This window comes from Aythya marila (assembly GCF_965140915.1).
Source record: "Aythya marila genome assembly, chromosome: 3".
Classification (NCBI taxonomy): Eukaryota; Metazoa; Chordata; class Aves; order Anseriformes; family Anatidae; genus Aythya; species Aythya marila.
In genome coordinates, this window is record NC_139044.1 from 83,212,518 (window position 1) to 83,354,992 (window position 142,475).

At 37.3% G+C, this 142,475-nt stretch overlaps 1 protein-coding gene across 5 annotated transcripts; it reads right to left on the reverse strand.

Annotated features, from left to right (window-relative positions):
• Positions 1-25,252: 25,252 nt before the first annotated feature.
• On the reverse strand, positions 25,253-118,336 carry AHI1 (Abelson helper integration site 1). 5 transcript variants are annotated; one of them, XM_082757988.1, is made up of 27 exons: positions 118,291-118,307; positions 116,894-116,985; positions 115,563-115,668; positions 114,663-114,734; positions 113,714-113,835; positions 107,028-107,638; positions 106,343-106,497; positions 105,127-105,340; positions 104,125-104,317; positions 102,691-102,786; positions 100,963-101,148; positions 100,251-100,406; positions 98,281-98,413; positions 97,205-97,328; positions 94,814-95,043; positions 93,218-93,321; positions 92,520-92,638; positions 89,407-89,537; positions 88,312-88,452; positions 85,778-85,980; positions 70,453-70,570; positions 50,633-50,691; positions 45,361-45,426; positions 42,938-43,100; positions 41,424-41,524; positions 30,405-30,484; positions 25,254-26,476 (listed from the first exon to the last, which is right to left on the reverse strand). In XM_082757988.1, exons 4-27 carry the CDS (start codon positions 114,670-114,672, stop codon positions 26,248-26,250), a joined length of 3,744 nt encoding a protein of 1,247 aa, XP_082614114.1. In that variant the 5' UTR covers positions 114,673-114,734; positions 115,563-115,668; positions 116,894-116,985; positions 118,291-118,307; the 3' UTR covers positions 25,254-26,247. The 5 variants fall into 5 exon arrangements, with proteins under 5 accessions (XP_082614116.1, XP_082614117.1, XP_082614115.1 ...); XM_082757990.1 differs by lacking the exon at positions 116,894-116,985 and having other exon boundaries at positions 25,253-26,476; positions 105,127-105,337; positions 118,291-118,336; XM_082757991.1 differs by lacking the exon at positions 116,894-116,985 and having other exon boundaries at positions 25,253-26,476; positions 100,251-100,370; positions 118,291-118,336.
• Between the last annotated feature and the right edge of the window lie 24,139 nt (positions 118,337-142,475).

Below are 142,475 nucleotides of genomic sequence, written 5' to 3' on the forward strand. Positions count from 1 at the left end.
GGAGCTCCAATACTGTGGAACAAACTTTTTCACACCTGTCTTTCTTAAGAAACCAGAGGTGAGAATGTACTTCAAAACCCCAGTGCATTATGCTCCACAGCAAGTTACTGGGCAGACCTGAGGACATTCAGCTCCAGAAAAGCTAGAAAATACAAACAATTGGCTTCCTAAAATAATAAAAAGAAAGAAGCATGCAACTTGCAAGGAAGAATTTTCTTTTTATTTAGGAGCCTGAAAATGCATCCTTTGCTGAAGTTTCTGCAAGAGCAGACTACAGCTCTGTGAAGGAATCAATTGAGGTCAGTATCAAAAGCTCTCTGAAGGCTGTTGGCGAGGGCTAGGGCACATCAAAGCCCCATGGCTGTTTAGGGGAGAGTTGTCCCAGTAGGGACATGTAGGAGTATTCTTTGTGGCTCTGCTGCTGTCGTGCTCATTCAGAGCATCCCAGGGAACATCACACTAATTTTAGAAAGAGGAACCTGAGCTTTCCAGGACTGGGAGGTTGGCAGGAGGAGTGGAGGGGGGTAGATGGAGAGAAGAAGAACCAGTTTCCAAGCCTATGTAGTGGAGGGACCCAGGCAGAGGCAGCCCCTAGGTAGTTTAGGAGCAGTTACTGCAGGCAGGCCCCCAGAGCAGGGTATGGATTACAGAGGAGAGGAAGTCTGCGGGAGCGCTTGCGTTTGTGAAGGCTGTGGGCTCAAGCCATAGAAACGCTTGTGCAAGATGCACAAGGGGACTGCAGGGCTTCATGGGGTGCAACTTGGGAAGAGGGAAAGGTCTGTCTTTGAGGCATGCCACAGCTTAAGCAACGTGTTGCAGCTTAAAGGAAAAAAAAAAAAAAAAAAAAGGAAAAAGAAACACCAAGCTTACAACAGGTCTTAGAGGCAAAGCTCTTGCTTTGTGAGGCTCCAGCTGTAACTGCACCAGGCATGGCAGAGTTTAAACAGGTCATTATCCAGCTCCCTGTGCAGAGCAGTGCTGGGAAGCATGGAGGTTCACTCTGCAGGTGCCCACATGAGGATTTTCATTTTCCTATGCCTACAGCTGATTTAAAACACATTTTTAATATGCAAAGTCATCGCAATAATTTTCTTGTTTATGGGCACGCTTACCTCTAATATGGAGGAAAATGTTTCTTTTTCTCCTCTCTCATTTCACTGAAAATGTAAACCACTTGCTAGATTAAGGGTGATTTGCATATGATTCTGCATTCATGTAGCACTCAGCATGTGCGAAGGAAAAGGCTTTGTTTGAATGCTGTAGCCCAGGAACCTGATTACTTTTCCTCCACCAATACTCAGTAAATTTCCTTTGCAACAAAAGTGCCACCTCCTACATGTATTTCTCACACGAGTATCCCCACCATGTGACTGTGTTCTGTTTACAGTCAAAACACACGTCTTTCTTTCAGAGGTCCAAGAGGTATCCTACATGTCTGTTAAATTCTGTCTTGAGTATTGACAGGCAGGCAAGATTTATCCTGAGATCCTGTAAACGGTCTTGGTGATAGTTATTTGGCCTTGCAGTGGCCCTTTGTGCAGGTGTATAGCCATCCCAGACTCATTTAAAGCTAGAGTAACCTACCAAAATGAAGGGAAAACAGGTTCAGTCAAGTTCTCATTTAATGGAGGGTAGATATTTAGCTCAAATTCCTATTAACCTTTCTCTTCACTGTAATTATAACTTAATAATGTTGTAAGTGGGAATTCTTTTGATTTCTGAAAAGAATGTAAATTATCATTTCAGCATGTGCCATTAATTAAAAATGAAGAGGCAAAGGAGCCAGGGCAAAAATGAAGGAAAATACCAGACTGTGAGGTGTTTCCCAGCTAGACTATATAATTCTTTAGCTTTCCTCAGCACATTGTTCCTCAGTAGAATATACTCTATGCAGAGTCCCAGGGGTTCAAGTCCTACAGGTCCTACCAAAGTGAAAGCTATCAGCCTAAACTGGAAAAGTGCCAGAGCTTGGAATGTTTGGGGAAAAAAATAAAAACAACAAACACATACACATACACACACACACACACACAAAAAAAAAAAAAAAAAATCACTACAGCTTGAATGAATGAGACAGACATTGTCCTTAGGAGCCAAAACAACAAGTCTGCTGAGGGTAAAGCACAGAGTGCAGCACTAAATATTCTGTAGCAGAGTGTGATCTTCCAAAAAAGCCAGAAAAAGTTTTTTTCTCGGTATTTGCAATCTTGATCCTCATCCACACCACCTAAGTCAATGGCCACCAACACTCCCTCAAGCCTACACAGCCAGTCATGTAGACAGAGGGTGTTTTGTAGAGTTAAAAGGTTATATATGTTGATGATGTATGCTATCATAATAGTCTTCACTTCCTCTTATTCCTGCCACATTCAATTGCATTTCAGCCTTAGACCTGATTTGGGACAGGGATGATGACAAAGGACAGAAAGAAAATCTGTTCATAGAAATTTGTTTAAAAAACCCTACCCCCCAGAGTGGAAAAGAGAATGTTAAAATACTCAGTTTGGGAAAGAAGGAATGATTCTGAGGCACTTTTCTGCATCTTTCTCGTTTCCTTTTTTCTGGCTTGGGTGGAGTCAGTCAATAGCCCAGATGCTACTCAGGCTCAGCTGGGTGGCATTTTGCCTGAGCAGCCAAGGAAAGACATTGGGTACATCTTCCAGTTACTGGGATAATGTCGTTCAAACAGAAGCTGCTGTTCCTGACCAAATGTGCTTTTTCCCTTTGTTTGATTCTTTTCTTTGAACTTGACTTGGATATTTCAGACATTTTCACTGAAGACCCCTGGTACCATTGTAAACTCGTCTATGCTTTCTTTGCTCTTAGTGACTCATGCCAGTAAGACAATGAAGACAAATCATAAAGGTCTAACTTCTGCCTTCAGACATGCTTGCAAGCTGACACTGGATATACAGCTCATTGTTAAAGACTGCAAAATGCAGCCACTCCATCATTATTTTTCCATAAATTATTTGTGATAATTTTACTTTTCACAATCCTTCTTGACACCTAACATTTCTAGAAGGCATCTTTCCAATTCACTTGGGTATCACAACAACTGTTGATGTTATTTTATTTTTTAATGAGTGTCTGCTTCTCAGGCTGCGTGGATTCCCGTTTATGGGCTCATTTGACTTACACCTGAGGAAATTTCACTCCATGGGGAGAGAGCTTTCCCTACCTGATCAAGTTACTGCTCATCACTACAGATGCAACAGGCACTCTTCACACACATCTGTCAGAGAAGTGTTCACCAACAGTGAAGAAGAAAGTTTCAGGAAGCTCTCCCCAAGCAGGTTTCTACCCTAACCATTGAGACCACCTCTGTATCTCCCAGTTCCTGCCAGCCCAGCTGCAAGCCCGCCGTGGCTGTCCCGATAAAGTCAGCGATGTGAGAGTCTTGAAAGGGTGCATGCAGGTGTGCTTTCCTGCAAGCCCTATCTCTGGTCGCTGCCTCTAATGTTTCATTAACTCTCTCATCAGTGTGCATCAATACAGGAGTTATCTGAACTTGGAGGGAGGCTGTCGCTATTTAAGCAATGGGTTTTCAGCATCTGGGTTCCTATTAGCTCTAGGCGGAGACCTCAGAGGCACAGGCTCAGCCTTCCTGTGCAGATAAAGGTGCGCACTGCGCTGCTTGCATCTGCTACCTGTGGGGAGATGGAAACCTTCACAGGATTTTCAGCTTGTACCTGACCAACCAGTGCTCACTGCACATCACAATAAAATAGAGAAATGGCCATGGTTTGCTTCAGTCAGAGGCCTAAAAATAGCAAAAAATAGCTGGTTTCCATGACCTCAGTGAGCTCAATCCCACACTTTGTGTGGGTGGAGAATATGGATTACTCCCTCCTCACAGCTGACAGGCCCCAGCCACCCTTCACTCAGGACAGGCCCCATATGCTTAGGCCTGTAGTTCTGGTAGCCCCAGGGTAAGGCATTGCCCTCACTGAACAGCAAGCTCAGGTTATAACTCCAGTACTGCCTTCTGGTCAAGCCCCATCTGTGCACCTTGGCCTTTCACCGGGGTAACTACCCCAGGCCTGGAGGACAGGCTGCCTGCCTCTCTTGGTAGGATCTCCTCGTCACCTTCTCAGCAGAGCCAGGACAGGGACAATGCCTCCCACAGCCCAGTGAAGGTCCTGGGGAGACCTCCTGAGTTAACACTGATTAAGGCACTCCCTTAACTTTTTCTGATCAAAGAGGTTAGAGTAATCCTTTCTTCGCCAACCTCTGATTTGTGGCCACATCCTCTAACAGAAAACACATAACAAACGCCATTCATATGGCGATAAGCTACAAAGCCAACGTGACTGTCAGCCCGCCATCACGGCTCTAAAAAACACCTCTTTTTAGCTCAGATTTTCATTGCACCTGTGGCACAGCTACTTCAGATCTCACAAAAAGCCCCCCAGTTACAAGGGAGGAGTGAGCCTGACACACACCTGCCCCACAATTTTGCCACAGGCATCATAAAGCAGCAAACTCACTTACATGATGATTAAAATAAGCTTCCAGATTTTTTTTTCCTATTGTTAAGTTGTCACTTCTAAGGCTTGCTACACGGTCTGACATACAAAAAAATAGCTGTTACCATCCTCTCTGGCACTGGATCAATGGAACCACCAGGTTTTTATATGACAGCTTGAATGGATAGAGTGTGAAATTTAAATGATACCTCGGTTTGCCTTCCTAACTGTCAGAGGGGTACAAGTTCTTCTTCCTTCCTCTTTAACACCAGTAACTGACTTTTTTTTTTTTTTTTTTTTTTTTTTTTTTTTTTTTCCCCTGAAGGATTTTCAATAGCAGAAATTGGTCTATTCTTTAAATGACAGGAAGTTTTCCAGAAGGCCTTAAGAGCCCATGGGCTCTTAAAGCTGACACTGAAGGTGTTATAACTTCAGCCTTGCTATGCCAAAGCAGATTTTTACACCATAATCCAAACTTCCAACTAGATCTGAGGTATGGGAAAGCAGGAAAGCCTGGTGGGTACCCACATAGGTTTGGTTTTACTAGTTTTCTATTAGCTGTGCATGTAAGTTAGCAAAGGGCAGGTTACCCTAGTTCTGGAGCAATGCTCCAGAAAGATATTACAGTGATGGAGACGTTATGAGAAGCTGCATGTCACAAAACAATGCAACACAACATTTTGGCCTTGCATTTTCTAAGTCCCTGAATCTCCTGAAGAAGTTTTCATTCAGATGAAAACTGCTGTAAGTCAGCAAAGGAGAAGCATTGACTTCCCCCAGGATGTGATCTTTTTCTGTTGTGTTTACTCATGGTAAGTGCATGCAAATACAATCATCTCTCTATATATATGCAGTTATCTGACTAAAAACTGTAAAGAAATTTTACTGAGGAGGCCCAAATCATTACTAGCAGGTTGAATGTATAGGTCTTATATCACGTGCTTTGGTAATGGAGACTCTTGGCCACCAGAACAGAAATCGCAGAGGATAGAATTCAGACAAACATCAGACTCATAAAAAGAGAAAACGATCCAAACAAGAGGTTGCTGTGAGAACATCTTCTGCGATGAGAACTGAAACTGCAAGTCACTGGTTTTCATTGAAAGCAATGCAACCAAGAGTCTGAAATCAGTCATGTCCCCCAACTGATGAGTCGTCTGAAATCTGTCACCTTCCAGAATACATGGATCTTGAGATCTCTCATCTTGCTCATTTATGATCACAGATTTCTGTAAAAGAGTATTTCTTGTTTAAAAACGAATAAAAATAAAGATTCCAGGGGGAAAAAATAATGGTGGAAGTTGTCCAAGACATTTTATTTCACCCAGTGAATAATAGATTAATTTTTAAATTTATGTTACAAGTGATTTCACACAAGTCCGTTTACAGAGGTTTGTCCAGATACACTGCAGCTTAGAGTGGACTGGACTTAATTTCACAATCATGTTTTAACCTAATTCATGCATGCCTGATGCAAGCATTTCAACTAGAGTCAATGGGAGTAATCATGTGAATAACACATGAAGGATTCGGCCTGAAAATCCCTACTACCATCATTTGTGGGTCAAGGTTGGTCTGCTTGAGGAAAAGCACAATGCAGTGACAACAGTGAATGGCCTTTACATGGTCCATTTCCGAGAGATACAATGATACCACCAAACCACCAGGACTGTAGGCACATAATGAAAAGTGACAATGCAGTCATTTGTGAAGGATATAAGACAGCCACAGTAGTTAGGGCAATATTTGCATAATCACATTAACTTTAAGGACCTACTTTAAAATTGACCTAACAATGGTTGTCATTGTTTAAGGCCACAGCTGTCCATGCTGATCTGACAATATGCTTGGCCAACTTGTGTCGCAGCCATCTTCTTCAGGAGGATTGAGAAAGTTTGACTGAAAAAATCATGGGCTCCAGGACATCCTGTGAACGCTTGGCCTCCCATCATGGTTCTGGGAACTGAAGGGTTTCAAAAGTGTACTTTTTTCAAGCTGTTTTGTTTTCATTGGGACTGAAGTAATATATTGACACGGCTTTCCTTATTTTTCAGTATCGATCATAAAGGTTGTGTAAAAAAACACACGCAGACCAGTTGGTAACTAAGAGTATATAACTTCAGTAAGAGTAAGTTGGTAGCTAAGAGTATTACAAAACATGGATGGTCTAAGCCTTGGTTATTTGAGGCATGTGCGAGTTACAGCTAAGATTTGAAAAGGTCAGAATGTTTTACTCACGGCATGACGTTTCAGCCACATGGTCTTTGTACACATAGAAAAGAGTGGACTATTTCTGTCTTCATATGTGCCTTGCACAGTCATTTTCCCCTGCAAAATTGCTGGTATTTAACCATAAATGTACCTGGGAAGGGTTCAGTAGAAAAATATTTACTTAAATTATCAATGCGGCCATATGCAAAGTTCTGATGAAAAAGCAGATTCTTACTACCTAAGATTTCTTTTCTTTGTTCTCATTAGAAATGCAGCCTTGGTCCACCTTGAAAAACATGTTTATTTTAAGTATTTTCAGGATTCTCAATTAAGCAAGGTGGTACTGGATTAGCTGCAGGGAACTTCAAGTTTCAGTTAGAGTGTGTCTTCTTTGAATAACGCTAACCACAGGTAAGAGAATGACTAGAACACATACTCTAGAATGGAAAACAAATAAAGAGAAATGTCGAAGAAAAAAAAAAGTTGTAGCAGAAACGGTTCAGCCCTTTCTGAGAATGAGGTTGAGGAAAACTAGTTTTTCCTTGCCCAGTTATGCCTAGTTAGCATAGCCCAGCATAAGCTCATGAACTTTAACTGACTTTTTGTTTTGCATTGCATATATCTGTGATTAAAAATCCATTTAGACTCCACACTCTCACTTGGTCTTAAACCATGATGCCAAGTTGAAATTATTTTTATATCACTTAAAAGGGAGAAGCTCTCCTGCCTCCACGCTGTGGATCTAGGACTTGAAATTTTACAAGAGCATATTGTTTGTGATCCCATTCCCATGCAGATCCACACAAATTTGAGCAAGTCATGACCTCTGAAGATTTAGTTTGGCACACGAGTGGCAGAGACTCACTACAGCTTGACAGCTTACCTCCTTGTGGAGCCCCTGGGCAACGTGCACCAGTCATTGGAGGCTGCAGCTGGCCATCTGTGACCGTGCTCCTCACCCTCTGGGGCTGCTGCAGCATCACACAGCAGCTCAGCTCAGCTCAGCTCCCTCCATCTCCCAAGTGGTCTCCTGCTGCCCCTCGCTGAGGGTAACAGGGAAGGATGTTACCTGACACAAGTGCAGAGGGATATAGAGCAAAGCAGGTACAAAGACAAGTTGGAAGCAATGGGAACTACTAGCTAGGATCCATATGTAAATGTGTGTATGAGTGTGTGCGCACACATAAATGTGACTGTGTAATGAAGATTAGTATTATCCTGCACATAGAGAAAAGTGGGGAGTGAGAGGAGGGTGAATTAATTGCACAGAGAACCTCAATTCTGACTCCCCTAACTTTGAAGTACCACACTCCCAAGCCTTAATGGTCTTTTAATTTATACTTTAAATGATAATTTTTGTTTTGATTATTCAAAAGATGGGCAACATTTTACACTAACACTTTACATTCAAGCAAAGAAAAGTAATTGAAAAGATGCAAATGCCTATAATGAAAAGATATGCAGAATGCACTTCTGTGTTAAGCACAGGTAAACTGAATAAGCATATTAATATAGGCAAAGCTTCATTAACCACAGTGTTATTTAAATTTCAGGCACTTAGTACATCATGAGGATCAGCATTCTTTCCTCATACTCATATCTGAACATATTAAGTATACTGGAATACTTCAATATCATTATGTGAGAACTGCAGATACAGCAAAGATAGGGATGAAATCTATGAAACTTCTTCGGAAACACCTATACCATTTCAGCACTTTTATCCTGTTTCAATACTTCAGAAAAAAAAATACTTTGGGTCTGAAAGGAAATACAGATTTATATCATTTAGACTCACAAACATTCATTTTCCCACACCAAGGAAAGCCTCAGAGGTGAATACTGCTGAAAAAGAACATGCAATGGTTGTGCAGTACTCTCTTCTGACAGTCAAAATCAGCCTTTGGCAGGTTAAATGATGTAACACCTTCACTTGATCTTATTTTAGGTATCCCCTATAGCAGTCCCTTTATCTTAAGTTAATATCAGGATTCATTATGTAATTTTTACTTTTGGAGATCAGCAGTGTGCTACTTATACAGTCCCATGGATTTGGTTATTACCAAATGCAGTTCTATTGCAATGAGTTAACCACATATTTAATTATGCAAAAAGTCTTGCATATGTTCATGCAAATCAAATAATAGAGATTGAGGACTGAACAGATATTTTTCAGTATGACAAGAATGACATGAATAGCCCTGGGATTTCTGTCTAGTGGCACTCTTAGTATTTCACAGGAAAGACTAAAATGTGTAGAGCACATTGGTATGAAGAACTTGGGAATCCATCAACATGTTGAGTAAGTGGAGTACCTAACACCTTCCCATCATTAGACATGCCTGGGACCACATGTCTATCAAGAATATTTATGCTTGATACACAAGGAAACACAACATAACACAAGGATACACAACAAAACACAAGGAAACATGCCATTCCAGCACACCGTCACATACAAACCCATACATACAACACGGTTAAAACCTGCCTTAAAACAAAACTTTACCAAGCGAAAGGCTAACAACAAAACAGCATAGCTTTTAACTCAGACCTTCTCCACTAACTTGGTTCATTCAAAGTTTGTACATCCAAAGAGGAAGTTCTCTTCAGAAAATCACACATGCCTTTTGGGCTTGGTCCATTTGAGGTAAAAACCTTTTCATTTGTATAAGTGATCTGCATTCATGTAGTTCAGTTACTACTATTTGCTGACAGATTAGAGTATTTCAGGTTTCAGCTCCACCACTTTTACACAGACTATGCCACTTCCACAAAATCTGTGTGTGCATTTGGAGAGCAATTTGAAATGATGTCAAATAAGAGCTCACAACAACAGAAAATCGCCTATTTACAGATAGCACCTATGGAAAAAAGTACAGACAATAAATGTCACAGTAAATTCAACCTGTCTGTAAGATGAGAAATAACTTATGCATCTGGACATAATATGAGGCATAGCAATAGCATTGTAACTGCTTTATGTAATTCCCCAAATAAAAGAGATATAATGAGTCATTTATCTAAATGGCATCAATATTCTGCCAAACATAAGATAACACTGAAGAGTGTGGATAGAAAGTTCGGAAACCCATTCAGATATGATGCAACATAGGATCATGTAAGTGCTCATCAGCTATCATGAAATGTGACTCATTTACAACACAGTAAGACAAAGTTTATAGGGAGAGCAATATTTTTTATTAGACTACTTGATACAGCTTCTTAGACCAATAGTTGAACCAATGCAAATATACCACAGACTTTGTTTTTCTCTGTAGCAGATAGCAGAATCTCATCTATGTCCTTAAACAACCACAGCAACAAAAGCATTCATAAATTACATGAGACACATGGGACAAAGTGGTGTCCCATGACTACATGTGAAACTAGCATTGCAAATTGAGTATTGACCAGACACCCTCCTACACAAAGTTATATGTGTCCTTAACACCACAGGTGAGAAAGTCCAGATATCATAGAACACATAGGAGCACGCTGCCTAATAAACCTGATAAGATCCTTGGTTCAACTATTATTACATCTTTCCTTGCACTGCAGATGGTGGTAACTTCCCTTGCACTGCAGATGGTGGTACCTGCTGTGGTACAGACAGGTGAGATGGTGAGATCCATCTACAAACCAGCTCAGTATGCAGGGTACTACAGGTCTTGACATGTGAGATTTTCCTCATCTTTCTTAATACCAAATGTTATTCTGTAGCCACCTACCCGTGCTATGTACGTAAAAATACACTGCTTAAAGGAAGATGAGCATGAGAAGGTCATTGTCAGCTCAAAATGAAATTAAAAAAATAAAAATAACAACAAACCAACTAGGGCCCTCACATGTTTAATTGCAATATGCATGTGGGTTATTTTCAGCTGCTGTAACTTGCTGATCTCCATTTAGCAACTTCTGTATTTCTTTCCTCTTTTTAAGGCACTTTGAAGGCGTGGGGCTATATAGCAGTGATGTAAAACAGCTATCTTAGAAAACAACCTACATTAAACATCTGTTTGTATCATTGAATAAAAAGGGCAAAAAATCAGATGGCTTTTGTTTCTAATAGTATTTCCAAAGCCCACACAAACAGTACATTGCCCTCTTACTTTTCCATTGGATATCTTTTTTCCCCCGCTAAAGGTCCTTTCACAGAAACTGTTATCCTAGCAAGCATTACGCTTTCCTCACATAAACACCTTCACTCGTACTATGGCTGTTAAATTATTGTTTATTTCTATCATGAGCAATTAAAATATCAAGGAGAGCCTTATTGTAGGACACAGTGTAACACATCCCCAGAAAATTCCCATTGTGCAAAGCAGAATTTGCTGTTACCAGATTTATTTAAGAGTATTATATTGTCAGGAGAATAGATCCAACACCTACGAAAGGTCTGTGTGTTGTCTGCTGCTCTACTACTGGCAATGAAGGTAGATGAGACTATTTATTTTCATCCTACACCAGCACATTATGACACAAACCTTTAGAGTCTCTGTGAGAACTTCTTTTGTGAGCACACATCAAGCCATACAGTTAGTTCCCCCATGCAATCCTTTGCTTTGTATTGGATTATTGGAATACAACAGCACTTCTGTCAAGGAAATGCACTGATACAGCATGGCATGTATTATAAAGTGGCTGTTTGTCCCTTCTGCGTAATGTCGCTCAGTTTGGGATTTCTTTGGGGACTGTGTCTTTTAAAATAAAGAAGGGAAGGGAAGGGAAGGGAAGGGAAGGGAAGGGAAGGGAAGGGAAGGGAAGGGAAGGGAAGGGAAGGGAAGGGAAGGGAAGGGAAGGGAAGGGAAGGGAAGGGAAGGGAAGGGAAGGGAAGGGAAGGGAAGGGAAGGGAAGGGAAGGGAAGGGAAGGGAAGGGAAGGGAAGGGAAGGGAAGGGAAGGGAAGGGAAGGGAAGGGAAGAATGAAATGAAAAATGAAAATAAATAAAAAAAAAAAAGAAAAGAGAACAATGAAATAAAAAGTAAAAAGAAAAAGGAAAAAGAGAAGAGGGAGGGAAAATTCTCAAGCTATTTCTTCTGAGTTGAGAACTCCATGCTGTGGCTAGGCACACAGAGCCTGCTGCCTGCTGTGTGCTTTGCCATGCTATGTGGCAATGCAATAACTTTGATCCCTGGGGAGGTGAAGCGGAAGTTGGTCTTCACCATTAAATTTTTTTATAGATAGCAAAGTCCATCCTTCCACCTGCATCCAAAGCACTGAGGCAGCTGGCAGAACAAAGCACTAGAGAAAAATAGTTGACCAGAATCTATCTGAAATTGCCAGCATACAGGTGCAGTCTTGTTTTTCATCTCAGTCACAGCAGTCCCTAGTGACTGTCAATATTTTACTGAGACTAATTAACCCTTTTTTACCTAGGGGGAACCAACTTAAAAACCAACACCAAAACAAAACAAAACAAAACAAAAAACCACTACCCAAGCTTAAAATTATATGAGTAAAGAAAGCATATCTAGTCCTAAACAGTGCCACAAACTAAAAGGTTGCTACAAGAGTGAAAAAGAAACAGCCAATGTATGAGGAAAACTTTGCATCTTGGGAACACTGAGGCTGTTCCAAGCACTAGCATGTTGCTTCTCACACCTGAATGAGGTGGTAAAGATAAACAGAGAAATCACCCACAGCTGAAGCACAGCCAATGCTTGAGTGTAAAGGAGGAGTTGTAAGAAAGGAATAGTAAAACTAAACAATAAACTTGGATAAGTACTGTAGACAGGAAGTTGGGAAATGTAAACAACTGAGAATAAAGATAAGAATTTGAGGATAGATAAGAATTCCCAAAGCTTTAGCTTGGCTGAGACGTCAATATTAAACATTCCTTTGGATCTTCAAGAAGTGGCCAAGGAGCTTTTCAATCTTTAACCTTCTTGCTCAGAGAAGCCAGGAGAAATACAAATGACCTGTGAAAAAGACAAGACCGTTCCTTGTGATGCAGTTTCTTGTGCTCCTTCTAGGCCCGGTTGTTCAGGTCCTAAACTATGGGCTTGTATTACTCCCCCAGGGAGATTATTCCACAATCCCAATGTTAGGATTTTTCCATTTACATATAGCCTAAGTGACGCTTCTCATTTTCATCTCATTCCTGCTGCTTATAACTCCCCCCTGAAAACAAAATGTCTGTCATTACTTTCTACAAGTTTCAAATATGTACTTCATTTTCATTCACTGAAATCATAATTTCACTCATTTCACTCCCGGTGTTGTCTGAGCTCTGGTTTGAGTCCCTCCAGCCATCCACTGCAGCCACAAGGAGGAGAGGTTCTCGCCTCCTGCCACTATCACCTGCCACCGCAGTGCAGTCATCTTGGCATGGACTGGTCTATTTTTCCTCTTCTAATCACACAGTGAGCATGTCTGACTTCACTACCAGAGAACTTTTGTCCCTTGTGGGAAGTATATTTGGTCCAGATAACTTTTTCCCCCAACACGAGTTTTTCCACTTCAGCGTTATTTATAACCCAATCACACTTTTGATTTGTCACAAATAGCAATAAACTGACAGCTTCCCATCCACCACCAAATGAGCTAGACCACGACAGAAAGGCTGAACAGGTTAGCAGCCTCTGGGCTTGCTTTCACCTTCTTCCTTTGGTATGATCACATTAGGAGGAGAGGGAGGCAAATGCAGGAAAAATAAGGGAGATGTTTGCTGCCTTGCTCTGTTTTTCTGCCAAGTTTTCATGATTTCTGTGCCTCAGTTTCCAGTGTGGTGAATACAGAAGAGTGCTCTGCAGCTGCCAAAGTCTCTGTAGCCATAAATAAGGCAAATTTGGTAAACAGAGTAAAGCATAGAGCTGGGACTAAAAGGACAAAGCCTGGAAGGCAGGGCCATGATGCAATTGCTTGGCCACCTTTGGCTGGGCAGCACTCAGAAGTCTGCTGCTGCACCCCTTGTGTCTTCCATACCCCTCACTTTGAGGGTGCCATGCACAGACTCTATGAAAGGAAAATCATTTTCCTTGCCAAAAACACTTCAACAGCAAGTGTTGGGCATTGTATTGGTGACAAAAATAGAAAATACAGTTGGAAGGCATCTCGAGAGGTCACTATGTTCATCTTCATGCTGATAGGCAGCATGAAGCCTAAGAGACATTTCTACAATAGATTTGTTTAACTTCCTCTTACATGTCTTCAGTGGTGGAGATGCCACAAGTTTCTTTAGGCTTCTTTGTTCTTAACAAAGTGTTTTATTCTGAAAGTCTTACCTGCATCTTCCTTGCTGCAGTTCAGGCCCATTCCTTTTTTTTAAATTGGAAAAAAACATAGAGAATAGTTTCTTATTTTCTTCCTTGCAGCAATGTTAGCAGTTAGAATTAACCAATGATCATCCTCTAACGCAATGGAGTGCAATTTGGAAATATTAGTCTTTGGGAGCCTCCAGCTGGACTACCATGCAGCTGCGTAACACAGTATAACAGGACTTGTTCCCTGCCTGCAACGGGCTCGGGACCTGACTGGATTCACTGTTAGGCTGAAATTCCTCAGCAAGTGGAATTCTGAGCTCGCAGAACGACTTCCTCCCATTCATAAATCATATCATTTTGCATATATTTGAATGGTCAAACCTCTATTTAGTCCCTGGAATGATTTGTTCTTTCATTAATGGAGACTAGATGAAAGCCGCAGATAACGGCTCATGGTGATTGAACATGAAGCACAACTACTTTATTGTACAGGATCTGCAGCCTGAGCACCATGGCAATAATCTAATGATGCCAAAACTTGGATGCCCTTCAAATGCTTTGGAACAATAGGTGCTGTCAGCATGACCTACACGAGGTACCAGCAACCGAGCAGCCGGAGCCTGAGGTTACCCGTTTCTTCTTTCCTTGTGGACGGTGGGTGAGCACAGCACCTCCGGGGGCACCCCGAAAACTAGCATCACCCAGACCCAGTGCATTTGGGCTCCTCGTTCTTACCCAGACCCCCTAAAACCTGTCTGCCATTGGCACCATGGCTAAAACTCATGCAGAGGTGAATCATGTCCTTGCAGAGCAGTTGTGCCAAGCAACTCCCACTGGCTTCAGTGGGACTTGCCCGGCAATGAAGCGTGTAAATATTTACGCTTTCCGAACCTCCACATTTTAAAGTCAACCCAGGATCAGCCAGGGTAAGGGCTGCGGGGTGGAAGTTAATACCTAAAGCTGTTCCACTTTAAAGTAGATGGTGGAGGAACCTTTTCAGGTCTACGTGCACCACTCACTACAGACAATAAAATACATCGATTGAATGCATTCAGCTGTGCATCAGTCCCTGTAGAAGAAATGTCCAGCTTCCATTGCTTGCCACCAAACCCCAAGTTATTTTAATGGCTGGTGGGATTACTCAACATAAATGCTATAAAATCCATATGTACTCTGTTTAACATAAAATTAAATATGTTCATCTGGATTGAATACATTTTGCTTGCAGGTAAAAAGTGATTTCTCAGCCTAATACTTGGAGTAAATTTGGCACTTTCAGGGCATTTGTGGGAATTGGAAAGGGTGGGGAAAATAACCCAACCTAAACATGGCGTAGTTAATTTCCTGACTATTATTTCCCTCTTTTCCGCTAAATGGTTGCATTCACTGACTACATTATTTCCTGAATAGAAATAGTGTTAATTCTGAGCTGTGGAGAAAGAGTCCTCCATTGAGAAAAAATGTGAGATCATTACAAACCACTCACTGACTGAAATCACAAAAGAAGAAAAATGGAATTGAAAAAAGGCCCAGTTCTATAACAATGAATCATTTCCAATTGGACTGTGGTATTTATTTTAGTTTAAACATATTGCTCAGTGAATTACTGAACTGGAGGTGCATAGGTCAGAACCCACCAGGAATCCCCTCCTTTCCTATCACAGTAGTAGGCTGTTTATTTTCCAAAAGCCTAAGTGGTTGCAGCCCGTATCAGTCCAGCTTCAACCTGAAGATACTCACACTCCTTAATGAGGATGTGCTTACCATTGGGATGAACACTGGAATTGCAGCATGACCCTCTGATCTTTTGACGCTGCATTATTATTTCACATATCATAAAACAGGCACTGTCTCCTCACTTACTTGTTAACATACTTGTGTTTTGTTACCAAATCAGCACACCATCCTGTATGCTAGGTGTGCATTCCTGTTTATGGGGGACAGCAACTTGTGTCCTTTCCTTGCCAGCTTATCCAGCATTTATCTTCTCTGTCTGTTTTGATGGTAATTATCTCTTATGAATGCAAGAAACCCGAGGGTAAAAGAACCTCTCTTTCCTTGCCATGGAACATACTTCAAGGCTTTGAGTTTTTCTGGCCAGACTCCCACCCCAGATTTTTGGAGCTCCAGTAGGGTTTGCTCTGCAGTATCTGATAGCTGCCAGGGGAGAGTGTGTTGTCGTAAGTTACGGTCGCCAAGTGCAGCTGAACAATCCTCCTTTACAAAGACAGGCCTTTTCCAGAGCTTTTTCATCTCATGTCTGCTATTGCCAGCCCCCAAAATAAGATCAATACAATTGCCTATCCAAGCCGTAAGACTGAAAATCATGAGTTTACAAAACTATGTAAAAAAATCCTCAAAACTTAGTCCCATCATAAGTATGGACTCTTTGCCAACAACTTACTGAGTCATACAGGTGCGTGACAGCTGAACCTTTGAGATTCTGCTAGACAAGGGCCTGAGGACTGTACATTGTCAAGGCATCCTTATACAGATTAGCTCTCAGGCTGTCTTCAGGAGAAATGTTAGTATCTTCAGCTAAAGGCAGGGAAATTGAGGTTGAGGTTCAATTTACCCAAGGCCATGTCATAAATCACCAGAACAGCACGATTAAAACTGAATAGCCATGGGCTCATGGGTTCTGTAGAGAGATTCAGGGTCAGGATTTTTGCTCCAGTTAGAGATTTATGACAGAGGAGGTAATGAATAAAACACTTTCACCGTCATTTTTTCTCAAAGAGCAGTTAAGCACCAGCTCTGATCTAGCGGGTCTTACAGATGATATTTTAGAGGACGAAAAAGGCAACTAATAATAGTACATGTAACACAGAGAAGAAAGGAAATATATGACCATCTAATTTAAATGTTCCCAGAAGTACTTCTTGCTCTGTCAGACCGCTGTCAGATAAAACTAAGATAGTCCACAACAGAGAAAGAAATAATAATAGCCATGCTATGTAAAAAAAAATAAAAAATAAATCACATAGCCATATATAATACCAAACAGAGGTGGCTGCCTAACTTGTTGCTTTCTATAAAAAGCTACACACATTTAAGCATCGCTGTCATGCTCCCACTGCTGGGCCCGATTTGTCTACAGGTTTCAATACGTGTTGCCCCAAACTAGAGCAAAGTATTCCTGCTGATGCTTCACCAGCATAACTTGGAAAGAAAAAAGCAGCTGATCTTACACATCTTATTCTTGCTAATATCAACACCCAGATGGCTTTCTTTAAAAAAAAGGCATAGGGTATTGTTGATTGACTTACTTTGTTTGAGATTACTGCCCCTAACATTTTCTGTAATAAAATCAAAATACATTTCATATATTTACCTTTGGTTCCTTCTTCCTGTACTCTGCACAGACCTTACTGACTGTTATTTTAGTGATTTGCATCATTTGTTCCATTTTCCAAAATCATTTTTAATTATGATCACGCCCTACAGACAGCTTGCAAACTCCTGGTGTCACACATAAGTTTTATAAATACTACTGCATCATCCAACTCATTAATGGAAATAGTGAATAGAAGTGACAGAGAACTGACCTCAGGGACCTCCCATGCAATATCTCCCTGGTATGATAACTAAACTTGGGTAAGTCTTTTTTGAATACAGCTTTTCTTTTTTAATTAGTTATGCATCAACTCCTCATGATAGTTTCCTCTAGACCATATTTCTCTTCTTTGTTTACTAAAAATATAATATGAGACAGTATCAAAAATCTTACCGAAATCAAAATTTTTCAGTCTTATTCACTTAGTTATATTACTGAAAAAGCAAATTCATTGCCAGTGTTTTTCATACAGAGATTTTTTTCTAAAAATGATCTTTAAATAAGTGCAAAAGTTCTTTCTGAAAATCTTTCAAGACCTTTAAAATTTCCTGTGTCACTGTAATTACTATTTTTTTTAAATTATTGTAAAATTGCTGCTGATATTTTTATTAAGAGCTGATAAAACATAACTTAGGATAATACAATAGGTCACTGAATATTTAGACAGCAGTTAAGGATTAATCTGATTTAAGTTAAAAATATTATGAAATAAAGTAATGAAAACAGATGCAAATTAAATCCAACAAAATGGAAACAAATAATCATTTCAACGTCTTCTGTGAAATCATTTGCTTGGTTTTCAGGTAGCACTAAGATCGCAACAGCTTTAAACTCAGTTTAGCCTAGTACTTTTCACCCTACAGCAGACACTTCAGCAGGTTAGGATGGAGGCAGTAAAAACCAGTTCCATTCACACCTTTCCAGTCAGAGAAAGTTACGACGATAGAGGCAAACAACCAGCCAACCAACCTAAACAAGAAACCCTAGCTTCAAAAAGGCCGGTAGAAAATAAGGCAGCTCTATCAATATTTGCCCACATTTGCCCAGGAGTGAAAAAGTTCTTTGAGCTACACGAGGCACGAGCGCTTGAAGAAGTGAGTCACCCTGCGGATGGATGGCGGGGTGTCCGTCAGAGGGCTGTGCCGTGCTCCGTGCCCGGGCGGCTGGCACGCTGCCACCCCTCCCGTTTCTCCATTTCAGCTGGAATGTTACAGAGGTGGCGGCAGGCCAGCAGGGAGCAGAGAGCAGCTGCGAGGGAGAGTGGGAGCAGCACCGTGAAGCCCACGTCCTGCCCAGAGCCCTTCATCTTGCGTCAAGTCACAGTGGAAGCTCCAAGTCCCAATGGAAGTGAGGTTAGCCACCGCTCAGTGGATGTTTCGGGTACAAATATATTCTTCAAATTCGGAATCTGTGCCAGCCCATTGTCAGGCCCTAAGAAAGGTCCTAAACTTGCCTGAGTTTAGGTTTAGGAACAGATGGCAATGCTCCAGAAAAAGATACCAAGAGTTCAAACAAATTAGAAACAGGTTTCTTGGATGATGCAAATATAAGTTTCCAATATGCCTTATCAAACATTCAGAAAAGGAACAACAACAAAAAAATCAAACATTCACAGATGTTATGGTGCTACTTTCAGCATGGGAACCTGGCAGAGTTCAGATGACTCAGTGAAGCAACCTCAGCCTACAAAAAGACTGAATCTTGGCAGTGTCTGACCTGTGTGTCAACCCCAGTGCACTACACCACTCACTCTTTCCTCTCCAAGCAAAACTCGTTCCTAGAATTAGCAACCTGAGCTAGACATTAGGTTTATCATGTGTGGTGACAGGCCCAGTCTAAACGCACTTAATGGTTAGGCTGGAAGGGATTTTAGTTTTACATAATTTTCCTCCAAAGCTCACAGTTTTTCATAGCCTAGAAGGAATTTTAATTGTTAGTGGTATGACCATCAGCATTACTGGTCCTGTATTGCATCCTGTTTTACTGGTGTGAAAAAATACCAGTGAATGAACGCTAAGTATTGTTGTCCACCCCCCACTCCCCCCTCAGAAAGCTCCCCCAATAAACCAAACCGAATCAAGCTGTTGCTTGACAGTCAGAGCCAATCTGGTGGGTGTTGGGAGGTGGATCTCAGCAACAGGTAGAGCAGGAGGCAGGAAACCTTAGACTATGTCTACATGGGTCTCTGCCCTTCAACATAGCATTTGAACAACAATTAGAACCCCAGCATTATCAGAATTCTTTTTCCCCCATGAATTCAGGCTATTCACTGACCTAATTTTGGGCACCAAGTCTGTGTCTCTTGGCACACAAACCTAATGTCAAAAAACTGCCTCAAGTGATTCTCAGCAAACACCAGGTGCTCAAGTTTCCAAATGTGACCTGAAAACTTATGCTATTTTGTTGCCAAAGAGTACAAAGAGCTAAACTCCAGCAATGCTGAACAACTGAGGCAGGTTGGGGTCCCAGGCAGGAGTTTCCTCCAGCAAATAGGCCATGCCCTTTCCTGCACAGCAGGGCAGTGGAGGGCGACGTGCAGCTCCACACCTTCTGCCAGCCTTTACAAGTCAGTGCTGCATCATCAAAGAAAGCCACCCCGAAATATTTGTTGTGCCAGAGTACTCTGCCTCCATTAACTGAAAGACATTTTTAGTCTGTAACCTGGGCTCGATCAGTGCCGGCCATGTTGCTGGTTCAACAGGAGGGGTGGTGGGAACCCTGCCAGTGCCCTTGGCCACAATGCAGAAGGAGCGCATTGACTGCCCCTTCTGCCCTTTTCCTGATGTCACTTTCTCATTATGACATTATACCAAACCACAATAGGGATTAACCACCCCCCTATAAGCTTATTATAGGCTTATGCAGGCTGTTAAGAGCTTGGCTTTACATGGCATTTCTTTTAATGAGCCCGGGGATGATGTCACTCCTACAGCCATGACTGCATATCCCCATTAAGCACTAAAATTAATGCAGAACATAAAATTGAGTTGCTTTATACAGTGTCCACACAAAGGTGTCAAAAACACTGATGAAATGCAGAGAAAAAAAAAAAAAAAAGCTGATGATGCAATGGCAATATAAAAACTTAGAAGTGGAACTAAAGGAACATTTCCAGTCCATGAAAAATAACCACTGCCAAGTGAGTAACACGTGGCGATGACAACCAATTGCATTTACTACGCACCTCTCACCTGCAGCAGCGGATAAACCGACAAAGGCTTAATTTGTGCACATTAAAACAAGAAGTGCAAGCAAGGAAGCAAAACTACCTATTCTACTTACCAAAATTTAGGAAGGGAAAAAGAGGAATTTTCTTCTAATTATACAGATGTGCAGTGCATGGAGGTCTTATTCGAATCACCATAAGAATGAAAATTTGATTTGTGAGAAATTTGTACTCATTCTCTTCTGAACTAACAGCATTTCACTGCAACCTTCTTACTATTATTAAACTAAACAGAATGTCTTTAGCATGGGCAAAGAAACAACGATAAAGAGCGATTGAAAAATAGTTGAACCAGCACTGAGTGTTTCAGCTCCAACACTGAATTTCATCACCAGAAAACATGGCTAGGGCCTGCACTGACTCACAAAGTATGTGAAAAAGAGGTTCCTTAGCTGAACATGCCCACAGAACATCATTAACTGCCTTTCTGACTCCCAGAAGAGTAGGATCTAAGCCAATATATTCTGCAATGATTTCCTTTCCAGCTAGTACCTCTGCCTGCACTGACTCTGCCATGGCCACTCCATGGTGTTAGTGAATGTGGCTCTGGGAAATATTTCTAAATTCAGAAAAATCATGGTAATATTTTGTGCTCTGATGCTTTTTTATTACTATTATTATATATTTTTAATTTTCCTTTCCAGCTATACCTGCATTTTATGTGACTACAGGGTTTTCAAACAGCTACATCATAACAGTCTGTCGCAAGTGTATTGGGTGTTTCAGTTTGCCAGACCTGTCATAATAAATTAATTACAGGATGTTGCAGAAATGGCTCAGTTCCAGCAGCATCTTGCACAGTTTAATATAGCCCTATTTCCCCATTTCGATGTATTTGTGGTTAGATAAATCCTCAGAAAATTTACAGCTGCTACACACTAGTTTATTATACTCCCTGCCTGTGCAGGCGATATAAGTGCAACAAGAATTTGATGTCTTCTCAGTGCATAGATTTTACTGATACTGCTTTACCGGTGTGGAAACATTTTTCCGCTAAAAGTGGCATCTGCAGTTTCTTCTGAGTATTAGACAGACCTTGTAAATTGTTTGCCACAACCAAACACAGTGCAAATTCATTGGCCTGACAAAGTCCTCACACACACACACGCACACCAAAGCCATCAAACAGGCAGCTGGAGTTTTAGATGGAAACTCCATAGTAGAGATATTTTCATTTATGAGTACAAGCTATTTTTGCAGTCATCCAAGTTAGTGTATGTTCATTGACAAACTACAGCCATGATGGGGCTACTGAAAGCCTTGCCAGCTTTGCTGAAACTTTGAGAAGAGGGGTTTATTTACCCTGAGCAGCTTGCAGGACTGGAACTCCCAACATACGTGTCACCGCTGGAGAACAGACCATCCTGAAGGGGAAGGCAGCAACCAAACCAGCACAGAACAGAGAGCATGAAGGATAAAACACTGTGAGTAAGGCACATCTATACATATGAAAAGGATTATATATTTAACGTTCAAACCAGCAGCTACATGGTTGGTGTGAACATCTCATCGCTGGTCTAGCTATTCTAAAGCAGATGGAGAGTCTGGAGGGGAATGGATCAAGGCAGAGGTGCGCACTGCAACAGGCAATAACTAGAAAGGTGCCCTCTGAAGAGCTGTGCCAGAAGCAGAATTAGGGAACCAAAGCCTCAGCTACCCCAGCATGAGTTGGGGTATGAGCCAGATACATGGCGCTTTCTTGACTGTAGCTCAGAGATAAGACAGTGCCAAGTTACAAATTGTTGGGAAACCAAAGGAGAATATTCTTCATGCGTTCTAAGAGTCCACTTAAAAAGCTCCTGTAAATAGCACAACACTTAAATGTATTAAAAGGTGAAGTGGTTAAATATCTTAATTTCTAAAGCCCAAAAAACATGACTGAAGCCACCAAAGCTCTGCTATAACACGCCTTCCCGCTATCTTCTGTTCCTTCTTCTAAAGTTCCAATTTCTAATTGCCACACTCTTGCAAGTCTCCCCCACAGAGTAGTTTTCTTCTTAAGTTGGTTATTTCCCTCTCTCAGACCTCCACTTGTTTCTATTCCTTACATGCAGCAGTTTTGCTCCTAATGCACATATTTATACTTCAAGCAGTAAAAGTCCTTGAACTGATGCAATATGTTTTTACAAGTGCAGGTGTACATCCATAAATTAGTTTGTCCAAAACACTCTGGGCAGCCATTGGACAGAACGCTAAGGAAAAACACCTCAGTACAAGCCTGTACATGAACCTTTCCAGCCTGCCTTTACTATTCAGAAAATACTCCTATCTCCTCCCACATCCACAAAATAGGCTGTACTGCACACATACTAATGTCATATGTGCTAGAAAAGGATCATTAAAACCCCCCACCACTCTTTGTGTTTACCAAACAAGTGTTTTTGCTTTAGTCTGCTCCCGCCTTAAATGAAGTATTTCCTATTCACCTTAGTAATTAGAGCAGAAGGATGTAGTGAATGAAGTGCCTCATTATCAAGTTTGTATCCACAGTCTCTGCAGAATGGCTACCATGCCGGCTATTTTTCATAGCTGTCTGCTTTCGCTTGTAATGGGCCATTGTTAACCCTAAATGATCCTGACATTCAATTCTCCGTCAGACAATTGGGTCCAGCCGGCAGATTTAGTTCACTAGTCAACAGAGACTTTCAGTTGTCATGTTCCTCTGTGTTCTCATTAGCCCTTGTTTGACTGCGATCCATCCCCTACTGCCTTCTGAATTAAGTGATGCTACAAATACAATTATTGTGTTTTATGATGTCTGTTCCTCAAATTACTTTAAGGAAAAAAATAAATGCAACCTGATGGCTATGGGGAAACACAGGAAAAATGTGCCATCCTTTCTTTCCCATTTTCCTAATTTATACATTCACTCTTCACAGTACCTCTGACAAATTACAAAAATGTAATAGGAGCTGTACGTAGTAACCACACACACATAAAATCTAAAAACGCCAGAACAATGAAAGACCTACTGTGCTGTTATCACCAGGCAGTTATAAATATCTAATATTTACCCTTTTTTAAACCAGTTTTTATCTGTGTTGTTCTAGCAATGAACTAGTATCACCCTGTAAAAATTCCTCAAACAGATGTTTATAATTCTGGTATTTCAAGTCACGGTTTAGGGAGCAATTTTGCAGGGCACTCATGTTTTAGGGTACTTAATGTAGTTATTAAGCTTAAAAAAAAAAAAAAGAAAATTTTCAGGAGGTAACGTGAATCCTTTAATTCTTTTCTTCTTCTAATTACTTGTACAGTTTTCAGCAAATGTACACAATGTTCATTTTGAAGTGATTTGAAAAATATGTAGGTTGCATTGACATAGAAACAAGAAGCATTATATGAAGTTAAATTTCAAAACTTTTTCTAAACTATTATTCTAGTCTGAACTATGTTTTATTCTTTAAAAGAAAAAAAGAATGTTTTTAAAAAGAAAAACTTTAAAATGCCAACACCAACATCTGAAGAATGGTGAATCTCTCAAGAAAAACTGTTTTTACAATGAATATATTAGCCATATTTCTGAACAAAAGGTAAAAACTGTAATTTCTAGTGTGCCCTGTTAATAATTTGTTGAGAAGCAATAATAGTCTGAAGGTTCTAACTTAAATGCTGAAAGAACACTTCAACTTTTTTTAATTGCAGGTCCTTATTTTTGTTCATTTTCTGGTAAATGAATGCAGAAAGCTCTAATACCACAGTGATTTGGTATAAAGCAATACAAAAATCCAGCCAACCATGTGGTAGGGAGGAAAAAAATTATAAAAACAAAACAAAAGATATTGCAATTACAAGAAAACATTATGAAAAGTTTATTTTCAACTCCCTGCATTTTCATGTTTGGCTCTTATCTGATTTCTTCTGCTTAATTGTTATTTGGAACTGTGCCTTGGAAGACACTACTGCTGCCTCTCCTCTCAATTTGGAAAGTGTGGCAGAGCAGCTCTATTCAGCTTCAGAGCAGTGAACATAATTGGAGCCCTAGTTCGCAAGCATGAAAGGAGGTGCTGTGCCTTTGATTAGAACTACCATCTCTCTGTGGTGTTTATCTGAAGTGTTATTTCTGTCTTCAGCATCCACAATGCCAAATTAACATTTTACAATGCCTTCCGATGAGCTCCCAGATCTTGGCTAATGCTCAGCTCTCCCTGACGTGGAGCCTGATGTCACGCTCTGCCCTTCTTTTAAGTGCGACCCCGGACATTTTAAAGAAACCTAAGATGTTGAGATTTTTCTCTTTCCTAAAATGTTTAAATCCCGCATGTCACGCAGAATTGTGAATTTGAATATATTACAAAAGCAGAGGCATAAGAAACAAGGAGCCTTGCTGGAAGCAGGCAGTCCCTGGACTGAGATAATTTTACAGAACCTATGACTGGGAAAGAGATGTTCACAATGTTCCAGTACACGCATGCGTCCCATTTAGGAGAGAACTCCATACACATGCACTAGGCAAAGCAGAGCTGGGACTGCTAGCAAAGAACCATTACCAGTGGGGCCCAAAAGAACATTTGCTGCTCCTTTTTACTCAAAAGAAACAGGTTTACGGATTTGCCTGGTTTAACATGTGCAGGGAAGATATTAGAATATATAGCAACTAGTGCTCTGCATCTGGGTGCATTTCACACATCAGTGCCCAACATTGTTATTTTCACTTCTTTTTTTAATGGAATCAAGTGTCCTGTCTACTAAATAAGGGCTTTCTAATTTTATGTTATTTATTGCTTCAGAGGGGGAGGAGAAAGAATTTCCTAGCAGAGTAAAAATAAACTGGACATCACCAGCCAGAAAAAATACCAGCACTAACTGATAGAAAGTGTTTCATTTAATATAAAACATAAATTATTTAGAATTGTAGATAATTAGTGAAGTTATTAGTAAAAGTTCACAATATAATACTCAAGCAAAAAAAAAAAAAAAAAGATTAATGACATGTACAGCTGAATAAAGACTACAAGAAAAAGTATAACAAAATACACAGTTTGATAATGAAATATTTAATTCAGAAGAAAGAACACATATTTGGCAAGACTGCTGCCAAAGCAGCCAGGAACTCTGACAAAACTGCAATGCACCTTTATTATATGCATAAAAATCTCATTTGAAAATATAAGTGCCTGGAATTTGCAACACTTATTTGGATTGGAAAGCATGAACAGTCCCGCTGAAGTCTGACTAGTTGCATAGGTAGTTACTCAACAATTTGCTTAAGTGCTGCACAATGTTGTCCAAGTGAATATTTCACGTCAGAAAAAAAAAATAAATTAACAGCTCATGTTTTCAGGTACATTGTAGTGTCAGCATTCCTTTGGAACTTCACCATTCTGAACACTGTTCTATTTTATATACAAATAAATAAAATGCTAATTCAAGAACTTTTGTTGTGGTTGGGGTTGTTTTGTTCTAGATCACACTTTTGGACTCAATTCTCTGCTCACTATAGACTGATCCACAGTCCACAGAAATGCCTGCTTAGCCTAACTTGGGATATAACCAGATGGTTAACATTGTATTTGTTAGTGGGATTCTCATGAAATATGAAAGTGCATTTCAGATTTTACCAGTCCACGGAGGAACTGGACATTCAAGATCTGTTAATTTCAAGAAACCCTGATCAAAATTATTTTGAACAGGCTTACACCACTGTTAAGTCACAACTGCCACCATTTTGTGTATTTTAGTTCTTTTTTATTGTTTTTTTTTTCTTGTCAATCTTAGAAACAAGATTGAAGTTGCATCATTCAAATACATTTCTGTGTGTATATTGAATGCCACATTGGTATTTGAAATTAAATTATGACTACACGTCATAGCATTCAGGCTCAAAGGCAATATTTGTCTTTCCACTTGTGCTCAAGTTCGAGCCTCTCGCTGCCCTTTTCTTCTTCTTCAATTCCACCCCATGGGCTGTAGGTTCATTTTCAACACCATTAGCTGTAACTGATGATACAGGAGAATCGAGACCCATTAAGTTGGGCTGATTTTCTGTCTCGTTCTTCTGTATCCTTTTCTTCTTTTTCTTTACACCTCTAGGGGAAAGTAGATATAAAAAGAGTAAAAGAAACACAAAGTTAGCTCAAATTTAGAGCTTTTTCCACACACAGCTGATGCGTTAGAGCAATTGTCTGTCTGTCCCCCTTGAGCACAATGCTCAAACAGCTACAAAAACTACCATTCCACTGAAGAACAAAGACAGAAAAAACATGAGGACAAAATATGAGACCACTCTATTAGTCTGCTTTTCAACATGTCATAGCATGGCTTTAAAAAGAATAAAAAGAACTGCTCATGATCTTAAAAATCAGCAAGTCTTGTTCAACAATCAACACATCATTAAACACACAAATTACCATTCTCCTCCAAGGATAAAATCCATTGCACTTTTCTAAGCTCAAACACCAAAATAATTGCAATTTAAGAGAAATTCATGTTTTATTTATTTAACCATTGTATGGGAGACGACAGGCAGGAAAAGAGCAAAAGATTATTTTTCCCATTTGAACTTACCTAACCTATGATATGTTCATAGAATTAGTGATTATGTCTATCCATGCTTCTCAGACGTCATATAATGACAAAAGAATTAAAGCAAGCTCCTGTGCTTATACTAGTTAGTGCCTCAAACAAGGAAAACAGGCTGGTCTTGCAGATGTTGCCAGGGACTACGCAGATGTTACACCACTTTTTCCATGCATCCCCATTCTTGACAGAAGCTGTAACTTTATATATACAATACTAATTTAAACGTAATCTATCAAGGGCAGGTACTGTCTTTGTTTAAAATTAGTATTACATGTAGCATAAACTGATCTTTGTTTGTGACCAGAACTATTAATCTTGGATGCTGCTGAAATATGTAAACAAGCAGAGGAATCAAGAATGCAATGAGATGGTGTAGTCTCCCAAAAAACATTGCTGTAAGACCATTACTAATGGTGATATTGTGCTAATGTAATAATTTTTACAGATTAAGATGTTTACATATTGACCTTCCTGATGGAATTAATACTACCTGCCCGTAAGTTTTATTTATTTCTTTTAAGCTAAACTGTTTATTCATGAAAATGTGAATTGCTGCAGCTCTAATACCAGAACATCCTGAGGGAAAAGGTTCAGGAAGTTAAGACCCTCTGCATTAGGATTCCTAGGACAAGCTGAAAAGCATTGTCACCTGAGGAAACCTGAGATCAGAATCATAATTAGCCAATAAGCACAATTTTCTACCAAACTGAGTGTTCAGATGGGTTTGATGTGTAATCATTGTAAATTTATGGAGAGAGCACTACCTTGTGCAGCTCAAAAAAACTGAAATGGGAATACATCTAGGGAGATAAAAGTCTGTGCTGAGAGATGGTATCTAATCTTTAATATTCAAGGAGTGAGGCTATCATGCAGATTTTCGGAATACATCTAATCTGCTCAGATTTTGAGAAGAGGGTTTCATCTTTTTATTATTTGAACATCACATCAGATGCAGAAATGTAACTAACCTTTGAGATACTTCGATAAAAATTTTAGTTGTCTATTATACAGACATTTCTGTTTTTTCTAGAGTCTGCAGAAGACAGGTTAACTGCTTGGCTAAGATAAAAATCCGCTGCTATCCTGGATAAAATTTGTTTTCATGTTGCAAAATGGTATTTTAAATCTGGAAATTCTGAATGATAGATATTCCAGCGGAACTTGCCCTTCAGTTTCTTTTGCAGCAGGTACTGTGGTCATAATGAATAGTGTTCTCTATTAGGCAAAACATCAAACACCCACTTGGAAGCTCAAAGAAAGATATAGTGTGAATTGTGGAGGTCACTTTTCCATAGAGAAACTGCATACTTTGTAATCACAACTGAACTGATTGCTATGAAGTTTAGCTACTGATCAGTTCCTTTTATGTATTAGCATGTGACATGGATGTTAAGTATATTTTCACAGAAAACAGGAAGAAAATTGAAACTTTTAGATCAAATATTTAATTACAGATTGGATTGGATCTCAAGTCACATTGAAATCACTTTTAGATGCTACAATAGAAAACTTTTTCAGTTAGAATCTTAACTCCTGCCTGCGTGTCACCTTCTAGGTATTTCAACAAACCAGCTGCAGTGAACAAGAAAACTACAGTCCTGTCACAGCCTCTGTGGGTCATCGTTTCAGGTACAGAGAAGTGACAGTTTTAATGAAAAATATGCAGCCATGTTTCTGAGATGTTTGACTAACGTGTACTACATGGATAACCTCTAAACAGAAACATGGAGCTGTCTTTCAAAGTAGTGACAAAGAGAAGAATATCCTTTTCCAGCTATTAAAACAGGGCAAGAACTTATAGACTCTTTTGAAAAACAAAAAACAAAACCACATGGTGTTTGCAGTCACTGCTATAATAAAAGACAACTGAATCGCATTTCACTGTGTTCTAGTCCATGGAAAAGCTTGCAAAGTATGTATTTTCAAGGCAGCTAATATATAACAAAGCCTAGAATGCCTGGTCAAAGGGAAGCAAAATACAATACAGCACTGTAGTACTGAAACATCTGTTTTTCTCCTTTTCATATTAGCTCTCTCCTTATAAGGTACAGCATCAAACACTATCTCATAGCATCTTTCACTCTCCCCCACCATCAGTCAGGTATAAATGGCTCAGTGCCTTGAGAGTTTGTGAAAGAGGCTCTGAAACACTGCTCTTTGTCCAGATGAGAGAGCAATGACATGAAGCACGACTTCAGATTGCCATCTCCGTAACATTCCTACTCCAAAGGTTCAGGAGGAGGGAGTACATTCCAGCAACAAAGGCATGCGGGCAGCTTCCCTCAACTTTTTGAAATGCAACTGAAGAAGTTTGGGGTCTATTTCTTTAACATGACACTTCAGTCTGACCTCTTCTCAGGGTAGACTTAGCTTCCATTAAAATGAGTATTTCACATTTGACATGACTTGAAATTATTGAATTTCGTTAAATAATTTGTGATTCCACATTTTAAATTGGTGGTCCCGCATTGGTCAGTGGTTGCCTGGGAAAAGGCAGTCAAACAAGTTTTTTGCTGAAGTACTACTAACACTGTTCAGTCATCAAATTTTTGATAATGGCTTCTGACAGATTGTATCAGCTGTCACAGTTGTACTTTTAAGTTGGTACTTTTAAGGCATTTCCTTCCTTAAGTCCTATCAGAATAGTCATGCTCAAAATTCAACCCTGAATTATACCAACTTATTACCAACTTATAGTTTTACAGTCCCTTTCTCATCAAACATGAGTGTTGAACTTTCCATTCACAATTTATATTCAAGTCTAGATACAGGTGGAGAGGTAAAAAAAAAAAAAATCATTTAGGATTTACAGATGTTAAAATTACATATGTAACTGCATCTGCAATGTTGAGGGAGGGTTAGAGGACCAGTCTGGAAAATAATCAGTGAAATAACTTTGCTTAGATGACAGATACCTAAAGTGGTAGATAAAATACCTCAAGAAGCATTTTCAGATGTATTTTTCCAGGTACAAATGATTGCAGTAGCTAAATATATTGTAGCAGCTCCTGTTCAAAATGTTGAGATCTTATCTGCTTACAGCACACAACAAATGCACACAATTTTTAAGAAATGCAAGTGTCACAATCAAAGATGGTAGCTTGCACCTTCTCAGTATGTGACCTTTTCCAATTTGTACTACTTTTTAGAAGGTGTAAAAATATTTTTTAATTTGTATCAATAAAGTCTAATACATAATGAAGGAAAGCCACAGGACAATCCCGTGTCCCTTCATTTTTATTCTGATGTACATTATGGTATATATTTGTTTGTACATGCGTATAGAAGTTGTTATTTCCTTCTCATTTTCAAGTGTGAAGCACTCTTTTTGAGTAAGTATCCTAACGTTACCTTCTTGATTTGCTTGCTAAGACAGTTTCCTAACAGTAGTTACAGATGTAACATTGCAAATCATTTCAAAAATTTCTTGCTTACTGTGTCGCAGGTGAGTCTCTATCTGTGTCATGCCCTGAGATACATTTCAGGTCCCCCGTCTTACTGATGACTGGTGACATCTGTAAAAGAAAAAAAAAGCAGGAAGGTAAAAAGAAGAAAGACAATGGGGCCAACACATGTACATTGAAAACCCACCAGCTTCCTGAATAAGGAGAGAATATACCTTGTTTGAAAACTAATGTCTATCAGCCATAAAATGTTAACTCCTGTGTGGTTACAAACAAGGAAACAGTAGCCTGTTTTTTTTTTTTTTTTTTTTTTTTTTTTTTTAAGTAAAAAAAAAACTACTTGCAAATAGAAGACAGTTCAGGTATGTGTAGAAACAAGAAGTTATGAATCTGCTAAGCTTAAAATACAAACAGTCTGTGAAGAGAGTAAGTTATTTCTGCTACTGGAGAATGCTAAAAAGCCATCTCATTGCATAGTTTTAACAAGAGATGTCTAGCCTTTTTTTTTTTAAAAAAAAAAAAAGTTTTTTTAAAAAAATATTTAAAAAAAAAAAAAAACAAGCAAACAAACAAACAAAAAAAAAACTCCAGGTTACTTTACTACTCAGGGCTCAAAAGAAAAAGAAAAAAAGAAAGATGGAACTAACCCTCTGTAAACACTCTTCTAATTCCATCAGGAAGACATCATGTCCTTGCTAGATTTTTTTAAGTTAGTATGAGACCTGAGTTTACTGTCTTCATTGACACCTTATTTTCTCTACTTCCTTCCACCCAGACCATTCACAAATGTCTTTATCTAAACCATACAACTTAATTTTCATGGAGGACAGAAGCCAACACAACTGACAGGCCTGACAGCTCACTCAAAATTTGCTTTTTTGGAACAGGGCATACAAACACATCCAGCCACAGGCCTCTAGAGCACCACAACCAAGGAGAACTGTGGAAAGCAGCACAGCACACAATGCTATCAGTGAAAAACTGTTGTGGACTTCAGGTTGACAGGTTTGCTACATTCTGGAAGTGTCTGGTATGGTATGCATGAAAGAAAAACACGAGTTGTATCCAGGCACCTGTTGTGACAGTAGCAACCGGTCCCTACAAAGAACCTGGAGAAAAAGGGTCATGTAGTAGAACCCTAGGCCAGAGAAAGGAGGGACAGATTAGATTCGGTACTTTCCAAAAAGTAATATTTTTCAGGGACTGAAGAGAAGAATGAGCTTGAAACTAACTTGGCCCATGCTCATGATTTTTTAGTTCAGCTTCAGATTCATAGCCTGCCTAAAGCAAAACCTACCACATTGTTTCTGAATTTCTCAGATGGTCCTGGTGTTAAAAAGATCGGCCCATTCAATTCTGCCAAGCATAGATGTACTCATCTGCTTGTAAATAAGATGTTTAATGTTCTGGTATCAGCTTGAATTGCTTAAGGAAAGAGTTGGTTATTGATGTTACTGCTCTGGAAAGGCTAGGTAAAATAGGAGCAGTATTAGGAAGGGAGTGCCATTCAGCAACACTAGAGTGCCTGACAACAATACGGCATCTAAATAAGTAGCCACAAAGTCAACAAGATTTTTTGGAAGTAACAGAAAGGATAAAAGATAAAAAAAAGATAGTTCTTGACACTTTGGTCTGCCAACTGTTTATTTCATTTTGTATGACCTCATATGCAAGGTATCACTCTAGTGATAGCCACTCTACGTAGAATGGAAACAGAAAACAATGGGTTGCTTCACAACCTTTTTTCTTTTTTTTTTTTTTTTTTTTTTTTTTTAATAAATTAAGCATTTGTTTCAGTATGTTGAAACAGAGTGAAAATACCCTGTTTTCAAACACTAAATTTATCCATCACAGATTTCAAAGCCCTAATAAAAAACACTTAAAATTCCACAGTCAAGTGCTATTGTCCAATTTTAATTCTGGATAAAGTGAGGCACAGATTAAAATTGTCTTGACACATAAATAAAGACTATACTAGAACCAGAGCTCATATTTCCCAAACCTCAGTTTTAGGTCTTGAAGAGTTTAATTACTTTCTTAAACTCAAAATGGAATTAATTAAAATAAAATAAAACCTAGTCAACGCAAGTAGTTTAATGAAATTTGAACTTTTTTGTCTTGGTCCTGATCCCTACTATTATTTTGTTAGTTTAATATTATTTTACTGGTGAGTTAGAAGAAACAGGATCAAGCTCCTATTGACTTACTGAAATCATATAAAGCACACTGCCCACAACAACCATGTGCAAACATTAGTCATTAGAAGTAGTCTGCTGAAATAAGTTTGCTAGATTAATTTAGACAAAAATCAAGCTTATTAAAATGTAGGAGTGTAGCATTGGCTGAAGTAGGAAAAAAATCTTCTGTTTCACAGACAAAATGCTTGTTAATACAGAAATAAGCTTCAGACTAAGTCAATGGTAAAATTAAATACAAAAGGAAGAAATATAATGCCATTCATATGAAAATACAAGTGACTGATGTAAAGGGAATGACTCTCAAATAGCTAATACTTCCTACATCATTCATAACCTTGTAGCTCCTTGCCATACACAATAAGGCATTCCCTTTATTTGCAGTCAGAACTGATTTTTTTCCCTGAAAATCCTATGTGAACAATGCTGAACTTTTTTTTTTTAAACGTTCCATTTTTAAGTGTATTGTACTAATACTATAATTAAGTGTGGATCTTTCCAAAGCCCATTCTGCTAGAATTCCCTTAAATGACACTACAGAAGACTGACATCTCTTACATTTTTAAATACTTTCAAATACCAAAACACAGAAAATTATACTTGTTTTACAATCAGGAGGTTAAAATACCCACTAAATTAAGCTTCTTAACTGAAAGTTCCTATGATCTGTTTTAAAAACTACTTGTTACATAGGCTTGTCAAGCACAGCATTTCAGCATAGGTACCAAAGAAAGAAAGCACACAATTAGACTACCTTGCAAAACCTGTGTTCAGCTGGCATGGTAATTAATGAGAATTCCTAGGGTATGTAGGGACAGACTCCCAATTCTCCAGAGTACTATTTGAATATGATAGCTTTCTTACCTCATTCCTACAAACTTTCAAGCACGTAATGAGGCAGGAACTGCACAGATACAAGATCTTTTTGAAGCAGATCTCACTGCCACTACCTTCTGTTCTTCCCTATCCCACTTATCTTTGCGTCCTTCTTAGCCTAGTCCTCGACCTACATTTCCCATCCCAGCGATGTAAGCAAGCAGTAACAGTACTGAAGGAATAAGTGGGGTGGGGGCAGATGCAAGAAGGCAGCACATTAACTAGATGGTGCAGCAAGAGGATGAAAGCAGGAGGAGGAGCACAGTGAATAAGGCAGTGGAGGGTAGGGGGGCAGGCAGGAGGTATGCAGGTAATGAGGCCGTGGTAACACTTGTGTATGGAGAGTGCACCAGGGGCACGCTGATATAAGGAGCAGGCAACAGAAGTCTTAGAGTATGGAGGGCTGAGGAGACTGCTCATCTCCTTTCCCTATTTCTAAACCTCTCTGACCTCTTATTTTGCATGGGCAGACCTCATGGGATGCTCCAAACACCTCTCCACTGTTGTTAGCGTGTCTGTACTAAGATTCAGCAAACTGCATTGTAACAGATATGGTGTTAGTAAGTTCATCCACAGTGCAGAGCTTAAACATTCAAACCAAATTACTAGGGCTGTGTTTGTTCTAAATAAAAAATACAGTAAATGTGTCAGATAGTTAATATTCATATCTTGAACTTTTCTGTTCACAAGAACAAATACTGAACACAGTACAACATATGAGGTCCTTGTGCAGTGCCACCAGTGGTGTTCTGTTTTGTTGCCTTATTCTAATTCTCCACCCTTTGAAAAATACAGCACACCAGAAAGGCAGGAGACCATCAGAAGTCTCATCCTAACTAGATTTTTGCAGTATTTTCCTCTAGGCTGCGTAGAGTTGTTTCTATAACTGAGGTCTGGAGAGGTAATCTGACATGTTACGAGGCAGATGGACAGGATGGAGCAGTACAGGCAATCTGAATTTATTTTCTTCCTCTATTTAGGTGATGCAAGCCATAAAAGTAAAAGCTCTTGCTCTATAGCCTACTCTGTACAAGTAAACTTTCCCATAGAAGCTGTTTCTACAGAACGTCATCTAATTAAAGATTCATTGGATCACAGACAGCAAGAACAAACATGTCCATGTCATTTAAATTAGTCTTTAGGACATTAAACTCTTTTTGTATTAAGTCTATATTTTGTTTTCTATTGCAGTCCATGGATGAAATGATTTATACTAACATACTTTACCACCCGAGACCTATATTGAAGCCTCCTGTCAAAATTTTTCTAATGAGTCAAGTTTGGGAGAACTGATTGTGACACCACACCACACTCCTTATTCATTTATCCTGTTCTGTACCTCTCCAAAGATTTCCCCATTAAATCAATAATTGACAGGAAGTTTTGCTAGTGGAATTGCATAGATTTATTTTGCCCTGGCCTTCTTATTTAAAATGCAAAAATAGAGAACTTCATATATAAAGTTCTCTAATATTAAGTGCCTGCCTATCTAAGTCCATATTGTCACCCCTATGTCTAAAATTATTACCACAGTTACAAGTACCTAGCAGAACTGCAGCTCTGTGTACATCAGACACATTGAAATGAATTTTTCTTTCCCTTGAAAAGCAGCTAGACCACTGAAGTGTTCAGGACTATGCTAACATTCACTAGCTTCCACATCTAGGAATGATAGAGCCACAGGCACAGAGGACTTTGCCTTGTCCAGTCTTTGATACTGTGAAATCCTGTGCCTGCTCACAGCTAGGAGAGACCTACAGGAAATCTAGCGGATGAAAATCATAATTTTAAGTGTCACAACTGAATACTGACAAATACCATACCTCTGAAATCAAATCACTGGAAGACTGTTGGAGAGACAGCAAAATAAAAAGGAGGAAGAGTGGAGACAAGGTGCTTCAGACTGAAGCACTATGGTTCAGAACAGGTGTTTTCAGCCTTGAAGTCTTGGCCTCTGGGAACTCAACTGTGGTTACAGCTTTGCATTAAAATTTGCATAAAAATAGTTCAATCCTCTTCAGAAAGAGGCTATGAGGACCCGAGGAGAAAACAATGGGGAAGAGAGAAGTTAGCTTGCTTTTGAGACCTATCTTAACAATATAAATGTCGCTCAATAGTATTTTTGGTTCTGCTTCGTCAGTTCAGTGTCTCAGCCTGATTCTTCCTGTCTTTAAATAGACCACAGTCACTTACAGCAAATTACTATGGATGTCATATCATCTTTGACTTTTTCCCAATAGATACTAGTTTGCTTATTAAACAAATAGCTTTTCTTTCAATAGCTCAAGTAACACTGTAGACACAGGCACAAACATTTGTGAGACAGAACTCATAGGAACCACAGAGGTGGTTTTGGACCTGAAAAGGAAAGTGCTACCAGCTGAAGTAGCAAAACACATGCTTAATACTATTCAATCTGAATAGCACAAACTCCATTTTAAAGGGAAAATAGAGTACCTAAAAATAAACTACAGAAATAAAAAGATGAAATATGTTAAGGTCAGATTTTGCTTGAGGAAAATAGTCTATTCCTAGTCGCAAATTTCTGTAAGAAAGATTTCTTCCAGAACAATCAAAACAGTTACCAGGATCTGCAAAGTTGTATCTATTTTATAATGTCTATTCAATGGCTGCTGAGATAGACCACACAGCAACTTTGCAGACTGATTCTAAAAATACATGGTATCTTTCAGCCCAGAAGGTGTCAATGCCTTTAGAAGAAGAGATCTGTAATCACATTATGCAAGAATGAAGTCCAGAATTATCAGCTTCACCATTCTAATTCAATTGAATATCACATTTTAGTGGGTCTGCAACCTCTCTGTATCTTCAAAACACACATCTGATGTGTGAAAGTCTTCAGCTCTATTGATTAAAAAAAAAATCTACCTTGCTAATTTTTATAAATGTTTCTCAGATTCTCAGCTCTTTCTAGTCCCTCCTTTTCCTAACAGTTGATCAGTCACTAATTGTTTCCCACTAACCTGAAGAAAGGCACAATTAAACAAAACAGAATCAGAACTATAAAATTAACATTTTTGATGAAACTAGCAAAGTTTCTAGCTAGCATTTTTGGAGATATTGTTGAGTAAGTTTGCTACGCTTTTTAATTTTTAGTTATAATTAATAAATTGCGAGTCCACAAAAACAACCACATTGAAAGAGCTCAAGCCCAGAGAAAAAGCCTCAATAGCTTGGCAGGTTATTTTACAGATGCTAGGCTGTCTTATAACCTACTCTGGAGAAAGAAAGTGAGAACATGAATTATTTATGTGAACACAGGGATAATCTCAAAATTTGTTTAAATATACATAGAGTCAAATTTTGATGATCTCTAGTTAAATTATCCAAACCATGTAATAACAATGTAGTTCTAGGAAGTAAACAATTTTTTTCATGCTTATAATCATTATTTTATACCTTGACTTATTTTTTCAACGATAAATATACTAGGAAGAATATTTTCTTATGATTTTAATAGATATTTTAAATTACTGCTTTGTTTTGTCCATCACTCCTTCTCACTATTCCCACATAACCCAACTGAAATACTTAACATTCAGAATCTTTTTAGAGGCATTTGAAATAAAAAGTGGTAGGCCACCCCAAATTATAAAGCCTAATCACAAAGCTTTTAGACAGCAGTACATTTCTGGAAAAAAAAAAAAAAAAAAAAAAAGACGTACTACATTGAATTTGAAATGTCTCAGACTTGTGAAAATTTTACAAAACCCGAAATTCTGATTTCTAGCACAAAACTATCTGAATTCCTGTCTTTTCTGTATTCAGCTTAAGGCACCTGAAAACAGCAGATTTACTGGACCAGCCAGTTGATAGGTCTGCCCCCATTACTTGGAATTCTTCAACAGCATAGTGAGAGCTTCACTCCATGAAATTTCTATTGGCAGTTTAAATGTATGTTGTAATTAAACATGATTATGACCTAATTTTGTGGCTCGTGAGTTAAGTAACTCATAAGGCAGGAAAACGAGGTTTGCATAAAATTATTATGTTATGAATGCAAAGCTGATGGTAGAAATCATTTTGAAAGCTCTTTGAACTACAACAAAATGGCCTGTATTTGCAAAGATTAATATTGGACCCTAAGTATTACACACTCTTCAAATGTTAATGATTCCACTTAATTCACTCATCGTAATTTCTGATGCTTAGCTAGATAGTTAGGTACTTATAATACCTGCAGTTGGAAAACTGTTTTTAATAAGATTATACGGTATTGTCAGTGATACAAACTACCATATTATTCACCTGCATTTCAGGTGCCCTTTTCAGACTAGTATGGTAGCAAAATCTCATGAGTAGTTGCTATGATGATTTCCACAGTAATCACATTTTTGCAGTCTTAATTAAATATTTAAATATTCCCTAAAAATACACAAAGAACAAGAGATGTATCAAACCTGGATATAACTATTTGGGGAAGTACACTTGTGGGAGAAAAAAAGGTAAAAAAGGAGCATAACAACAAAAAGTATTGGTTATATTTTATAGTCTGTTTTAACAACTTAAGCAACAACTTATTTTTTTAATTCATTTTCTGGATTTAAAAAAAAAATGTGCTTCCTTTTCTGTCAAGATAAAAATAATAGGGTATTACAGAAAAATGATTTTTCATATTTCTTATGTAAAAGAAATTGGCATTTTCTTTCAGCTCTACTAATGAAAAAACCTGAAAGGAATAGGAAGAAAAGTTGCTGTGTCACTGCTGCAACACAGGAACTGCCATAACTGATCAGACCCCCAGTGGTCCTCTGAGCAGTTTTGTCTCAGAAGTATCTGGTATTGCCTAAAGTCAAAGCACTATAGAACTTTCCTTCACTATGACAAACAGCTCAGTGACATTTTTTTTTTTATGCAGTACTCAGCAGTTTTTGTAAAACCATTGCACTTGAAGGGATCTCATACTTTCCAGAGAGATTTAATTCATTTGCTGTAACTTCAACTTGGTATCTTTTTGGTGAATTATACAGTGTATATGTGAGTATGTGTAACCTAAAAAAAAAAAAAAAAAACAACAAACAAAAACAAAACAGCAGCCAGATTTGTGTTTCCTTCTTAGATGTTTTTGGAATCTCAGCCACTACATCATCCTTAAACTTTTTATTACAAAAATTAATCCCTGTATGTCTAAATTTTAACAATGTCTTGTAGTAGCTAATTTACCAGATTAACTAAGCATGGCATAAACAAGAATTTCCATCTCTAAATACTAGATGTGTTCCATTTCAGCTTAGTGTTCCCTGTTCTTGTTTAACAACAGGAGAGGGCGAAAAAAGATTGCATCCAATTTACCTCTCTACACCATGTATTATGGTGTACTTTCTTCTTCATTGCTCATTCTTTGATAGTATTTAACTTGTAACCATTATACCAATCTCTTATACCACTTTTTTCCAGCACTTGAAAACATTTTATGACTTTTCTTGACCCCTGGTGATTTTGTGGTGTTGATCAATGCTACACAAGATGAAAAGCAACATATCTGCCTTCTTTCAGACTATTATTGTATACTTTATGCATTTTTATGCATTATGCCATTTGAATATCTGCATGGATTGTATGTGCTTTGCTACAAAATTCAAACTAACGATTAAAGACATGGCAAATTTAATTTGAAGTGCCAGCAGAATCATAATAAAGAAAATGTTGATGAAATATTACTAAAACTGTTACTGGAAGAGCTACTAGTAATATAAAAACAATTGTTAGAATAAAATGTCAACTACAGACACTTTGACAAAACCTAGGACTAATCAAAAATTACTTCTTATAAAGTTGAATAATAAGTATTGGTTGTAACTGACAAATGTAAGTTAGTTCACAAAAATTGTTTTGATCTAGTTAAACTAGATTTCTACTAAACTAAAACAAAAATTAAAAGGTAGGACAAAAATGATCAAGTCTTAATGACAGTAACTACCTCAGCTCTTCTCCTGTTTATAATCTGTGTATGTGTGAAACAGGATGAGTGTAGCAACATATTCCATTTGTGATACCTTTCTTGCCTCCAGCAACATAGATAACAGATAAAAGAAATCCTCCTGCTTTCTAGTAATGAAGTTATTTTTTCTGAATTTGTTCCACTCTGACTTTAGAAGAAAGCATGTATCTGAAAGTAATGTACCCTTTTCTTTCTGGGACAATTATATTTGGCTTTTAGTTTCTCAGCCACGTAGCGGTAACAGATACTTCAGATTAATTATTACTAATCTATGTGGTGATTAATTTCATTTTTAAAGTATAGTTAGAAACATAACACTCATAGCATTCAATTTACAGCAGCTGGCTTCAACAGTACTGCCAAGTGAGTAATCCGTACTAAATAATTTAATAAATGTTACCTCCCTATTCACATATATAAAAACAAAAGTTACACAATGTAGGTTAATAGAAGTGGATTTGAGTGTTTTACCTTTCAACATTACAATATATTACATAGCAAAGATACACCATCTGATAAAAGAAAAAAAGTAACCAAGCCACTCTGCGTACTTTGAGTCCTGTAAATCAGACAAAGTATTAAATTCAATTTTAGAGAAATACATCGAAAAGTCAAATCACTTAAAAAGAATCTGAACAAAAATCCCGTTTAACTTAGTTATATTAGTAATATTTCACTAAATGAGTAGATGTTGAAAGCATACTTAAGAGGGCTACAAGCATTCTGGAATAAAACAATTCTTAAATTCTAACAGTTACTAAACTCATTTCTATTACTACTTTGCTGTTTTACAGTGTAAGACAATCATCATTATTTCACAGAAGGGGAACATGAGCTACACAGAAAGTTAGTAAGTTTCTGATTCTCTGTCTAGAGAAGTGAAAATTGTTTGGCCTGCTTTGAACAGGGCAGTATCTCAAAAGATCTAGAAAAAAATACCACCTCAATATTTTTTCCGTCACGTACCTTTTCTGTAACGTTACTAAAAACTGACTGCTATTCCTTTGCTGTTTTGTGCATTCCAACTTCTAACTAAAATCACAAACATAGGAATGTTTCTGCATGGAATACAATATGTGATGAATAAACAACAACAATGCTGTAACCCAAAAGCTGTATGCTATGGGAATGGAGAGACTTTATATCTGATCAAGACAAGAGCTTTAACAGTTGGTAAAAACTCTTATTTACTTACTTAAAATGTACTTAGGGATAAAAATAACTAACCAAGGAGACAACCCCTAAAAGCAGTAGTATCTTACATATTACAGCAGGAAATAATTATGCCTAGAATTAAGAAAAAGGGATGGAGTCAGAAAAACCAATATACTGTTCTGTGTAAGGTTTCTTGGTATTTCTTTCCTTTATTCCTCTAAACTATAAAGTCTCCTCCTGAGCAACCTACAGGATGAGAGCAGTCATTCATATCAGAGGATCATCATCAGCTTTTAAATAGAAAGATCCATTGACAAATAAGTAGGTTTGCATGCAGGATATTGCACGGTCTGGTAATGAGGCTTTATGATCATACTGGGTATCTTAATTAGGGAAGTACTACACGGACTGGAAAATGCTTCAGAAAACATCATAGCTTTTGTTCTTTTAGCAACCTGATAGATATGGAAATCTGATAGCAGAAAATTTGAAGATTCTGTGGGCAGTACATATTCCAAGAATGACAATCAAGTGCCAGACAATATGTCAGCTTTTGACAAATCCATGTTGTTCCTTAAAAACTTACTTCTCTCAAGTAACTGTTAGACACTTCTATCAACCTTGGATTCAATGGCAGATTAGGCACTCATTATAATGGTTCAGGAATAGGTAGAATAATTAATTGACACAAGATATGAACATTAGCCATCTGCTGAAAAAAATAATCTGCTGTACTGGAATGAAGTCTATGCATCAGATTTTTATTTTTTTTTCCAAAAAGAAAGGAAAATTAATATAGTCCACCTGGCATACAATGGATGTACTCTACCACTACTTACAGAACTTTCTTCTCAGTTATTACCTCTTGTAGTGTTGGAGAAGCTTCCTGTGCTTCTGTGGGTCCTTCAGACAGAAGAGGAACAGAATCCGATACTAATCCTGAAGGTTGTTCTTCATATTCTTCTGAAAACAGGATTCATAATTCACCATTGTGAGAGCCATGGAAGAATTATAGAAGCATCTATTTTATGTGAACGACTATGACATTATGATCTAACCAAAAATAGGATGTGATACTCATGTATCACATTTGTGATACTAATCAAAAATGTTTGAAACTAAACTTGATTGATCAAAAGTTGCCCATTAACTTTATGCTTAGATTTAAATTGGTAGGTAATAAAATAAAAATAATCAAACATTTACATGACTAGGAACAACAGCTATAGCAACAGCAATGAAATTCGTATTTCTTTTGATCCATTATTAATATGGTCAACAACTGAAACAAATTATACACTTCCCTCTGCTCCCAAGTTGGCCAACTACCTCAAAATATATTTGTTAAAACTTTCTCAAGAGCAACAGGACATTATTGAAGACTCTCCATAGAGACTGCTCTCTGGCTTATTTTGCAAGGAAGAGAACAAGGAGAAAACGCAGAGGATGCGTGAGGGGAGGACAAAGGGGAAGGACAGCAGTTCAACTAATTTTAAGTCGCATCATCTAGTTAACACAGTAGTATGGCCAAGCTTTTCTAAGGAATGGGCAGAAACATTAGAGTTCACTTGGAAGACAGTGGGAGGAACTAGAAAACTGGGGGAAAACATCTTGAGAAATGTTTGGTTAAAAGATTTCTAAACACCAGTATAACTGATAGCTAGATAGTTTAGGAAAGCAAATGTATTTCCTGTAGCATGCGACCACACAATATATACATAAATTGAATACTAACAACTGGCAGAATACTGAGCATCTTTACATCAGTTGACTCAGTCAGATGCTTCCTATATTTTCAGTTACATTTAGTTTTTGCTGTATTAGTTGAGTCAAAACCATTTTAATGATGAGGGCCTGGTAGCAAATTCAATGCTCAGACATGAGATTTAACCATCACCGCTCTTTTATAGCTTCATACTGAAATCCACCTACTTGGGAACAGAGCAATCTGCATTAGAGTTGAGGGGGGATTTTTTTTTTTTTAATGGTAACCAGTTAGAGCTAAGTAATATCGCCTATAAAAGCCTCAGATGCCAGCAAAATGCTAAGATGTGACCTAAAACATTGTCAAGGCAGGGCATGAACCAGACGGCTATATGTAAGAAAGACTGAGGAATCAATCCAGTTAACTGATAATCAAGTCAGTACTATATAAGCTGGAATGTTTAAGTGTCAATACCTTTTAAAGTCAGGTTTTCATCTTGCTAAGTGGTTAGCTAACTTGATACAATTTCTGCATTACAATAAGTCATCATTATGCCATCTGTGTACTACATAAATTCATATCTTCAGAATAATAAGCAGTACAGCATAGTAAAATCTTGGACCATCAGTTAAACCCACATTGGTATACCAGGAAGACAGCAGTAAACTTACTTTCACCAGCCACATAATTAGCTGGAAAATAGCCTTGCTGTCCATTTGCTAAGCTGCCAAACCACCAGTTATCATTATCTTTGTACAACACTTGGATAATGTCACTGCGATGGATGGTTAGCTCATCTGATCGATGCGCTGTGTAGTCATAAAGAGCCACTACCTAAAAGAGAGATAAGAGCACCACAGCTTTATCACAACCATGCCACAGAGAAAAAAGCGCAACATTCACTTCCTCTTGCAGAAAAGCAGCTGAAACCAAAGCTGCACTTTGGTAAAAGCTGAGGCTGTCTCAAGTTTTGCTAATGGGATCAGGGGTGGTGGGAAAGCAGCAGGAGAGGCAAGATAAAGGACTGTGGGATTGTAGAAATGGTTAAGAACATTCAATTCACTAAGATTAGCTTCAAAACAGCAGCTGTTAGTTTTATAAGCAATTTACTTGTGAAGCAAAAGGAAAAAAAACACTTCATACATTCACTTTCTCAGAATTGTTACACCACCTTCAGATCCCACTTTGTGCACATGAAGCATATGTGTTCAAACAAATACTTCACCAGTGCTACAGTTTTACCAGAAGGAAAATTGTAGTGGAAAAATGTCATTGCAAAGTTTTGCTTTGATCAGTTCCCATTTTTTTTGCTTGTTTAGAAATAAGGATTTGCATATATGATCTTAAAAATATCTGCAAAAAATAGGTATATGTTCCATTCCATATAGGAAAGCCATTTGCCACTGAAAAACACAATACATTTTAGGATAAAAGTGGTAACAGTGGTCAATACCATGCACACTACATATAATACATTACCTGAAGCCTGTTTTCTACTCTGAATGTGCAGATATCGAATATAATTTCTTATTTATTTCCCCTGTTCTATGAACAAAAATCTGTTCTGACAAATTCGAAGTCAGAGAAAAATGAGAAGAAGTGAACTGAAAGAATAAGGGAATTGCTCACTTCCCTCATTATAATTGGAAACAAAAATTATGACTTATTTTACACACAGAACACTATTTCCCTACATATAATTCTTACCTCAGATCCCCCTATGAAATCACAAATAAACAGGTCAGAAACAGGGATTATTAGGGAGTGATAGAAAGCGTAGGGGATTAGACAGAAAAGTCGTTATGAAAATAGGGATTTGGAGTAAACTTTCTTTTATTACCTATGAATGTGTTTAAATCCCAAAACTGCTGATCTGTACAGTGCTTTTCATATTTGTATTTCTATTTTCAGTATGGTCACCTACAAGTTCTAGGTGTAAAAACTTAACCAACGTCATTTGTATGACATTGTATGAAAATACTTGCATATCACTGATGAATCACTTATGAATGGGAAAAGATGAAAATGTTTCTACCATTGAAAGTTGAATTTGTGAGCTGGTCAGCATCAAAGCATTAATACCAGCTTAGCTGTCAGTGGACAGGAAATACATCTAAATGTGTGTACAGTAATCATGAGCTTACATAAAGGAGCTAAACAATGACCATCCTTTGTCATAATTCTCCTCCCTGCATTAACGAAGCTAATACAACTACAGGTGATGTTGACAGTATAGAAATATGAACTACAGAATAGAACAGAGCCAAATTAAAACATGCTACACAGCACCATACGGAAGCAGTGCAGCACTGGAAGCTTAAATGATCATGTCCAGTAAGGGGTGCTATAACAGTGGCCACTTCAGCTCAATGGCGAAGGATTCCTTAGCGATAATACTATGAAAGGTCACGTAAGGTAAAAGGAATTTAGCACTAATTACTTAGCAGAATGAAACCCAACGAAAAGCAGAGTAATAAATACTTTTTGCTGTGCCTTTTTGCAAGGCAGTTTTCATGTAAATGTTTTGTTGTTTGGAAAAAATTACAAAAATTCAGTAACATGGAAACACTGCCAACAAACAGTTCAAACCAACCAAGCAAGCACCGCAATCTGTCTCCCAGAAATAAAAAATTAAAATACCAATGTGTCCTGTACCACAACTGGTTTAACAAGCCTGACAATTTAAAAGAAATGTGGAAATTGCTGTTATATTCTCTGGAGACAAATGATCAGAAAATGAGCATGAGGGAGAAATGCATCTCAGGACCAAAGAAGAATGTAAAAGCCTCACAATTATGCCCAAAGCAATGGAGTTTCTTCTGATGTGATATTCAGATATGTGTTCAATGCTGTCTGGGTCCAAATCAAAAAGAAAAAGTTAAAATCTATATCCATCAACATTTTATGAAATAACTTTTCAGGAGTGATATAAGAACAACAGTAACATGGGTAATGGTGGTTATGAACATGATGATAAGGATAACCTAGGGTGGAAAAAAAAAAAATTGGGATCATACTAGAAAAGAAGTTTTCAAAAGCACAAATGCTGTGCAACAGGTAATGGAGATAATGCAAAAAATTACATAATACTTACTGTCTCTTGCCTGAGCGGGCAACTGCTTCCTCCTCTTTCCCCCAGTGCAGCTAGGCAGTCGTCATTCTAGAAGAAGAAATGATTTGATAACTTTAACATGAAGTATTTTAATAAACTACAATTTTAAGTATTTTCCATATTTGTTACATCTGCTGCTGCAGCAAAAAAAAAAATACAATAAAAATACTTCTTTACAAAAGAAAAAGCAGAAGTGATGTTGAGCAACCATGAGTAATATTGACTCTATAGATGTTTAGAATATATTCACTAAGTTTTTCAAGTGTGTACACCCTGCTAAAGACAACATGTGGGAGGACAGGATTGATGATTACACAGTCTAAGCTTGTCTGCACTGAAAATAATACTGTAGATGTTTAAGAAATTGTTGCAGTTAACTTTACCTCTGAACTGGTATGCAAAAGATGTCACTTTCACGTAATAGAGAATTTCAGATTGGTCTTAATAACCAATACTTTCACATTCAGTTCTAATTGCTCCATCTTTGACACTTACTCTTCAGACTTCCAATGAAGTCAAAGGAATACCATATATAAAATGTAATAATTAGGATGTGCAAGTAGCTACAAAATTTGATTTCTGTCAAAAAACAGAGCCTTTCATTTGCAAGATAGAAAACAGAAATACAGTGAAAATTAGCAGAAGAGAAATCAGAACAATGGAAGAGATTGAACTTCTTTGCTGGTTGCTTAAATTAACTTTTTCCAATGGCTTATTTTCACAATGTAGAAACCAGTTTCCCCTAGATTTTGCATGCATCAAAGGATACCAACTACATTGTGGAATAGAAATATTACATAGCAATTAAAATATTTTAGAAGAATCAAATGTGAATATTGTGGAGTAAACAACATTTCCAGCTATAACAGATTGTGCCATGTTATAAACATTGATATTTGAGAATTTCTAACATGGTTCTTTTTCATATTTTAGAGACCATTAAACTGTCTTTTGCATTAAGTTTTCTCTTTTTTAAAAAAAGTACTTAAAACATATTGCTCCCTTTATTATCTATTTATGTTAGGATGATTCAAGAAACATCATTATTGCAATCTTCAGCAGAATAAATGGCATTCTGTAGGACAGAGATTCTTGCCCTTGCACATTGTTTTCTTAACTTAGCTATGCTTATCCCACACAGTAAAGAAATCCTTTACACTCCTGCAAACCAAGGTTTCATCTTGTCTCCAGATTGTTTAGGCAGCATCACAGTAGTTACATACACACACAATGCATACTGATGAATGCAGTACAAAAGTGAACAGTTGCACTCGGTTCTTATAATTTACTGGAACATCTAAGCCTACCACCTAGGGTTCTGAATAATTGTGGGTATATACAGAGGACAAAAACAAAACAAAACAAAAAAGACCCAACAAAACAAAACAACAACAAAAAACCAAACCCGCCTGATTTGATAAGCAAATTTTGAACAAAGAATAGTGGAAGTGCAGTTCAGAGTAAGAGGCTTGATCAATGGTCTACCGGTAGCTAGCAGTGCCTTCCACGTTTCAGCCAATTCTCATTTTTCACTCTCAAGGTTAAGAGAACTGTGCAGGCAATGTGCTTAGCCTGTGGGATGGGAGTGCCTCCTGTTGCTCAAAAATGATTCATCAGAATTATTAGTAGTATTATTTAGGTATCTAGCTCAGGTACTCACATTGCCCCATTTATTGTGTCTCAATCTGACTTTTTTTTTTTTTTTTTTAATAAAGTATTTATGTGCTCTCAAACACTCGATGTAAGAAGATCTTGAAAGGAGCAAGTTGTTTGGAAATAACAAGCTAAAATCCATGAGTCATCCTGAGACTATGCCGAATGTTCTCAGATACTGCATTAAACTTTTAAGGCAACAACAATCCAGAGAATTTCTTCTTAAAGAGGTACACGAAACACAACATAGGCTGCCCGTACATCCCCCTTCCAGTCCCTGTGGCAGCTGAAACACGAATTGGGGAATTGCCTGCGGCTGCTTACCACAAGCGTGCTAACCCTGTATAGTACCGGAGCCGGCTCTGCCACGCCATGTAATTTATCAAACATCCTAACTACCAGTTGCTCTGGTACCAACCCAGCAAAAACAAGTGGCTTTTCAGCCCAAAAACACTAGATTTTTTTTATGTCATATCAAAAGATTAAGCCATATTTTCAGGATTACAAAAAAAAGCAACAGGTGTACTGAAGTGTATAAATACATTGTTCTTAATGTAATGTTAATGTCTTTTTTTAATGCAAGATGGAAGCCAGTTAATCCTTTTCTTACATCCAAACAGACATGGGGTCTATAGTTATGCTCCAAGGAGCTGGTCTTACTGTGAGGCAAACCATCTGTGAGAAAATGGAATAAAATGCTTGTTGAAAAAGCCCACCATGTCACATTGATTTGGCTCAGACAAAACTGTGAGGAGCTTTTAGCATAAGGAACATCCTCAGATGAAGACAAATGGATCCAGCAGTTGATTCAGAGTTCCACACCATGGAGCATTTTATCGGTTATCCACAACAGGCCCACTTAAAGCTTCGGTTTTACTAACAAAAATGAACAAAAAATGTTTTAATAACTAATATGAGAGAGCACTGCAGGTAAGAGTGACCTGGTAAGTAAGTTGCTGTATCAAGTGTCACTGATTCCTAGTAATAGCACTAATTAAAATATTTATGGCTTCTTCTTAACTGGGCAGTTCCAGTGATTGTGGTAACAGAGGTTTTGCTTTTATATTCAGGCAGATTCAGGTGGCCAACAAGATTTGGGCATCAGAGAACATTCATGACCTTAACAGAAGCAGCACTGAGTAAGAAATGATATGTTTTACCGCCTTTTCTGAAGAATGACAACAGTTCATTTCCAGCACTAAACAAATATACTCCAAGTACCACAAATATCTGCCCTTTTGCTGGCAGAGGGAGAGACTCAGTGACACAAAGGACAAACGTCTCTCTCCTTGATGCTGCACAGTGCCACAGCTTCTCTCCAGTTCCCTTTACCTCTTTCTGCCAGAGTGGAAGGGAAGAGAAACTGGGAGCATGACTTCTGCAGTCACTCCAGCCAGGACACAGGGAATGCATGTTACAGCTTCCCTTGTCTGCCCAACAGATCTGTGCCTCGGTGCTTAACAGCTGAGGTTCTGAGACTAAGGTTTGTTGTTGTTGTTGTTTTGGTTTTTTTTGGTGGTGGTGGCTTTGCTTTTGCTTGTTTTTAAGGACAGAAAATTAGAAATGAACACACAACACTGGAGAAAAAACAACGTGACTTGCTTAAAATGTGATAATACTGAAAGCATTTTTAAAATTTATGGAATCTGAGCTTCTACAGTTTCTCTGTTGTTTTCATTTTTCCTTATTAAGCCAAGTGTTAGAAATTTACTTAATCCTCTCCTTCCCTGAGTATGTAATCTCTTTACTCCAGGAGCTGAAGTTTTAAATGAAACACAAAATAAGCTGAGAGTTAACATAAAGTAATGTAATATTGTTAGCACTGTCATATTTTTGTTCTTGCTCTCTGGTCTAATTAATTGTCAACACATGCTGAGCTCAGGACACTTAACTGCACAAATTTAGTCTACAGGAAACAGAAGTACAAGGACAGTATTAACAGCTAAATTAAAATGATTCTAAAAGCATTAGCTGCTAGGAATAATGTACTCTTCTTTCGTCTTAATTAATCTGTCTGCTATCATGAAACTAGTGTAAAGGTACTTCCTTAGGCTTCAGATGACTACAATCCTTATTTGATTACAGCCTTTCAATATTTAATGAGCATGGGAATCTATAATCTGCCTAGAGGAAATAAAACAAAAAACAAAAAAACAATAACCTGTGCCAGGCTGCACTTTATTGAAACCTACAATGTACAAACAGAAAACAGAAATGCAAACACAGCTGCTGCAGTAAAGCCCACAGGGATTAAAAAAAAAAAAGAAAGAAAAAAAGGAAGAAAAAAGAAAAAAAGGGAAAAAAAAGATCAATTCAGATGTATGTGGAATACTCCAGCTCCTAAAATTACTCAAAACCTTTTCAACTGTTTTGTCATTTGTTACTATTTTCCGTTCTTGATATGAACAAATCAATTTACCTGCTCTAGCAGCATATACATATTTCTGCATATTTATATACCAGAAAATGCAACTAAAATATTCAAAACCTTAATCTAACCCTCAGGAAAAAATATTTAGTATTTACCAAAACAGCTGATCGTATAAATGCTTATAAAGCTTTCTGTGACAGAGAACACTGACATACTTGTTGAATAATTTATCATTTTTCCTAAAAATTAGACAGTGATGGTTTATAAGTGAAAAATGTGTAAACGAGAACCAATTAGACAAAAAATAAATTTCCATTGCTTTTCCATAGCAATGGAAAACTGAACTTTCAAAATTTTTGGTGAATCCTATGCACCTTACAAGCCTACTGTTAAGAGATTCTGTTAGCAGATAAATGATGCAAGTCCAAAAAAAAATCCCAAACCTAAAACTGTAAAACAGTTATAAATACTCCATGTTAATTTATGTCATTTTCTAACATTTCTCTGAGATGTTTCAATTACTATACAATTAACACAGAATGTTAAATGCTGATATTCTGTACATGGGGGCAGGGAGGACTAACATCTGCTGTACAACAGGCCCAGCCTTCTAGAGCTCCCTACACTTTCAATGTCCACTCGCTCTTCCATCATCTGATGAGTCCCTCCATGCTTAATCCAGGTTTATCAAGTGTGTAGTTGGAATTAATGGCATTTACAGATCCTGCTGGATTTTTATTACAGTGATCAGGAAACAAGAAATATAATAAAGGAAAAAATAACATTACTGTATGCTTCCAATCAATACTTACATATAGGCAATTAAATTAACAGAGGATAACTGTGATGTCACTTGTTACAAAAAGATGAAATATAAGTAAACAGTAAAAACAGGATTAAATTTCAAGATACTGTCCCATTTTTCTCCCCCTATCAATGCCTACATTCTTAATAAGAATCAATAATACTGGACTGATTCTGGCTTATTTATTTCTAGACAACAAAATGTAAAACTTGAAAAAAATAAAGCTTTAATTTGCAGATATCTGATCTCTCTACCAGCTAGCAGTGGCAGAACCTTATTTGCCCTTGCAGACAATTTGCTTGAAGATACTTCTTTTGTGAATAAAGACAGGATAAAAAAACCCTCTCTACAATAAGAACTTGTGAATAATGACATTTTATAGTTAAACATCAATTTTAAAAAAATGCAAAGATAGAATTCCTTACCGTCTGTATTCTACCCAATAGTGTTCCGCTAAGAGGATTTCCTACTGGGCTGAAACACCCTGTGAAAAGAAAAGGCTGTGAATTTTTTGCTTGTTATCCTTTTCCACCGAATAAACCATTTTATTTTAAAATCATTATGTTAGCAGGATATGTTTGACAAAATTCTAATGAAAAGCAGCAGCATCTTTCAGTCGCAACTATGCATCCTTCAGTCAGGAACAGTTGGAGGGTTTATTTAACTAACAGACCTGACACAAGGTTAACTAATCCAATATTTCCATTCAAATGATTTGGAGAAATAGCTCAAGCTATGTCCACATGCCACCTCGTGCTCAGAGCTGACACTATTATCTAGCCTGTATTGCTTTTCTCTTCATTGAATTTCCAAGTAATGCATACAAAGTTTTCCAACAGAAACGATCACAAAAACTCTCAAAGGAATTACTTCCTTATTTTATCTGAAAGAATAACTATGCCTATTCAGTAGTTCCCTTTGATCATCCGAGTTCCTATCACAACACATCTTGCTGTTTATTTTATTCATTCTCAACATAGCGCATTTGAACAAGTACTTGTAAATTCTTTTCTTTCCAAACTATTATGTTAACTACTAAGCCAAGGAAAATCCTTTCATCACTTATGGATTTATCTTCTTGTTACTGGTCTCCTCAGCTGTATACTTAAGAAAGCATCTTAAAAAGATACAAAAATCTGAAAATTGTTGAACACGACAATGAAAAATGCTACTGCTTCGCTGGAGAATGGTTTATTTTTTCTTAAGTATAGTGATGCCAGACAACACAGAGTTAAGCTCACTGGATTTTCTCTGTGAGACACTAGATTTGAAACAAGCTTTGTTTTCGAACACGAGTGAGTTCTGAAAACTCATTTTCATTTACCACTCCAAAAGCCTACTCTTAAGGAGCCCAGTATATGAATAAAGAGGATTTCTGAGATTCAGATTCCCATGTACTGGCACAACTCCATAGGGAAGCTTGCACAATTCCACCTACAGTATACTTTCTAAAGTGTAGTGGTTTAGACTTTCACAGGAGATTTACTCATAAATGTTTAATCATTAAGATACTTAGATATTTCTAAATATAATAAAAGATGCAAGATCAAGCAATCGTAATTAAGCCATGCTCCTGCAGATCATTCGTATGTCAATGTGTTTTTTTTTCTTTTGAGAAATCCTAGATAAGTACAATAATTAATTTTTAAATCTAGTATATGAACTAAAAAAATGTGATTTTAATCATTTCAAAAATGTTTGTATAAATTCTGAAATTCTTCATTTTGAAAGACTTACTTTGATTTTTATTTCATTAATTAATTTCCACTCTGTGGAAGAGGAAAAGAGATGAGAATAGAAACTGCATTCTGAATTCAACTGACACTCCAAGATGGTAGATCTGAAGCTTACATTTCTTCAAGTATGTTATTTGCCAAAATACATATGGATATACTATTGCATACAGGTGTCATATCAACAATTTGATTAAAAGCAATTCAAACTCAAGACCAATAAAATATCTGCATGACAAAAAAAAATATTTTTCCCTTTAGATAACTATAGTGTCTTTGCCAGTTCACATAAATCCATTCTAAGGTAAAAGTTGTAAAACACATATCATGAAATCAATTGCTTATTTGAAAAAATATCTTCCTAATAAAAAAAAGCATTTTTAATTAAAATCAGTAACACTAATTATTTTCCTGTTCTCCTGTGGAAAAAAGATTTATTACCACTAAGTACTTCAGGACTGTATTTATGTACATGTATGTGAGTACTCCTGTGGGTCTCTATGTGCAGCTGCTTGTCAAGTGAAGACTTAATTGAGGGAATATCAGTCTAACCATAAAACCTGAATAAAGGCAGTGCAGACCTCTTCTGCTGCAAGCACAGAAAAGAGACAGATTTGTAACTCAAAGACGTAAGGAGTACTGTACTGAATTCTACCATCTAGCACTGGTTGTGACTTAGCATTTCCTGTTAGCAGAGCCTTCTTTCAAAGCAAGCAGGGAATTCCTATTACTTTGCTTGGGATGTAAATGCTGACCAGAGCACAGCACACTCGGTTTCAAGTGTTCTGTGCTCCACACAGCCAATGCTATTTGTTCATATTGATCGTGATCTGGTTACATCCGACTGTTCTCTAGTGTTATCTATAGTTGTTTTCAGCTATCAAGCATTGCCTTATTAGCCTTCACATTGATGACACTGACATTTAAAAACCACAGTTGAAACCTCCCTCATTCACAAAACAAGGTCCATTCAGCAAGCAAGGGAATCCATCCCTTCTTTCTCAAAGGATGCAGTAGATTTTTAAAGCAATGCTACACAGTTATTGGCTTGACTTGGTTCCACGCTTGATGAAGCATGTAAGTGACACCAAGCAGGTGTGACTAACAGCCTCAGCAGTGCTTGCTTCCATTCTCTCTGACCTAGGCTGGGCAAACATTTCAACTACTGCATTGAGGTATTGAAACTGAGGTCAGGATTGCAGAAGGACATTTCATCCAAAAATGATGTTTACAGAACACCATGACTTGTGGGGGCTTTTACTTAGCCTGATAAAGGTAATTAAATCTCCTGTAAGGTCAAACCTGAAAAAAAAACATTCCCTTAGGTCATTTTGGACTGCCTTATCTTAATGATGCTTCAGAATCACTACTGGGGAAGCGCTTCTATTGACTCAGAGGATTTATTTGAACTTTCCAACAATCATCTCTGTTAACAGCTTCTGATGTCACCTTCAACGTCCTGTACATCTCGAGAAGCTAATCTGTGAAAGTAATACTGTGAAAGTATGAACATTTGAATTACTGTATTTCCTATTACTCTTCACTGATTCTTCAGAGGTCTCATTCATAAGGAATTTTATATGAGAAGAATAAATCACTTCTAGGAAAACCTACTGCTAATGTCCAAATGTGATGTTAAATGTCTCAAAACAATAGGTGGTATTGCTTTTTCTCATATGACCAGAATTTCCCCGTTGACACAATTTAACAGCAGGACAGCTCTTATTATTTAGTGAGTCCAAGCATGCACTGAGTTTATGAAAATGACAATCAAACTGATAACTTCTGAGAAACAATATAGCTGGCTTCCTTGATGTGGAGTCTCAAATTGTATTAGTTTCCTGTACAACTTGAAAAGTGGACTGCAAGTGCATCCTTTGTCCCCTGGCCATTTCTGGCAATATACACGTATACTCTCCCAGTATAAGGATAACTAAAGAGAAAAGATAACCAGGTATGTGTCCTCCTACCCAAAAAAGCATGTCCGCATTACAAGATTCCCAGTTTTATTGTGTGCTTTCACTGGAAGAAAAATATTACCCCCTGCTCTAGATAAGCACGTTGCGTGAAGTGATCAAATTCCAAATAGTTGGGCTGAAATACACAGGAAGCAGACGAGTTCAGTTCCACACAGATTAGATTTATACAGAAATTTAAATGAGGAAGTAGCTTCTATTTCACAACAATGATAACAACAGTGCCCCCAAAATAGCACTAGCAATTAATTGAGAACACTTCCTATTAAACAGCAGCATCTTTGGTTATTGCATTTGTTCTAAAGTAATAGCAAGAGAGCCAGGACAGGGACAAAATGTCCTTCTAGGTAGTGACATGATTACACTATTATCATTTTGGGGCACCTATGACAGCCTAATATGAAATGTTTATGTGAAAACATCCTCTTAACAGAGGCTGAGACAGAATTCACTTTTTTTTTTTTTTTTTTTTTTAACTTTTCAAAAGAACAGTTTTTCTCCCTTCATGAAATTCTTGATAAACTAATTCTGTAAATCAATAAGTGTATTTCTGCATCATAAATCTCCAGTAATTCTAATTTCATGGAATCTACAGTTAGTGAAATCATCCAAAGGTTTAGCATGGAAAGTCCTCAGAAAATCAATGAACAATACCACTGAACAAATAACTAGAAAACAGAAAGAAGGTAATATTCCAGCTCATTTCTGTGATGAACTCCTCTAAAGCATGCAGAGAAAAAAAGAAATCTTTATTCCAGTTTCACATTATTAATACTGTTTTTAAAAAGAAGAAAAAAATAATCCCTGAAAGACATGAAAAAAACTATGCTTCTAAGAAATCGTATTTCTTATTGCAGACATACATCTTGTAATTTATATTGTGGCCTCTAGCAACATAGCTTGGTTATAAAATATACCCAAATATACAACAAACACCTCAAAAAAAAAAAAAAAAGGCATCTGAAATATAGGATGAATAAGTGTGTATCAGCTCATCCCCTTTTCCAATCATCTTTTGTGGCTTTACAACTATTTTTAGCAAACAATTATGTTTTCAGCAGAGTCACCTAATCAAAAGTATGGATTTTGCGACAAGATCTTGAAGTATGCAGTGTAATCTTTAATTCAGGTTTCAAGACAAAGGTTTTTATTTGTTTTTAAAATAAAAGTTTCCAGAGCAGTATAACTCAGTTCTTTCTGGGACTTTATTTTCCAAGCTAGGTATTGTATACGAGAAAGAAGACCATTTTGTAATTATATAAATACATATTAAACTTCCCTCAAAGGCTTTATCCTCACAACAATTATGCTTTAACAGATCAAACAGAATTCATTAAATAAAAGAATTGTTTATATATTGGATAAGAAACTGTTTTCCTTTACTTAAGCACAAGATCACAAATACTTTCAAAACCTACCACAAACATTTTCAGATGCACTTCACATAAAGCTAAAGGAAAGGATGCACTCATTGAACACACATGTACCTTTTCATTTTACCAGCAAAACAGATGTTATTACTAACATCCAACACTGTAGGGGAGCACTCACATAAAAACTGTTACATATTACTTTGTCTAGCTCCTATGGTTCTCAATGTGTTCTAGACTGAATGGAAAATAGCTAGCACCAAAATGTTTTGAAATTCGTTTAAATAGAGTTTAATCTGTATCGTAGCTTTTAAAACTAAAACTTTGAAACACATTCAGCTGAAGCTGTAAAGCGTTAAAACATCCTTCAAAAGCTGTTCCTTTTCTTACTCTGAATTGACTATTTTTATCAGTCTTTCTAAGATATTGTTTTATTCTTAACTAGTCTAAGGCCAAAGGAAGTGGTTAATTCTCTTCAGAGCCTGTATCTTCCATACCACTTAAAACGTATATTCTCAAAGCAGACTGTTCTGACATACTATATATTTAAGTTTACACGCAAAGTGCTGTGATGGCATCACTACTGAATGCAGCCTTCTGCAAACACCCACATGGCTCTTGCAAAGCATTCTGCAGACTCACAGAATTCTACCCAATGACAGGTAAACCCACGCTGTTACTAGCCTCATCTTTTCCCTCCTCATCTTTTCCCCACTTGTCTTCTTTCAGAACAATCGACCCATCACCTCAGTTCCGGGATCATTTTCTAAATGGGGTTCCAATTTGTTACCTACATGTATATCTAAAGCACAAAGGACAAATAAAGCACACTTTAAAGCACAAAGGACAAATAAAATCCTTGTTTATTGTCTTATTTTCTACAATATATATATAACTTCATTGATTTTACCTGTTAGATATGAGAACTATTTTCATTTTATATACTTAAAAAATGAGAGAGAGGAAGAGAGAAACTCCAGCTTTACAGCTGCCAGATGTCACTGCTCCAGTTGGACTCATCTAGGTGGCAGTGACAAAAAAAAATCAAGAGCTGTGCTGACGGGCAGGGAAAGGCATAACATTTTTTTGTTTCCTTTCCCCATTCCCATTAGTACTATGAGAACTCACAAACCAACAGAAGACACAAAATTTAGAAACATGTCAATAGATCAGACTGTGAATGACGCTCAAAATACTACACTATACAGAAAAATCTGCACAAGAAGATATAAGCTTTCCATCAGAAAGTATGCGGTATTTATCTTTTTACCAACTGTTTACTAAATGCTGGTCTTAAAAACAGTTACCTAGAAAAATAACTTGAGAGTTACAGAATTCAGTACAATGCAGTTCCAGATACTGCTGCTGCTTCTTCCACACCACCAAGTGATTTTCTGGCAGGTGTGCCAACTCCAGGTATTAGGAGAAAGTTGGCTTCTCACACCAAGAGTTGGTCATGTTCTTCCTCAACTGAGCAAGACAAATGGTCTAATGTGCTTAAACACGGTAACTTTCCTATCCAGGACTGATACCATATCCAAGGACTGGTCTATGGCTACTGCATCTGGTTGTCTCTGATTTCCCAGCCCAAATGACCAAGTACACCCTTGCAGCAGAGCTAAGTGAATGCTACCAGTGGAATGGAGCAAGGCTTGAATTCACACCTGTAGATCCACAAAGAGATATCTTCACTGCAACACCAGCTAATTCCAATCCTCATATAACAGATCTCAGAATCAGACAGCACCAACATGAAAAACACTGCGCTTCTGGCAGTGCCACATCCCACAATATAATTACACCTACCATCAGCCAAAGGAATGCACAGAGATACTCATGCAAGGTTAGCCATCATTTTAACTCCTGGTTCAAGATGTACATGGATACAAACATGAATGTGTTCTGTATCTTAAAATAGTCCTCCAGAAGGAACTACAGGAGACAGTCTGTCACTGGCTTTGAGGAGAAGAGTGTTTCCATATACATACATTCATCCTGTACTTTGGCATAATGAACAGGCAGAATTTGGCCCCTATTTACAAAAGATATAATGAAGTAAAAGCTATTGCATCACAAAAACAATAAAAAAATCTAACTTTTTAATTAGAGATTAAAATCAAATACATTTAGCAGCCTACACACCCACCTAATTATTTCTGAGTAATCTTATCAAATCATCATCTCACATTTTTCTTGCAAATGTTAAGTTTCTACAGTACCATATATAAACAATGCAAGTAGTAGCACGTGTCCCGAGCATTCTTTTGAAGTAAAGAACATATATTGAATCCATGCTAATCAGGAACGTGCTAATTTATAACAACCTTACATCATAATGGCATTAGATACAATTGAAAAATGAACAGGGGTTATAGTACCCAGTTGTTTCTTTCTACAGTGTAGAGAACGGAAAGTGACTGTACAGCAAACATCAATAAGCCTCTATAGATAACATCAGCATTCTGAAATCAGATTGGCAATATTATTTACAAGTTCTAGATAGCAGATAAAAAAGATGCAAGGAAAATGCAGACTGTGACACATACTTTGTATTAATAAGAGTTATTTTTCTTCTAGTGCTGCAGATAGCCTGAGAAAGTAATTACAATTTTTGCTAAGCTCATCAGAACTACTTAAAAGGAAAAAAACAAACAAAACTAAATTCAGTTTGAAAAAGAAACTTGTTTTGTATTATATTAAATAAAGCTTGCAATGTTACCCTGTGGAAAAGCACATCTAAGGAACAGAGCAACTGCAGCACCTACACTTGTGGATGCACATCATTGAAAAAAAACCTTTGCTTTTGTATTTGTAGTATTTTTGCTTCTGTTGGGCTGTATTAATTTACTCTCCTGGAATGAGAGAAAATAGCAGGATATACACCTATCTTTTTCCTAAAACATGTTATGATAGTCACAATCCAGCCACATCTGACTGGAGATAAAATTATTCTTTAATGAAAATTAAGCAAGCAAGAAAAATAAAAGTTATTTACTTTGCTTGGTGTCTCTCACAACTGAAATTCAGCAATGACCGGCTGATTATATCATTCTTTTTTTTCTAATATCAGTTAAAATAACTTCTGACTATGGTTTGTACTGCATCTCCAGTAATTCCAAATCCATATAAAAACAGTAACTACTAAGTTTTCATATTCATCAGTAAGAGAAATGACATTATTGAGGTCTGGATATTCAAGGACAGGAAATTCTTCTCCATACCTTACTATGAAAGCATCCCATTTTTATATCTTATGCACTGTGAAAGATACCTGGGTTTCTTTAAAACTGACTTAGCACTGCTAACTAATACACAAACATTTGTTCCTTTGGAAGGACCAAACCACCATAGAAAACACAGAAAACTGTCTACTAGTATTCTAAAAGTTTGGAACTTTGAAAGCATGTAGCTTAAGCTTTTTCATATAAAAGAACAGCTGTTAGATCATCCTAGATGATTTTTGCACATTTGCACATGCCAAGTTATCAGCTCAAGCACTGGTGATACAGACAACTCCAGACACACCTTGTTCTCTTTGCAGAATACTTGGAACTTACCCTGAAAAGGATTTGTTTTGGTATGAAGAAAAGCTGATTTACAGAAAGATCCTTAATTCAAACCACAGTTTCAACCACTGAAGTTCCTTTATGTATATGAGTAAATAAAAATGATAGAACTGTCCCTTATGATCCTCAGCACAAGAAAAAGAACTTTCTGATAAAGTACTGCTGTCAAGGTACACATGATGTGGTATATTATAGGCATGCATTATAGGTATGCAATGCACTTCAAATTCTCCAAGAGCTCCACAAATGCATCTTCTCCTGTTCTGTTTTTTTAAACAAAAGCAGTAAAATCTGAATCAACAACAGTTAGGCTGTAAAATCTTTTAAGACTGAGTGGATAAACACAGAAGTAGTGGATAAAAACAGAAGTGAGAAGCTACCACAAATTGATCTATCTGTAGCTTAAAACAGGCTCTGAATTGATTTCTAGAATGAAAAATTCCAAGAACTTGGTGTGAATTGGAATCCTTATGAGATAAAAGCTAAGTTGTTTTTAGCTTGAACCTGGTTTGCAATAGGATTTCTTCCAATAGCAACCTGCATCATCAAAAAGTCAGCATTGGTGGTTCAGTGGTAGAATTCTCGCCTGCCACGCGGGAGGCCCGGGTTCGATTCCCGGCCAATGCAATGTTCTTTTGCCCAGGGAGGTGGTGGAGTCACCATCCCTGGAGGTGTTCAAGGAAAAGTTGGACCTGGTGCTTAGAGACATGGTTTAGTGGGTGACATTGGTAGTAGGGGGATGGTTGGACCAGATGATCTTGAAGGTCTTTTCCAACCTTAATGATTCCATCATTCTATGGATAGATTCTCCTGAATAAATAGAGGTGACAGGCCTCACTGCTCAAGACATCCTTAAAAAAAAAAAACTTCAAAGGCAAGACCATAGTATTTTTATTATTATTATGGTGAACTCTTCTTAAATGTGCTTATCCAAAATGAGAATTCAAAGATGCAAAGAGCAGGGAAACACAGCCTATTTACTCTCTTCACCTGCAAAATAACGGAAAACATTACACCTGTCAAAGTGAACCTAAGCAGTTACAGTCCTTGCCAGAATAAAAGAAAATAGGGGAATTGCTTCTTATGCTCTACTGGTGGATAGGGACAAACAGAAGCTTGGTAAAAGAATTCTCAACACATCTGCTGGTAGGCAATTTATCACAGCAAAAGATATTCAATATACATTAAGTAATCTACAATTTCATGTTTTATTCTTTGGCATATTAGCTGCAGCAGTCTGTTTCCTGTGGCTAGTAAGGCTTTACATGGATTCTGGAAAGACCTGTATCAATATATGTACAACTGCAACAGACCTCAACAACTCTAGAAAAAATAAAAAGCAATGCTAGTAGAGTCAGTTCAAGTAGAGACAGTGTCCCTCTTTTCAAAACAGGAGATATGGACAGGATAGGGAATGGGGATGCCATATGCTACAACCAGCCTCCAGATGAGATATGCTATGTTTTAAATACAGCTTGTTACACAACCTGAATATGAGTCTTCTGCAGAAGGACTGCCTTGCATGTCAGAGCTGGGCCTGAGGTCTACTCAGGAAACACTAAATTGTTTGTTTGAGGAAAAAGGTAAGAAAGGAACCTGTGCAATACGTTCCTTCACTTGAGTGTGCCTTAAGACCGCAAAAAAACTTCCAAATGAAGGAGTGATATGCAGAGTTTTAAGAGTTTCTACCACCTCATTTGAGTCAACAAGCAGATGAGTCACTGTTCCTTAAAACTTCCAGTGAGCAAGAGAGCAAGCTTACAGCGAGGAGGCAGGCTCTACTGAAACTCTGGGTCAAAGCGGCATGTTGAGACCAGCTCTCTAAGTATTACCAGTCACAAAGCTGTGTGACAACACCAATGGGCAATGCGTAAGTTATGCACCCATAGACACTTTAAATTATCCGTACATTTTCTTAATGCTTTCCCAGCCAACATCCCCTATCATCAGTTTCTATAGGACCAACATAATCAGTACTAACCTACCATGAGCTACATTGGTACCACAGTCGATGAATAAATTGCAAACTGCAGTATAGTCCACAGATTCCCAAAGTTAATTCAAAAGTAATTACTTAAAAAAAAAAAAAATAATAAAAATAAAAAACAATTGTGAGGGAAGATGGCTCTCACTGAACCACTGAACTTGGTGCTTCAACAATAAGAATAAAAGAAGTTACACCCAAAGCCATAAAACTTCATTTCTTTCACGCAAATAAAAATACAACTACAAAACTAGCAAAGCAGATTTAGAAAAGTTGAAGAGGTATGTATGCAAAGGATCAAAAATGTATCTTAAAAATAAGGCGATTTTTAAGTGTACTTGTTTTTTGCTCGCTTGCCAAAACACAGATGAAACCAAAGGATCTTGGCGCCCTTGGGGAGGAAAGGGAGATGCCTCCCTCCTGTACACCATGGCTGCCACAGGATCCTTTGCATAGTCCTTGCAGCTGCTCTGGAAATGACTGGAACAGAAGGACTAGAGCAATACATGTAAGGACGAATTTACTCACCTTATTCCTGCATGCTTATTGCTACACAGAAAGCATCCTTGCTGACCTGAACTTTCTTCTGGACAGAGAGTTGATGTTTTGCTGCACTGCCCTTTGACATAAGAAGTGTTTCCACCTCTAAAAACAGCTAGAATTTCATTTAAGCATGCACTTTGTCAATATTTGCTGTCTTGCATTTCCATAGCTCAAAAAAGCTACAGACAAGCTCAGACTGAAAACAGTTAACACGAGCTCTCTACTTAGGAATTAATTAGATTTGGTTGGTTTAAGATCCACATAATTGAGAAAGTAAGGGCACACTCAGGCCAAATCACTTTTGGCAGAGTCTCTCCACAGTACTACGTCACACCCTGATTTTGCAATCTATACCCACTGCTGCCAAACAGAGAGTAATGCTTCATTTAATCCACACCCTTGTATAATTTGGCTGAAAGTACTTCCTTTACCCTGAAGGCACAGCAGTAATTACCCTAACATACACCAATTTCAAGTAAATATAAATGGTGTTCTTCTGATAAAGTTTTTGGAATCTTCAAAGATTACTGTTATTGTGCTCTGTATTTAGCGTAATTTTTAGAGAAATATTTTAATTAACTTGCCTAGAAGAAACATGAAAAAGAACATATAATAAAAGAACATGTGTATCTTTGATCTCAGTATAAACAATTCTTGCAAGTTTAACTAGAAAATACAAACTCTTCTGACATTTATAACATCTTATCAATCAGATAGAGGAAACTGGATAACCAACCTTTTAAAATTGAAGAACTAGATTGTCATTAATGTTAATGGTTTTGTCTCTATGTCTTTGCTATTCTGTTGGAACATTTTTGTGGTTAGATGTATCTATTTATACATCTTTTGTTTTCAAATTAAAAAATCATTTTTACTATTCATTTTGTAAATGTAAACACTCAGCTCTTCTACCTTAAAATAAGGTCCTGTATTTGTGCCTTGGGCCAAAACTCTGACATTGGCAACTGATACTGGCAGCAAAGCATGGGGGGACTGCAGAGCTCTGTGGAAGTTCCTTCCCCACCTGAATTTCCTGAGCAGCCTGTGAGCTATGGTGAAGACACAGCTGTGTCCTGGTACTCTTGATTTTTGTTTACTACCAAAGTCAGTTAAAAAGTAAGGCAAAGTATCCTCAAATTGCTCTAGTGACTGAGAAGAAGCAATAAAATCGAGGAAGTATGTGCAAAGGTTGGCTGCAGGTGACAATTGAGTCTTCATAACCTATTTGCACTTAAGAAACTGAGACACAACATTCAAGTATCTAGCCTTCAAAATGTAAATTGTATAGCAAAATAGCTTATAAAAGAAAGAGAGAGGCATAAGAAGAGTCTTGTGATAGATATGTCTATTATTTAAAGAAGGAAATTAACTTTGACAAAATATTTTAGGTTAAATCTTTCAGTTTTTACTCCTCTGTGAGAAAATAATTTAAAAAATAAGAAAAAAAAATATTTTCTTACGCTATTCTCTTTACTATTGTCCCTAAGGGAAAGGCTAGAGTTAAGAATACCTTAAAATGAGTGACCATTTTCTCCAGGGGAGTTCCCATTCAATTTAACACAGACATACATAGTAAACATTTTAGACCTAATGTTTTGCTTTTGAAAAAAAAAAAATATTTTTACCTGGCTTCACTGTAGGTAAGTCAGCTGACACTGAAGATACAATTTGTGTGTTTAGCTTGCATTTTGTCTCTATTCAGTTCTCTTGTACTCTTTTGAGAACAAAGAAGTTGGCAACTAGCAACTAGATCCCATCATCACAGAATCATTAGAGAATGGTTCCGGTTGGAAAGGACCTTAAAGACCATCCAGTTCTAACCCCGCTGCCACGGGCAGGGACACCTCCCACTAGATCAGGTTGCTCAAAGCCCCATCCAATCTGGCCTTGAACACCTCCAGGGGCACCTACAACTTCTCTTGGCAACCTGTACCAATGCCTCACCACCCTCTAAGTAAAGGATGCTGTCCTTATATCTAATCTAAACCTATTCCCCCCCCCGCCTTTTTTTTTTTTTAACCTTAAAGCCATTACCCCCTGTCCTCTAACTTCTTGCCTTAGCAAGAAGTCCCTCTCCAGCCTTCCTGTAGGCCCCCTTTATGTACTTGAAGGCTGCTATAAGGTCTCCCCCAGAGTCTTTTCTTCTCCAGGCTAAACAACCCCTATTCTCTCAGCCTGTCTTCACAGGAGAGGTTCTCCATCCCTCTGATCATAACCATGGCCCTGCTCTGGACTCGCTCCAATAGATCCATGTCTTACATTGGGGGCCCAAGAGCTGAACGCAGTAGTCCAGGTAAGGTGTCACGAGAGCAGAACAGAGGGAGAGAATCACCTCCTTATACCTGTTGGTCGGATTTCTTTTGATGCAGCCCAGGATACTGTTGGCTTTCTGGGCTGCAAGATGCACTTGCAGCCCAGAAATGCTCACATTGAGCTATTCAACGACCAACAGACCCAGGTCCTTCTCATCAGGGTTGCTCTCAATCCATTCTCCATTTAGCCTGTATTTGTGCTTGGAATTGCCCTGACTCAGGTGCAGGACCCTGCATTTGGTCTTTTGAACTTCACTGGGTTTGCACAGGCCCACCTCTCAAGCCTGTCAAGGTCCCGCTGGATGGCATCCCTTCCCTGCAGTGTGTCAACCATAGATTGGTGTTGTCAGCAGACTTGAAGGTGAACTCAATCCCACTGTTCATGCCACTAGCAAAGATGTTAAGCAGCACCAGTCCCAATACTGACCCCTGAGGAACATCACTCATCACTAGTCTCCATTTGGACATTGAACTGTTGACTGAAACTCTGAGTACAACCACTCAGCCAATTCCTTATCCACTGACTGGTCCATCCGTCAAATCCATGTCTCTCCAATTTAGAGACAAGGGGCAGTCATGTGGGACAGTGTCAAATGGTTTACACAGGTCTAGGTTGATGATATCAGTTGTTCTTCCATTATCCACCAACAGTGTAGCCCTGTCATAGAAGGGCACCAAATTTGTCAGGCATGATTTGCCCTCAGTGGAGCCATGTTGGCTGTCACCAATCACCTCCTCATTTTCTATGTGCCTTAGCACAATTTCCAGGAGGATCTGCTCCATGATCCTTCCAAGCACAGAGGTGAGACAGACTGGCCTGTAGTCCTTCCTTTTTTCCCATTTTAAAAATAGGGGTTGTTTCCCTTTTTCTAGTCAGTGGAAATTTCAAACTGCAAAGACTTCTCAAATAGGATAAACAGTGGCTTAGCAACTTCATCCACCAGTTCCCGCAGGACCCACAGATGCATCACATCAGGTTCCATGGACTTATGCACTAGCACACTAGCATACTTATGAGGGTGAAACTTCCAACAAAATTTCCACAGCATCTCTGCAAAAATGTGAATTTTGTTACTTGATGTACCCTTGTTACCTGCTTCTAAAAACAAAAACAAAAAAAAAAAAACAACACAGAAAACAACAACATGAAGAGTATTTTAAAAGCATTTGGATAATGCAGAAATATTTTTTGATAAATGGTATAAAAACTTACTTTACAGACTGGTTGAGACAGAAAAGGTACGTTTTGAATAGTCTATCAAATATAATTGAGGACTTAAATGCAAAGTCAATTTTGCTAACATCTTCAGAGAGCAAGAAAGACTTCTTTGAAGCTTTTGCTATATGCCGGTGGAAAACACCTTTGACTTTCAGTTGTGTTAATAGAGAGAAAATTTCTAATTGTTCTCAACCCTGCCAAAGCATTATGTTTTTTGGTTTTGAGACTTTAAGATACAAGAACCATCATGTTTCTAGAACATAACATAATTGATTTTTAAAAGCAAGTTTAATTAACTAGTTTTATTGAAGTCAAAATTTTACTCTAAAGATCTATGTAATATTTGTAGTTGAATTTCAATCTCCCACATAGTTAACAATTAGGGTCACTTCTAATTACAATTACTTATAGCCTAAAGTTTATCTTAGAAAACATACCCTGAACACAGTGGGAGTTACTGAAAAGTCACTGCTGAACAAAGCCTAAAAACACATTTAATTTCTTTCATGGTATGCCACAGTTCTGCAAAACCATGTCTATGCGTGCAGGAAGGTGATTTCTCTGTGCAAAGATGTTTAAAATCTTAAGGAGGGAAGGAAATAAACAAAAAAAGGGAGATTTTAATATCACTCAGTAAATGAATAATTGAAAGCTGGAGCTTTTGCTACTTCCTTATTTATTTAAGAAAATAACAACTAGATAATGGCTTATCCTGTAAAAAGGTACAAGGATGAGTACATAAGGAAAAGGCAGGAATTGCACTAGCACACTGTAGTGCTGCAGAGTACCGTTATAAGATAAGTATAATAAAATTAGCACTGAAGCATGAGTGTAAGCGGAACTATACAGCACAAGGAATGTAGAACCTCAATTGTAGATACCAAAGATTTTTAGTCTTAGATTTTTATTTTTTTTTTGTGGAGTAGGTAACAGCTTTGTCAAGAGCGTAAAGGTAAGAATGTGGAGGCCTTGAAGAAGGTTATTTTGGGGGTACCTGCTAGAGACTTCCTGATCAAGAAAAGCAACTGAACAACGTTTTCTTTAAATAGCGGGAAGGGTCACAATCATAGACCCTGCTTCTCACAGAAAATTTTGACCATTTTTGTATCTGCTTAAAAGACAAAAACATAGGCTACAAGCAATTCAGACTTCTCGAAAAACACCTGAAAGACTATGTGGTCATTGGTCACAGCCAACACGGGCCAAATGTATCCTGGGGTGCATCAGGCATGGTATTGCTAGCCAGTCAAGGGAAGAGATTGTCCCTCTTTTCTCCAGTGCTGCCTCACCTCAAGTGCTGTGTGCATTTCTGGGTGCCTCAGTATAATAACATAAAACTACTAGAAGTTGCCCAAAGGAGGGTTATGAAGGTGGTGAAGGGTCTAGAGGGCGAGATATATGAATAGTTGCCGAAGTCACTTCTTTTGTTCAGCCCCGAGCAGAGCAGGCTGAGGGGAGGCCTCATGGCGGCCCACAGCTCCCTCACGAGGGGAGCGGAGGGGCAGGCGCTGAGCTCTGCTCTCTGGGGACAGTGACAGGACCCGAGGGAACGGCATGGAGCTGGGACAGGGAGGGGTCAGGCTCCCCAGGGAAGTAGTCACAGCACCGATCAGAATTTAAGCCGTGTTTGGACAACGCTCTCAGACACGTGGGCCTGAGTTTTTGGGAGGTCCTGTGTGGAATCAGAGCTGGATTTGATGATCCCTGTGGGTGCCTTCCAACTCAGGATAGTCTATGATTCTATGAATGTGCTGGGGACAACTTTTTGATACAGATGCTAGACAGGCTAAGGTGGGCTGCATCTCTGGCCCTGCTAATAATTAATAAAGCAGAACTGACTGGAGACAAAGGCAGTCCTGCCTCAGTGACCATGAGATAACTGATCTTGGGGGAAATGAGGAAGGCAAGAAGCAGAACAAAACAAGAACTATGGGCTCCATGAAAGCCTACATACAGTGAAAGTGTGCACTTGAAGTAAAGCTAAAATATACTACATGTTTGAGAGGGTGCAGAACCCATCTGTTAAATTAGCATGCATGTTTAAAGACACAGTCCTGGATGTTACTTTCGTTTGAAATCCTATGAAATCATTTACAGCTATTTCTACAAATATATCTGGATACAGTAAGATTTAAAACTCAGGAAAGATATGCAGTATTACTGCTATCACTAATAAATCACAAAAGTAGATTCTCAGTCCTTCCACTATTTCTACCTATTGGAAGACATGGACAATTAAATTGTCACTTAAAAGAAGAAAGTGCTGCATGCATCCAGGCTACTACACTGTCCATATCACAAGACATCAACTACAATGTTAAGTTTGTACAGCAAGAACATACACCAGTTACATAGTTAAAAAGATTGCTATTAGGATTACATGCTACCTTCACTGTAATTAAAATTCTGCATTTTGCTTTGAGAATCACAGAATCACAGAATTTCTAGGTTGGAAGAGACCTCAAGATCATCGAGTCCAACCTCTGACCTAACGCTAACAGTCCCCACTAAACCATTTCCCTAAGCTCTACATCTAAACGTCTTTTGAAGACTTCCAGGGATGGTGACTCCACCACTTCCCTGGGCAGCCTGTTCCAATGTCTAACAACCCTTTCAGTAAAGAAGTTCTTCCTAACATCTAACCTAAAACTCCCCTGGCACAACTTAAGCCCATTCCCCCTCGTCCTGTCACCAGGCACGTGGGAGAACAGACCAACCCCCACCTCTCTACAGCCTCCTTTAAGGTATCTGTAAAGAGCAATAAGGTCGCCCCTGAGCCTCCTTTTCTCCAGGCTGAACAAGCCCAGCTCCCTCAGCCGCTCCTCGTAGGACTTGTTCTCCAGGCCCCTCACCAGCTTTGTCGCCTTTCTCTGGACCCGCTCAAGCACCTCAATGTCCTTCTTGTAGCGAGGGGCCCAAAACTGAACACAGTACTCGAGGTGCAGCCTCACCAGAGCTGAGTACAGGGGGACGATCACCTCCCTAGCCCTGCTGGTCACGCTGTTCCTGATACAAGCCAGGATGTCGTTGGCCTTCTTGGCCACCTGAGCACACTGCTGGCTCATATTCAGCCGACTATCAACCATCACTCCCAGGTCCTTCTCTGCCTGGCAGCTCTCCAACCACTCATCTCCCAGCCTGTAGCTCTGCTTGGGGTTATTGCGCCCCAGGTGCAGGACCCGGCACTTGGCCTTGTTGAACTTCATGCAGTTGACCTCAGCCCATCGGTGCAGCCTATCCAGATCCTCCTGCAGAGCCTTCCTACCCTCCAGCAGATCGACACACGCGCCTAACTTGGTGTCATCTGCAAACTTACTGAGGGTGCACTCAATGCCCTCGTCCAGATCATCGATGAAGATATTAAAGAGGACCGGCTCCAGCACCGAGCCCTGGGGAACGCCACTAGTGACTGGCCTCCAACTGGACTTGACTCCATTTACCACGACTCTTTGGGCCCGGCTATCCAGCCAGTTTCTAACCCAATGAAGCGTGCGCCAGTATCTAATGCCAGAAGCATTAGATACACAGCAAAAAGTTGATCAGGGAGCATGAGAAGAAAGACAGAATAACTGCCTACATAGCACTCCGGAATGTGTAACCATCCACCGGTCAAAAATGAAAGATCCTTGTATTAGACACAGTTAATGATGTTGTATTATTTTATGACACAACAGACATATATGGTGTATAAATGAAACCAACATACGAAAAAGTTTTGTGTTTCCAGCAGACTCCATACATGAGTAGATCTGTTTTAGTACAGACTATATAGATTATTATATATATTACATATGTTATATATTTGTATATATAGAGAGAAGTATATATATTACAGTTTTTATATTATTCAAAAGTAAAACTAAACTGATAGTTAACAGCTACAAACACAAGCACCTATCTTCACACTTAAGAAATGGGGAAAGATGAACTAAACGAGTAAAGCTTTCTTGTATATTTCAATAAAAACAGTTCTATCACAGCAGCAGAACTTGAAGGATACTTAAAATGACAAAAATCATTTAGGATTTGTTAAGATTTTCTTACAGGAAATTTATTTCAGTTGTGCTCCACTAGACTTTTCATGGTCTTTTTCCCCTAGGAGTCTTCATTTTCTCACTGCTTTCACTGACTGGTGAAAGACCATTAAAATTTACCTCTTTTCACTATACTTCTCTTCCATAATTAATACCCTATAACTGAGGATTGTGTTAAAGTATTGATCAGTTTTGGAAACAACTATTCTGGAAGCGTGCATAAACATCTAGAGCACATATCTACGTTTGATCATGCTATTTAAGAAGTTGCCATCAACACATTTATCTGTGCTTCTGCAAGCTTCAAGACACTGGCTTGAGCAATATTACACACTAAGTTGTCAAATGGGTATAATGTTAATGTCCTTCAAGTGGCTAGTCCACTTATTTTAACCACTTATTCTATCTATCCTATTCAAAATATGTAGAAAATAGAATATGTATTCTCTTTCTATAACATTTTCATATGCTGGAAACAATAATATCTATTTCACAGCAGATGCTTATGATGCTTGTTACAGATTTTTTCTTAAAAAATGAAAAATGGTAGAAAAATGGAAACACACAAGTTCATTGGTAGCTGACCATTTGTGCTGTGGCTGAGAATGATTGTGAAACTAGTGGTCCATGCTAAGGACTCATTCTTAAAAAAAAATACAAAAAGTAATCATAACATGATTTATCAATAAAAATCATGTTCCATTATGAGATAATTCTATATAATTAGAGACTATCCCTTTCTGTACTATCAACATTTTAAATCTCTATTACCTGTTTCTAGTTCACTATGTATTCCCTTCTTCCCCTAGAATTCTTTTTACTTTTCTGAAGGATACAAAACAAAAAATAAACACTTGGAAACTAAGGTTACAATTTCCTGTCTTCATAGGTTCCCAAAAAAAGAAAAAAGCATATGGAATTATCTATTTTGTTGTTAAACAAAATGATTAGCAATGATTATAATTAGCAATGCAACAAGATATTATCAAAGTAATTACATAGCACAAAAATGTGGAGGTTGATTGCTTACCCTTTTTCTCAAAATCTTTGAACACAATGTTTTAGGAAAAATTAAATATAAGTTAAATACTACTGTAAACAGACTACTGAGCACTACTGCTCCTAGGTAAAATGCTTAAATGCTTTTCTTATTATTGTTTTCCTCTATTAATACACACACTTTTTTAAAAATATGATTTCAGTGCTTTGCAGTGTCTGTGTTCAAGATACTTCAAAACAAAATGTTAAATTAAGAAAAACTGGCAATCACACACTGTTCTGGGAACTTACAGCACTAATAAGTGTACATATAAAAGAAAATGAACATTATGAAGGAACAAGTATAAGTATGGGACAGTATCACACTGCACTTTATAATAAACAATATCACATAACCTGGCCACGCCCTGAAAGAGCTACAAAGCAAAGTTTATCCAGACAGAAGAAAAATCCTAGCAGAAGTTATTACTCATTCACTAGAGAGAGTGATCAAATAAAGAAAAACATACCGCTTTTAGCTGTGAAAGCATACAGAGGATTCAGTGGAGTGCTCAGTGTGCTTGTCAGTCTTAGCTTGGAGTGTGGTGACAGTGATGATGGCGCAGGAAGCAAGAGATTTGAGCTTGCCTGTAATAGGAAAGACAAATCAGAAAATGAAGTGTAATTTCCTGGGTTACTTGCTGATGCAACAGCTAAGACAGAAATAATTACTTATTTCAAATAACTATTAAATTTTAGGAAAAAATTAAGACAAGTGGATGGAAAATATCAATTTAGATGGACAGTTTTTTGTTGTTTTTCTTCTTAACATTTGTAGAGAGAGTTGTGGAAGAATTAGTGACTGAGCTACAAACTGAACTGCATGTTTTTATATGGGCACAAACTCTCAAGCAGTGAGAAGTGTAAAGAACTGCTTGAATTAGCATCTTGTTGCATCTTAGTATATAAAAATAAGATGTCATTTATATATGGTTGTGAACTGCGATATATAAAATAACTTCCCATTTTTGAGTAGTCAAACCATGCTAAATCTAAGAAGAGATTACTCAATATTAGTCTGAGAGAAATAAAAAATAAAAATCTTAAACCAGTCCTAACTTCAAACCTATTTCTGCAAGCCAATACAGTACACTTAGTGCAAAACACCAGGCACTTCCTTTATGTAAGCTATACAAAAAAATACCTGCAGTCATAATTTCCATAATAACAAAGATAATGTAGTTAAAATTTGATTTGCTGTGGAGTTTCTTGGCATACATGCTTCTAGTACAAAGCGTAAATGTTTCCCAAACTTTACTCTTGATATCTTATCCCAAAGAGCCTATATAAAAAATATGAAATTCTGAGTTTTTCACATAATCAAATTGAACATTTTATTATTTGTTAACTGCTTTCATTGTCTGCTTTTGGTAAAATGGCCAAAAGGGAGGGAAAATAGACCTTAAATAAAAGACTGGTAAATTTCTTCAAAGTAGATATGAATGCTATTTTTTTTGAGAGAGCTATTTACATAAAACACTTTTTAACCCATTCAAATCAAGCCTCTTACACAATGCAGAACAATGTGCATAGTCACTTATTCTAACTAAAAGCCTCCTCTCACTTCCTTGCACTTCAGCAAAGTTCAATCAGACCCTTAAACTTCACTCAGGGGCCAAAACATAACAATGACATTTTTCAAGTGTTCAATTTACTGGCTTATTTTATTTAAAGAAACAAAGGCAGCTAAAACAAAGAGAGGTTTATTCCCAGAACTCATAATTTATATAAATACTATTTCTGTCGTATAGTAAATATTAAATATTTATTAAATCTTTTATTAAATATTTATTTATTTAACAGGTTTTATTAAAGCAGAGTATTTGGGCATTGGCTGATGTCCTGGGATGAAGGCAATACAGAACTAAAAATGCGCATTGAGTAACCTGACTGGGGTATGGAGGACATCTGCTATCATCTCTTTATTACTCCACTAGACCTTCATCTTACTGTAAACTCATCTACTGAAAGAAGAATATGTTAAAAAACTGCCTTTTTACTAGTGGAGTACTCTCTTAGCAACTAATTGTGATTGTTATGACCATATTCCAAAACTGAACAGAAAGAAAAGCAAGACAAAATCAGATCAGCCAGGGAACATGATATAAAAAGCTGTAAAGCATCTAGATTTTAGTGCTTTGAATTTTTGAATTTGACTGAATGTTAATAAATACCCACTTGTGAAATGCAAGCATGTTGGCAAGGCTTGGTTTTGTGAACAACACAATCAATCTGCTTTTGGTACATTTACATATGGAAGCAGCTAAGTTTCATTAATATAAAGTTTTCTGTGATACACACAAATACAGAAAGTCATTAACTTATGTGTTTATTCAAACACGGAAAGGTAATCTTGTTACGCAAACATGTTGAGCCCAGTTTCCTGGTGCTTCATCTCCTTTTATTGACTGTTCACTCTAACGGGAGCCCTTCTGCAGGAAGACTGCAATTAGATCCCTCCTCTGCATGTATTTTGTGCTGGGTGCACACTACTGGCTTCTTCCTCACAACCAATGAAACAAATGCATGTTCTGCAGTCAGGTATGCTCATGAAACGTTTTGGAATCATCTTTCAAATTTGACAGCAAACAACTGGATTCCAACCCTACTAGGGAATAAAGACAGGTTTGAATGTATCACTCTTTGGAAATCTAACTAAACACAGTAGAGCAAACTATTCAAAACTACCTCTTACAGACACTTCTCTGGCTCATTTTTGGGGGAAAGGGGGAGAGCAAAACAGCAGAAGAAACTTTTTTTTTTAAATCACGATGCTTGAATGAAATGATGAGAGAAATATTTACAGAGTTTGTAAATATTCCTGTACAGTATTTAATTCACTTATTTTCCTGCTGTTACCCAAATACTTTCATTAAACATGCCACATAGCATGCTTTGAAATCAAATGCACTAGACACATACATTAGAAGTGAACGTGCTCCTGAAGATTTAAGAAAATCAGACATTTAAAAATGCAAAGTCAGTTCTATCTTACAACTCTTCCTCTCCAAGTCCTTAAAAGCAAGATAAAAACAAAATAAAAACAAAGAAAAAACAACAAACCCACAACCCCCATGCTTTTATAAAAGAGAGATTTAAAAGACAGTGATAAATTTAAGAAGTCTGCCAAGCCTGCCATTCATTCCTTCCCTTAAGAGCAGGGAAGCTCAGTGCAGGTGGGCTATACAAGTCTGCCCATCTGAAGTAAATGTAGCATCAGTTTTATGACCTTTGTGCCACTAGTTCCCAAGTACTACTTAAATCTCTTAAAAGGCCCAAGGGGAGGACAGCAAAAACAACACACCACCACCACTATAGGAGAGGAAGGAACTATTCAGATATGAGGACTAATGATTCAACAGAATTGTTTCCAGGTAAAGTTTAGTGTTCTATTAAGAGTAATTAATTTTCCTACAACAGACATCAGGCTACCTACAGAATAGAGTGAAGCAATCTTTTTTTTTTTTTTTTTTTTTTTTTTTGAAATGCATGCTGTGGGAAGGCATTGCTAAATACCTTTACAACAACGAGCAAAGTTGGCTAAGATAACCAACCATCAATCTAGTTATTTTTCACAACAGGCTTCGCTTGCTTCATGCAAAAACCACAGCTTTATCAAAGACACAGTTTACTATCCTGAATTGAGTAAAACTAAGTTATAACATTCATGTAGTTTTTGTAGCAATAAAAATATACCTACATATTTTTTGCCAAGTTTAAACAAACATGATTTGCATTTTCTTTTTTGTTAGGGCAGCTCTATGCAAATTATGCAAATATACATTTTCAGTGGAACTAGTTTTCACATTAAAAGTGAACTGCATGAGACAAAAAACAGAAGACTGCAAGACTTGACAGGCTGACAACTGCCATTTCTTTTTCTTTTTTTTTTTCCTGAGAATGGAATTTTATGACCTTTGCAACCAATATAATCAGCATTTCCATATGTACTTGCAAGTCAAATCAAGCTGTCCAGCTCTATACTGCCTCTTACTCTTTTAGTTTTAGTCTTCCCTTTTGAAACTTCAGGCCTCTAGGACACTGTTTTTAAAGACAATTTAAAAAATGTTAAATTCCTTAAGATTGTGGTTTAAATAAGAGTTAACATCTGAATCTGATACAAAACCAAAACAAATTCTATTCTTCTAGCACAGAGAAAAATACATAAGTGATAATGTTTAAATAGTATAATACAACTTTTAAATTTGCAATGTTAGTGTGAATCAAGTTTATATCTAGGTAAAAATGTATTTATTTCTATCACAATAGTTTTAGAAGGTGTCCAGCAAAGGCTGGAATTTTGGTGTGGCAGGCATACTGCAATCATCCAGACAAATATATTCTGCTCATAAGTAACTTCTAGTCTAAATGTCAAATACCAAAAACGTAAGTTATCATCCTCTTACACATAGATAAAATTGAAACACACTGGCTTTGTCAGAAGTAAGTTTGTTCCCCTGATGTTCCCTGCAGTCTTCCTACTCTGATTATTCCGATCAGGAACTCATCTAGATTATAACATAGTTCCCCTGTGATTTCTGTGCATTATGGTTTTTCCACATGGAAGCCCAGAAATGATTAGGGCATGCATGTGGAAACTGAAGCTAGAAGGTGCTCAATCATACAGTTTAGAGATAGCCATTGTACAGTGTAGATACAGTCATTGCCTACAGCTGACATACCTCAGCATACAGTAATTATATATATTTAATTTCAGTTTCTCATTTCTGCCAGAGTTCCTGCATTTCAATTACAGGCTTACCACAAAAATATATATTTTTAATTTTAAGATTTTTTTTTTTTTATTGTTAAGAATTACACATTTAAAGTACTAGGCTATTGTTTAAGCCAGAAAGGAAACGAAATTCTTTGTACAAAGCACAAAACAGTTAAATGTAGGTTACACTACATAGACTTTCTCAATTGTGAAGCACTGAGATTATGACCTTTCCTGGACTGGACAAAACTGGCATTTCGGCATGAGAACATGCCTGGATATACAAGCTAACAGAATTGGCTAATGTCATCAGCGATAGCAGTGTAAGCTAGGTTCGTTAACTTAATAAAAGCTATATGTAAACTGTGGACTCTTCCAAGGTTGGTTTTGAATCTTGATATCAAAGATGGTATGACCAGGAAAAAAAAACAAAACAAAACAAAACAAAACATGACTTCTCTTTACCAGTTACAGGAAAAAAAAAAAAAGTATAATTTTCTTGGAAATGGAGATGGATTTAACTTGTGTCCCATTCAAAACACACCTCAAGATTGAGTTACAATTTTACTTCTCTTCCTTTTAAGAAAAATAGACAGCAGGAACTCTTGACTCACAGCTGCTCAAATAAATACAGAAACCTATTCCTCTGCATCTGGTGATAAAAACACATTAGGACATAACTGTAAATACAGCATGCAGTTTCAGGTAATCGTGTAAATACTCAGACATCTGTAAGCCCCCTCCCCCTTTATTCACCTCAACTCAAGCATCTGAATATACTATAGGCTTTCCCAAGCATGTATAAAATCCATTTTAGGTAGAATTTTCTGATTTGTTTTTCCATGATGTTCAAAAGGTGTATTTTCTGTGAAAACATCATTATCATTCCTATTATTCTAAATAACAAAAAAGTAACTTCCTATAAGCCAGCTTGAATTTCACTTCTAAAGCTATGTATTTTAAACAAAAAATGTAATCTAATTTCTTAAATTGACAAGCCCTCATTTGCTTGTTCCAGAGATTGTAATGTAACTATAATGAGAGAAAGCAAAAAAAAAAAAAAGCAACCTGACAGATTTCCTCATATTAAAGCAGCACTTTTGAATGCAAATTTATAGTTATTTTAAACTATTTTGTTTGAATGAGAAGCAAATTGCTTACTCCAACTAAGCGAATATAAAAGGAATTTGTGAAACTTCATTAAAAATCCTTTGAGGCTTATTCATCTATAACTTTTTTTTTTTTTTTTTTTTTTTTTACTGTTGATTTACAGTATCTCAGTATCTGGGCCACAAGTAGTGTTCTTTCTCACCTAACAAGTTTCAAGAAATTATCTCCACCCAAAAAATACACTAATAAAAAAATGGACAACAATTAAGTGAATTAAATCACTTAATTATATATCACTTAATACATAAAGTACCATCTTTATGGTACTTTCTTGCATAAAATATCCTTGTTAACAAGAATTGCTTTCTGCACACCTTGGTGACAATAAGCCAGCTGGCATGAGCAGATATAATCTTTTCTCTTTTACCAGTATGAGCGAGCCCAGCTTTCTTTGCTCTAAATATGATTTGAATATACATAACACTGCTCAGATACCCCCATTTACTTTGTTCAGCAAGGAGAAAACAAACAGTGACTAACTTTTCTTTAATACTGTACAAACATTCATGGCAAGAAAACTAAGGTGACAAAACTGGAAATAAAATTAAAGGACCAGTCAGTAAAATCCACGTAAAAAGATATAAACATATTGTTAATGCTAAATAAAAGCTTAGAGAGAGGAAAAAGCCCTCAATATAACTAACTTAGGTATTCAGGGAACTCGGGAAGACTTCACAAATTCTGGTACCAGATCTTACTGGAGATCTGACTTTGGAGGAAGCTCACACTGCACAAAGACAAGCTGGAATGCCTATTTAATGAGAATTACTCATTTCTAAGGTAGCTACCCAGAGAATGACGTCTATTTGAAGATAAAATATCTTGCTTTTACCAATTTTCTTTTATTTACTGCACAAGTGTGGAAAGTAGCAACTTAAGTAGCAATTACTGCAGAGTAGCTGTAAATAAGTAGAGTAACTGGTAAATCCATACAAAGTAGTATGAAGACAGGGTGTCTGTAACTACTCATCACATGCCAAATTTCCTTTATTTACAAAATACAGTCAATAGCTTCCTTTCTTTCACATAATCTGCCTGCATTATTTTAAATTTCATTTCATATTTACTGAAAAAAAGAAGAATGTGTAGAAAAAAACGTTTCTAAGAAAAGAATATTCTAACATAAGGAAATAATACAGATTTTAAGGATCTGGCCTGCTTTTTCTGGCATTTTCACAGAAGAAAGCTAGGGGAAAAAAAGTTTTGTTCAACTTCTCCTAACACAAGCAACATAGTCTAAAAGCAATTTATAATTGTGTCCAACTGTCTTAGAATTAAAACCGACAAATTGAATGAATTAGCATAAAAAATGTTTCACAACAATTTCCAAAACCATATTTTATAATAAAATATTAAGATATATGAAGGTAAATTACAGCAAAATAATCATTTGCTATTAAGTATTTACCTATATAAATCCTCTAATAATACCTGAGTCATTTCATACTAATGTTTGCTTTGCTATCACAACTATTCAACAATATCTGCTTGACTAATGAGGAAAAAAAAAGTTTGTATCCACTAACTAAAATGCATAAGGTTATAGGATTTCAGACCCCAAAAATGGTTTCACCATGCCTTAATAAAGCACATCCTTATAAGTGTGCAGCTTGGAGCACAAATTTAAAGTAATAACTGCAACAATTTCCTAGAACAAGAAAACTAGAACAAGAAAAAACATTTCTTAGCTTCTGAAAAGGAATATTGGGGGAGGGGGTAAGAGAAATATAAAGAAAAAAGAATACAGTAGTCTTCAGAATCTCCTATTTCATTTAAGAGAGCTTATTCTAATGGAGCGTATTATACAGGTCGTCAGAAAAATGATTGTCTCTGCCTACGTTACAGCATCATGTTTTCCATTAATATGATAATTAAACAACTGTAACCCAAACCTACTATCATGCAGCAGGCCACATCGATGTGACTTGAGTTAGCTATAAAAGTAATTTTGAGAACAGTAACCTTGGTAAACATTTTTAAAATCCAACTTCTGTGGATTTTTAAAATTATTTACTAATCTGATGAAAAAAACATTAGTAACTGTTCTGGAGAATTACCACACAACCCACTGGCAAATAACATGATAATGCCACACATTTAACAGTATAACTCACATTTTTATATTCACACACACACACATACACATTATTCATGATTTTATGTATTTCTATCACAACTTCCCTCTCACTCATCTCCACCTGATACCCTAGCAAAACTGAGGGAAGCTCTAGTCAGTTTAGTCATTCCATGCAAACTCTTCCATATCTCTTAGCAGTTGTTTTACTCATGCTTGAGCTTCTGGTAATTTTTCTATATTCTTTTACAGCAGGGGTATCCAGAACAAATTTAAGTATACAATACATTGGCTCACTGAAGATTTCTTAAGTAAAAACAACAAAAAAAAAAACTCCTCTCCATATTCATTTTGGAATTGGATTGATCTTTAAATTTTGAAGGCTTCCCATAAAAAATAAAAAAAATAAAATAACCGACTATTCAGCCATGGTTTCGCTTCTAATAAGAAAGAAAACTATTTTTTTTCCAAGCATAGGATGCACAACAGGGGGAAAAAATGGCTTCTTATCCATTTACAAGTTCTGTTTGGGAGAAACTTAAAATAATTATATGAACTTACTGAGAGTAAAAAAGAGGTTTTAAAAATACTGCCTATTTCTTATACATATGATATATAAGATTACAGAATGTCAGTAGTTCCTCTGACAACTTGTAGAAAAAATGTCGTAGTGCAGGCAAGATCAATTAAAAAAAAAACTATTTCAACCAGCACAGCCATTATGGCATCTGCCTGTACTCGGCCAAATACATTCAAATAACTGGCAATATTTTAAAATGAATCCTCATTACTTACTGTATTGCAACCTTCTGGTTTTCCATCTTCAGGTAGAAGCTAAGTTACTGTAAGAGTACTTCTCTTCCTGACCTACGCTAAAACCCAGAAGTCAGGCATGGTATCTTGGAATCTTTCAAATACAGGACAACCTGGAAGGCAGATTCTGACAACAGCAGCATAAAAAGAGACACCATTTCAGCATCTGGCTCTAGGTCTTTGTTGCAGACAAGATGACAAGTTTCCACCTTCTTATACCTGATGGCTTAGATGGCATCAGTGTCGTGTTTGTGTATTTACTACGAAGTCTATATATCTTTTCTGAAAAGCAGTGGCTTTAAATTCTATAGATGAGTTTTGTTTTGCGTTTCAACTAAATTCTAAAAGGAAACCATCACAGAGAACTACATATCATAGGATTTGACATATACTGTATTAAAGCATCATATATGACAATGTAGTCATACAGCTTAATGATCAACGTGCACTACATTCAGTGCAATCTGACGTAGAAAGCTTCTGGATGCTCTCCCAGTACCTACTCTCTTAATGAATTCTGGTGTAGTAATACACTCAAGGAACAAAAAAAAAAAAAAAAACAACATTTGTAGGTAGTTCTGTGTATAAGGAAGAATTCTTCTACATTCTACTCATGTAACATTATACTGAAAACCCTCTGAGTAACAGAATTTTGGTAATCTCTTGAATAACCTTTTAATATTTTTTTTTGTTTTGTTTCAGGAATATGCCATGAAGATGACTGGAAAAAGCCAAGCGTTTTTAATTAATTTAGAATTATTCACATATTAAAAGAGAAGGCAGCCAATATAGAATTGATTCTAGCAATCTGCAGAGCATAAATAGATGCTGTCCTTAAGTTTTTTTCTCTTTCAAGTTATAGCATGAAAAGTTCTGACATTAAAAAAAAAAATCACAATTTCACAGCTAGGATATTATACCTTTAAAATAAGTCCTTCTTTCCATATCTACTTAACATGTATTACCCTGTTGCTTTGCAAAGTTATAAACAGGTATTTTGATTGCTAGATGGAAGTGAAATTTTAAGGACGTACGTAGTAACACTGAAATAAATGCATTTGAGTTCTTTTAATGACTAGAGATGGATTAAGTGTTTTCCTACCAAAAACTTCTGTGAATAGAGACATACATTAGCATTAGTTCCCTAAGGCACAGATAATTGCTGCCAAGATTCACTACACTGCAATTTCCTTGTGAGGAAAAGAAGCCAGCTCCGCATTCTGGATTTATAAAGAAATTCATACTTACATGTCCAATTGAAATGGATACAGAAATATTTTTATCACACATGCTTTAATGTTGTAGCAAAACAATCTAGCTTTTGTGAATTCCTAAATCCTTGTAGTCCAATATACAACTCTTGGTTGTAATGACATGTTTTCTGGGCTAACAAGGATGGTAATGGTGTAGAGGAGAAGGAAAGAAACTTCTATCATTCATCAAGGTTCACGTTTAGGTACCGAAGAAGAAAAACAACCAAAAACATTGATCTATAGGGACTAGAAAGGAGGTACTTATCACAATACCAAAAACACAACTCATACAGGATCAGAATTTTTTCAATTTCTGTCTAGCTTAAACTGAATTTTCACATATTCATATTACATCTCCCAGTCATACAGCTAAGTTGCAGACCTCTAAACTCTGCATTTACAAATTAATTTTATGTCCATCAGTTACTGCTGTTACGTACTTGCAGGTGTCACCCAGAAATCTCTGGGCTGACACATCTGTTGTCTGGAATCTCCAACTGTGTCTCATAAAGCATGACCCCAAGCCTGATCTCAGGTCAGGTATGCTGCCAACAAGGCATGCCACTAACATGCTTTTTCCAACATGGTACTCCCTATATGTGACAAGGCACTGGTGTGCAAACATGACCTATAGAACAGTACAAAGTTTGCATAGTTTCCAGTCCTACATAGCATCAGACAAATACATACAAGATAACATCTGCATTCGCATTTGGATTTTCACATTCCAACCCCATCATACAGCACTCTGCCACCATACGTATGGCTTAATAGACTCCCATCTCCATTTTCGGCAGACCGACCATCTTGTACCCAGGCACTTGGACATATTTTCTCATGTAATCAGCTGAGATGAAGCTTTTATTAGGCTTACTCTGACTAACACCTTAGCAAAGCATTGGTGGGAGTACACACTTTAGCAAAGGCTCCAGAAAAACCTACATTTACTTTTATGCAAGCATCATTTTTCACGTGAGAAAGAGAGCTGCACATGTGTATATGTATATACATCCAAAGCTATAAAGTATCAACTAATTTGCAATCTGGATTTAAGTTTTAATGTTAACATATTACCAGGATTTATGTAAATTCTGCCAGTTAGTCATGGATGTTATCACGTCATGTAGAACACAAGCCCATAAAACTATGTAAAACTGCTGCTCATGGGTTAATAAGCATTATTTCAGATAGAAATATATAATACGGCAAAGTTAAATGAATGATAACTACTAAATTGAAATAAGTCAAGAGAAATTAAAACTTCTATCTGGAACTATTATTTTATATATATATTTTAAAATAACTTATTTTTAAAATTAGATGCTTTAATTGGAAAAAATGAAAGATGAAACTATTTCATAAAGAACAGCAAACATATTTTGAAATAGTATTTGTGATGCAAGCTGCTAGTGTCTTCACAGACAAGTAATAATAAGAAAGCATGTCAAACACATAACTTATCAACAGGTTAAGGCGAAAAACTATACTTGCAATGCTTAGTAAAATTGATTCTGAAGTAAGTAACATTGATGGCTATATATATACACACACACATGTATATAGGTCTGCAATTACTTCACAGTCAACATTCATCCCAGCTTTCCTAATAAAAAATAGGCTTATCTACCTAGATTGATAATCAGTCCATCAGCTTCTTAATTCCCTGCAAATTTTAAACCTCCTCCAATCAAATTTTAGTCAAACTGAACAGAGGAATAGAGGTCTCGGAAATACTACGTCCTTAAAGTTTGATTAAAGGTAGACCAGAAAACAAAACCCCAAATAAGTCTGTACATTAACAGAAAGGTTGGCAAAACCATACATTATCAAACGATATAAAATCCACACAGGAAAGAGACAAATGAAAATCATAGGAAACCATGCTTCATGTATTGTGCTACTCAAAGGAACTACGTGGTTTACCTTGTTTCTTACACCAGTTTCATAATCTGAGTGGTGCTGTTGCACCACTGTCTAAAGATACCACCACAGTAGCTGTGCAGCTCTTGAAAAGCAACAGCCATTTCATTATTCTTGCTTAACTACTCCAAGTTGTGCAGAGTGGACTACTTTAACTAAACTGTAAGTGGAAGATCAATTACTAGAAACTGTAAAGCCATCTACTGCAATGACATAGCAAACCTTTCATGAAATTTCACTGAAAAAGAAAGATGTTACATCTATTTTGTGCTTGCAAGGCAGGGCAGAAGCATCAACTGTGATTCACTCAAAAGTCATACAAAATGTTCCCACCTATAGCAGAACTGGGCTGTCCTTTAATTCACGTGCATAGCCGCAAGGCATTACCCTTTCTAGGAATGTGAAACTAAGGCTGCGTCCACATAAGTATTTTTAACTTGAAGACATAGCACACCTGAGTGTCTCCCAGAGTCGCTCTCACCTACTGTGCACTGCTCCACATTGTAGTGTGGTTCTGGTCTGCAGGAACAGGATTTGTCTTGCTTATTATCCCTTTTTCCTCTTTACAAGTCCTATATCCTGTTGACTTCCCCTATGCTAAGGCTATTCCTTCTTGTACTACTCTTTCCTAACTGCTGTTCCACCTAGTGGCAACATATTTCTTCAGTCACCCAGTGTCATGCTACCCAAGACCAGCAGGAAACAACACTACTCAACAAATCATGCTGAGCAGCTAGAGCTCCTCTGGCAGCAGGACAATTTTATGGCAGTGGTATTGGGAAACTGCTGATGTCATGACTGTCACTGTATATAAGGGGATCAATGATCAGTGTTGCATGAAGTTCAAAAGATGAAGGCTTTCTTTTGAAGATTTAGGCAGACAGCTAGCTGTTTGTGGCAGCACAACAGCTGTGTCCTCACTACAAAGGTTCTGTGTTGCTGTAAAGATCCTGTTCTTATGACTTAAAAAGACCCCTGTAAGGGCACATCAACATTCACAGACTTCTCGTCTGCATGCTTGCAGCTGCAACCCTTACGAACAACTCCCTGTGACAGTATTCATGATTTCAACTAAAGTAAGCATACTGCCCTCTTACAGGGAAGAGGTGAGCTTACAAAACTTCAGGTGGAACCACAGAATTGGTCCCTGGTCTGCAAAGAGGTACTGAACTTCTTTGGTTTGACCACAAGCGCTATTAATGACTTCAATAATACTGCAAAGACCAATTATATGGCAACAGCACCATGTAAAACAAGTTGAGATTGTATTCAGAGTCCCAAGAACACTAGTGCTGGCAAGTACTGGTTGGAGTGATGCCTACTTATTTGAGACTTCAGCATTAAAAGGCTGAAGCTGTTTGTCATAGTGGTGATCTCCCCACCTCTGCATTCTATCGAGCATAAAACACTGCAGAAGCTACAGGCTTCCCTGCCTGCCATCAGCCACTATCGGTGAATGCTGACTGCACACTCCTAACCCTTCAGTCTTGAACCTTTCTCCACTGAGAGCCTACAGAGCATCACAGTCAGTTTGGCTTTGGGGAGGAAAGGTCTTACAGGAAGAACGCGAGGTACAGAGTTCCTTTTATTGCTTGTTTCAGTGGATCAATACAGAGGATATTAGTTGTGGGCAACGTACCCCACAGGGAAGAAAGAAAAGGACGCTCTGGTACATCTGTCAGCATGGGATGAGTCTACAGCACATATGGTGAACAGTGTCAGATAAGAGACACTGTGGGACAGTGATAAGAGACACATCACTGTGGGAGATGCTATATGCTATTTTTTTTCCTATAATAAAATATTTATTATCTCAGTCTTCTTCTGTAGACAAAAAGACATCCAGAAGGGAAAGAATAATTTCTCCTAGAACATCTTCCTTAAAAAAAATTGTCCCAGATTCAAGGCTACATGCTCCATTCCCTCCATACTATATGCATCTCTTTGGCCCATAATCAACTTCAAGGCACCAGGGCTCACTTGTAGATGAGGAGGTACATAATGAGAAGAAACAAACAAACAAACAAAAAGGCTTCCTTTCTTATGTGAGCCATACATAATGGTACAGGCAGCAGCAACATGCTACCATTTCACTCAGAGAGTGGTGAGGCACTGGAACAGATTGCCCAGAGAAATGGTGGATGCCCCATCCCTGGAGGTGTTCAAGGCGAGGCTGGATGGGGCCTTGGCCAATCTGATCTAGTCGGTGGCATCCCTGCCTATGGCAGGGGGGTTGCAACTACATGATCTGAGGTCCCTTCCAACCCAAGCCATTCTAAGATTCTACGATTACCCATGCAAGCTATAGTATGGTATATTATAAAGGGGTCCACTAGAAGCTCACAGTCCAGAAGGCAGAAGGCTGTGGGATAGCTTTTCTTCAGGTAGTTTCAAAGTACAGGCATAACGGGAATGTAGGGAATCAGACTAAACCTAAACCAAATCAAAACCCCTAAAACTTGCAGAGGGTAGCTACAGTATCCCCAGCAATAAGTACTTTCATCTAATCATCTGCATCTTTTGTGCTTCACTAATTAATGAAGACAAAGCTGAAAGCTACATAAAATCAATATGCACTCAAAAAATACTTAAAATGAAAAACATGCAAAACCAAACGCAGATCATGTCACTGTGAACAGCAATCATAACTGCACAGTTCTGGAATATTCTGCATTCTTGTCACAAGCAAAATAGTCTCAAGTCTTTACTTAACTTAAAAACCTTTTGTGATTGGCAATAATTACTGATTCAAATACTGAGAAATAAGCAAGACAAACAGTCAAAAAACTCAGAAATACCTTTCCTCCCTCTTTGACTGCCTCAACTTTACTCCGAACACCTCTCCTTTCCCCTTCCAAGTCTCTAGTCCCTTTGCTTTTGCTACTGCATTATACATAGTCCCTTTGGTAAAGGGATGGGTGGTGCAGAAGACTGGGATTAGCACACAGTGGTTCCTTCTTTTGGCCTCTTCTGGTTTCTTACTCTTTTTCATCTGCTTTAGTGTGAGTCCTCCACAGACTGAAGTCCCACTTCAGGGGCTGTATCTTCTCCAGCATGGATTCCTCCATGGGTTGCAGTTGTTTCAGAGGCATACCTCCTCTGTCTTTTCCTTTGTGTCCCCTCACACATCTCCTCCTGTGTTTCCTTTTGTGCCTTTTCCATCATTTCCCTCTTTATTTCCACTTGTATAGTTCCATGTCTCCTCCATTTCTCAAACCCTCCCTCCTGTATCTCCAATTGTGCCTCCTCATGTGCTTCCCTTTGCCTCCCATCCACTCTGGTGTCTGCCGAACCTTGCAGACATACCCCCCTTCCTTAAATATGTTTTTGCAGAGGTACCATATGCTCTTCCGATTATTTCCAATTGCAGTGTTCAGTGGATCGATACTGTCCTTTACAGAGCTTGCTGGAAATGTCTGTGCTCAGCACAGGGTAGTTCACCTTCTGTCACACAGGCCAGCCCTGCAGCCCCCCACTATGAAACTTCTGCCACTTCTGCCAAATACAATTGTAGAGGTGAATAAACAACTTCAACCACCTCTAACAACCTTTCTAAAGCTCAGCCATAATGATCATATTGATCCAGGGAGTAAATTGTATGAATGGCAATGGGCATTAACAAAAAGCATTCCTTGTCATCAATGCTTAATAAACAAGAGTAACCAAGCTTTACACGATTAATCTCTTCCGAAGAGATACTTACAGATGCATTAGAATCAGTGATATGTATTCATTTCTGATGGGATTCAAAGACTACATAAGTATGTTTTGTTACATACACCATTCACAGAATATAACTTTGCCTGAGGAAACTATATATTCCTGGAAAGTAATGAAAGTTGACTTACCGTAACAGAATCAAGTTTTTGTTTCAGCTTTTGCATTCTCATTGATGTTCTTGCAACGCTGACAAAATGATCTGCTGGAGACATCACTGAACTTTTTTGCATAGGATTTTCAGAAAAACTACTAAAAATTTGTGGTCCTCTTGGTGCAGCTGAGGTAAGTGATGAGCTGAGATCTTTTACAAGTTCAGCTTCCTGTTGTGCAACTATAGAAACAGCCAATATTAACATATCAGGTGAAGCTTTACATTATCATAGGAGAAAAAATTTCAACGACCACTAGCATTTTACCAGCCATGTCCTCAGTGAAACACCGTAATATTTTGTAAATAGTGCAATGAGGAAAACCTCAAAGAGAAATGAAGTTTTCCGCACAGTCCCCTACTTTTCCCTGAAGCCTCCTGATCACAATGGCTCCCCTTCTATTATTTGTGTTCGGTAGCCTCTCACACTAAGCTGGTATTATGGTATTATTATGGTATTAATGATAGAGTGGTGTTCTCCATGAAGAAATATTGGGGAGGTGTGGGGGAAAAGGAAAGATTTTCAAAGGCTAGGAAGCATATAGCTTGCCATGAGTTCAAGTCAGCTATTTTACTGTGTATATCTCCTCAAGGCTTTTTCAAACTAGTTCAAGTGAGCTTATTATACTTGAGGAAAAATTCAGAAGCTGATGGACACGTATATGAGCATAGGTGTCATTCTTAAGAGGTAAAAGACTCTTCTAGAACAGGACACTTTCATTAAAAGTTATGCTCATTCATTTAAACACATCATTTGACTTTTGTCATTTTTATACTGAGCTCTCAAGCCAACAAAGGTTAACAGAATTCTTCATGCAACTTCTGTCCAGGATATTTATAAAAGTTCTTGTGCATGTAAAACACCTACTGTTGGAGTCTGAAAAACTGTGTCAGTGACTAAAATTAGTATTACTATATGATTAACTCTTTCAGTACTAAAGCAGCAAAACTATCTTCTGAAAGCAAGCTGTATGCTTTCAACCAAAAAAGGAACAAAAAGTTACTAACAGACCAAGTAGAAAATGCCACAATCTATGCAAAATCTTACTGTCACCAGTGACTTAGTTAAACAGTCAGATGATACAAATAACTACCAGTGTGATATCAGCGTGATCTCTAAATATACACACATTAAACTACCTTATTAGCTTTTTAAAGACTGTCTACTAAACAGTCAATTTTTTTTTTCAACTGACAATTTTTCCATTCTCTAGAATGCAGATATCTTACTAGGTTGAAGTTTACTACTGAATACTGATTGTAAAGTCATTCCACTTTATTTTCCTGTAAAAGTCAACCAGTTCAATAGACAAATAACCTGAGCTGTGAGATTTGATATGAGTAATCTCATTAGTACATGCTATTTAAAAAGTAAATGTATAAAGACAGGATTAGCTTTATAAACCTATGTTCACTGCAAATATAATTCAAACAAAAATCTGTTAAAGATATGCAAAAATTAATGCATAATGCACATTAACATTAACTACTGTCAAGATGTAACATGACATCTGAAACTATGTGCTTAATTGAAACAATGACACTGCTAAAGCTAACCACAAAAACACAAAACCAGAGAAGACTGCAAAAGACAGTCTGGATTTTGTTTTGCAGATCACAAATTCAAAGCTAGCATTTCTCACCAAATTCTCTTTAACATGCAGATAACATGGAGAATAAACATATCTGCCACAGATACTTAACGCTCATTAATAAAACAATCTATACACTCTTATATGAATTCACTTCTGTAGAGCTCTTCAACATTACTTTTTAACATAACACAAAATACAGAGTTTTTTTAAGCTGTTCAATAATTTTCGGAATGATGGTATTTTCTGGCTTCATAATCCACCCTGATTCTGAAATGAAGATTCTAAATATTTACGTGATGCTTCCTATGTTCCATAAAGTGCTGACAGACTCATGCAGAACAACACAGTAATACATCTAAAACTGAAGCAGCAAAGACCTGTAGTTATTGCCAAGTTCAACCACCCTGTTCAGAGTAAAGTCCAGTCATGTTTTCATAGAATGGTTTGGATTGGAAGGGACCTTAAAGACCACCTAATTCCAGCCTTCCTGCCATTAGCAGGGACACCTCCCACCAGACCAGGATGCCCAAAACCCCATCCAGCCTGGCCTTGAACACCTCCACGGGTGGGGCATCCACAGCTTCTCTGGGCAATCTGTTCCAGCACCTCAGAACCCTCCAAGTGTAGAATTTCTCCCTTGTATCTAACCTAAATCTACCCTTTTTTAGTTTAAAGCCATTACTCTTTGTCCTCTCACTACACTCCCTGACAGAGTCCCTCTCCAGCTTTCTTGTAGGCCCCTTTTGGTACTGGAAGGCTGCAATGTCGTCTCCCTGAAGCCTCTCAGTATCTCCCAGGATATAGAGACATACTATCACCAAATACAGTTTTTTTTTCCTTCAAAAGCACAAACACTAGCAAATCACTTTGAAAAACAGAACATTTACAAGCATATGTATGAAGAGATTTTGTACTGTACCTTTGTAATCATAAATATATACAAGTATGGGTTGGTTTTGACCAAAGGCACAAAATGACACCATGTGTTCATGTGGATGAAAGGCAACATCACGAAGTGGAGATGTGAAGGAGAGTTCAGAATATATTGCCACCTGATCTCCTGCAAAAGTGAAATATGGTTATCAGTACCATGGAAACGTATTTGATACAGTTGACTAACTGCAGTATTTTGTAAGGTGCCAAAGCACTGTCTTTGTTTAGCTTTCTGAAGTAGTCAATGATTCTGAAGCTATAAACTAATTCATTTTTACACTATTAAGATAAAGAGGTTCTCATCTTAAAAAGCTAAACACAGCTTAACAACTTAAATGATATATTACTGTAGTATGGCATATGCAAGTACTTCGCATATCAGAGTTGTTTAAAGCCTGTATTACTGCAACGTAGTGACTGCCACTGTAAATATTATTCGGACATTTTCCTCATTGAAAAATATTACTTGGCATAAGAGTGTTTTGTTTTTTTGTTTTTTTGTTTTTTTTTTTTAAGTTTTTAAATTATTCAAGACATCGGAAAACAGCTACAGCTGTGTAGCTACAGGAAACCTCAGAGGATGCATCAGGTTAGCTGAGTTGTGTTTTTCTGATAAGCAAGTTCTGGAAAGGCGGCGTTCCACAGTATTTGTTTGTGCTTGCATTTCACTAGAGATAGCTATCTTAGCGGTGGATTTCAATTATTAAATATTGACAGTGGGAGTGAAAGTTGACCAAAACACACAGACACACAGAAAAAAAGTTGACTTAAAACACTGTTGTGCATTTTGTTTTAATACATTCATCTGCATATTGTGGAATTGCAGCTGAGTTTAAGGTGCTCCATTCCTGCTAAATACCACAAATGCAACCTCTCCCTAGTTATTTTCTTTAAAGGATTAGATCTTGAAAATCAGTAACAGCTATTTAAAAAGTAGAGCTAAGGCTTCAAGATTGAAGCCTTATTGATTCATCTTACTGAATCAAGATTGATTCATCTTACTGAAGTTTTATTTCATACCAAAAGGGTGTTTCAATAAAGCTTAAATCTTGACAAACTGGCTTAAAAGCCATAAAATTACCTGTTTCTGGATTCCAGACATATGCCTTCCCATCTTCACTTCCAGAAAAAAGGAACGTGCCACATGGTGTTAAGGTGCTGTGAATCTTTTCTCTGTAATTTGTGGCACCTATGTATTTCTTTGTAGCCAAACTGAAGATAAAGAACAGTTTGTAAACATAGCAGATACTTCCACATTAATAAACCCACTTCTTGCTGAGTGTAGTGTTTACCTTTTATTTTCCCTATTTTTTAATGAACCTGAAATTATAGATAATTTAGTAGTATATCTTTGACTTTCATCACAGAAAGCACATATTCAGATCTAGAGAATGAATATAGCTATAGCTATTTGAGTTTTCTTGATTCTGGAATTCAAAGAAAATGGGGAAGTTAGCACTATTATTCCAAGCTCTGCCAATATTTTCATTGTGCTTCCCGAGTTTGATTACATCCCAGTAGAGCCTGCATTTATCCAGCAGCTCTCCTTAAACTTTTCAGGCTGTCTCACTGGCTACAGAAACAGCAGGAAAAATCAACAAATTTCAAACATCAACATTAATTATTTTACTATTAATAGTTTTAATGTCATTTTGCTACTTAAGTATCCATTTGTTTTCAGTAAGACACTGCTGGTCAGCATAGTTATAATGACCTACTAATTAACTACTGTTAAATAGTTCGCTAACATCACGTAATAGAGAATTTGCAAAAGCATTTAAAGAAGCATAACCCAGCTTGTAAGAGGTTATCTCAAACATGAGGTACAGCTAGGAAAGAGGTATGGAAGTTCAAAGTGGAGACTAATATACAAGAAATACTGTGATACTGATTTTGAGGCAAGAACGGGAGTAGACTATGACAGCCCTCAAAGAATGAAGACATTAATATTTAAAACTTTTTACTGCAGAGACAATGGACATATGCTGGGAAAAGTGTAATACAATTAATATGACCAGATGGCAGGATTACTTTTAACAATATTCTGGATAAATATACCTGAGATACAATTCTATTTGACAAGAAGGGGAGAAGTATGCTATAATGATCACAGTGCAAGACCATATTCGCCCAAACAAGAGCTTCTGGTGTGTGAACAGAAAGACAATCTCTCTGAGATGTAGAATAGCTCTGCAAAATATGAAACTAACCTGCAGAAGAAAGAAACCCCAAGGTCTGAACCAAAACCCTGATCACATACCTGAGTGACAGGACAGTAGCATTATCCAATAAGATAAAAAAAAGTTGAAAGAGGACAGTTCAGAACAACTATTTGTCAAAGTGAATTGTGTTGATCTGTGACCTCCACCCCCTCTTTTCTCATACAGGGAATGAACAGTTAATGATGACGTGTAAAATTATCACTACTGGGTATCTGACCCTGTGGTTTATTGATAGACTTAAGCCAATGTAACTTTGGGTTGTGGTCAAAGCGGCAGTCCTGCTGCTACCCTCTCCACCCTTATTTTCCCAGGCTCTCCCTCACTTCTCTAGTTTTTTGGCAGCTATTGGATGAGTTAGATCAGATAGTTGATTAAAATTAAAATTAATCATTTGTTTTTTTGTAGGCTGATTTTAGTCGGATCAGTTCACTGATCTGACTTAGCCTGAATCCAAAGATCTATAGAGCTGATACAGAGAAAATGCTAGGAATACATGGCCAAAGGTGTGGGAGACAGGGGGAGATGCTGTATCCTACTGATAAATTGACTTAAAGTATTTGTGCAATTGCATACCATGTTAACCCTTTCTAAGAGGTTTAATATGCACATCTAATTTTCTTTCTTAAACTATAACTCTCTACAATTTTCTGGAATAGTATTGATAGGAGATCACCACCAGTTTAAATAAACTCTACAAGTTACCTCAGTTAATCTACTGATTTCATGCTTTCATTACATGGATAATTTAGCCTTCTAGCATGGTCATTATAGTTTATCATTTACAGTTACAAATAAAGAGAGACACTTTAAAATTGGAAAGTCTTCAGCTAGCTCTAACAGCCAATCCAATATTATTAAAGAGTGAGATTTCCAGGAGGTGGGGCGGGTACTTCCCTCAGGTAATTTCATGTAGAACACCAGAGACCTTTGATTTTCTGCATGGTGAGGGTCACCCTTTGGCTCCTTTCATTGAAAGGGAGCCCATGAAATTAAAGATGAGATGAATCATTTACAAAGAGCATTCACATTTGTAATGTGACTTTCCAGAAGAGAACGTTCAGGTGCATCTTATCAATGTGTGCAACTGATGAGAGTGAGACTCTTCTCAGCTTTGCATAGTTAAAGGATAAGAAGCAATGGGAACCAACCATAATACAGGATATTCCAATTAAACTTATGAAGAAGCTTCCTTTGAGGGTGAACAAACACTAGACAATATTTCTCACAGAAGTTGTGGAGTCTTCATCCTTGGAGACATTCAGCTGGACAAAGCTCTGAGCAACCTACTCTCACCTAGTCTTAGAAGGGGGTGGACAAAACACTCTCCAGAGGTTGCATTCAACCACAACTTGAGTGATTCTATCAACCCCTTGTTTTCTACTGTAATTTATTCTTATTTACTTATTAAATTATTACTTATTAAATTTACTGCCATTTATTATTAAAGCATTATTTTCACAATTAGTAAAAGTAAGAAAATAAAAAATTGGGTTAAAATATTTTACCACTTGCTCAATATAACCATTATATACATTATTCTGTACACATGATTATGATCTCCATTCTATTTTTATCATAAAAACACTCTTCCACAGTCTTTCTAATGCAAAACTAAGGCACAAATATATGAATATTATAATTTTAAAGTTAGTCTCAGGCCTAGATTCCATTTTTAAAAGTGAATGCAATCTTTAGGAGATTAGGGTAGTTTCTTTCATGTTGCCTTCAGTTCCCAAGTAATCCAGTCATTTTTAGATACTCTGTTCTAAAAGACTTACCCAACATCACATAAAAGGTATGCAACACAACAGTGTTTTGAAACCATTTCCTAGCCCTATTATTGCTATCCTTAGTTATTAGGACATCTGTTCTTCTTCACAGCTATAATATATTTAGTAGCTTATGGCACCTTATTACCTAAATAAGCTTTAAAAACAAAGGGAAATATGTACTAATATCAAAATCTACTTACATTCTGAGATCCATAACTCTCAGGGTACTGTCTTTGGCATGTATTAATAAACGCCTTCCATTTGGATGCACCTCCAAATGATTTATTGGAGTTCCTCTAATATCATTTTCTTTTATCTCCTACAGAAAAAGGTGTTTTAAAACTCATGTTTGTAATCATTATTATTCATTTTTCTCTTGCATTACTCTTTTCGTGCTCTCTTCACTCTGTTCAAGTACTGAAAATGTCTGTTCCTAGATTAAGGCCCTGTATCCCAGGCAATCAGCTTTTCACAACCAAAAAAACATTCTATTGTGACTCTAAACTTCTGAAACACAGTTGATGACAGAAATGCTGATAGAACACTACACCTCAGAAGTATGAACAAAGTTGATTTGTAAAACCTGTGGTCAATTTTATTGTTGCCTTTAGAGAATAAGTTTAATAAATTAGCATCTATCTGTTAATAACATTATTAAACTTCAAGCATTTTCATGTTATATACATATAAAATTAAAAATGCAAAGTAATTCTGAAGTGCTAAGTCAATGAAACATAGCATGTTCTATCAGTTGTTTCGTTGTTAACAAGTTGTTTAAAGAAAATACACCTTTCCAGTTAAACAAATGTTAACGTATTAAAAAAAAGAATTCAAATCAAATGACTAGATTTGGAACAGTGCACAAATATTACAATGCTAGTTTAAGAAATCAGTATACCTTATTAATTCTCCAATTTTGAAATAGGTGTTGAGAACTTCCTTTCACAGATATATCCCAAACTATTATCAGTCCTGAACTATCTCCTGAGAACATGTGGAGCCCTGTGAAATAAAGGCTTCAAGTAAGAATACCATGCAAAAGAACAAATAAAGAAAAGGATTTATGAACAATCAACAACTTTTTCTATTGTTGTTGTGAACAGGCAAACACCAGTGCTTCCCTCTCTTTTGTTATGATTACTCAGTGCAAATACATTGACATAGTTTAATGGTGGACTTGGCAGTGCTAGGTTAAAGGTTGAACTAGATCATCTTAGAGGTCTTTTCCAACCTAAAGGATTCTGTGGTTCTGCTCACACTTGCATGCTGGAAGCTGAAACCACAAATACGCATTTAGCAAATAAGTCAGATGCAGGGATGCTGAAAATGTTATTAAATGTATTCATTTTCTACTCATATTCCAGGGAGCCATCAAAAAAAGAACATTTATAGCTTAATGAGTTTTACATGATCATCTACTGTTTACCTATACATTCTCTGGAAACACCTTGAACAAATTCCAATAGTTATTCTTAAGCACATTTTATTTTATTTATTTTTACAGAAATGCATCTTTCCTCTTCTTAGTACCTACTCCCATGAATATCTCCAAAAATGAAACACAAAGCTACTAATGATGTCACTAATACCAGAAGTCAAACGCTTTCAAGAATCTTATTCATTCATCTATCTTCAACTCTTCCCATCATCTAGTAGTACGTCAGTAAATCTCTCACACCCACTTTCAGCTATTAATCTACCTGCTAACATTCCTCACAATGTCATAACTAATCTGTCCTTCTCTCACTTTTCAGCATTAGCAGAGAAAGTGGAACAGTTCACCACCTTCCCACTTCTTCAGTGTAGCATTAAAATTCTCATAATCTAATTACTGCTACTTTATTTTCCTCTATCCTTGCATTTAGTTGACAGCTTTGAACAATACAGAGAAGCTGTCTTCACTACTGTTCTGATGTACTGATCATGAAATCTTCTGAAGTGCTAGGATAGCTCTCTAGAAGCTGGTTTCAAATACCTACTTCTGCTTTTAAGTTACCACATAATTCTTCCACTTACTTCTTTATCCCAACTTACTTTTTCGAACTTACCTCTCTACGCTAGCTATTAGGCTTTCCATCTGCATCCTGATGCATTTGCATCCTCTGAATAGCAGCTTCTGTGCTCTATTTTCTGCTAATTTTTGCTGCGATACAACAAATCATTAGCTAACAACAGCTAGCTACAGGAACAAAGCAAACTAAACTACTATAAAAAATTTGCCCTGTCATGATTGCTGGATATATTTGTTTGCTTGTCTTTTCTATGCTTTCCTTTTCTGATTATTCTTCAATGATATCAGGGACTACACATCCCTTTGTGTTTGCCCAAAATAGTACCAAATAATGCACAGTACTAATATATTAATTGCTAACACTGCTAAAATGATTCTATTTTAGCAACATTTCACATTGCTGCTATGAAATGAAGCTCAAGTAACACTCAAACTGATCTTCGATTGAAATGAGCAATATCTGAAGTAATACTATGTATATACCTTCTGCATCAAAACAAAGTGTGTTGATGAAACTTTTGTGACCATCAAGCTCCTGTAGCAGTTGCCCATGGATTTCTTTCACATTTGCATTCCAGATTCTAATTACAGAGTCATAACATCCTGTCACCACCAAAGACTCAGCAACTGGGTGGTACTTTGCAGTGTAAACAAATGAAGGATGAGGGAAAACTCTCACTGCAGATGCAGCCTGTGTTTCAATTTTCCACATTCTAAAAGGAAAGGATATCTACTGAATAAAGCAATCAGACACACATATAATTAACATATTTTTTGCTAGTGGTTCTGAAATGAAATGCTTGCAAATACTTAACAGCATTTGTTTATCTTACAAATTTGTTCCACCTATATTTAATACTTCAATAGCATTTTCTCAAACAAGATATGTTTAATACCTCACAAAGTACTCCATCTTCCAGGTAACTTCATGACTACACAATCATTTAATGGATATTTTGCACATTTTTGAATACACAATGCAATGCATGGAATACTTTGGTTTCTTTTTCTTTCAAGAATTATAAACACATTATTTTAGATGTTTTAACGTTAATGGGGAAAAAAAGTAGAATAACCAAAAAAAAACACAAAAAAAACAAGCAACCAAACGCCAAAAAAAAAACAACAAAACAACCCACAAACAAATATTCAGGACCACTAAATATAACTAGAACTCTAGAAAATTTTAAAAACAACAATTACTTACCACACCATAATGATCATGATTCTCAAGGACACTTTCTTCACATAAACTCAGTTTTTACTATGGATTTATTTCCTATCCTTACAGCTGTAAGATTTCTTAGGATTCTTTCTTAGGATTTTTTTTTGTGTGTGCACACCTATATTGAGCCTTCTCCCAAGATGAGGTTAAAGAATGGAATAGTACCTTAACCATAAAATACAAGTGGGTAGCATTTTCAGAAAGCACAGTTAAAACAGAATTTAATTGAGTGCTATCCTATCCTTTCAGGTTTTGTTTCTGGTGACTGCTGAAGAATTCTAAGCTTACTGTGAGGTAAGTACATTACAAAATTACAATCTTTAGGAGTACACTGTTTAACTTGCAACTTACCACGCAAAGGTCACAAACCTATCTTTTAAAATGGCTTTACTCTTAACAACAGAAAAGTTTATTTATTGCTCAGAAATAATGAGGGACTAAAGCCTGCGTATCCTCAGGAGAAGCACTGCCAATATGAAGCACTATATAAAGAAGGATTCACCTAAGTTCTCAAACTTCCCTTTAAGATGCCTTAGAACTCAGTCTGAGAGTTACGATCCAGGTAATAAACAGCTATGACTTTACAACAACAGTGTATCTTTTGGTCCTCATCCTTTAATTCTACCATGTTTCTCAGGCCAGATGTTCCCAACATGAAAGCAAAAAAGAAGAAACTCCTTTCCTAAACTGAGGCACTTTTAAGGAGCTTATGGCAACGGTCAATAAATACAGGAAATAACTCATACAGTGACTGTGTAGTATACAGAAAAGAAGGCAGAAGACTAGTTTCGTCATGCTGCCAGAAATTCAAGAATTGAGGAACAGCTGGACTGTTTAAATATAAATGACTGAAATCAATATTTACTTTAATACCAGAAATTCTTCTTTAATATGCATCCAAACAAAAAAAAAGAAAGAAAAACATGGAACAAGTACTCAAAATATTCTCTTTATTCCTACACAGAAAAGGGGTAAGGAGGTAGGTGGGGAGGGGGCAAAAAGGCTCCACATATACAATGTATCGTTTAACAATTCTTCTGGCATTTTAATTATGCAACTCCCTGTAGCATTACCAAGTTGCACAACAGAAACAACAGATAGGAATCTGAAGAGCTTAAAAACCCCCAAAAATGTCCATGAAAACCTATGAAGTTGCTTGTAGTAAAATTCTGCAGTGTCATAGCCATATTTTCAAGTTCTTTCTGTAATTTTGAGTTTTGCTTTGAAATCTCAAACAGACTAGAATTTTAATGTTAACACTGCACTAAAGTACAGTTTTTAATTGTTGAGGAAAATGTTTTCACCTTCAGACTCAGAAATATCAAATTATAACTACAGTAATTAAAGTTAAATACTTCAACCAAATCTCCAAAACCTCAGAAGTTTATATATGTGCAACATGGCAAATGTAAATTTCCTGCCTCAAGTTCAAATTTCCAAGCTTAATACTGTATTCCGAATATGACAATTCTCTAAGGATAGAATACTCCAATTGCCTCAGTGATTTCTTGAAATGTAACACTTTTTTCTGCTGTACATTTAGATACTACATTTTTTTGCAAAAGCTTTGCTCTCAAATTTATATACACAAAATTGCACCACTCTCACACTTTTGAAGCTGTCTGCCAGAACATTTCTGTCACACGTACCTGACAGTACCATCAGAGGATGCAGTAAGAAGGTATTCATTGTCCTTTGACCAACAAAGATCATACACAATGTTAAGGTGACCATAAAATTCTCTCAGGAACTGTCCAGAAGGAATTTCATACACTAATGGAAGTTCAAATAGGAAAATAAATTTTTTTGTAAGTGTTTACAATCCATTATACACAATTAATAGTGCAAAGTTTAGTCTAGTCTCATACTGAGTTTTTGCTAGCATAGGTCAATTCATTTTCTTTACCTTCTCATTTTCAGAAAACAGTATCAAATAGTTGCTAGGTATACATAAACAGCAAGCATATACTTCCATCTAGTGGTTCACAGATGTCACAAATGCCTTAATGCTTAAGAGATTGGGCTTGCCAGGTTTACATAATTAGAACCACATTAGGATTATTATTTATTTTTTTAATTTCTGAAACTGTGACTGCAGATGACCAATGTTAGATAAATATTAAGATAGAGATCATTTTCTGCAGATGTACAATAAAGGAACCTAGACTTACAGTTCCTTGCATTTAAACATTTACTTTGTACACTTAAAATACTACTCTTTGTAAATCTAAAAATTCTTACGCAGAACAGTACTATGCAGTTTGATGCTTGTGAACAAGCATCCCGAAGTCTGAGTAATAAGGAATATTTGTAGTTCCAGCTGAACTGGACTATGGAAGACGGCAGCCTCCAGTGTGGAGATGACAATTTTCCAGACGTGATGATAGATTAGAGGGGAAAAAAAAGTGGGGGGTGAGAATTTAAAAAGTTATTTCACCTAAAACCTTATTATCAGATAACATGTTCTTTATGTAAACTGATTTAGTACTTCCACTAGGATTCTATGCAGAAATACTGTTATTTCATGTCACTGACTTGTACATATATTACCATGTATGAAAAGCCAGTTCCAGGCCTAATAACAGACAGATCATTTCCACAAGTCTTTAATGTACGGAAAATTTACAAGATACACTATAAAACAAAACCTCTTGAAAAAATTAAAAATACACATTTTCCTTTAATGCCAAACTACTTCGATGATAGAGAAAAAAAATTAACTTACAAGCAATGGGGTATCCATTCCTTCCAGCACATGCTGCTGCCAGGGTCTTCCCATCATGCGAGAAACGAATACAGAAACAGCCCATATCTCCACCTCGCAGTGAAAACAGATGTTTGTTTGGTATGCGACAAGCCTAGCTTTTCAGGCAAGAATTAGGATTACAGAGTTACAAATATCAACTAATCAACACTTAAAAAGACATTCTCAGCTATGCCATGCTATTAATATCTTATCTTCAAAAGCTATTAATATCCAAAGTGAATTTAAAAGAAAAAAATCAACCTTATAAAGAGACACAGTTCTGCAGCATAACTTAGATCACATTTACTTTGTATGTTCATTTCTGCACATTATAACAGACAAAAAGTCCTTAAAACCCAAGAAAATCTATAAGTAACATTTCATTCATTTTAAAATATGCTTAATCATGACTATCCTCAGTAATATAAGCTATGAAATTAGTAAGTCAAACTTGTTTAAGGAGTTTAAGCATAACCTTTACTAACTTAACAGTTATGGCATGGACTCATAAGAGTAACTACAGAAACTCAAAAGTTTGGTCTACCAAATTGCCTTCATCATTCCTCATCTGTATTTGAATTTTCCATTTTTTATTTTTATTTTTCCAGAGTCTAACTGGAAATGACATATTTCAAAAAATTATACAGGTAGCATAGCATCTTTTTCTCTCAAAATATTTCCTCTGTTTTATCTATGGGCTTTTTCTCCAGAACTAAATTAAAAAATTAAGGGAAATTAAAATATCCACAGTAGTTATAAGAAATTTAACCTAAACTTGATTTTTAAGAGTGACAAACGTGCATGAACAGATTCCTATGCATTTAAAATAAATGAATAAATCAGGTTATTATATAATTACGTATTCACTCTTCACTTGAGAATAAAGGTAAACACATTTTTTTAGAAACTGAACATGTGTTTTAATGCTTTTTAACCTCTCTAAAATAAATCATTAAAATGTTGAATATAAATTTCAGCTTAGAGCAAACTTCTTAAAGTTCATGAAGCTGCAATTCACACAAAATTTATTTCATAAGTGATTCATAATTACATGGAGGATTTTTAAAAATAACATCACCTATCAGTCTGTATCTCTGGAGACAGATACAAATATACTGTGGTTCTTTAAAAAGGTAATTTTGCTTTAAAGATAAGAGTCATTTTTATGTATATAAAGGAAATAATAATTTGGAGTGATTATTTCTTTTAAAAGAAATATCTGCTTTATTATTCTTTGGAGCAAAGACATGCAGCATCATGATAATCTTACTGAAACTCTTTCACAAGACACCACATCATAAAAGAGATGATCACTGCTAATAAGGTTCTTCATTATGTATATGGACTGGTCTAAGAATAAAAGAACTGCCTTGTTTGTTTGTTTTTGGATGTCAAGCAAATATTCTTAGGATTATATTTCACTTGGTTTTGAATACAGTTATTTGCAGAATTGCAATTTTCTGCAATTAACATTATCATAAATATGCATTTTATGTTTCCTGCTATTTGTAGTAGGAAAATTTGCATTGTAAAACAGACTCGACTATTCTTTACTATTATAATTAGCAAACGTTATTGGGAAATAAAATGAAGTTCAGGTGTATTTAAGTCCTTTGAAAGGACTTGTACAACTGAGATGAAATCTAGAAACTGTCTTACTTCCACTACCTGAATAGCCCTACTCTTTCAGATCCTTGAGAATTCTGGAGATTAAGAACACCTGACTGTTCTGGGAAAAAATAATTATATCAACCATATTTGGTTAGATGTTATGCCTCTGCTACTATTTCGAGTTCCTTGTGTTTTGTATTTTGCTTAGTAGTTTTCTTGTTATTGTTTTAATGTTTCAGTGAATGATTTGCTTCATAACACATCATAAAAATAAAACTATTAAAAGGTAGTAGAACTTTAAACTATTTTTCTTCAAAAAGCAAAGAAAAATACTTCACCTGTCCAGGCAATCTTGTCCATTTAAGTTGCTCCTTTTTCTTCTCCGGAGAAGTGATTTCACATGATTTTTTAGATCCCTCTCTCTGGAGCTCACACAGTGTTGCACTACTTTGTTCCTGCTGAACAGCCACCATAGAACGGAAAGAAGGAGCAACCTTAAGGCAAACAAATTATCAGGAAAAATGTTTTAAAATGAACAGTGTGTATCTTAAAAGATCAGAAAGTACTTTTAACTTTAAATGCATTACATTTTTACATCTGAAAAATGAAGAGACTGGAAGAAACCTCATACATGATTATCGCATAGCAAATATTTAAAGCAATTCAGAGTTAAGTGACTTATGGTCCTTCTCACTTACAGAATTTACACACCTGCATAAGCCCCGTGACTCAAAATAGTGTTTCTCGTAATGAGAAGGAATACCTGTTTTCCAGAACATGCCCTGAAAGTTTTCTGTCAATGGCAGAACATGCAAATTTGCACACAGGAGAGAACGTCTGTTTTTTAAAGATAGCTGTGAAGTGCTGAGTTTGGAACATGAATCTTAAGATGCAAAGTTCTTGCTATAACTAGTTACATACTAACCATTTCATATCCTACATGTAAGTACAGCTTTTATATGAATGCATACAGATGCATCATCAACACACGCCAGTTAGTTACTAACTCCTACAGAAAAGTCTGTGTATCTGTAAATATATTTAACTCACATGATCTGGAAGTTTTATGCCTCTTATGGTTACATATAAAGTTGATGGGTAACGATTTCTAGGACATCTTGCCCACCAGTCATAAACCTCAACAACATTTGAATGTGACCTGGTCTTTGGAGGTGGGTAATACAATTGCAGACGGAGTTTTCCATCAATGTTTAGAATTCCATTTGCACCAACAAGCTGGGAGAGCAATTAAAAAGAAAAGAAGTGTTACATTAACACAAAATTAATAGAAGTCTTGGATTTTAGAGTTTATCCTCTGGTTGTTTACTATATTAGAAATAATCTACTTCCCATCGGGGAAGCTTATTCCTAAAAGCTATAATGAAATAAGCATGTATTAAATAACCCCTTCATCAAATCACTAAGATTAAAGCTTAGTTCTTAAATATACTTCACATGCACAGTGACAACATCCAGTAGGTGGGATGCCCTCTGCAGTCTCACTGACTTTTTTGTTTTAAATACCACTTGCTGGAATCACCCAAATCTCAAATGACTGTAAATCCACGAAAAGCTTCTTCCTGCCTCCTCACCCACGTAAGTTTGAATTCTACAGCAAAGGGCATAGGTAAGGCTTTGACTCAGAGCAGACTTTCTTCCCCTTCTGTCTCATGGCCTCAGAACAGAAGATACATGAAAGCATTAACTCTTCCGAGAGAAGAGTTCTCTTTATTGATCTAAATAGAGTTAGAAAAATGAATTTCTGTTACTGATTAAAAATCAATACATGCTGTTAGAAAAAGTCAGAAATTAATGCTTGTGTTTTTCTTTCTGTGTACCTACTACTGCCATTAACATTGACCACTGTTTATCCAGGAACTTCTACTTTGACTGATAGATGAAAGGATAGATATAATAAAGAATAAGTAATGAAGAACAGGTCGTAATTTTATTTGTATTTATGAGCTTGAAATTCATCCTTCCATTTGCTCAGAAGTAGGCTGTGTTGAATGCCCAGACATACACCCAGACAGGGAATACCACACCCCTGATTTTTGCAGATTCATGTTGGGAAGTGTCGAGAAGATGATCAGTACAGAATGACCTGGAGGTCCCTGTGCTTTCTCCTAAGCTTGCAGTGCATTTATCCTCTCCTATATGTCTCATGCTGTGGACTGTCAAGATCTACCATCCAAAGGGGTAGGTCAAAATGTACAATCCTCAGGCAAGTTAGAGCACATACCACCTCGTTAGCTCTCACAAGTCCAATTTGGCACACTCAAGTCTCTCTAAAAAGGAGAAAAAGGTACATGATGTGTGGGCTAAACTACCTGTATCTCATTTCAAGCTTTGCATCTAAAAATGACAGTGATTTTATTATCAGGTTAGGGAGTCTTTCCAAAGACCAGACAAATAAAAATGCCATTACAATACAGCACAGCCGAGGTACATAAATCAGTAGATTTGTTTTTTCCTTTGCAAAGACAACTCATGAAATTTTTTAAAAAATAAATCTACTCTTGATAAATAAGCAAAATTCTTACACATCCTATACTTTTTTGAAAAAAATATTTTTCTGACAAATGTATTCCTATGGATTTTATGTGGGGAAAGGAGAGGGAAAAGAGGGAACAGACAGGCAAGAAAAAATTTGATTTTCATCTCTGTTGTCTGGAAATATTCAGAATTGTTTCACTACTTCATAAAAAGCTAGGTTTTTAGATAATTTAATAAGAAATATTTATATTTTTTGTTTCTTCCTTGAAATATTTACAATACCTTTAGAAATGCCCAACAGATTTTTCGGAAACCACATTCCTGAATTTGTGCATCAGAGTTGGCTCTCACTTCATCCATACTTAGGAAATCAAGGATCTGCAAACATTAGCAGGAATATAAGTGTACTTCTGATGAATATATACTTAGTATTAATAGAAAACACTGATAAAAATATGCTAGAGACGATTCATTAAATTAAAGAGATTTCAATTTTAGGCAAGTACAAAAACAGTACTTCTTCCACACAAGTACACCATTAGTAGTAACAGAACCTTTTGCATTTGCCTGATGACTATATATGACGTATTTTAAAAAAGAACATAAATCTGGTCTTAAAAAAAATATTTTCTTCCTTTCTGTCTCATTAGAAAAAATTCATGTGTAATTTTCATAAATCCTATGTAGTTCACAAATCATACATATAGATAATAAATCCTACAGCCAGAACCAGCTGTAAATTAATCTAGCTGAAAATGGTTGGTCAAAAATGGTTAGGTCCTTTCCTAACTTCATCAGTTGTGCCCACAAGATTCTTCATTTTTCTGGTCAGGCCACAATCTTCTCATATTTCCTGTAATTCTTCCAGTATATCATTCTATCTTGAAATTTTAACTTCAAAAACTACACTGAAATCAAACAGCAGGCTTCCAGTGTAGTCATACTTTGGCTCTCCATTGTTAATGTGATTCCCATGATGAACCTTTACATTCAACTGTAATTACTTTTGTGCTAAGTAACCAGGGACTCTTAATTCTATAAGTGTGTTCATTTATGAGCATCAGAGAACACAAAGAAACATAAGGTGATATTGTATATACAATGTATATGAAATATACATGATATATACATTCTTATAAATACTGTAATACTTGAGCTGAAAACTACATTGAATATATACTCCATTTCTTTCCTATAAACACAATCATATTGGGGGTGAACTAATAATTAATTTATGAAGAATAAGAGAGAAGCAGATGTCTAAAAAATTAATGGAAAACAAGGCAACAGCTTGTTCATTGGTACAAGAGGAAAGAGGTGTTGCTACAAGCAGACAGACTCCTTTTTTGAGTTTCTGATACTTAAACTGTTTCGAATTTCAAGAATGTGGGAAAGAAACTGATAGCCTCTTTATGTGGTGCCATCCCGCCTGATCTAGAACAATCTTACAAATCTTTTCAAGTTCATAAGTTTCATGAATTCATAAGAAAGCTTTCTTCCCCTTACTGCTTACAGAACAGGTTTTTTAGCTTATAAATAATAGCAATCACCAATACTGCTTTTTGATATCTCCACTTAATGCTGTATCTTAAAGCTCTGCTATTAATTCAGTATAACTGAAATAAGACATCTGAATAAGCTAAATTTATACTGTTGAAGAAACACAAATGTAACACAAAATCATAACAAGCAAAAATTTTAAATATTTAATCTTACCTCAAAAAACAGAATTACCCGAGGGCTTTCTTCAGTATTTTGAATAAAATAACTAAAGCGCTCATTAAATATTACTTGCTCCTCCCATTCTGGAACTGTTGATTTAAACCGTCTGAAGTCATATGGTTGCGTCATAATAGGAAGAATGTGCTCTATTTGTTCTTCTTCATAATAAGATGAAACTTTCCTCTCACTGTTTGAAAATTTCCAAACAGTTATAATTGTTATAATTCCTTAAATAAAACGAATCTCAAACAAAACAGTAATTTAAATTAGTGAAAACAAATACAAGATACCATTTATTTGGTTTGAGAAAAAAATCTAAAGCCATACAAAGCTTAAGGCAAATGAACGTAGAAATGCAACAGGCTGAATTGCAAAACCCTAGCAATCAAATTATTATGACCAACTTTATTCCACAGACTCTTCCAGGATCACTATGCATAAGCAGGGTTGAAATCTGTTTTTGGGATTCGTATGGATAATGAGAATGGAAAGAGGCAACTGAAGTGATTAGAAATACAGTATTGTATTTCTAATACAATTAGAAATACAATAACGACCTTGCAAGCTTCATGCTCTGGGGTGGCCACATTGTGGCTTTTCAGTACTTAAAGAGGACTTATAAAAAGATGGGGAGAGACTCTTTACTCAATCAGATAATGACAGGACAAGGGGGAAGAGTTTTAACCTAAAGGAGGGGAGATTTAGATTACAAGTTAGGAGGAAATTCTTCACTCGGAGGGAGGTGAGGCAGTGGAACAGGTTGCCCAGAGAGGTTGTGGATGCCCCATCCCTGGAGGTGTTCAAGATCAGGTTGCATGAAGCCCTGGGCAACCTGATCTAGTGGGTGGCATCCCTGCCCATGGATGCCCATCTTTAAGGTCCCTTCCAATCCGAGCCATTCTATGGTTATTTCCGTATTACATTTTCTAGAGATTAAAAAAAAAGCATTTATAACAATCACAGACAACAGATAGTTTATTAAAAAAAAAAAGTCACCTATGATCCTTCTTGACATATAAGCCACTTCTTTGATCAACGATATGAATTTTAACCATAGGATGAGATACCAGGAGATCAGTTTTAAGTCGATCAGAACGATGGATATAAACTCCCAATACAACATCATCATCAAAACCAAATTTAGACTGAACTGAAACTTCTGAATCCTTCATTTCCTCATTGTTTTCTGCAGTAAATCCTGTGTTATCTTCTAGAAATAGTAACAAACAAGAACAAAACAATAACCACCAGAAGTTACTATGTTCTGCTAGTCGCAGTTCAAAGGAACAAAAACACTTTGTATTCCTTTAGCAATTAATGTTAAAGTATTTCATATGTTCTTTTTTTAATAGGTTAAAATAAAATCATAAAATTTGAATGATTGAATGCATAGTATATATGCATTATATGCATCATACAACCTATTCCTATTAACAAACATTTTTATTTAAAGGCAGAGGTCTTTCTCTTAATCAACAGAAGTTCTTTGCCAGAAAGACTTAAAATTCATGCAGTTCAGTATCCTGCTCTGGACTACAGCATATGTCTATAGCTTTTTTAAAGAGGGAAAAAAAAAGCCTGTATCTATCAAGCATTGGCTAAAGAACATCCTGATTTAGAAGTTAAAATAAGACTGCCATGCTTAATAGTTATCAAAAGACCTATTCCTCGTGAATTTTTGTAACATCCCTTTAAAAAAAAAAGTCATTTCTTATTTTGGTCTCTGCAACATCTGAAGAAATGAGTTCTCCAATTCTCTAGTATATGTTGTGTGAAAAATTATTTCTTACGTTTAAATTGAGCACCGCATTAAAACAGTGGTGATACAGCCTTTACAATGTAAATAAGAAGTTAAAAGTGATGAAATAACAAAAAGGCAATTAGAATATGCACTTAAGTAATGAACTGTGAAGTTGGCAGATATATAAAATATTATTCTTAAAAGACACTTGTAACCACAATTCTAAAGTTATCTCCGGTAAAAGAATTACCAAGATTTTGGATAGATACATCAAATTAACTTCTGTTAAAAATAATAATAAAAAAAAAGTATTAGAATTGGAAGCACAAAAATACAACTAAATAAACTTTAATAACTTCAACATCAGTCTCAGTCACTTTGATTAGTACTACATGCAAAATATTTCAAAAAACAAACAAAAACAGAGGCTGAGATAAAGCAGCACACCATTCTAACATTTTGCTGGCATACCTTTTTTAGTTTTCTTTTTAACCTTCTTTGCTTTTGTTTTCTGTTTTTCCATGCTTTCCTCCACATTCTGTCCTTCTGATACAAATTGCCTTTCCAATGAATGATTTTCATTGCTATCTTCTGGGTGATGCTGTAGCTCAGAAAGGGACATTGCACTGAAATGTAACGGATTACTGTCAGCAATTGCAATCTACTGCAAATATGAATACAACTGTTTGTTAACATCATTAATACACCTGAAACTTCATCTTCAGTTCTCTAACTTATCATCTGTGTATCTTGAAAATACACACAAACACAGCTCCCTGGAATTAGTCTTTTTCCAATCCAAACACTTTCCTGTGTGCATGCAGAACTATTCATTTGAATAAAGCTAAGTATATAGTTTTTTGCTGGATTGGGGCCATCACTCATTACCAAGAGAACATACTAAATGGTTGAGTGGCTTCCACATAAAACAGACATAAAATGATATTTTTTAAAAAGTTATACAAAATCTGTAAATTTTAATATTACTCTCTGCGTTATGAAACACTATTTAGTAATTATTTCCATAACAGAATTATCCATTTGTTCATCATTTAGAAAAATTGTACAGGCAAAAGCTCTCTGATAAACTATACTATGTGTGTATGAATTTTCAGCAAAGGTTTTCATATTGTTTTAAGGTAGTTTATCATAGTACCTTGTTTCAGCTTCACAAAATCCTGTGATTTCTTTTTTCTTTTTCTTCTTTTTGTCAACTTCATCATTCAGTGCAGCTTCATGGCTTTGAACAGTGGAGGTAAATTCAGACATCTGTTCTTTAAGTTTCATTCTTATTTTCTTTTTAATTGCATTTACCTCTTCCTCAGCCACATGCAGCTGATAGGCTTGAATTAGTTCTTCTTCCTCTTCTAATTCAGTTACATTTCTCACTTCAGTCAAGGAATTTTTAATCTTTCTATCACCTTCTTGATGAGGTACATCTGTTTGTGATTTACTTTTTGTTTTTTTCTTTGGAAAATCATTTATCTTTTTTTCAAAACTCTCCAGTTTAGCTTCATATAAATTGTCCTCCTCATTAAGTTGTTCTTGTAACAGTGATTTCTTTTTCTTCTTGTTAGACTTTGGTTGCTTGTTTGCCTCTCCACTAACAATATCATTATTTATCTTCTCTGCAATTGATGCTTTCTCTCTCAGTTTATTTTTTGTAAATCGGGGACTCTCTTCTTCAGGTTTATATGTGTTGTTTATAATTGCTTCATCATTCCCACTTTCTTTAGTTAGATCAATATTAGTTCTAAAGGTGTCAAGCTATGAAGGAAAAGAATATAAAACATACTTGTAATAAAATTTACGTTCTAAGGATGAACATGCTACTTTTTTTTTTTTAAGCAACATTACACAAAGCAAAAAGCAAAATGAAATCAAGGGTCTAATAGTTTTCTTACTTAAAATTAAGAAGTGAGAGATTGAAAGACAAGATAATTTGCACTGAAAATAAAACAAACAAACAGAAAATTCTGTTTGGGCACTTCACCTTCAGTTTATTTTCACTATGTTTTTAAATGACTTATGTACATCCATGAAAAAAATCCACAAGTCCACTCCATAAGTATACTGAATGCTTTACAACATGAAACCCTCGAAGAAAATGCATAGCATGAAAACCTTTGTTTAAATGTTTAAGAACATTTAAAGTACAAGCTAGAGACAAACGTTTTGATAATTAAATTATATTAGAAAGAGTTAAAACCAAAAAACTGATTCCAAAAATATATATAAAGATAAAAAAACACGTTAATCTTAGTTAAATGACAAATAATCTAAAAAACAGCCTAGTAAAACTAGCAGAGATTAATCTCAGTTAATACATTTGTCTTTGTACTCCTTGTGACTACTTTTAGTGTTTTTTAGAGAACATGTAGTAAACTTTCCTTCCTCCTTCAGGTGCCTTTTCCTGGTTTACTAACCAGCATAATTACAAACAACACAGCAAGTAACTTATGCCCAGATCCATAAAAAGCTTGATGCACAGATTGCTGTTCCTTGATGGAGCTTCTAAAAGTCACCATGGTTCATTTACTGTATTCTTTTAAAAAAAAAAAAAAAAAAAAAAAAACACAACTCTGGAGTTTCCATATGAAACATTACAAAAGGACTTTAAAACACAAGGAATGTGCATACATACACATAGAATGTATACAATCTTTTCTTTGCCGAGACCTTCTTCCTTCAATAAACATAGCCAGCTTCTGCTTCGAGCTAGGATTCTCTCAGTTACAAAATCACATTTGTCTCAAACATTTTTAGAAAGGGATAGTATGCGTACAAGAATGTATGATCACCAAAATGTACAAACTTACAAGAAGAGAAGAGAATACTTGACGTGGACAGAGAGTGAAGTTGCAGCAGCAATCACATTTTGGAGGATCGTGACTTTAAAATGCTAGCCTCTGAATAATATTCTGTGACTAGGAAGAGTATACTCATTATGCAAGTCAACTGCCTCCACACTGTACAACCAGAATTATGTGAGCCTGTAAACCTTCATTACTATCTTGTTTTTACTCACATGTGACATTCAAAGAGATAGCATGGAGAGCAAGGAAAGTATTGTAACTATTGACAAATGAATAAGCAGAAGAAAGAAAAAGTTGGAATTACATGAGTAAAAACACAGAAGGGAAAAATCACAGAAGTTTATTATTTGTACAGGAAAATCGTCAAATAAAAGCAGCATGACAAAAAAAAAAAAGTTTAACAGCTGAAGTCTGAAACTAGGAAGTTGTAAAATGCACTAACTAGAATTACTCAGTCTACATATTAAACAACACTATCCTAATAAAATATAAAGAGACAACAGGCACAAACTGAAACACGGGAAGTTCTATGGAGAAACATTTCTTTACTGTGAGGATTACAGAGCACTGGAACAGGTTGCCCAGAGAGGTTGTGGAGTCTCCTTCTTTGGAGATATTCAAAACCCGCCTGAGTGTGATCCTGGGCAATGTGCCTAGGAAGCAAGATGATCCTGCTCTGCAGGGGGGTTGGCCGTGATGATCTTCAGAGGTCCCTTCCAACCTCAACCATTCTCTGATTCTGTGAAATGAGTAAGTGTCTAGAACCTAATTTAAGCATACTTATCAAATATATCAGAAAAATCAAAACCCATTCATGTAACTTTTCAGTAGGTGTCTTTATTTTTAGCTCCCCACATCTAAAAATAGTTTAAATTATCTCAATATGAAATCATGAAAAGGCCTGTCTTGTACCATCACCTACCATTGCCTTTTTTTTTTTCTGAAATAGACCACTAACATCCTTTTTATTCATAAATCAATGATTTATGTGGAAGAACACATATAAATAACTTGAAATAGAGAATGAAGTAAGGGAAAGAAAATAGTATTTAAAGCAATGAGCTCTGCAAAACCTGAAAAAAAGAAAGTAACGTTAATAAATTATCCACCTCCTCTTCCAATAGGCTTTAACTGCAGAGCATTTGGAATCTAGGTTAAAACACACCAACAGTTGTTAAGACAAATCAGCAACCATAACTAAGGTTATGCTTTTTTTTTTTTTTTTTTAAATTATTAATGCATTAAGCCCTGTACTGGGCTTACATGGCAAGGTTTTGGTAGCAGGAGGGCTCTGTGAGGGGAGGGGACTCTGCAGAGGTGGCCTCTGTGAGAAGAGCCCAACAGCCGCCCCATGTCAAATCAGAGCCAACTCCAGCCAGCTCCAAAAGGGACATGCTGCTGGCCAGAGTCAAGCCAGGGAGCAATGCTAGGTGGGCCTCTCAGAGAGCAGATTTAAGGAAGGGAATAAACTGCTGCACAACAGCAGCTAGGAGAGAGGAGTGAGAAAATGTTGGAGAACCAGCTCTACCTGCAGACCCCCAGGTCAGCGCAGGAGCTGCTCCAGGCAGGCAGCAGCAGTTCCCCTGCGGGCTGTGCAGGGAGAGGCCCCTGGTGGAGCAGGCTGTCCCCCTGCAGCCCATGGGTCCCACATGGAGCAGATCTCCACGCTGCAGCCCCCCCCATGGGTGGAGGAGCCCCCGGTGGAGCAGGTGGATGTGGCCTGGAGGAGGCTGCGGCCCATGGAGAGCCCCCGCAGGAGCAGGCCCCGGGCCGGAGCTGCAGCCCGTGGAGAGGAGCCCATGCAGGAGCAGGGAGTCTGTGGGGAGCTGCCGCCCACCCGTGGGGGCCCCATGCTGGAGCAGTTTGCTCCTGACAGACCCCATGTCACGGACCCACATTGGAGCCATTCTTGAAGAGCTGCTGCCTGTGGGCAGCCTCCGCAGGCTCAGTTCGGGAAGGACGGCATCCATGGGAGGGACCCCACGGGGAGCAGGGGCAGGGAGGGACTGTGAGGGAGCGGTGGAGACAAAACATTAGGGAGCCCTCATTTCCCTGTGCCTCTTGGTGGGTGGGAAGTAAAAGAGGGTTGCAGTTGTTTGTAGTTTGCTTTTGGTTCTCACTGCTCTAGTCTGTTATCAGTTAGCAATAAATTACATTAATCTCCCTAAACTGAGTCTGTTTTGTCTGTGACAGTAATTCATGAATTATCTCCTTGTCCTCATCTGAACCCACAAGCTTTTTTTTTTTTTCTCCTATTGTATTTTTCTCCCCATCCTGTTGAGGAGGGGGAGTGAGAGAGCATCTGTATGGTGACTGGCTACCTATTGGTGTTAAACTACAAGCCACATAAAGTGGAATTCATTGAGAAACCCCAAACAAACAATAACAAACTCATACCTGACCTGCTTGAGAGTTTCTAAAATAACTTTGGCAAGCAAGAATTATTTCCTAAAACAAATCTAGTTGTTGCAAAATCCTGCTTGAAATATTTACTAGAACCTTTTATTTATGATGCCTACAATCAAAAATATTTGTCCACAAAAATACAGTACACAGTCACTTGATTATAGGAAATTTACTTTTCAGAACAAAAAAAACCACCAACAAACAAAAAACAGAATCTCCTCATAATGAAGGAAAATACAATCACAAACTGCTGCAAATTCCAGGAACATTAAAAGATGCAAGCAACACAAAGCTGTTTCAGGACTGTAGTTGAAACTAATTTTTCAGACACAGCCTGTGTGATCTTAATTCAGACCACGTTTTCTATGCATACCATTTAATTAAATATAATAATTAAAACATTATTTGCATCAGATTGTCTTAGGTGGAGACATGGATACTGGTATAGATCCTCCATCTGAAATGAAGGGCAAAAGAACTAAAAGCAATCACCTGTTCGTAACACACTTGAACTGAAAAAACAGTTAGAAAAAACAGTTCAGCTGCAAAAGCTGAATGACAAGGCAGACCTTTCACTGACCATAGCTGACATCTCCATCTCCATTCCTATCCCTTCATACCTATCAGTTGTGGCTTGGAACCCATCCTGCCCTACTGTCATGGCTTTTCCCCTTCCAGTCATTCTGCTTCTTTTCTCTCCAGACAATGGGCACACAGAGCATAGCAGGCAAGAGGTCTCTTTACCCTCACTTCTGACATTTAAAATCACAGCAGCCTCCTGCAGTTCCAAACTCAGGTTTCAAGGAAACAGTGGCCTATGACAGGAAGTTTTATTACTTCAAGAAAAGCAAGGTTTAGTAAGGACAAAAGCAACAGCCTGGAACATTTCCATTGGAAACACACTCTCAGCCATGACCTGTTTCTGGTCAAACCCGGGAAAACATTTATGGCAATTATGTGACACAAAGACAACCACTGCTGAAAATTCCATGTTATTTCAAGACATGAAACACTACACAATTAAGTTACATGAAGTGAACAAAACTGTAACAGAACCAAACAACCCCCTCCATCTCCTCTTCTCCCACACACATTTATTGCTTACTAAGAAAGCTGAAGCTTTTACAGAAATTTCTACCAGAATGCAACCAGCATGGAAAATATCAACCTGAGCTCTTACATCTTTGCCAGACATTAAGGAAATACTCAAAATGGTCTTTGCAATATTTCAATACAGGTTCTTCTCAAGTTCTTAGTGCTTCAGTACTTTGGCAGGTTTAAGTTTATAGCTTCACCAAAACCATAAAGTTAGGCTTTCACACTGATACTAAAAATGCTTCTTAATTTGCTTGTGTGCCACCAGCTTTTGCTTCAGCTCACCATGACTATACTGCAAGTGTTTCTGGCCAACTCCAAGACAGTAGTGTTTTACATGAGAATCTTCAGGAATAAAAACCAGTTTTAAAACCAAAGTAAGCTTAAAATATGAGAGTAATACATAGTTGCATTCTGTATTATAACTCTAAGTTTTGTATACAAGTGTATTCAGAGTAGTTACATTGTAAATACATGTACAATTTTGATATTCTAGAAAATATCATTTCTGTGTCTTAACTAAGTTATAAAAGAATGAACATTCACTTCCAACATGTGGTATGGATGCAATTGCAAGAAAAAAGATTGACAACAAAGTCTAACAGGAAAAAAAATTTTAAAAAAGGAACATTTGCCTTTTAATCAATTTTCTTTCTTTTGAAATTCCAAACATTACAAGTCAATAATTGGGATATATAAGACAAACATTTATTTTTCTACTCAGAAAAAAAGTTACAACATGAACCATAATTTAGAGGAATCTCACAGGCTCTTTTAATGGAAAATATGCCACAAAGATGTCATCTAACCATAAAGACAGGTTGATAAATGCATTCCTAACCTTCAAGTCACAAGCTAAGGCAAATATCTTAAAAACAGGTGAACTCCTTAATACACATGTAAAGAAAGAAAGTTCAGCACATGTAGAAATATGCTGATTACAGAGATCAAAATGAAAAAACACATTTCAAATGTTGTTATTTAATATTTTTTGTAGATACTTATACCATTAACTTTAGGGAATGTAATGAAGTTGATTACCTAAACTCTCATTGGTTCTCAATTCACAGATGTATTATTACTCTCAAAAGCAAATACTGCTATGGCCATGATCCCAGAAGTCCATCATTCCAACTCGCACTGAAGTCAATACTGAATTTGAAAATCTTAAATCTTTTCCGAAAAACTGGAAGAAAAAGTATTGACAGACTTCAAATGAGTCCATACCTGTGTACACCACTTACTCTTTACCAATGTTACACTCCAAATAATTTTGGCATATCTCTGAATTACAAGGATCAATTTGTGGTACATAAACAATAAATAAAAGCCACATCAAAACCAAAAGATACAGGCAGAAATACACTTTATACTTTTAAAAAATTATAATTAAATAAATAAATATATATATATATATATATATATATATATATATCTGTTTATATCTCCTTTCTACAATACATTTTCGTGGTCTTTTTCCACTAAGGAAGGCAACCAAACAAAGCTTGGCTGTGTTCAAACTTACCACAATATTCTCTTGAGAGTGGAACTTCTTTTTCTTTGATTTCTTGTTGTCTGTTAGGCCAGCATGACGTCGGAAGATTTCCTCAAAGCGAACTTTGGTTTTTGCCTTTGCCTCACTTTCAACTGAAAAAAAGAAAATTGGATTATGATTCAATAATCACCATCGGTATAAGACTGCCTAATTGTGCTTTACAATTTCAGTAGAGAGGAATTACTTTAATCAGGAAAAATTTACCAAGAAATTTGCTTAGTATTCAGTTAAAAATTTCCACTGACTATAAACTGCAGGAGGGTAACTCAGCAACATTGTACAAACAAGCCACACTGCTACTTGTTGCTGAAACTGGCACTGTTTACAGTTTCAAGAAGAAAGGAGATTTTTGAACAGTACACACATGGAGATCAAGTGGCAAGCAAACCTTGGGTCAGCCAAAGCAGATGACACTGACAATGGAGGTGACGAACTGTCCCCAGGAGAAGGGGCAGCTCTGGGCTCTTACTGAGCCTGGAAGCCAGAAGAGCACCACCTGCAAGAGGCAGGAGCGCCCATGGATTTGAAATCAGCTATAGCCCTGATAGCCCCTGACTTCTATGACAGTGCTATCACCAGTATCTCAATCCTTGAAGTGGTAGGTATTCTAGCCCTCTGCCCTCCCACCTAAGTAATGCTTAACCTGCAATGAAAGTATTAAAAAGGCATTGTGTCACACCATGAAAAAAGGCTACTGAATCCTCAGCTATAGCATATTTGTCATTTTAACCAAGACATTTACAGAAGCCTCCATGTAAAACAAAAAATAGTAACAAAAACAATGCTTTGAAAATCAGCTCTAAGTATGGACTCAAAATAGAAACAATGCAAGATAAAAAATTTATGGACAGAAGTAACTCATATTATATTAGTCTGACTATAAAATACACATTAGAAATGAAACACAAAGGGTTCTTACCTGCTGGCATTTTCAGTCCTTGGTTAAAAGCAGCTCAGCACACCAGCTGCTTCTTCCTCAGAATTCACCATTCTGTTTAAAGTAATTAACAACTTTAATTAACGTAACTTGTCCATAGACTTGAAGCTACAAATTGAATGCACACTAATTGATATCAAGAATGAGTACAGGCCTTTTACACAAATGGTCTAGAAATAAGTATTTCTCTAAATTATGAGAAGTTCTCTCAGATCTCAGATCAGAATTCTCAGCATATGAGAAACTTAATTACCTGAGAGCAAGTAAAAGAACTGCTAAACTGCTATGGCAATAAAAATAGGTATTTTTCTAGATAATAGCCAATATTTCAGTACTGCAGTTCTCCAATCTTAAAAAATCAAACAGCAACACCACAAACACAAAAATAATAACAACTGTACAGCGTATTTAAATAGTGAACCATGCAGCCATTTATATTGAAGCTTTTCTAATCAGTTTCCTGTCTGATAGCATCATGAACTAAGTCACATTTTAGCCAAGTGATAGCCTACCATGAAAAGGTTCATAGCTGCCAGCTAACCTAACTTTATTGCAAATCCCTAAATATTTAAATTTACATAAAGCAGTTGTATTTTACATAAAGCAGACAAGAAATCACATGAAACTCATTCCTTTAAAGAAAAAATGTTAGGCCCTCCTGGTTGTGAAGAAAATCTTACAAATGTAATTCAAACCAAAGCTGGAAGGCAAATAAAACTATTACACAGCTTTATCTTTTCATCAAAAAAAAAATCATAATGTTTCACAAAAAAACTTTAACAGAAAAAGCTGTTTTGTAAACAGTGGAACTAATGAAACCTAGCTTTCTATGAGTATGTTATGTTCCCCTGAGCCTTCCATGCAGCACACTACCATACCCACCTGCCCTTCCAACAGCACATCAGGCAGCAGCTCCAAGTCCTCCCTGCAGAACACCTTCTGTTAGATGCCACTCGCACATTCACCGGATACCCAGACTACACCAGTCCTAGTAAATTAAGACATACCAGTAAATATTGTTAAATCAGCCTTGGCACAGCCTTGGTGCAACCCATCTAGCTAGCACTCCTCCAACAACTCCTGCAATACGGTTTAGGAGTTAGTATGGATGATAGATTGTTATTAACAGGCAGTTGGCAAGTGGACACTGATTTGGAGCTAGGAAAGTTTAACAGCATGAAAGTAGGCCATGCACACCACTTGCCTCAATACTATAAATCACTCCTGGGCAAACGTATTTTACAAGTACATGCTTATGTGCCCCAGCATCTGCACTACAGTACCCTCAGATTCCTCTCATTTCTCTTTCACAGTGTTATTTGCTTCTTCTTTGTCCTCCCACAGGCTACAAACTTTCAGGTCATTTCATATTTCTTACTTACGGTAGTTTGGCCTGCCTGCTTGCAAAACCAAACCAAATTAAAAATAAACAACAAACAAACAAACAAAAAAAAAAAAGCAAAGCACAAGGGTTGGTTTGGGATTAAAGAAGTGCTGCTTAGTCAGTTTCCAGGTGTCATGAGTTTATTTTGTGTACTAAGCAAAGCATTTATACTAAGTATCCAACAGCGCCTCGGGATGTTTGAAATTTACAAGGATGACCAGAAGTGACTTCACAGGAAATGTTTTGTTGTGTAATTTCATGCTTTCACCCACAGGGTAGGAATATTTTCCCTTACTAAAAAATGTTTTGACTGGTAAAGCAAAGCTTTACTGTCACAACTGAACAATAACTGTTAAAAATAACACAAATGCCTAATTCTTACAGGAAATGAAAAACAGAAAATATTACTGAAAGTAAATCTACCATTGAAATTTAGCCTATTATGCAAAAGGACCATTTTAAAAGTAATAGTCATTAAGTGCTGCTTTTCAAGTAGTTGATTCACAATCAGCTAAAAAATATTTGTAATTTGAAGGAGTTGAAAACAAGATAAAAAACAGCACATTTAATCACTTTATTCATTCGTGGTGAATGACAAGAACACACAAGATTCTGTTATGATTAGTTCAGTGACTTCAACCACCTCTCCAAAAAAAATAATCATTTCATTTGTTGTTTATAATTAAGTGCTCTCAAGTTTAAAAACAAAAGTAAGGGGTTATGCATAACAAAACAGCACAACTACTGAAGTGCATACATGTTTCAACTACTGAAATAATTTTATAACCAAAGGACAAATGAACCATACCACAAAAACAAACAAACAAACCTGCAGCTAAATTAATTTTGAAGATCCTTGTGATTGTAATGGAACAAACACATTTCCAAAGGCTTGACTCATCTTATATGTACCAGTGCTCTCTGTAAAATGCATAGATTCACCAAGTTCACCAGTGACTGCATCATTTTCTATTTACCTCTATGTATTCGGTAAATAATCTATCCTCTTGCAACAATAAAAATGAGATGAAGTCCTATAATGATCATCCTTTTATTTCATATACACTTGCAATTTAGAATTACATGACATTTGACATGGTGCATTAAAGCAACTATTAGCCTTGTGTAAATATAAATCCTTAATCAACAGGGTAAGAACAAGAGCGTTTACTCAGTCTAATCTCACCTTAAAATAGGAGAGATTTAATCTTACACTGGAGTTCAGCAACCACAGAGCCCCAATCTGTATAAACCCTGTTATCATCGAGATTAAACTGGCAAGATGCACTTTTGCCTGACTATATTTGATCTTTTCCATGTTAGTTAACAAAAAGCAATCCAGGAATGACAAAAAATGTGTATTTGGGAACAGAGGTATATTCCAGGCGACAGAAATAGCTAGGAAAACTAAATCATGAAAACTTCCAGGAATTACTAGACACCTCCCTGAAACTGATTTAACTTTTTCTCCTCTAATATCTTCCCCCCTGTTTCTAAACAAATCTACATCAAACTTCTGTTATTTTCACGGTGTTTTACGACAGAGTAAGTCTCTGTATTCCGCATCTGCAAAATAGGTGTTCTCAATGCAAAGCACGTCATGAGCCGCACCTTTCAGGAAAGGACTTTTATTAATCACCATAACAATTAGACGATCTCAGAAGCAATTTATGTTATAATGAAGCAGAATAGAGGCCATTTTCACTGTTTATATTTACTGTTTATATTTCCCACACAGGGAACTGACAAGTTCCCTACCCCACTCGGACCGCTTTGGAAGCTGAGCTGACAGAACATAACTGCACGTTGGAGGATTTCCCTGAACTAAAAACCACTTTTCTTTTTATTTTTTATTTATTTATTTTTTTAACTACTGCAACAAGCGAGTGCCACCTAGGGAGGCTGGAAACGCGCATAGCACCAGGCTTTGTTTATTTTTATTCCTTTCGATAAAACCAGCCGCCTGGTAGCCGAACCCCTCGGATTTACGAATCAGGGATTTTTTAAACGTGCCTTACAACATCTATTTTTATTTATTTTCTTTAAGAAACGGGCGTTCGCGCTATCTTTGAATCTAACTTTATTACAGTCACCCCGTAAGCGCCCCGGGGACGCCTGAGGCGCAGCGGGGGCCGCCAGGCAGAGCCCCCGCCCCAGCGGGGCCCGGCCCCAACGGCCGCGGGGCGCAGCGCTCCCCCCTCCCCCCGCCCCCCGGCCCCGACTCACGTGCCGCTGCCGCCAGTACCGGTACTGCTGCTGCTGCGGCCGCCCCCGCCCCACTCCTCCAATGGTCTCGCCCTCGCTCCCCTCCCCCCCCCGCAGCGCCACGCAGGTGGTTCAGCCGAAAACAACCCCAGCTGCCAGGGAAACGGCGCGCGTGCGCCCAGCGCCCCGCCCGCTGCGCCTGCGCCGCGCGCACGCGCGCGCTTCGCGGCCCCGTTTAAATAGGGCAGCCGCGGGTGGTTTCCCGCCACGAAGGCGCGCGTGCGCGTTAAGCCGCGGCGGCGGGCGGGGGGGTGGGGCACGAGGCGGGCCCACGCGCATGCGCAGTGCCTTCCCCCTGTGGCTCGTTCGTTCCTGCCCGCCGTAGGCTGAGGCGAGGCGGGGCCCGAGGCGGAGCGCTGAGGAACAGGCGTTTTTCGGAATTTGCCCTTTTTTAAATTAAAAGTTTGAAAACAAAACTTGTGAAAAGCTTCAGTAACAAAGATCCATTTACATCATCCACTTCAAAAAACGTCAGGGGTAGCTCTGTTGAGCTCCGCCCAGCGATGAAAGCTGCTCACAGAGGAATGAAGCACCTGGGGGGTGCGCTTAGTTGAACTCTATGAGCTGCTTGCTGTGAGCTGTAGGGCACAGACATCAGCTTTGAAAATAGCAGTAGGAAAAGATGGTCTGAAGCTGTGCAGACACTGCAGAACCTTTAATTTCCTGTGTGGATGTAGTGGGTAACTTACGCAATGGTTCGTTCTCCAGCAGTAAGAAGTGATTCATTGTTATTGTCAAGGAAGAACTGTTTGTTCATTTGCAATTTGTTAATAATAAAAAAGTAAATAAATTGTTTATGCCCAAGTTATTTCAAACAGTGGGAGGGTCACTTTTTAGACCCAGAAATGCATGTAGGTTTGGGGCAAACATGGCCATACCTGTTCAGAAGTGAAGTCAAGTACAATTAGCTTTCAGCTGCCCATGTGCAATTGGTACAACCTAGAGGTGGGTTAATGCTTGGGATAGATACCATAGAGTATTTGAATAATTAAGGTCAGAAAAGACCTTCAAGATCATCTAGTCCAACCATCACCATGCTACCAATGTCACCCACTAAACCATGTCCCTAAGCACCAGTCCAACCTTACCATGATAATGATGTACAGTTCCCAAGAGTACTATGCCTAGAATTCTGTCAAAGAGTTAGACCTTCTGTCAGAATATACATACTGAAATCATTTGCTTGTTTCTCAAGTATTATGTCAGATGCTGTTTTCTTCTCCCACTAATTACCTGCTCTGCCCATCCTCAAATGCTTATGTGCACCTAACTGATTGTTAGGGAATTAAATACTAGTGGAAAAACTATTGCCTGTAAACAAGTGCATTTTTCATATTCCTAATTACTAATGTGCAGGAATCTTTGCAATACGAGGCTTGTTGCTGACAATGTATTGCAGTTTTCCCCATGGTTCAAATTAAAATGATGCAAACCCCACTAAATTAGAAGTCCAAATACGGAAGCTAGTGCTTTCTATTTTTAGAGTTGTGAGAAACTGGTTCTTTGAAATTCTTTTTCAAAAAATAATAATTCTTTAAAAAAAAAAAAAAAAAATTGCCTGAAGGGACTGCAGCTGTGGGTGAGCCAACATTGGATCGGGTACACCCCAAAAAGGACTACAGTCTGCAGAGGACCCACACTGGAGCATACTAAAAGAGTGAAAAGGAAGGAACAGCAGAGAGAAACCTTTATGTATTGACCTCAGAGAGAGTGGTTGTGGTGGAGCTCAGCTGCCCACCTGAGTAAAACCACCACAGAGAGGTGTTTGAGGTGAAATGAGCCTGACAGTGAAGATGAGCCTGGGAAAGGTGGAGGACAGATATTCGAAATTTGTCTATTATTTTGTTTTGTTTTGTTTTGTTTCCCAAGACATGAATCAGTCATTAAATATTTATGTTAATTGCCCAGAAATTAAGTTAAATTCCCCAAGTTAAGTCTGCTACCCTATTTGCATGTTACATCATGGGATTCTTGATGGCTGGGGAGATTGTTTACTTGTGTTCTTATCTGAATGGCTTCCCCAGGGACCTTCAATTGTAGAAGAACATGCCTGTGGTAGGGATATTCCTCTGGTAAAAGGCTACACAAACTTAGGTCATTGAGAATCTGTAGGACTGAAAGGTAAACTAGGATGTATTACCAAGGACAACAGATGTTGTCCCTTCACATTTGACAGTAACTGCTGCTTTATTGGCTATTTTTCTAGGCAGAACTAAATAAAACAGCCTGAAATCCATTCTTTGGCTCAGACCAACAGACCCAGGCCAACTGGCATGGCACGGCTTCCATAAAGATAAACTCTGTTACCCACCAATGCCTGCTTGGAATAATCTATGACTTTAGCTAACTCCTGGCTAACCACAGTGTTGTTACATGAGTGCTTCTTGGCACAGTTCGAAACTGCGTCAAGAACCATGCTATCTGGGCTGTTAATATACCAGATGTCAGACTCATGCCCTGACCCCATTTAGTTTATTGGCATCCTTGTAGCTATTAATCACAATGTGTGATTAGAGAATTAGCTTATGGGGTCTACATCCTCCAAATTCCTTAAGGTACCTCTGCTTCTGCCCATTAGACTTCAGGTTCTGGAATACTGCAATATGATTCCCTTAATTTTTGGAACATTATTGTTCCTCCTGACCAGTTTTGAAACATATCAAATAATTATTCTGTCATCCCTATAAAGTTTTAGATATCTCAGTTGCTATTATCTCAGAATCTCTCCTTGGAGTCAGTGTAGGTGTCTGATGCTGTTTAAAATAACCCTTGATACCCTGATTGACTTCCAGATTCACAAAGATCTGTAAGACCTCTGGAAGAACACAGATAAGCCACATCTGTCGATATGTCTTAAGCACCTTAGGGCCATTTCAAATGGCAAAGGAGGCTTGTCCTAACAACTCTAGTCAGTACAGCATGGAGAGCAACTGCATTCATTACCCGCTATATGTCTACTTTAGGATGGGCAGAATCGCTATTAACTGCCTTTGAGTCTGTCTTTAGTACTGTCATGGAAGTTTCACTCTCTGCATGTAGGGCTCTCTGGGGAAGACTCATAGCTAATTAAATGGGTTATGGAGTTCTCTTTACTGTATTAATGCTTTTAGATTATGATTAAAGTTCTCCTAATAGGTGGAATGGAACAAACTATAGTATACATTGCTGGGTTTGGCAAACGAACAGGCCTGTGATAATTGAGACAGGTTGAAATGAAAAGTGATTAATCTTTTATGGTGAACACTGAAGGGTACTGTCAGTCTTGAATTTATGCTTCCTGTAAAGATTAGGGTTGAGGTTAAATGAGAGCCTGAGTGGCTCAGAGGTCTAAGGTGAGGATTGGTGCCTTCCATGTAAAGTCCCTTCCAGGATATGCAGGGGTGTCATTTGTAGAATGGTAGCTGCTGGGGCTTTTGCCAGATAGATCTTCTTACAGCAAGACTGAAGATCTTTCTTTTCAAATATGTTGAACAGCAAGATCATGCAAAGCCCCAGGGCTTGGATGAAAGCTGGGCCTGGCAGAGTGAGTGACATATGAAAGTTAGGAGGCTTGGTTGTGCTTAAATCAAGAACAGTCATTTTTAATCTTTGACATTGAAGCCAGATTTGATTTTGTCAAAGATTTGGCTTGTCAGCAGTAAAAATGGACTACAGGGTCTTCTAAATAAGCTCTCACCAGACATCAACAAGTTTTCCTATTAGTAATACAAATTTGGACATTCTCCAGTAATAATTATTTTACAAAAGCATCTTACAGATTTCTGTGGCCATTACATCTCTGAAAGACCACAAGTATTTCTGCAGTCTGAGTGGTCCTGCAGTCTGCAGTCAGCTAAACAAAAAGCTGTTAAGACAGTTTTCCATGTTGGAGGAAAATGCCATCACACCTCTTCAGTTGACTTGTTTAGTCAGATGTTTTTTGGGAATAGGCAGAAAGAAACACCACAGCTCTTAGTAACAGTGATAAAGAACAGATGTAGTGTATTCTGTGATAAAGCCAAGAATATATGTTATATGTATATAATATATGTTGAATTTGGTACCTTCAACCTGGGATGGTTAGAAATCTCTATTCTGACATTAAGAATATTCCAGGTACAAATCTATTGTAAGCCAATTGACATGCTGATCTAAAGAAGGTTTTTTTCCATGTTTCTTCCAATGAAGAAACAGACCTATATCTTGTAGTTCTTCCTATGTACTTTTCATAGTGCATAGCATGATCTGCTAATATTAAGTAGTTCTTAAGGTTACAAGTGACACTTGCACTGCAGCTCAGAATGTTGCAATGTGTTTTCCAAAGGCAGGGTCACAAATATCCTTTTTCCATTCCCTGACAGTTTGCATTTTCCATTTTCTGACAGCGAAATGTGTTCGGAATACATTGCAAAGGCAATGGAAATCAGGGGCAACATCTAAGAGATCCAGCCTGGGAAGCTCATCAGCCCAAAAAATCATGGGATGATTTTTGTCTGTACTTTGGTGACCACACCAAAGAAAAGTATGTATATCCCAAACAAAATGCATCCTGCCCAAAAGCATACACAAGTAAACAAATCTTGTTCTGCTGTACAGAGAAGAAGACGACTCTTGAGAAACAGAAGTTACATGGCTGTATGGAATTTTATTCTTCAATGAACTTTATTCTTCAATGAACTGTAAAACCTGTGCTCACTTTATTCGCTCTTTAGGTGAAGGGGCTTGTATTTAGAGAGTTTCACATTACTTACCTTCCATTTGCTGTGTGGGAAAATAGAAAGGAACATGCACAGTGATGATGTATTGTAGTTGTAGTCTAGTCTACGATAAAGTTTGCAGATATCATGGGTATTCTGAAAATCTTGCAGCAATTCTAGGATGATGTAGAACGGAGCAAGCTTCTTGTCAGAGCCAAACTCAAAAAAAAAAAAAAAAAAAAAAAAAAAAGTAAAATTGGTCACATTCAGGGAACAACCTCTAGGTGTCACTTGAAGGTATAAAATAGAAACGGGAGTTGAGCTGGGTAATTCACACAGCTGAAGAGATGCGGTGGTATTTTAGCACATGTTGTTTAACTGATTAGTGGGTTATTTTCTCTTGATAGTGAAATACAAATTAGTTTCTATTATTGGGTATCCTGAGCAAACGATCTGACGGTCTCACATAAATTGAAGCTAGTGTAATTTACGGGGCAACTCTTAGCAGAATTTTAATGATATTGATAAGAAAAAGAAATGTCACAGAAATGGCTAATGTTAATTACCAACTTCTTTAATAAACTTAGAAACCGGTTGTGCAAGATGCTTAGTATTCTGAGCTCAGTATATCTTACATGCCAAATTTCTAGTGCTTTGAAAGCAATTCGTAAGGTCTTAACTATTTTGGAAATCTGATTTTCACTAAATGTGCAGATACTGGCACTATAAATGTCTGTACATGCCTATTTGACAGTGTAGATGTCTATGGCCTTTTCTCAGAGCTTCAGCTCTTTGAGGTGAAATGTTTTCATCTCAATCTTAAAGATGTTGAATGTAAAGATCTCAAATCTTTAGTTCAATCCTTGATACATCCCCTATTCCTCAAGTTTGTGTCAGGGGGATACAGAAGCATGTAATGTACTCAGTCCATTCTTAGAAAAGAGTTTTTGCATGTGCTTAAGAATGTCCTTTACCCCCATCTGCTTGTTGAGCTGTAATTATCATCTTAAATATAAGTATTTGCCTAAGTAAGGACAAGAAAAATAGGTGTTTGCAATAGGTGTTTGTTTGTTTGTTTGTTTTCTCTTCCATTTTATCACCTTATTGGTGGTGAGAATTCTCCCAAAGCTCAGATTTCTGTAATGCAGAAGATTTACTTCACACTTTACTACATTTTTCACTTGTAGATTGATAACAGGAAATTCACATATTAAGATTCAGAGAAACATCTAAATAAATCTACTTTTGTCTATTTGAAGATGTCTTCAGTTTAGGAATATTTTAAATATTATAAGAATGTCCAACCTTAATTGTCATATGAATAGAGAGACTTGGACCAAAGCTGAAACTAAAAGGTAGCATGGTCTTAGGATCTGGTATTAAAGGGAAATAAATGTAAGATTTATTGTTATAACTGGAGGAAAATAATGAAATAAACTCATTTTGTTTAAGAACCAGAAAACTAGGATTCAGACAGAAGCCACATACATGTATTCAAATTGTCTTTCCAGAGCATGAGGTCATGAGCCTTGTGCAGCAAAATTTTGATACCAATTTCAGTAAGGTTAAAGTTTCTCCAGCACTATCTCCTGAAGTGTAGCTAAATCTCTACTGATTTTGTTCACGTCTTCAGAATAAGAATGTTTAGGTAGTCCTGTCTTCCTGAAAGCGAGTTATCGAGAACACTATGTTCACATAAAGCTGCAGGTACCTTGCCACAGGATGGCAGTATAACAGCAAGTGTCATTAAATCTGATTTTTCTGAAGTATTTTGAAAACACTGTTCATTGGAGCTAAAATTTGCCTACAACTAAGTGCAGCATTATTTCTTTTTTACTTTTCAATATGTCATTGTTTCCTTTGTATGGTTACTGCATCTATGCACACATTTTAATTACATTGTTTTTCTTTTGGGCTGTTTTTAGCCATACAATATGCTTTAATTAAGAATGATTATGAGAGCTTGGCTCTCCTGGGTTTTCCTATTGTGCCCTATGATTAACAGATTTCTATTTGTATACTACTTGTCACCATCACTTTTGAGAAAAGTAATTTATTCTTTAAAATGTATTTATTGATTTGTTTCATCTGATATCTTTTATTTCCTTTATTTGTTTTTTTTGTTTGTTTGTTTGTTTGTTTTTTCCCCCAATTAAAACTGCCTTCGTTGCAGTTTTGCAAGACTTATTGACTTATTTATCAAAAACACTATTGTTGCCTGCGCTTTCTGGCTTTTATATCAAAACCAGTAAAACTTTTCATCCTTTTGTTATTAGAAATGGGATAATGAAATTCTGAACTTATTAAAGTCTGAATTTCTAGGTAGACCTAGTCTACCCAGGCTGCAATCCTGTTGCCTGTGTTGCACATGGCCAATACACATGAAAGACCTGCTTTTGGTAGAGAGCAGATGGGGCTTGAACATGTCTAAATCGCAGTCACAAGTGAGATTTCTTGCAGTGTCTTTTCAACTTAATCCAACTCCAGGAAAGATTGGATAAGTTTTGACCGGGTTTTACTTTGTTATGCAGTGATCTGGGACCAAATCTGATGAGAAGTCTCATAACTTTGTACTGAAATTCTGCATTCAGCCAAATGTGCAGTTTATTTCTGCAGTGATGGGCACTGAGTAGCTAGGTAACTTTGCCCTTATTAGGGTGGTGCATTGATACTATGGTGTAGTCCGATTTTGGTATCTGAACAGAAAAAGTGAAAAATTTACCTTTAATTTGTCTTTCTTAAAGACACCATTCAGTCCAAGTCAAATATGAGGATAAAGATACTTTAGAAATCAGTCCAAGTTGACATTTCAAATTTATTTTGAAGTAAAAGGTTTTCAGAATGAAAGTTGGTGAAGAAAATGATTAATTGAACATCAAAATGATGTTCAAATGATATCTTGATGATAGAGCATAGAAATGAACACTTTTTTTTCATGGAATATTCCTCCTTAAATAATGTGCAAAGCAATAGCAAAAAATTCTTGTAAAGATGCTTGTAGTTTAAAAAAAAAAATCAGTAAGCACAGACATGATCTAAACCTCAGTTGTCTCATTTCTGCATTTTCTGTTGAGCTAGAAACTGAAAACTGATTGAAGATGCTTTTCTGTCTTCTCACTTTTCAGTGTTGACTAGGTCTACATCATTCTTTCCCCGTCTCTAGAGATCTTTAAGAATCTGCAGTTGGCAGGCTTCTTTATATATCTTTATCCTGTTACAACTCGTAATGAAAATATATTTTAGCCATTATCTATTTAGCTAATATGAACATATTAGCAATTCTTCATTTTTTAAATCCCACTTATATGCCCATCTTGATTCTGTTATCTCCTGAGCACAGGCATAACTTCATTTAGACTGAAGTTATTATCAAAAAGTGTTTTGTTTTGTTTTGTTATTTTCCCTGTATCTGATTTCAATACACTTTTATTAACTAAGTTCCTAACTTTTGCTTCTAAATCCAGAAATCTAGGAATTGCCCTTGATCCTCTCTGATCCTCTGTCTTATCCTTCTAGAAGCCTTTTTTTGTTGTTTGTTTTGTTTTGTCTTTTATAATGATGTTTGTGCTTAACATGGTATTGCCAACTCTTTCTGTGCTTGTGCCATTTTTTTCCTTGACTCATACAGCTTCTTGTGTTATCGTCTTTCTATATCCTCTTTCTGTCAAACTAGATAATCTAAAGACAGCTGTTATTTCTTGTTGCTGCAAGAGGATAGTAGTAAGTCCTCTTTTTCTTCAGGAAGTAGGATACCCATGTGGTTTTTTCCACAGGTTTCAAGTCTTGTAAAACAAGGACGTAGGAACCTGACTATATCAGAAGCAACACCATCACACACATGTACACAGATCAAATGGAAAACCTACCTTGTATAAAACCAATGTATTGGAAAATAACAGTAACCGTGTTCATTTGTTTCCTCCTGAAATATTTTTTAGATATGTTTACTACTTGCATCTCCCTGGTGTTTTGATAGGCAAAATTTCTCTCTATGCATTTTTACAATTTTTGCAAACTCTGTTTCTTGCCCACAGTCATTTTCTACTAGCAGTCTTTTCCTAAGATTTCAGACACTCAGATTCTGCTTATCAGATACAGTAATTTTTCATCATTCTCCATTTCAGAATTATACCTCTGGGTTCAATCACTTTGCTTTTACATGTCTCTGGTCTCTATCATTTCTCTGACTCGGGCCTGCAGATCCCCATAGGATTAAAAGATTATTTTTGAACTACACCAACTCTCTGAAGATTTCACATAGTGCTTATTGAATTACCTTCTCTTGTCTAAATGGTTTTGCTTTTCCATTTCCACAGTACAGCCCAGTACTTCTCTGCATTATTGGATAAAGCTGAAAAACATTTCAATCCTCATTCCTATGTAATATATAAGTTCAGCTACTAGTGAATGGATATGAAATGGTTTTCATTACTCACTATGCTTTTTGTGTACTTTGATTTACTATGCATTTTCCATGTCACATAGCTCTCACTTTTTGTTTGTGTTGTCTGAACGCAAATATTTTATGACTTGGTAGAGCCTGTCTATCCCAGGCTAGTTCACTGAATTACCTCTACTTCCTAGTTTTAGCAGTTGCAATGACCAGAAATGATATCAGAAATACCGATCAAATGAGTTGGGGAGAGAAGAGACTGATATACTTGCCCTCAAAACATAGAATACAGAACTCCGAAAGAGACCTGCAGTATATTTGTCCTTTTTAAGGCAAGGAGAACTATACCCATATCATTGCAGGCAATTCTTAAAATCTTCCAGAGATGGAGATTCCACAGCCTCTTCACCCATGGGGTTCTGAGGAGCTGTTACCCATTCTCTTAGGAAGTTATTCTCCCTTTTTCTACCACTTAGGTCTATTAATCCTGTTCACCACAGAGCGACTAGATTATTGCCTTTCTCTTTGTGTCAGTGAAGGGGAGCTCTCTCCTCTGGAACTGGTCCAAACATTTTTTGAACTGTGGTGCCTACATGAAAGGCAGTACTACAGCTAGTGTCTTAGCGTTGAAAATGCAAAATAAGTGCTTTACAGGTCTTTTGGATTGTAGTCATAAATGCTTTTTCCAATGACATTGGTATTATTGACTCACTTACAACTCTTTTGATCCCTGCAGTTTTGGATCCTGTTCAGCAGAACTGCTAGCTAAACATTTGCCAAGCTGTATACATGCTTATTGTTTTGCATGTTGTCCTGCGCATGTCCTTACTGAATTGCATTCTCTTTCTTTCAGATTTATTTCCTGTTTGTCAAGATTACTTTGAATTATAGCACTCTTGTCTAAAATGCTTGCAGTTCCTCACAGATTGGTGTAACTGCCAGTTTAAAAATCTTCCTCTTTATTATACCATCCAGTTAATAGCTAGTACATCAAACAGTATCAGACCCAGGGCAGACTCCTGCAAATCTCATCGATACAGCCTTCCATTTTGACAGTGAATTAATGATAGCTACTTCTGAATTGTTTTTCAACCATTTTTATATCATACATACACTTATTTTCTCAATGCTAGGTATCTTATGACTTGCTTATGCAAGTCTTATGTGAGGCTACCAAAAATTTACAAAAGATGGACGTATGCCAACTTTTGTCTTTATCTAATATCCAAAGCTTTTTACCCTCTCACAGAAAGTTTTGTATAATCTGAAACAATTTATTTTCAACACAGCCATGATGGTTGTTACTTCAGTCATTTAGGGGGTTGATTATTCATTTCATTACTTTTTTTTTTTTTTTTTTTAATAGAAACTGCTGCTAAACTGATTGTTATATAATTTCCTGTGTATAACCTTTACTCTTTTCTCTGCTCTTCAATAGGTGCCCTTATTCAGCTTTTGAAGTTCTTAGAGACAGTACAGAGAAGGATTACAAAACCAGATCTGTAAAAGTATTACAGTGTAGGACTAATTCTCTTTATTAGAATGAAAAGTGAGGTGACTCAACTGAGGTGACTGTCTTGAGGTACTTAGGAATGGAAGGTGCATCTGAAAGGGAGAGAAACTAGGGGGCTATGACAAGTCATGGTCACTATGGAAAATTTGCCTCTGAAAATCCATTCTTGGATTCATCCTTCTTGGACATTCTAGGGAGAAAATTGTAATTACATTATCTGCAGCACACTCTTAATAGTTGCAACTCTGCATCACCACTTCAGTTATTATGCTGAAGATGTGCCTGCAGCGTTCAGAATACAAAGATTAGTACTCAACAAAATGTTATATTTTTCCCTCCAATCTGCCTGTGAAGTATCAGACTTAAGCATTATTAGACATCAAAATAGCTTTGAGGTGGAGCAGATTTTTTTTGTTGCTAAATCAGAGATTTTGTTCTTTTTCTCAGGCTCATATTAATCCTTATCTTTGGATGTGGGAACATTTTCTCTGGCTGGTTTGGCAGATCTTTTTATTCTTTCAGTAGCTTCAGGTATGGTTTGCTTGCTAATATTCATCTCAGCTTAGCCAGTGTCGTAACTGTTGAGAGCCAAACCATTGTCTTTGCTTGGGTCATATAGCTTAATCTTCAAGGAACAGAAACATTTTACAAGAGTTCCAACCCCCCTGCCTTGGGCAGGGACACCTACTGCTAGACCCTGTTGCTCAAAGCCCCATCCAACTTGGCCTTGAACTTCTCCAGGGATGGGGCATCCACAACTGATATGAAAACTTTCAGATAACAAGACCCCTGTTAAAGGCAAATAATTTAGATTGATTTCTGCTGCTTCAAGTCAACTGAGAGACTTTCTTGCTTGTTTTAGAGAATTAGTTTTATATTTTGTCTTCTTTCTATTTAAACAAACAAACAAAAAGATTCAGTGCATACTTAACATATCACTGTGTCTCAGCCAGAAAGTAGGACCAAGTTGTCCTCTAGTGTGTGCCATTGTTCCCATGAGCCACATAAGAGGTAGAAGTTTTTCATCACTCAAGTTGCTTGCAGCTGACATTTGCTTGTTTCAGGATTAAGTTTTTGATTTAAAAAAAAAAAAAAAAAAAAAAAAAAGACTCGAGTAAATGCACTGCCTACTTTTTTTAGTAATACAAAAAATATGGAGTAGTAGGCTTTTTTTTTTCTTTTTTTTCTTTTTTTTTTTTTTTTTGGCACTGAGAATTACCTTCTTTTTTTAGACTTTTTATGGTTACATATTAAGATCTTTTCAATTAAGACTTTAAAGAATGTCTTTCTTATGCTTTTCAAGTTTTACTCAACTACAATATAAGGCAATTTGATAACAAAGACACTGATGTCTTGTATCCTTGTATCCAGACTGCTTTAAATGGTAACCTTGCATTCGGTCAGGCATTTCTGAGGCTGTTGAGCTTGATGATTCAAGCTTCACACTGACACAAAGCTAGACAGAGATAGCACTTTAACCTAAAGTCATCTACACTGACAACTGTCATGATACTTTCATGAATTAGTAGATTTAACTGGAATTGTAGTTACAATTGCAGTCTTACAGGGCTGCTTGAAAGACTGTCCTTAGTTCCCCAATAGCCTTCTCTTGGCCATCTCTGTGGTAGCAGAACTGTCCTGGGAGACAGGCCATGCTTTGTCCTTAGGATTTCAGGAGTCTGGATTGTTCTCAGAGCCAGAAAGGGAGAAGAAGAAAGTCCAGCTGCTTGAGGGAATTCTGCTTTTTTTTTTTTTTTTTTTTTTTTTTTTTTAAACTCGTGACTGTCAGAGTAATTCTCTTCATATTCCTTTACTTTTGCATCTTTGTGTAGGCGTTGGAAGTGCTCTGAGTTGGTGGCTTAGAAAAAACAAATGAGTTCATTTTGTTCTTCTCAGTCTCATGGGACAAGTTTGGTTTGGTTTGGAGGCCAGGGATCTGATAAATGCAGAATTGTGAACTCTTGTAGCAGAAGATGAAGTTCTCGTCTTTGCTATGGTGACATGTTTCAATGGAGACTAGCTGTGATTCAGATGCACCTGATAAAAGCATACCATTATCTCTGTCATTTTCTCATTAATGATCATGTGTTATTGTTACAAAGAGCTGACAGAAAACTGAATAAATTATCATGGAATTATATAATAATTGGCCCTCAAATGTATATTTTATAGAAAAATTAAGTAGTCAGATGAGCTTGTGTGCACAAGTCCAAAAAAAAAAAAAATTATCTACCACACTAAGTTTACACTTAAAAGCCAGTATAAAAATGTGTTTTTGTTGATAAATGAAGCTCTCTACATCCATCCAGCGACTACTTTTTAGGCAACAAACTACATTTCATTAGCAGAGAAGTTAAAATTTGTTATCGCTATTGAAATAGCTGCCAAGATTAAAGATCATAGGAAATATGCAAGGGTATGTTTATACTCCAGGAGGTTTCCTTACTCCTACTCCAAATGGTAGTTCTTAACTCTGGGAGGCTGTGCCTGGGGGTGCAGTCCTTCCAAGAACTGGGTCACATTTCTAGCCATTGCAAAAATTTTCCACTATTTTCAATTCTTAGTTCTGCCAACCATGCAAAAGAAGAGACATTCCAAACAAAGTATCCAACAGACAGTATGTATGTTTTTTTGACATTTCTATTTTTCTCCAGATGTAGTAATATGTTCTTTGTAATATAACTTTTGTACTATATTGAAATAAACTCATTTTTACTTTTCTCCTACATCTTTTCTGCTAGGAAGTTCGGTTTCATGGAGGCAAATAATAGATGTTCCATTCCCCTGTGGGTGAGAACACTTCCTGACTCCTCTTGGAGTGTCATGCCATTATAGATTGGGAAGTACCAAAGAATCTGGTGGGAACATCTCAACTAAATTGAAATGGCTTTGGCTTGCAGCTTGGATGCCAGATTTGGGGAAAGAAAGAAGCCTCTTTTAATGAGCATTAGTAAAAGTCTTTCTCTATGGGGAGAGGATCTGCTGGTTGGGGATTGCCTTGAATTGTCCTATTCATACTCTAGGCAAAGCTGGCAAGTTAACAAACTGTTACATACATACATTCTTCAGGGATGAGAAAACTGAGAAAAAATAATAATCAAAGACAGATCCAAAAATCAGAACACTAGATGTTCTTTATAAAAAACAAACAAACAAACAAACAAAAAAAAACTTATTCTTAGAATATTGTAACATTTCTACATTAAGTAAGCTTTTGAAAACATTCTTAGTGAAAATAATGATCGTGGCCAAATCATCAAGAACCATTTATGTATCTGGCTAACATATATAAAAGATTGAGACTGCTTACTTGATAGAAAGTATATACGTGCTTTTTCTTGGGAATGATGACAGTTCAGAGAGTGGAAAATAAGACTTTCCCAAGCAAACAGGGAAGGAATCATTACTTTCTGAAAGGAAGAGTCAGGGTATGTAGATTTGAGACTAGGAAAGGTCTAGAAATTAGCCATGTGTGTGTTATAGCTGCATTATATTTGTTTGAGAATCTCAGGATCTCCTTAAGATCTAAGAGAGGACTAATAAATGGAAGAATAATTTTCATTTGGCACTAGTTTCAGTGTCCATCTGGAACTGAAGAGAAAGGGAGTTTCTTCCTGAACCCTCATAATATCTCCTTATTTAAGATGTGTTTTTTTTCTATTCTGAAGGATATTTTGCTGATAGTTCACTGTCCCTCTATACATGAGGATCACTCAGACTTAAATCTTTCACCTGTTTTGCAGAAACTTTGCTTTTCAGATTTGTCACAAAGCAAACATAAGGATGTAAACTGGGTTGTACATTCATAAAAAATATTAAAGATGTAAAGATACCAAGTTCCCTCTTGGGTGAGAAAAATACAAAGCCAACATTTATGTCATTTGCATTCAAAACTAACAGTTTTGAACAGAAACCGAATGAGATATGCTTACGTTTATGTTTGTAGAGCTTTGTTCTCACCTCTACTTTGTCTTGTCTGTGTATTATTTTCCTTAGGGGAATGAAGTCAAATGCAGTTTTATTTCGACTTTGACAGGTTCGTACAACTCTATCCAGTACTGAAATAAGTGATGCACTGGTAAAATAGCATATCTATTTTAAAACAAACAGATTATCTCATTGTTATACTCTAAATGGAAGCTAAAAGTCTCAAAAGTAAGGTTCCTTTTCAAAAGGAATATGGAATAGTCTAAGTTAAGAAAACAACTTTGCCTCTCGTGTACCTAGAGTACTGTATAAGCAAAGCTTAAAAAAAGAAGTTAGCAGAGGTATTACAAGGAGATGAAAGCCAGCTGATTTTCTGGTTCCCACTCCACTCTGTGGTTTTGCTTTTTTCTTTTTCCTGAGGAAACCCAAGGAAACCTAGCAAGTTGGGGAAAGCATTGTGTTGTGTTTTGTTTGTTTGTTTGTTTAAACAGATCAAATATTTTCAGTTTAAAAATAGTCACAACTGTTTCTGTACATTTTGAATATTGAAGTGGCATCGTGTCTTAATTGATACTGAAGACTAGTGAGCAGTGTTAAATCAATCCAATATCATCCTACCTGCTGCAAATATTCATTAGATTTATATCATTTTTGTCACTTTGTTTTTGTTTTAAAGTGGTCACATGCAAGGTCATAGTTTATGAGAAGCTGCTGAGGAATTTAAACTTTCTGTAAGCTTACTTATTTAACAGAGGTAATTATTATATAAATTATATAAATAATTATATAAAGAACATTTGAAGTTTGCAATCCCTGTTAAGTATCTTATGAGGTTTATTAAAAAAGTTTCAATTTCATGCTGAAATTTTCCACATGACAGTGAAAAGTACTCTTGGCACACTAATAAATTCACTATTAATTGCTTTGCTATACAACTAGTTATCTAAGTTAAATTCATGGTAGATTGTTAAAGAGTACATCCTCAGATGTATCAGTGGTGCTCAAGCTTGAGGACCATGGGAGCAAATACAACTTAATAGTCCTACTGACTGAAAGATTAAAACTCCTTTTTTTTTTTTTTTTTTTTTTTCTTTTCTTTATTCAAAGAAAACAGGAGAACTACAGAGACTTAAAATCATTTTTTGATTAAGATATGAAATATTTAGTATTTTCTTAGATCAATAATACTACACCTCTTGCATGTAAACAGAAAACTATCCTCTGAAACGTCATCTTGCAATAGCAGTAATGCGTTCTAAATTAGAAAAAAAGGGAAATGATGCCATAATATTTGTCTGGCTTCATCAAGCACTTTTTCCCCCAGGGTGTGTTAGATATTACAAGAAAAAAGACATTAATAATTAGATGGCAATATTAGTATCTGGACACACTGATTAAAGACATGAAATAATCTACATGGGATTAACATGTACCATAGTGTTTTGCCACTCAAAGCTCAATGCCATAGAAAGATGGCCTTCTGTATTATCTCACAGATGTTAACTGACTTCTTGAAGCCATTCAGATTCTGAGATAAAAGGTAGGAAGTTGGGGAGGAGGACAGTGATGGCACAATTACTGTGTGCTTTATACCAACATTTAAGTGGAAAAATTTATAATTCATTGTCACCACCAGACCAAACATGTGTGTCAAACATGATTACTGTAACATATTTTTATGCTAGAATCCCTTAACACATTTCTCCTAGTTAGTAATAGCCAAATAGTCCATAATTGCCCTAACATAAGCTATTGTTTCACCCAGCATTAGCTATTTTCTACTGCTTTAAGTCTTGCAGAATCAGCACTAAAGCTGAATACTTTCCCAACGTAAGTGCACACAAATGACATCTCCCTGTGAGAGAGGAATGAGACCCCAGTACACAACACTGTTTAAAATTCACTTCTAGTTTTAGAATTGACCACAGCTGCAAGATCCACACTTCCGTAGAAGCCTCCATAAGCAACTCAGCATTTCCAACATTTCCAGCATCAGATGTCACTCTAGGCCATAGAGGATCCATCGTTAAATCTAACTTTCAGCCCATATTCTACCAAGCCATAACCTTAAACCTATTTCAAAGCAGTTATAGTCCCTGCCAAGTGACTGATGCAACACTTAGCTGGTCCCATTCACCCTTGCCACTATTCTTATACTACGTCTGTTAAGTGCGGCAGCAAAGCAAAATCTTACAGCCCTGGTGTCATAAGTCCAAAGCATAATACTAATCTTAGGTAACTACAGTCCAGTGACCACCAGATGCCCAATCATCTGCCATGAATCTTTCTTTGCTGCTTGCATCAGCACCAGTCTTGGCAGTTTCTGGGATAAATATGTCTTCAGTCTTGACTGTCCTAAATTCAAAATCTGACACAATCAGACCTGAACCCTGGCCTTAACTGCAGGCCAACAACCCCAGCACAATGCCAAATGAACTATGAGACAAATACCATTTGTCGGGCCCAGCCTCCTTGTCTGCTTTGCAGGCCTTACAATATCTAACAGCAAGCCTCGTTCTTTGGCCCTGAGTTTCACTGGGAGCCATGTCTAAAAAGTCAGATTTAGAACATGGCTGAAAATGTTGTTTTCTTGTAATGTCTGAGAGTTGTTGTTCCCCAGGACTTATCTACTGATTTGGGTGAGCAGTTCAACCAACTCTTAACATTTCCAAAATACAATTGACATTTTAAGGAACTTTCTATCCACTTTTTCTCTAAGTAAGATAAAGCACTTTTCAACAACTGAAGCATCCAAGAAGAAGTACTGGAATAAAACAGTAGTTAAAAAGGAGCAGTATGTAAGCCCTAAAACTCTCTGCCCAAGGTTTCTGAAGAATTTAACAATGAAGTGTCTGAGATGCTAACAAAACCAGGTAGTTTCTTCAAAATCAACTGCTATTGGAAGGTAGAAAATGTGAACCTGTTCCCACAATCAGGTGATGACTTCTCCAGGAATGTCATTGGCAATACCTGTGGCAGCAGCACATGGTGGTAACCACAGTCATGAGCTAAGTGAGTCCCACTCAGAGGGCATTGGGGCAGTCTCATAGTCTCCTGAAAAGACATTGTTGTGAGGTGATCTTGACAAGGTGCAGAAGATGCCTGTGGTGTGTTTCCAGTTGTTGTGGAGGTGATGCAGCTGTGTGGTGATGGCCTTCACAAGCGACAAGTGCTTTAGGGGTGTTCTGGCAGGTTCATAGTCCTGCAAGAAGGAAAGCAGCTGGTGAGGTAGAGGGGAGACTCTTATCCTGGAGCAGCCATCACCTTTGCCAGGCTTCCAGCTGCTGTGATGGCAGTGCAGGCAGTGGTATCGAGCAAACTGAATCACTGCCAGGAGGTTTTCAGGTGGGTTTGTAGTCTCATGAGAAGGGGCCCAGTGGTGGTGGAAGAGTCCACCTAATCCTGGAGCAGGAGAGGTGCCTGTGATGGGCTTTCAGCTACTATTTTATTGGCCATTATGGAACACAATCTCTAGGAGCTGCAAAGAGGGACTTGGCAATCAGAGTGGTCATTCATGGGGTCAGGCACATGCCGGGGAACAGCAGTGCTCATTGGGCTGATGTTCCCTGTCAGTGCTTGTCATTTGCTGAGCAGTTCTGGGCTTTGCTTCTAGATCTTCTGAGAGCTTTTCTGTCATTCCCAGATTCAGCCTTTGCTGTCGGAAAAGGAGAAGCTTGGTTAAGGAGAGTCAACACTAGTTCAGCTAGTGTTAGGGGATTCAGCTAGTGTTAGGAGACAGCCACATAATTGGTAGTCCCAGAGCATATGTCCCAACGTACAGCTCTTAGAAGCAGCTCTTTGCCCAGAAGGGCACACAGAAAGGAGCCAGAAGTTAGCTGAAGACCATATGGGACTCGTTAACAATAGTGTTGCACCACTGGGCACAGTTCCCAGCACCAAATGGAGCAACTACCCCAGGCACAGCAGAGGCCTCTAGTCAAGTCACAGCTCCTGTGGGAAGACAAAGCACCCCAGATTTCAGAGAGTGCGTGGTGCCTCTCCCAGAGTCTAGAGCCGGGGAAAACGGTGCACTTGCCTGCAGAAGGTGTGTGACAGAGATATTTTGCCAAGGTGAGGAGCTGTGAGAGCAAGAGAAAATACTGCATAGCATAACAGGAGCAAGAGCCTGAATATCTAGCTGCAAAGAGGGAAGGGCAGCCAGAGACTATGGTCAGCTGTGTATTAAATAGAGGGCTCCAGGCTGGGAAGGGCAGGAAGCTTGTGGCTTCGGCAAGAGGAGGATGACTTCCCAACTGGCAAATCTGAAGTTGCAGCACTGGTTCAGTGTGCTGGTAGCAGAAAAAGGGAAGAAAGCCATCCCTAGAGATGCATCATAGCCACTTTATGAACTACACATTAGCACCAAGAGGAGGCCCAGAACTGATAGCAGTGGGGGATTCCCTTCTGCAAGGTACAGATGCCCCAGTTTGCTGACCTAACTTCCTGTCTAGGGAGATCTGTTGCTTGCTGGGAACTCGGATCTAGCATGTTGCAAGGAAACTGCCAAGGCTTGTCTGGCCTTTGTACTATTTTTCTTGCTGCTGAATTATATTGGCAGCATTAATACTTTTGGGAGGACCTTGGGCACATCAAGAATGACTAGACAGCTTTGGGAGTAAGGGTCAAAGGCACAGAGGCCCAGGTAGTGTTCTCTTCGATCTTCTTGGTGCAGAGGAAAGTCAGACAGGAGAGGAGAGGAGACAGATTCTGTGGATAAACATCTGGTTACATGGCTGATGTTGTTGACAGGAATTTGGCTTTTATGAGCACAGGATTCATTTTGTGCATTAAGGACTGTTAGAGAGAGACAGTGAAAGGGCCCTGAAGAAAAGGGCAAGGGAGTCTTGGCAGGCAGCAAGCTGAACATGAGCCAGCAGCATGCCCTGGCAGCAAAGAAAGCCAACAGCATCCTGATCTATACTAACAGGAGCACAGCCAGTAGGTGAAGGGAAGGAATTATCCCCCTTTACCAAGCACTCAGAAGATCCCTACTCACGAAACAATATCAGGAATGCTGTATCCAGTGTAAAGCCCCTCCAGTTTAGGAGAGACATTGATAAACCTGGGTAAGTTCCACAGGGGACAACCAAGGTGATCAAGGCCTGGAGTACTTGCTTTGTGAGAGAAGGCTGAAGAACTGGTCTTGTACAACCTGGAAGAGAGAAAACTTTGGGGAGACTTAACAGGAGTCTTGTCCTATCCATGAGGAAGTTAAAAAGAAAATGGAACCAGACTTTTCATAACACTGTATGGTAGAGGACAAGAGACAGCATTTATGGAGCAAAATGTACATATATACATATGTCATACCTGACTGTCCATAAAGAAAAACTTCTTTACCATGGGGACAATCAACCACTGGAAAAATTTGCCTAGTGGATCTGTATGTTCTCCATACTTGCAGTTTTTTGTGATGTGGATAGATTAAGCCTTGAGCAACCTTGACTGACCCCACAGGTGACCCTGCTTTGAGCAGAAGGTTGGAGTAGAAATCTCTAGAGTTCTATTCTAGCCTGCATTATCCTGTGATAGAATGAATATGATCCAATTAATTTTAAAAATGATGAACCAGTAAACTCTCTCATGAGTACCAGAGTATTTACATGTTGTGCCTTAGCTGTACTGCCTGTTTTCCCTAACTTCTTGTTTCCAGATTCACGAAACAAGACATAAAGGCTTCTCAGTTTCAGTCTGGAGTCTTGGCTTTAACAACAGGGAAAGGGAACTTGCTCTGATCTGGTGGATTGCACACTTTATTAGTTGAAAATTGCATGCCTGTTCCAATTTACCAATTCCGCTAGGTTTCCAGCAGGGGTGGATGAAGGGGTTAGCATCTTAATGGCCTGTTCTAACTGCATTTCTGTTAGACCCCTTCCTTCTGTGTGAGGGAAACTACTTTAAAAGAAGATTAAATTGAGAAACACAGAATACTTGAAAAATAATGATAGGGGAGAGCAGCCTCACTTTGCGTCATTCAGGTGTTTACAAAAGTTACCAGAAAGACAGCTGTGGTAATTTACAATAATCTATTCATTAAATTAAGAAATTGGGTTAAAATACTTATATGTTTACACAAAAATAATGAGGTCTATAATATTAACATGCCAAGCAGTACATTCAAATGAACATACACAGGTAATGACACTTGAATAATTTCTAGTGCTTTGATCAGTTACTTCAGAAATGATTTGCTAGGAGTTACAAGTATTATGCTGTATAATTGTGGCACAGTGAAGTGATTTGTTGAAGGTCACTTGGCAGACTCTGGAAAAGAATTCTGCTCTTGTCTCCAAAACGTGTGTTCTGTTAAACTGTAGGGAAAATTAGCCTGAATCTTTGTCCTGAAGTGGTCACAAAGCCAGTAGTTGGATATTGTAATATATTAAGCTGTTTTCATTTTCTGATACTGGAACCACTTAAACGTATAAGTTGAGCAATAACTACATTACAGCTTTATACTTTGTCTTAAAATGAGTTATCCATTCATATGATGAGTGTCATACTGACTTGTTTACATATTTCTCATATAACTATATTTTCCCTGATATACAACAGCTTAAAAAATAATGAAATTTTGGACAAAAATCCCTAAAGAAAACCAGGTCTTTGGCAGGCCATTTTACAAAACCGTATTTTCCTTCATATTCTCCCTCACATATCTACATTCACACTGTCTCTGTATATACGGCCAAACATTTGCCACGAGAAAGCTTACTGTTTGATAAGCCATGCCCACAAGCTGTTCCCCACTTTCCACTCTAGAGCAAAGGTGCATATACTCCATATTTTTGACTGCCCTAAACCTTTTAAATCTGCATTGTTTTAGGTGAAAGTTTTGTGAGTCCTCTTTGAAGTTATCTGATTCCTTTCTACTATTTGGCCTCAAGAATCTCTTCTGAACAGTACCTGATATTCTTTGTTGTGGACAACCCACATGTCTGTATCCACTGAAGTGGCTTTCAGGTATTGTCAGAGCAGCTTTCACTAGTGCCAAGCCCAAAGTTTCTTGGGCCCAGAATGACTTTCTCCTGTGTTTCTGTAACTGGCTCTGTGCTTCCAGTTGTCATGGTAGGGCAAAGCTCCACAGAAAGTGTGCTTCCTGAGTCTGAAATACTCTTGCTTGAGCATGATTTACATTACAGAAATATCACCAAAGAACTCAGTCTTGGCAATGCACTTGTTGGCATCAGTTTAATGCTCTTGATTCTTCTTGTTGGCATTGGTGTAGCTATGCTTTATCATCTGGCATTTTTTATGAGGATGCAGCTGTACAAATTTCACCAAGATATTATTTTGCTGTTGGCAAAGGCTGTCCTGCTCAACACTTAGAACTTCATTGAACATTTCAGTGAAGTGTTTGAAGTGATGCTTGGAAGCATCTCTTGGCTTCAACCTTTGGACTTTCCTGGACAGGTTCAGGAAGCTTCACTATGAGGGGAGAGACCTCACTGTGAGAGCAGTTTCTTATTTTTTCTTTCAACTGTTGATGATGGCAACTGCCAAAGGCCTCAGTAAGGTATGCTGTCCCTCATGCAGATCTCTATTATATATTTTTCAGGACAAAGGCACAGTTCAGACCCATTCTGAGTTTCTTCCTGAGGTTGTGTTCAATTCCACTTAAGTCAGAACTTTAATCACAGTAATTATTTTCTAAACCACAGATTGTCATCACCAAGATTTTCCTCTATAACTTGGTTGATAGGCAAGCTGTCAATGTTTTATGTTGATTGGCCAAGACTTTTACAAAGTATCTCACCTCTTCTTTTCAGTGACAAAAAGACAGGATAGGTGTATCAACACAAAAACGTATTGGTGAGTAGTTAATTGTATTATAGTATGCCTGCAAATATCAAGGCCTTGGACTTGAAGTGACATCAGGGACCTTTCTGCAAAATGCCTCCATCCCTGAGTTTTGCATCCCTGAGTTTTGCATAGGCACCTTCTGAGCACTGGTTGCTTTACAGAAGTCCTTTTCTGTCTTTGTTTTTGAATGACATGCTGTTCAGCTTCAGAGTCCAAGATCATTCTCCAAGTCAATAATTTTTTAGGTGTTTTTCATGTAGTCATGAAAGTAGTGCTGTGTAAAAATGCATATAAGCAAGTACTCAAAAGAGAAAAATGGCCATCTATGGTTCTCCTTTAAGATATTTTGTCTATGTGTACATTCACAAATACCCTTCTCCCTTTGTTTCTTTGGAATTTTTCTACTTCTGAGGCTGAGAAGCACAGCAGGCACCTCTTCTGTTTATACCAGCTCCTACAGCATGCTGGGAAGGTCAGGTTGCCTGCACACATTATGAATAGTGTTGAGGAAAAAAAACTGATCTTGGAAGTAGATGTGTATATTTATTGATATACAAATCTGTAACTGAGCAAGATATTTTTAAGAGGAATAATTTCAGTTCAATACCGTGTCTATCACTTTATCTAACTGTGGTAACTGTCTCACCCATGCTATTATTCTTATCATGTCAGTTACACAAAATTAAGTTGGAGTGTGAAAGACTAAGTGAAAATACTCACAGTGTTATGTACTTTTCAATTCACAGCTGTTAATTTCTAAAGTGGTTTCTTTAATTTAAACAAATCATATATACTTTCTACATACAATAAAACAATAATCTCCCAATACTGAAATGGCTGAAGAAATAAAATGTAAGTATTACAGCCAAAATTACACATTCTTATGATCTCAGCTAGAGAGTATTGTTGGACTAAAGGACTGATTTACTTATTTTCCAACTTCGCTTACATCAAAGTGACTAACAGTCAGAATTGACAATAGGCAGTTAGTCGAACCTCTGCGCTAAACTGAAGTAGTTCATGCTGTCAGCAAAGCACCAGAGAGTCATCCTCCTGTATTTACCGTTAGGGTTAGGGTTAGGGTTCGAATTCTGTTAGGGTTAGGGTTAGGGTTAGGGTTAGGGTTAGAGGGTTAGGGTTGTTAGGGTTAGGGTTAGGGTTAGGGTTAGGGTTAGGGTTAGGGTTAGGGTTAGGGTTAGGGTTAGGGTTAGGGTTAGGGTAAGGGTTAGGTTTAGGGTTAGGGTTAGGGTTAGGGGTAGTGTTAGGGTTAGGGTTAGGGTTAGGGTTAGGGTTGTTAGGGTTAGGGTTAGGGTCTTAGGGTTAGGGTTAGGGTTAGGGTTAGGATTAGGGATACGGTTAGGGTTAGGGTTAGAATTCTGTTAGGGTTAGGGTTAGGGTTAGGGTTAGGGTCTTAGGGTTAGGGTTAGGGTTAGGGTTAGGGTTAGGGTTAAGGTTGTTAGGGTTAGGGTTAAGGTTAGGGTTAGGGTTAGGGTTAGGTTTAGGGTTAGGGTTAGAGTTAGGTTAGGTTTAGGTTTAGTTTTAGGGTTTCGGTTAGGGTTAGGGTTCTGTTAGGGTTAGGGTTAGGGTTAAGGTTAGGATTAGGGATACGGTTAGGGTTAGGGTTAGAATTCTGTTAGGGTTAGGGTTAGGGTTAGGCTTAGGGTCTTAGGGTTAGAGTTAGGGTTAGGGTTAGGGTTAGGGATACCGTTAGGGTTAGGATTCGGGTTCGAATTCTTTTAGGGTTAGGGTTAGGGTTAGGGTTAGGGCTAGGGTTAGGGGTTAGGGTTAGTGTTAGGGTTAGGGTTAGGGGTTAGGGTTAGGGTTAGGGTTAGAG

Coding starts and splice junctions, on each gene's coding strand:
- AHI1 (XM_082757987.1), bottom strand. Junction 101,149..102,690: donor TCTGTTGGGCATTTCTAAAG/GTATTGTAAATA, acceptor TTGCTCTCCCAG/CTTGTTGGTGCAAATGGAAT. Junction 45,427..50,632: donor TATTGGGTAGAATACAGACG/GTAAGGAATTCT, acceptor TTCTTCTTCTAG/AATGACGACTGCCTAGCTGC.